This window comes from Anomaloglossus baeobatrachus, chromosome 4 (genome assembly GCF_048569485.1).
Source record: "Anomaloglossus baeobatrachus isolate aAnoBae1 chromosome 4, aAnoBae1.hap1, whole genome shotgun sequence".
Lineage (NCBI taxonomy): Eukaryota > Metazoa > Chordata > Amphibia > Anura > Aromobatidae > Anomaloglossus > Anomaloglossus baeobatrachus.
In genome coordinates, this window is record NC_134356.1 from 3,525,507 (window position 1) to 3,669,685 (window position 144,179).

At 50.6% G+C, this 144,179-nt stretch overlaps 2 protein-coding genes across 2 annotated transcripts; one reads left to right on the forward strand and one right to left on the reverse strand.

Annotated features, from left to right (window-relative positions):
- The first annotated feature begins 11,857 nt into the window (after nucleotides 1-11,857).
- Nucleotides 11,858-16,798, forward strand: SPX (spexin hormone). The gene is made up of 6 exons (XM_075343506.1): nucleotides 11,858-11,927; nucleotides 12,896-12,976; nucleotides 13,858-13,915; nucleotides 15,720-15,782; nucleotides 15,939-16,025; nucleotides 16,519-16,798. The coding sequence occupies exons 1-6, from the start codon at nucleotides 11,922-11,924 to the stop codon at nucleotides 16,575-16,577; spliced, it is 354 nt and encodes a 117-aa protein (XP_075199621.1). The 5' UTR covers nucleotides 11,858-11,921; the 3' UTR covers nucleotides 16,578-16,798.
- A 393-nt stretch (nucleotides 16,799-17,191) lies between these two features.
- GYS2 (glycogen synthase 2) lies at nucleotides 17,192-113,752 on the reverse strand. The gene is made up of 16 exons (XM_075343497.1): nucleotides 113,540-113,752; nucleotides 64,380-64,561; nucleotides 59,221-59,412; nucleotides 55,910-56,095; nucleotides 53,992-54,136; nucleotides 53,801-53,918; nucleotides 52,946-53,066; nucleotides 52,055-52,161; nucleotides 51,924-51,983; nucleotides 51,778-51,856; nucleotides 36,308-36,421; nucleotides 35,266-35,392; nucleotides 31,200-31,295; nucleotides 30,951-31,114; nucleotides 30,073-30,153; nucleotides 17,192-17,499 (listed from the first exon to the last, which is right to left on the reverse strand). The coding sequence occupies exons 1-16, from the start codon at nucleotides 113,658-113,660 to the stop codon at nucleotides 17,275-17,277; spliced, it is 2,118 nt and encodes a 705-aa protein (XP_075199612.1). The 5' UTR covers nucleotides 113,661-113,752; the 3' UTR covers nucleotides 17,192-17,274.
- Between the last annotated feature and the right edge of the window lie 30,427 nt (nucleotides 113,753-144,179).

Consider the following 144,179-nt stretch of genomic DNA (forward strand, 5'->3'; position numbering starts at 1 on the left):
AATAAGATCTGTTTTACGAGCGCTCAGGAAGTTAATACAGCACACGTGCTTTGTGGTGTACTGAAAGTATTCTCCTTCATTAGTGCATGTAACTAGTTTATATAAGCTCAGGCAAAGGCCTTGTCCCTCCGAACTATGCAGCAATAAGAGCCACAGGGGCCCATCAGTGCGAGCTGAACCCTAGGACATCATTAGCTGTAGGACAAGATGGTTTCTATGAGAACAATCCCTTTAACCCTTGAACTAATTGGTTACTTCAGGTCAAAGAATGTTTCTCCGCCATGAGTCCTTGTTTGTATTGTGTTCCTGTAATCTGAAGATATCCCATAAAGTCTTATATGAGATAGTCCAGCACTATGTGTGTTGTGACCCTCGTTCTGCTGGTGCTGTGACTCTTTACAGTGACTGTTGTGTATCCAGATGGGTTTTCCCTCAAGCTTCACCGAAGTTTCTGTGATCAGGAGAAGCTGGATCGGCCCATCTAATCTTGGCTCATGGCGCCTCGCTCGTCTTTAGGATCACTCTGTCTCCTGGCTTCAGACCATGTGCTTTGTTTGAGGAACATGCTTCTTATCATTAGTAAAGTTTCAGTATAATTATTTAATAATTTTAATATTCAGTCTTTTAGTACTACAAATGTTTACTAATGCTTCATGTCTTAGTAGCTGCAGTTCCTCAGCTCCACCACACGTCTACAGATGTGAGGAGATGGCTTCTCCAGCTACAGCTAGCACATGGTTCTCTGTTCGAGGATGGTAGGAGCATGTAGGGAACTGACCTTCGATCTGGTCAATCAATTTCTTCACATTATCTGAACACTTTCCTCTTTGCTGTCTTTCCATTGGGTTTATGTATCCATTTACTATAGCAAGCCTCCATACTTGTTCCCCACAAGCTTCCTCAGAGCTTGTATCAGTGCTAGCACACATTTTATGAGGTAGGTAGATCCCAAAGCCAAGATTATATAGTATTCATAAACATACACAAGTCATCAAAGCCACCTAAAACCCTACATGTACTGTAGACAGTCACACAGCCACAATCCTACACTACAACCAGTGAATGGTCTACAAGATCCCCCTCTGTTGAGTTGATCAGACTCCAGCCAAACATATCACAGCAATTCTAGCATCCCTCCAAGTAAAAGTACCACTATGTTTCACACTTACACCCTAACACCCTAATCACATTCTCTACACACAGTTCACAAAGGCATAGGTAACTGTTCCCAATTCTTGGACCAGACTATATAATGCAAAATAACTCACCCGGACTTTGAGATAAATCAATTAGGAAAAAGTAAGTCAAGTGTCATAATTACATTTCTTACCTTTATGCTGCAGCTTTTAGCATTACTGTTTCTAAAATATTGATTCTAACTCTCCATACGAATGGTATAATGCAGTCTGTCCTGGGTTTCGGCACCAAATTCTGTGAATGAACTTCACTCCTTCTCTGCCTCTGGAAATCCAAATTAATAAGATTTATTTTACGTGTACACGGGAAGTCTATAAAGAACACACATTCTGGGATCATCTTCCGTGTATCCAGCTGTCTTAAGCCGTAGGTAATAATGGCCACTATCCTGTTCCAGTCTGAGGTGGTGGCGCTATTAGATCTGCAGCACTGGCTGAACAGACAGTGCATGGTGAGAAGTCATTCCAAGAAGATCTACGATGAGGAGCAGCTATGGAACCAAGGAAATTCTATGAAAACCCAGCTCGTAGAAGAGAATGCCATGACCAGACATCTGCTGATCTCCTTCTACCTGGTCTACCCTGTTCACCACATCTGTGCCATAGATGTGGGGGCCGGCACGTTGCCATGAACTGCTCTTGTGTTAAGTGTTCATGATGTAGACAATGCATGCAAAGGACAAGAGTTCAGGACCAGGGCTAATGTTCCAGGAGTGCCTGCATGCAGAACATAATACATATAATGACCAGATGTCCTTATAATTTATGGGGGAAGATGTCACCAGATGTCCATATGTGGTCCCAATGGATGCAGCACTACTAGGACCACTAGCCACTGAAGAAAGATTGAAACCACCAAGTCGCTGAAGAAAGACCTAAACGACTACCAGTCTCTGAAGAAAGATCTAAACCACCAACAGCCACTGAAGAAGGACCTAAACCATGACCAGCACTGCAGAAAGGTTTAAACAACTATGAGTCATGAAGAAAGACCTAAACCACCACCAGTCCCTGAACAAAGGGCTAAACTATTCCCAGTCACAAAGGAAGACCTGCACCACCAACAGCCACTGCAGAAAGACCTGCACCACCAACAGCCACTGCAGAAAGACCTGCACCACCAACAGCCACTGCAGAAAGACCTGCACCACCAACAGCCACTGCAGAAAGACCTGAACCACCAACAGCCACTGCAGAAAGACCTGCACCACCAACAGCCACTGCAGAAAGACCTGAACCACCAACAGCCACTGCAGAAAGACCTAAACCACCAACAGCCACTGCAGAAAGACCTAAATCACCAACAGTCGTCGAAGGAAGACCTAAACGACCGACCACCAGTCGCTGAAGAAAGGTCTAAACGACTAACAGTCATGAAGAAAGACCTAAACTACCAACAGCCACTGAAGAAAGACCTTGTAACAATTATAATGGATTACTCATCAGGAATCTCTTTGCGTGGAGCAGTGACAGAACTGAACCCAGTTTATAGGTGATAAAGTTTATATTGTAACACGTGAAAAACAAACAAGTGCAAAAAACAAGTAGCAGAGCAATATGCAAGTGTCCAAAAAAATAAGTAGCAGAGCAATCTGGCTTACGTGAAAGCAAGGCAGGTCAGGCTACAACCGCAGCAGGGGCTAGGCATCAGAAGCAGGAATCAGCAGGAGGGTAGACATTGGCAGAATCTCTGAGCAGCAATAGGCGAGTCACACAGACGTTTTTTGGGGAAAATGGAGAAACTTGAGACGCCACTAGAAGGAGGAAACCAGGCAGAATACTCAAGCAGAGGACTGGAGGCTGGACTGAAATTATAAAGGCAAGAGGACACAGAACACATGGAGAAGAATGAAGCAGGGGACACCATCTGGGAAAAGGGCAAAAAGCCCAAACAGGAAAGACAGAAAAACCAGAGTCCTGACAGACCTAAACTGCCCATGAAGAAAGACTTAAACAACCACCAGTCACTGAAGAAAGATCTAAACAACCACCAGTCACTGAAGAAAGATCTAAACGACCACCAGTCACTGAAGAAAGATCTAAACGACCACCAGTCACTGAAGAAAGATCTAAACGACCACCAGTCACTGAAGAAAGATCTAAACGACCACCAGTCACTGAAGAAAGGTCTAAATGACCACCAGTCACTGAAGAAAGGTCTAAACCACACCAAGAGTCATGAAGAAAGACCTAAACCACCAACAGCCACTGCAGAAAGACCTAAACCACCAACAGTCGCTGAAGAAAGACCTAAACCACCATCAGTCGCTGAAGAAAGACCTAAACTACCACCATCCCCTGAAGAAAGACCTAAACGACCACCATCCCCTGAAGAAAGACCTAAACGACTACCATCCCCTGAAGAAAGACCTAAACGACCACCATCCCCTGAAGAAAGACCTAAACGACCACCATCCCCTGAAGAAAGACCTAAACGACCACCATCCCCTGAAGAAAGACCTAAACGACTACCATCCCCTGAAGAAAGACCTAAACGACCACCATCCCCTGAAGAAAGACCTAAACGACCACCATCCCCTGAAGAAAGACCTAAACGACCACCATCCCCTGAAGAAAGACCTAAACGACCACCATCCCCTGAAGAAAGACCTAAACGACCACCATCCCCTGAAGAAAGACCTAAATGACCACCATCTTCTGAAGAAAGACCTAAACGACCACCATCCCCTGAAGAAAGACCTAAACGACCACCATCCCCTGAAGAAAGACCTAAACGACCACCATCCCCTGAAGAAAGACCTAAACGACCACCATCCCCTGAAGAAAGACCTAAACGACCACCATCCCCTGAAGAAAGGCCTCAATTAACATCAGCCACTGAAGAAAGATCTAAATGACCGCCAACTACTGAAGAAAGAGGTAAAGGACCACCAGTCACTGAAGAATGAATAAAACCTTTCACCAAACCATCCAGGTATCAGCCCAGTACATCTGCAGAATCTGTTGATCCGGCCTCAGTGTCCATTATGAATGAGGAAGGTTTTGTGACCGTATATGAGAGAATTTTATAACCGATCCCATCTGAGCCTGCAGTGTTGGCGATTATGGTCTGAGCTTTACAGTGTCCTGGAGAAGAGGAGCATGAAGAAGAGGCACAAATGGACTAAAGTCTTTCATAAGTTTCCGAGTGACTCTCATGCGGTGCATCCTGGTCCGCCAGTGTCCATGAAGAGATGGTGCACTACAGGTGACAGCAGTGAAAGGAGCAAGAAGACCAGAAAGTCTGTGATCTGGATGCAGTTGAGACGAAGCTTCATTAATGTGAACAGTGTGAAGACCAGGAACCGGCGGCAGGAGATTTACCAGCATCTATCAGGTGAGATCTGGTGTCTTCTTCTTGTAGGAGAAGAGCAATGCCCATGTGTAGGCAGCTGAGAGAGACTGAAGACTCGGCTGTCATACTGGTCTGGAGAGAAATGATCGGGAGGAGATCCTCTGCAATGCCATGGACGTCCAGGTGGACAGTCTGCCCGTCCGCTGTCCACCTGTCCCTCTAGTGGTGACTGCAGACAGGATCTTATCATGTATCTCTGTATACAGGGAGCTCCCCCTAGTGGTGGCTGTAGACAGGATCTTATCATGTATCTCTGTATACAGGGAGCTCCCCCTAGTGGTTGCTGTAGACAGGATCTTATCATGTATCTCTGTATACAGGGAGCTCCCCCTAGTGGTGGCTGCAGACAGGATCTTATCATGTATCTCTGTATACAGGAAGCTCCCCCTAGTGGTGGCTGCAGACAGGATCTTATCATGTATCTCTCTATACAGGGAGCTCCCCCTAGTGGTGGCTGCAGACAGGATCTTATCATGTATCTCTGTATACAGGGAGCTCCCCCTAGTGGTGGCTGCAGACAGGATCTTATCATGTATCTCTCTATACAGGGAGCTCCCCCTAGTGGTGGCTGCAGACAGGATCTTATCATGTATCTCTCTATACAGGGAGCTCCCCCTAGTGGTGGCTGCAGACAGGATCTTATCATGTATCTCTGTATACAGGGAGCTCCCCCTAGTGGTGGCTGCAGACAGGATCTTATCATGTATCTCTATATACAGGGAGCTCCCCCTAGTGGTGGCTGCAGACAGGATCTTATCATGTATCTCTGTATACAGGGAGCTCCCCCTAGTGGTGGCTGCAGACAGGATCTTATCATGTATCTCTGTATACAGGGAGCTCCCCCTAGTGGTGACTGCAGACAGGATCTTATCATGTATCTCTGTATACAGGGAGCTCCCCTTAGTGGTGGCTGCAGACAGGATCTTATCATGTATCTCTCTATACAGGGAGCTCCCCCTAGTGGTGGCTGCAGACAGGATCTTATCATGTATCTCTCTATACAGGGAGCTCCCCCTAGTGGTGGCTGCAGACAGGATCTTATCATGTATCTCTGTATACAGGGAGCTCCCCCTAGTGGTGGCGGCAGACAGGATCTTATCATGTATCTCTATATACAGGGAGCTCCCCCTAGTGGTGGCTGCAGACAGGATCTTATCATGTATCTCTGTATACAGGGAGCTCCCCCTAGTGGTGGCTGCAGACAGGATCTTATCATGTATCTCTGTATACAGGGAGCTCCCCCTAGTGGTGACTGCAGACAGGATCTTATCATGTATCTCTATACAGGGAGCTCCCCCTAGTAGTGGCTGCAGACAGGATCTTATCATGTATCTCTGTATACAGGGAGCTCCCCCTAGTGGTGGCTGCAGACAGGATCTTATCATGTATCTCTGTATACAGGGAGCTCCCCCTAGTGGTGGCTGCAGACAGGATCTTATCATGTATCTCTATATACAGGGAGCTCCCCCTAGTGGTGGCTGCAGACAGGATCTTATCATGTATCTCTCTATACAGGGAGCTCCCCTAGTGGTGGCTGCAGACAGGATCTTATCATGTATCTCTGTATACAGGGAGCTCCCCCTAGTGGTGACTGCAGACAGGATCTTATCATGTATCTCTGTATACAGGGAGCTCCCCCTAGTGGTGGCTGCAGACAGGATCTTATCATGTATCTCTGTATACAGGGAGCTCCCCCTAGTGGTGGCTGCAGACAGGATCTTATCATGTATCTCTGTATACAGGGAGCTCCCCCTAGTGGTGACTGCAGACAGGATCTTATCATGTATCTCTGTATACAGGGAGCTTCCCCTAGTGGTGACTGCAGACAGGATCTTATCATGTATCTGTGTATACAGGGAGCTCCCCCTAGTGGTGGCTGCAGACAGGATCTTATCATGTATCTGTGTATACAGGGAGCTCCCCCTAGTGGTGGCTGCAGACAGGATCTTATCATGTATCTCTGTATACAGGGAGCTCTCCCTAGTGGAGGCTGCAGACAGGATCTTATCATGTATCACTGTATACAGGGAGCTCCCCCTAGTGGTGGCTGCAGACAGAATCTTATCATGTATCTCTGTATACAGGGAGCTCCCCCTAGTAGTGACTGCAGACAGGATCTTATCATGTATCTCTGTATACAGGGAGCTCCCCCTAGTGGTGGCTGCAGACAGGATCTTATCATGTATCTCTGTATACAGGGAGCTCCCCCTAGTGGTGGCTGCAGACAGGATCTTATCATGTATCTCTGTATACAGGGAGCTCCCCCTAGTGGTGGCTGCAGACAGGATCTTATCATGTATCTGTGTATACAGGGAGCTCCCCCTAGTGGTGGCTGCAGACAGGATCTTATCATGTATCTGTGTATACAGGGAGCTCCCCCTAGTGGTGGCTGTAGACAGGATCTTATCATGTATCTCTGTATACAGGGAGCTCCTCCTAGTGGTGGCTGCAGACAGGATCTTATCATTTATCTCTGTATACAGGGAGCTCCCCCTAGTGGAGGCTGCAGGCAGGATCTTATCATGTATCTGTATACAGGGAACTCCCCCTAGTGGTGGTTGCAGACAGGATCTTATCATGTATCTCTGTATACAGGGAGCTCCCCCTAGTGGTGGCTGCAGACAGGATCTTATCATGTATCTCTGTATACAGGGAGCTCCCCCTAGTGGTGGCTGCAGACAGGATCTTATCATGTATCTCTGTATACAGGGAGCTCCCCCTAGTGGTGGCTGCAGACAGGATCTTATCATGTATCTGTGTATACAGGGAGCTCCCCCTAGTGGTGGCTGCAGACAGGATCTTATCATGTATCTGTGTATACAGGGAGCTCCCCCTAGTGGTGGCTGCAGACAGGATCTTATCATGTATCTCTGTATACAGGGAGCTCCCCCTAGTGGTGGCTGCAGACAGGATCTTATCATGTATCTCTGTATACAGGGAGCTCCCCCTAATGGTGGCTGCAGACAGGATCTTATCATGTATCTGTGTATACAGGGAGCTCCCTCTAGTGGTGGCTGCAGACAGGATCTTATCATGTATCTCTGTATACAGGGAGCTCCCCCTAGTGGTGGCTGCAGACAGGATCTTATCATGTATCTCTGTATACAGGGAGCTCCTCCTAGTGGTGGCTGCAGACAGGATCTTATCATTTATCTCTGTATACAGGGAGCTCCCCCTAGTGGAGGCTGCAGACAGGATCTTATCATGTATCTGTATACAGGGAGCTCCCCCTAGTGGAGGCTGCAGACAGGATCTTATCATGTATCTCTGTATACAGGAAGCTCCCCCTAGTGGTGACTGCAGACAGGATCTTATCATTTATCTCTGTATACAGGGAGCTCCTCCTAGTGGTGGCTGCAGACAGGATCTTATCATTTATCTCTGTATACAGGGAGCTCCTCCTAGTGGTGGCTGCAGACAGGATCTTATCATTTATCTCTGTATACAGGGAGCTCCTCCTAGTGGTGGCTGCAGACAGGATCTTATCATTTATCTCTGTATACAGGGAGCTCCCCCTAGTGGTGGCTGCAGACAGGATCTTATCATTTATCTCTGTATACAGGGAGCTCCTCCTAGTGGTGGCTGCAGACAGGATCTTATCATTTATCTCTGTATACAGGGAGCTCCTCCTAGTGGTGGCTGCAGACAGGATCTTATCATGTATCTCTGTATACAGGGAGCTCCTCCTAGTGGTGGCTGCAGACAGGATCTTATCATGTATCTCTGTTTACAGGGAGCTCCCCCTAGTGGTGGCTGCAGACAGAATCTTATCATGTATCTCTGTATACAGGGAGCTCCTCCTAGTGGTGACTGCAGACAGGATCTTATCATGTATCTCTGTATACAGGGAGCTCCCCCTAGTGGTGACTGCAGACAGGATCTTATCATGTATCTCTGTATACAGGGAGCTCCTCCTAGTGGTGGCTGCAGACAGGATCTTATCATGTATCTGTGTATACAGGGAGCTCCTCCTAGTGGTGACTGCAGACAGGATCTTATCATGTATCTCTGTATACAGGGAGCTCCTCCTAGTGGTGGCTGCAGACAGGATCTTATCATTTATCTCTGTATACAGGGAGCTCCCCCTAGTGGAGGCTGCAGACAGGATCTTATCATCTATCTTTGTATACAGGGAGCTCCCCCTAGTGGTGGCTGCAGACAGGATCTTATCATGTATCTCTGTATACAGGGAACTCCCCCTAGTGGTGACTGCAGACAGGATCTTATCATGTATCTCTGTATACAGGGAGCTCCCCCTAGTGGAGGCTGCAGACAGGATCTTATCATGTATCTCTGTATACAGGGAGCTCCCCCTAGTGGTGGCTGCAGACAGGATCTTATCATGTATCTGTGTATACAGGGAGCTCCCTCTAGTGGTGGCTGCAGACAGGATCTTATCATGTATCTCTGTATACAGGGAGCTCCCCCTAGTGGTGGCTGCAGACAGGATCTTATCATGTATCTTTGTATACAGGGAGCTCCTCCTAGTGGTGGCTGCAGACAGGATCTTATCATTTATCTCTGTATACAGGCAGCTCCCCCTAGTGGAGGCTGCAGACAGGATCTTATCATGTATCTGTATACAGGGAGCTCCCCCTAGTGGAGGCTGCAGACAGGATCTTATCATGTATCTCTGTATACAGGAAGCTCCCCCTAGTGGTGACTGCAGACAGGATCTTATCATGTATCTCTGTATACAGGGAACTCCCCCTAGTGGTGACTGCAGACAGGATCTTATCATGTATCTCTGTATACAGGGAGCTCCCCCTAGTGGTGACCGCAGACATCATGTATCTCTGTATACAGGGAGCTCCCCCTAGTGGTGGCTGCAGACAGGATCTTATCATGTATCTCTGTATACAGGGAGCTCCCCCTAGTGGAGGCTGCAGACAGGATCTTATCATGTATCTCTGTATACAGGGAACTCCCCCTAGTGGTGACTGCAGACAGGATCTTATCATGTATCTCTGTATACAGGGAGCTCCCCCTAGTGGTGACCGCAGACATCATGTATCTCTGTATACAGGGAGCTCCCCCTAGTGGTGGCTGCAGACAGGATCTTATCATGTATCTCTGTATACAGGGAGCTCCCCCTAGTGGAGGCTGCAGACAGGATCTTATCATGTATCTCTGTATACAGGAAGCTCCCCCTAGTGGTGACTGCAGACAGGATCTTATCATGTATCTCTGTATACAGGGAGCTCCCCCTAGTGGTGGCTGCAGACAGGATCTTATCATGTATCTCTGTATACAGGGAGCTCCCCCTAGTGGTGGCTGCAGACAGGATCTTATCATTTATCTCTGTATACAGGGAGCTCCTCCTAGTGGTGACTGCAGACAGGATCTTATCATGTATCTCTGTATACAGGGAGCTCCCCCTAGTGGTGACTGCAGACAGGATCTTATCATGTATCTCTGTATACAGGGAGCTCCTCCTAGTGGTGGCTGCAGACAGGATCTTATCATGTATCTGTGTATACAGGGAGCTCCTCCTAGTGGTGACTGCAGACAGGATCTTATCATGTATCTCTGTATACAGGGAGCTCCTCCTAGTGGTGGCTGCAGACAGGATCTTATCATTTATCTCTGTATACAGGGAGCTCCCCCTAGTGGATGCTGCAGACAGGATCTTATCATCTATCTTTGTATACAGGGAGCTCCCCCTAGTGGTGGCTGCAGACAGGAGCTTATCATGTATCTCTGTATACAGGGAGCTCCCCCTAGTGGTGACTGCAGACAGGATCTTATCATGTATCTCTGTATACAGGGAGCTCCCCCTAGTGGAGGCTGCAGACAGGATCTTATCATGTATCTCTGTATACAGGGAACTCCCCCTAGTGGTGACTGCAGACAGGATCTTATCATGTATCTCTGTATACAGGGAGCTCCCCCTAGTGGTGACCGCAGACATCATGTATCTCTGTATACAGGGAGCTCCCCCTAGTGGTGGCTGCAGACAGGATCTTATCATGTATCTCTGTATACAGGGAGCTCCCCCTAGTGGAGGCTGCAGACAGGGTCTTATCATGTATCTCTGTATACAGGGAGCTCCCCCTAGTGGTGGCTGCAGACAGGATCTTATCATGTATCTCTGTATACAGGGAGCTCCCCCTAGTGGTGGCTGCAGACAGGATCTTATCATGTATCTCTGTATACAGGGAGCTCCCCCTAGTGGTGACCGCAGACATCATGTATCTCTGTATACAGGGAGCTCCCCCTAGTGGTGGCTGCAGACAGGATCTTATCATGTATCTCTGTATACAGGGAGCTCCCCCTAGTGGAGGCTGCAGACAGGATCTTATCATGTATCTCTGTATACAGGGAACTCCCCCTAGTGGTGGCTGCAGTCATCGTCCTGTGTGGTTTTTTGTATGGGGTTTGGAGCTTGGTTTCGTTGGCCGTTGTTGTGATGGTGTAATAATATATTGATCACTGTTGGATGTCACCTTATAATTAGTGGATAATTGGACATTGATTTCTTGCTGTTTTCTCCACGTTTTCCTTGACCCATCTGTATTTCACAGTAATCAATATTGGATCTTTACAATTGATTTGATCTGTTGTAGAATATTCCAGGATCCGTCATCAGCAGATTTTGTTGATCAAAAATATCAAAATAAAAAGTGAATGTGAACGCGGCGCAAATCAGGCGTCTGGTGACATCCGATCGATCCTGGGGTCACCGGTCGTCAGTCATATGGAGGAGGAGAAACTCTATGAGGTGCCGCGAATGTGTGGGGTCCCCGGTGAGCGCATGTGTGGGGTCCCCCATGCCACGTGTGTGTGTTCCTTGGTCCTGCGGATGTGTGGTGTCCCCTGTGCCGTGGATGTGTGGGGTTCTTGGTGCCGTGGATGTGTGGGGTCCTTGGTGCCATGGATGTGTGGGGTCCACGGCAACACAGAGATATGGGGTCTCCTGCGCCGTGGATGTGTGGGTCACCGGTGAGTGTCACTCCTGGCACTCGGGGGGTTCTTGCATGGCGCTGTTCCACGATTCACCACCATCACTGGTGGATCTGTTCTTATTGATGGCGGTCACGTCCGTCTCCTCCGCGCGCTCTTCTTGCGGGTGCTGCGCTGTCCGGACGTCTCCGCTCGTGAGCTGTGACATCTTGATGGACAGTCGCTGACCACCTCCATTACAGCCGTCACCTTTGGCTTCCAGCGGTGGGTATTGATCCTGCGCTCGCTGACAGTGAGTTTGATCTCTTCAGAATATGAAGCGCAGCGCGGTCTGATCCCCGGAGGAGGCTCCGTGCTGCGTCCATCACCGGCGCTGACATGATCCGTGCCCGACTCCTCCTCCACAGCATTTATAACCCCGACCCGAGGACCGGAGCCACGGAGAAGAGCGGCCGCTGCCAGGAAGCATGAAGGTGAGTGTGCCCCGGGGTCCGCTCCACCTGCTCCACCACTGTGAGTCTTGTGGGGGCTCATAGTGCAGATCACGGAGGACAGACCCCCGCACCGTCCACCGCAGACACTCCGCGACCTTCAGCCCCTGACCGTCCACCGCAGACGCTCCGCGACCTTTAGCCCCCGACCGTCCACCGCAGACGCTCCGCGACCTTTAGCCCCCGCACCGTCCACTGCAGACGCTTCGTTCTCTGATCTGCGCTGATTCCTTTGAATTCCGCAGGTGGAGGTGGATTTATTGTCACCGCTCTATTCCGCTCCCCGACTTTATACAATTTCATTTTTACAAAACTTTTATCCAGAAGTGAAGGAAGCGCAGAACGAGCGACCGTCAGCCCCATCATTTGCCTCACTTCTATTCCTGATACTTTTCATTAGTCCAAATGACTGCATCATTCTGCACGGGAGCTGCGCGCACAAAACGGGGAGCGCACAACACGGGGAGCGCACAACACGGGGAGCGCACAAAACGGGGAGCGCACAATCATTACCTCCGCTAAACTGCTGCCACATTGTATCTTCAATGAATGACAATCCACAAGCTGAGCAGATGGGGGTCCGCACTGACCAGACCCCGACATGCCCAGACGGCTGCTGGGGGTGGTAGTTACCGGATGAGGGGGGTGATGAGGATCCAGAGCACCGATCTGTAATTCCAGCTGTCACTACCGGGAGGGATAAATTAACCCCTTGTCTTCTGTATAAAAACCCCAGAGGCTGAACATGAAGCTGAAACCTGACATGGCTGATAACAGGGAGCAAAACACTAGTCACCTGTCCTACAGTCTCCTCCCCAGTAATGGCTGATTACAGGGAGTAATAGATTGTACTCACCTGTCCTACAGTTTCCTCCCCAGTAATGGCTGATAACAGGGAGTAATAGAGATTAGAATGTGAGCTCCCGGGTCCCCGGTTTCTTGTCTTGCAGGACTCTGCTCCGGTCGCCGCCTGCACCCTGATCCTGCTAATGAGCAGCACGGTGTTCCCCGGCTCCGGGGGCCTCCCACAGGTAGGCATTTGCTCTCCTCCGTCTATCCCCTCCATCGCTCCTCTCCATCGCTGTCCTTCGTCGCTCCTCTCCTCTGTCTCTCCCCTCCCTCGCTCCCCACCGTCATGCCCCCCCCCCCTCCGTCGCTCTCCTCCGTCGCTCTCCTCCGTCGCTCTCCTCCGTCGCTCTCCTCCGTCGCTCTCCTCCGTCGCTCTCCTCCGTCGCCCTCCTCCGTCGCTCCCCACTTTCGCTCCTCTCTGTAGCTCCCCTCCGTCGCTCTCCTCCGTTGCTCTCCTCCGTCGCTCTCCTCCGTTGCTCCCCACTTTCACTCCCCTCCGTCGCTCCCCTCCGTCGCTCTCCTCCGTCGCTCCCCTCTGTCGCTCCCCACTTTCGCTCCTCTCTGTAGCTCCCCTCCGTCGCTCCCCTCCGTCTCTCCTCTCCGTCGCTCTTCTCCTCCGTCGCTCCCCTCCGTCGCTCCCCTCCGTCGCTCCTCTTCTCTGTAGTTCCCCTCCGTCGCTCCCCACTTTCGCTCCCCTCCGTCTCTCCTCTCCGTCGCTCTTCTCCTCCGTCGCTCCCCTCCGTCGCTCCTCTTCTCTGTAGTTCTCCTCCATCGCTCCCCACTTTCGCTCCCGTCCGTCGCTCCCCTCCGTCGCTCCCCTCCGTCGCTCCCCACTTTTGCTCCTCTCTGTAGCTCCCCTCCGTCGCTCCCCACTTTTGCTCCCCTCCGTCGCTCCCCTCCGTCGCTCCCCTCCGTCGCTCCCCTCCGTCGCTCCCCTCCGTCGCTCCCCTCCGTCGCTCCCCTCCGTCGCTCCCCTCCGTCGCTCCCCTCCGTCGCTCCCCTCCGTCGCTCCTCTCTCTGCTGCTTCTTAATCTCTTCTCATCTTTCTCTTCTCTGCGACAAGAGTCATTTCCAGAGACGGAATTGGACCCCGCAGGCGATGCTGTACCTGAAGGGGGCACGTGAGTGACGCACCCACCAATCACACCAGCAGACAGGAAATAAATACCAGGGGCCCCGGGGCCGGACAGCAGAGAGAGCGTGATCACCACCCCCATCACCATGATCACCACCATACAGAACATACAGTGTCCTCCAGAGGCCGGAGAGTGTCCTCCAGAGGCCGGAGAGTGTCCTCCAGAGGCCGGAGAGTGTCCTCCAGAGGCCGGAGAGTGTCCTCCAGAGGCCGGAGAGTGTCCTCCAGAGGCCGGAGAGTGTCCTCCAGAGCCCATATATCACCTGACAGCCCAGAATAGTGTCCTACAGAACCCAGATAATGTCCTACAGAACCCAGAATAGTGTCCTACAGAGCCCAGATATCACCTGATAGCCCAGATAGTGTCCTCCAGAGCCCATATATCACCTGACATCCCTGATAATGTCCTACAGAGCCCAGATATCACCTCACAGCCCAGATAGTGTCCTCCAGAGCCCAGATATAACCTGATAGCCCAGATAGTGTCCTACAGAGCCCAGATATAACCTGATAGCCCAGATGGTGTCCTACAGAGCCCAGATATCACCTGACAGCCCAGATGGTGTCCTACAGAGCCCAGATATAACCTGATAGCCCAGATGGTGTCCTACATAGTCCAGATATCACCGGACAGCCCAGATGGTGTCCTACAGAGCCCAGATATCACCTGACAGCCCAGATGGTGTCCTACAGAGCCCAGATATCACCTGACAGCCCAGATGGTGTCCTACAGAGCCCAGATATAACCTGATAGCCCAGATAGTGTCCTACATAGTCCAGATATCACCTGACAGCCCAGATGGTGTCCTACAGAGCCCAGATATCACCTGACAGCCCAGATGGTGTCCTACAGAGCCCAGATATCACCTGACAGCCCAGATAGTGTCCTCCAGAGCCCAGATATCACCTGACAGCCCAGATAGTGTCCTACATAGTCCAGATATCACCTGACAGCCCAGATGGAGTCCTACAGAGCCCCGATATTACCTCACTGCCCAGATAATGTCCTACATAGCCCAGATATCACCTGACATCCCAGATAGTGTCCTACATAGTCCAGATATAACCTGATAGCCCAGATAGTGTCCTCCAGAGCCAAGATATCACCTGATAGCCCAGATGGTGTCCTACATAGCCCAGATATCACCTGACAGCCCAGATGGTGTCCTACAGAGCCCAGATATCACCTGACAGCCCAGATGGTGTCCTACATAGCCCATATATCACCTGACATCCCAGATAGTGTCCTACATAGTCCAGATATAACCTGATAGCCCAGATAGTGTCCTACAGAGCCAAGATATCACCTGATAGCCCAGATAGTGTCCTACATAGCCCATATATCACCTGACATCCCAGATAGTGTCCTACATAGTCCAGATATAACCTGATAGCCCAGATAGTGTCCTCCAGAGCCCAGATAGTGTCCTACAGAGCCAAGATATCACCTGATAGCCCAGATAGTGTCCTACAGAGCCCATATAGTGTCCTACAGAACCCAGATATCACCGGACAGCCCAGAATAGTGTCCTACAGAACCCAGATAGTGTCCTACATAGTCCAGATATCACCTGACATCCCAGATAGCGTCCTACAGACTCCAGATAGTGTCCTACAGAACCCAGATATCACCTCACAGCCCAGATAGTGTCCTCCAGAGCCCAGATATCACCAGACAGCCTAGATTCTGTTGCTTGGCTATACATGGTGTGTACCTGTGGGTGTTTGGATGTAAATGTTTGCACTATGTGGAGGTAATATCACATCGTGCTCCATTCACTTTCCTGCAGAAGGTCGCCGCTTCATCTCGGATGAAAGTCAAAGGAAAGACCTGTACGACCGTCTGCAGCTCGGTAATGTCTGCTCCTCCGTTCTTCATTTTTTTATTATCATTGTTGACGTCCTCTATGGATCATGGCGGGTGGACGACATTAGATGGCGCCATTCTTGGTTGGGGGAATTATTCCAGATTTTTAGGATCTTCAACTCATAACCCAATTTGTTTCCAGAGACCCGGAGTCGGAACACCAGCCCCATCACAATATCTGAGGAGGCCGCCATGTTCCTCAGCTCTCTACAGAAAGCGCAGGATGAAGGTAAAGAAAGGGGGCAAAATGGGGCAGGATGAGAGATAGTAGATGTAACAAAATCTGTCACAATCTGTATTATACTCCAGAGCTGCACTCACTATTCTGCTGGAGCAGTCACTGTGTACATACATTACATTACTGATCCTGAGTCACCTCCTGTATTATACTCCAGAGCTGCACTCACTATTCTGCTGGAGCAGTCACTGTGTACATACATTACTGATCCTGAGTTACCTCCTGTATTATACCCCAGAGCTGCACTCACTATTCTGCTGCTGCAGTCACTGTGTACATACATTACTGATCCTGAGTTACCTCCTGTATTATACCCCAGAGCTGCACTCACTATTCTGCTGCTGCAGTCACTGTGTACATACATTACTGATCCTGAGTTACCTCCTGTATTATACTCCAGAGCTGCGCTCACTATTCTGCTTGTTTGTAGTGTAGCAGACAGTTCTGGGTATGTGGTGACGCTGCTTGTTGTGTCTCTCTGCAGCAGATGATGGCGCTCTGGAGCAGGCGCGGTACCTGCCGGACCCCTTATTCAGCTGGTGACTGGGCCACTGCCGGAGTTTCCATATAATCGGTTCTATCGTGGACCTCTCCCGCCAGGGTCAGCACCGCCCCTCTGTGATCACGTGACCGGGCTCCGCCGTCTGCTGCCGCCTCATTATTTTCTCTGACGATCAGTAAAGAGCAACAATGTAACAAGAAGAAGAAGCGGCGACCGTCAGATTGTGTCCGCGGGTGTGTCAATAAAGTTCATGTGAAATGTTCAGGTGGCGCCCTGAGGTCTGTGAGTGTTAGTGCGACAGCTGTACAGACAACCCCGACTCTGTCCCGGAGGATGGACCCCCTCCCCGCACCTCGGGACAGGACCCCCTTCCCGCACCTCGGGATAGGACCCCCCCTCCCCGCACCTCGGGATAGGACCCCCCTCCCCGCACCTCGGGATAGGACCCCCCTCCCCGCACCTCGGGATAGGACCCCCCTCCCCGCACCCCGGGGCAGGACCCCCTCTCCGCACCTGTAGGACCGCGGGGTGTGAGCAGAGTCGGGGATGGAGCCGGTGTCGTTTCTCCCTTTTGCGCGGTCGGAGCTTCTATTGCGCAGAATATCAGACGCACACAGCAGAGAAAGCAGAGAAGGTTTAACTATTTCACTACCACATACACATCAGACATAATCTGCTCCCTACAGGAGACACTATCAGCCCTGCCACCGGGGGGCGCCTCGCTCCACAGCAGACATCTCAGTTCCTATATTCGCCATGTTGTTTCTTTTTTCCGCGAGACACCGGACCAAGAGCAAATGTGGACTTGATGTTCTGGCGATCCCGCTCCGCCTCCTCGTCCTCATTGTAGCGCTCCTCCTCCTCCTCCTCCTCTTCATCTTCACTTTCATGGGGGCTGGAAGGCTGAGACACCGCTGGAGAAGGGGGCACCGAGGACGGCCGGGGGTACCGGAATCCATCCGTCTGCAGGAGAACAGACAGCACCAAAATTACAGGAGGTCTCCCCCCAGTAATGGCTGATAACAGGGAGTAATAGATTGCAGTCACCTGTCCTACAGTCACATGACCTTTTTTTTTACACTTTTGTCCATTTTCTGGGTCACTGACCCATTTTAAGTCTATGTCTGGATTGTGCGGAGGCATCCCCTGGACCGGCCGCCGCTCTCCTGAGAGGAGTGTGACAGCTGCATGTATTTCTAAGCAACTGACAGGCTCCTCTCAGGAGAGCGGCGGCCGGTCCAGGGGATGCGACACGCACACAAGTGACTCCAGTCTATAGGTGAGTAACGAACGGGTCACGTGCGGGTCTATGGGGTCACATGAGGGCCAATGGAGTCATGTTCGGGTCAGTGTGGTTACGGTATATGCGGACCAGTGGGGTGACGTGCGGGTCAGTGCGGTCACGGGCGGGTCAGCGGCGTCACAGGCGGGTCAGTGGGGTGTGTGTGGGTCAGTGGGGTCATATGCAGGTCAGTGCGGTCATGAGCGGGTCAGCGGCGTCACAGGCGGGTCAGTGGGGTGTGTGTGGGTCAGTGGGGTCATATGCAGGTCATGAGCGGGTCAGCGGGGTCACAGGTGGGTCAGTGGGGTCATGTGCGGGTCAAGGGGGTCACATGCAGGTCAGCGGGGTCACGGGCGGGTCAGCGGTTTCATGGGCGGGTCAGTGGGGTCACATACGGGTCAGTGCGGTCACGGGCGGGTCAGCGGGATCATAGGCGGCTCAGTGAGGTCACATGCGGGTCAGTAGGGTCACGGGCGGGCCAGTGGGGTCATGGGCACCTACGGTCAGTGGGGTCACATACGGGTCAGTCAGATCACGTGCGGGTCAGTGAGATCACGTGCGGGTCAGTGCGATTACGGGCGGGTCAGTGCGATTACGTGCGGGTCATGTGTGGGTCAGCGGGGTCACGGGCGGGTCAGTGGGGTCACGGGCGGGTCAGTGTGGTTACGGGCGGGTCAGTGGGGGTCACATGCAGGTCAGCGGGGTCACGGCCGGGTCAGCGGGGTCACGGGCGAGTCAGCGGGGTCACGGGCGGGTCAGTGGAGTCACATACGGGTCAGTGAGATCACGTGCGGGTCAGTGCGATTTTGTGCGGGTCAGCGGGGTCACGGGCGAGTCAGCGGGGTCACGGGCAGGTCAGCGGGGTCATATGTGGGTCATCGGGGTCAAGTGCGGATCAACGGTGTCAGCGGGGTCACGGGTGGGTCAGTGGGGTTAGAAGGGTCACGTGCGGGTCAGCAGGGTCACGTGTGGGTCAGCGAAGTCAAGTGCGGGTCAGCGGGGTTATGTGCGGGTCAGTGGGGTTAAGTTCAGATCACGTGTGGGTCAGCGAGGTTACGGGCGGGTCAGCGGGGTCACGTGCGGGTCAGTGGGGTCATGTGGGGTGCGGGTCATGTGCGGGTCAGTGGAGGTCAAGTGCGGGTCAGCGGGGTTACGTGCGGGCCGGCGGGGTCAGTGGGGTTATGTGCGGATCACGTGTGGGTCAGCGTGGTTACGGGCAGGTCAGTGGGGTCACGTGCGGGTCAGCGGGGTCATGTGTGGGGTGCGGGTCATGTGCGGGTCAGTGGGGGTCAAGTGCGGGTCAGCGGGGTTACAGGCGGGTCAGCGGGGTCACCTGTGGGCCGGCGGGGTCACGTGCGGGCCGGCGGGGTCACGTATGGGTCAGCGGGGTCACGTGTGGGTCAGCGGGTTTACGTGCGGGCCGGCGGGGTCAGTGGGGTTATGTGCGGATCACGTGTGGGTCAGCGGGGTTACAGGCGGGTCAGCAGGCTCAAGTGCGGGCCGGCGGGGTTACGGGCAGGTCAGCGGGGTCATGTGTGGGCCGGCGGGGTTACGGGCAGGTCAGTGGGGTCATGTGTGGGCCGGCGGGGTTACGGGCGGGTCATCGGGGTCACGTGCGGGTCAGCAGGCTCAAGTGTGGGTCAGCGGGGTTACAGGCGGGTCAGCGGGCTCAAGTGCGGGCCAGCGGGGTTACGGGCAGGTCAGTGGGGTCATGTGTGGGCCGGTGGGGTTACGGGCAGGTCGGTGGGGTCATGTGTGGGCCGGCGGGGTTACGGGCAGGTCAGTGGGGTCATGTGTGGGCCGGCGGGGTTACGGGCAGGTCAGTGGGGTCATGTGTGGGCCGGTGGGGTTACGGGCAGGTCAGTGGGGTCATGTGTGGGCCGGCGGGGTTACGGGCAGGTCAGTCGGGTCATGTGTGGGCCGGCGGGGTTACTGGCAGGTCAGTGGGGTCATGTGTGGGCTGGCGGGGTTACGGGCAGGTCAGTGGGGTCATGTGTGGGCCGGCGGGGTTACGGGCAGGTCAGTGGGGTCATGTGTGGGCCGGCGGGGTTACGGGCGGGTCATCGGGGTCACGTGCGGGTCAGTTATGATGAGCCGCATTTCCGCGCTCGTTGGCCGAGTGCTGACGGTTGCACCTCTGATTTTTTGTCTCCGCTGCCGGGATTTGTAGCTGTTGATGTTACATGTTCTGCACAGACGAGCGCATGAGGAAAATAATGAAAAATAAGGTCTGACTTAAAATGATGGCACCGACCCACCTGGTTCTGGTACCGACCAGAGGTCCCAGCTGCACAGTCCCAAAAGGATCCTGCACAGACTGAAACAACCCCACCTGGACAACGCAGAGGACCCCTCAAACCTCTGCTTCCTAAGCAGCCATCGAGGGTCTCATGTACCTCCATAACAATCCGGGTGCAGAAATAAGGTAAACTACAGGTAATAACCTGCCCGGAGAGACACCCGGCAGAAAGCCCGTAATGCCAAGATCTGAGGGGGAAACGGAGGACCGGGGAAGCTTTATATAGTGACACCCCCCGGTGATCGGGAGACTGAATCACAGCACGGAAACACCTGTCAACAGAAAGACAATGAACACACAAAGTGTCTACACCGAGACAAAGTGTTCAGAACCAGGCCAGCGACCCGACTGTGGCTCAGTGGAGAGGGACATGGACACCAGCACAGGAGGACGCAGGATCAAATCCGGGGCATGACAGCGCCCCCCTTCTACAAGGGGCCACTGGACGTTCTGAAATACCCATCCTCCGACATCGCCGACAACTATTACCAGACAATCAGCATGCGGATATTCTGCAATAACCCAGGAGGTATCCTCCAGACTGCAGTCCTTCCATTTAACAAGATAAATGCTGGTACCCAGTACTCGCTCCGCCTCATACTCCTGATATTCCTCCGAATCCACCTCATACTCCTGATATTCCTCCGAATCCACCTCATACTCCTGATATTCCTCCGAATCCACCTCATACTCCCGATCCTCCTCCAAATACACCTCATACTCCTGATAATCCTCCGAATCCACCTCATACTCCTGATATTCCTCCGAATCCACCTCATACTCCCGATCCTCCTCCAAATACACCTCATACTCCTGATAATCCTCCGAATCCACCTCATACTCCTGATATTCCTCCGAATCCACCTCATACTCCTGATATTCCTCCGAATCCACCTCATACTCCTGATAATCCTCCGAATCCACCTCATACTCCTGATATTCCTCCGAATCCACCTCATACTCCTGATATTCCTCCGAATCCACCTCATACTCCTGATATTCCTCCGAATCCACCTCATACTCCTGATATTCCTCCGAATCCACCTCATACTCCCGATCCTCCTCCAAATACACCTCATACTCCTGATAATCCTCCGAATCCACCTCATACTCCTGATAATCCTCCGAATCCACCTCATACTCCTGATATTCCTCCGAATCCACCTCATACTCCCGATCCTCCTCCAAATACACCTCATACTCCTGATAATCCTCCGAATCCACCTCATACTCCTGATATTCCTCCGAATCCACCTCATACTCCTGATATTCCTCCGAATCCACCTCATACTCCTGATATTCCTCCGAATCCACCTCATACTCCTGATAATCCTCCGAATCCACCTCATACTCCTGATATTCCTCCGAATCCACCTCATACTCCTGATATTCCTCCGAATCCACCTCATACTCCTGATAATCCTCCGAATCCACCTCATACTCCTGATATTCCTCCAAATCCACCTCATACTCCTGATATTCCTCCGAATCCACCTCATACTCCTGATATTCCTCCGAATCCACCTCATACTCCTGATATTCCTCCGAATCCACCTCATACTCCTGATATTCCTCCGAATCCACCTCATACTCCTGATAATCCTCCGAATCCACCTCATACTCCTGATATTCCTCCGAATCCACCTCATACTCCTGATATTCCTCCGAATCCACCTCATACTCCTGATATTCCTCCGAATCCACCTCATACTCACGATCCTCCTCCAAACCCACCTCATACTCCCGATCCTCCTCCAAATACACCGCATATTCCCGATCCTCCTCCAAATACACCGCATACTCCCGATCCTCCTCCAAATACACCGCATACTCCCGATCCTCCTCCAAATACACCTCATACTCCCGATCCTCCTCCAAATACACCGCATACTCCCGATCCTCCTCCAATCCCACCGCATACTCCCGATCCTCCTCCAAATCCACTGTATACTCCCGATCCTCCCCCAAATCCTCCTCATACACCTGATCCTTCTCCAAATCCACCTCATACTCCCTATCCTCCTCCAAACCCACCTCATACTCCCGATCCTCCTCCAATCCCACCGCATACTCCCGATCCTCCTCCAAATCCACTGTATACTCCCGATCCTCCCCCAAATCCTCCTCATACACCTGATCCTTCTCCAAATCCACCTCATACTCCCTATCCTCCTCCAAACCCACCTCATACTCCCGATCCTCCTTCAATCCCACCTCATACTCCCGATCCGCCTCCAATCCCACCTCATACTCCCGATCCTCCTCCAAATACACCTCATACTCCCGATCCTCCTTCAATCCCACCTCATACTCCCGATCCGCCTCCAATCCCACCTCATACTCCCGATCCTCCTCCAAATACACCTCATACTCTCGATCCTCCTCCAAATACACCGCATACTCTCGATCCTCCTCCAAATACACCGCATACTCCCGATCCTCCTCCAAATACACCGCATACTCCCGATCCTCCTCCAAATACACCGCATACTCCCGATCCTCCTCCAAATACACCGCATACTCCCGATCCTCCTCCAATCCCACCGCATACTCCCGATCCTCCTCCAAATCCACTGTATACTCCCGATCCTCCCCCAAATCCTCCTCATACACCTGATCCTTCTCCAAATCCACCTCATACTCCCTATCCTCCTCCAAACCCACCTCATACTCCCGATCCTCCTTCAATCCCACCTCATACTCCCGATCCGCCTCCAATCCCATCTCATACTCCCGATCCTCCCCCAAATCCTCCTCATACACCTGATCCTCCTCCAAATCCACCTCATACTCCCGATCCTCCTCCAATCCCACCTCATACTCCCGATCCTCCCCCAAATCCTCCTCATACACCTGATCCTCCTCCAAATCCACCTCATACTCCCGATCCTCCTCCAAATCCACCTCATACAGGGATATGACGTGTGCACTAATATGTCTGTAAATTGTTTAATGCTTTATAAGTGTAACGCCTGCTGGAGACCAAGGGGGTCCCTAAAGGCCCAGTCACACTAAGCAACATCGCTTGCAACATCGCTGCTAACGAACAACTTTTGTGACGTAGCAGCGATGTTGCTAGTGATGTTGCTGTGTGTGACATTCAGCAACAACCTGGCCCCTGCTGTGAGGTCGCTGGTTGTTGCTGAATGTCCTGGCCCCTGCTGTGAGGTCGCTGGTTGTTGCTGAATGTCCTGGCCCCTGCTGTGAGGTCGCCGGTTGTTGCTGAATGTCCCGGCCCCTGCTGTGAGGTCGCCGGTTGTTGCTGAATGTCCCGGCCCCTGCTGTGAGGTCGCCGGTTGTTGCTGAATGTCCCGGCCCCTGCTGTGAGGTCGCCGGTTGTTGCTGAATGTCCCGGCCCCTGCTGTGAGGTCGCCGGTTGTTGCTGAATGTCCTGGCCCCTGCTGTGAGGTCGTTGGTTGTTGCTGAATGTCCTGGGCCATTTTTTAGTTGTTGCTGTCCCGCTGTGAAGCACAGATCGCTGTGTGTGACAGCGACAGAGCAACAACTGAATGTGCAGGCAGCATGAGTCGGCTTCTGTGGAGGCTGGTAACCACGGTAAACAGCGGGTAACAAAGAAGCCCTGTCCTTGGTTACCCGATATTTACCTTCGTTACCAGTGTCCGCCGCTCTCAGCTGTCAGTGCCGGCTCCTGCTCTGTGCACATTTAGCTGCAGCACACATCCGGTAATTAACCCGATGTGTACTGTGGCTAAGAGAGCAGGGAGCCAGCGCTAAGCGGTGTGCGCTGCTCCCTGCTCTCTGCACGTGTAGCTGCATGCGCTGGTAACCAAGGTAAATATCGGGTTTGTTACCCGATATTTACCTTAAGCGGGCTTTACACACTACGACATCGCTAATGCGGAGTCGTTGGGGTCACGGAATTTGTGACGCACATCCGGCCACATTAGCGATGCCGTTGCGTTTGACACCGATAAGAGATTTTGCATCGTCGCAAAAACGTGCAAAATCGCTAATCGGTGACATGGGGGTCCATTCTTAAAAATCGTTACTGCAGCAGTAACGAAGTTGTTCCTCGTTCCTGCGGCAGCACACATCGCTGCGTGTGACACCGCAGGAACGAGGAAGCTCCCCTTACCTGCCTCCCGGCCGCTATGCGGAAGGAAGGAGGTGGGCGGGATGTTACGTCCCACTCATCTCCGCCCCTCCGCTGCTATTGGGCGGCGGTTCAGTGACATTTCAGTGATGTCGCTGTGACGCCGCACGGACCGCCCCCTTAGAAAGGAGGCGGTTCGCCGGTCACAGCGACGTCGCCGGACAGGTAAGTATGTGTGACATGTCTGGGCGATGTTGTGCGGCACGGGCAGCGATATGCCCGTGTCGCGCAACAGATGGGGGCGGGTACCCACACTAGCGATATCGGGACCGATATCGCAGTGTGTAAAGTAGCCTTTGGTTACCAAGCGCAGCATCTTCCACGCGGCGCTGGGGGCTGGTCACTAGTTGCTGGTGAGCTCACCAGCAACCCGTGTAGCGACGCTCCAGTGATCCCTGCCAGGTCAGGTTGCTGGTGGGATCGCTGGAGCGTCGCAGTGTGACATCTCACCAGCAACCTCCTAGCAACTTACCAGCGATCCCTATCAGGTTGGATCGTGGTTGGGATCGCTGGTAAGTTGTTTAGTGTGACTGGGCCTTTAGGTAGCGAGAGCCCTGGGAAACTGCCGAGTACGCCCCCCCACTACTGCCGACACCCTGCATGTGGGTCACATATTGGGTACTGAGGGTCACATGAGGGTCAGTAGGGGTAGGGTCACATGCGGGTCAGTAGGGGTAGGGTCACATGCGGGTCAGTAGGGGTAGGGTCACATGCGGGTCAGTGGGGTCACATGTGGGTCACATGCGGATCAGTGGGGTCACATGTGTCGGTGGGGGTCACATGTGGGTCAGTTGTGTCACGTGCGGGTCAGTTGGGTCACATGCAGGTCAGTTGGGTCACATGCAGGTCAGTTGGGTCACATGCAGGTCAGTGGGGTCACATTTGTCAGTGAGGTCAGATGTGGGTCAGTGGGGTCACATGCAGGTCCCATGTGGGTCAGTAGGGTCATGTGTGTCAGTGGGGTCACATGTGGGTCAGTGGGTTCACATGTGGGTTAGTGGGATCACGTGTGAGTCAGTGGGGTCACATGCGGGTCAGTAGGGTCACGTGTCAGTGTGGTCACGTGTGGGTAAGTGGGGTCACATGTGGGTCAGTGGGGTCACATGCGGGCCAGTGGGGTCACATGCGGGCCAGTGGGGTCACGTGTGGGCCAGTGGGGTCACATGTGGGTCAGTGGGGTCACATGCGGGTCAGTGGGGTCACATGCGGGTCAGTGGGGTCACATGCGGGTCAGTGGGGTCACATGCGGGTCAGTGGGGTCACATGTGGGTTAGTGGGGTCACGTGTGAGTCAGTGGGGTCACATGCGGGTCAGTAGGGTCACGTGTCAGTGGGGTCACATGCGGGTCAGTGGGGTCACATGCGGGTCAGTGGGGTCACGTGTGGGTCAGTGCGGTCACATGCGGGTCAGTGGGGTCACGTGTGAGTCAGTGGGGTCACATGCGGGTCAGTGGGGTCACATGCGGGTCAGTGGGGTCACATGCGGGTCAGTGGGGTCACATGCGGGTCAGTGGGGTCACATGCGGGTCAGTGGGGTCACATACGGGTCAGTGGGGTCACGTGTGAGTCAGTGGGGTCACATGCGGGTCAGTGGGGTCACATGCGGGTCAGTGGGGTCACATGCGGGTCAGTGGGGTCACATGCGGGTCAGTAGGGTAACATGTGGGTCAGTACAGTCATGTGTGGGTCAGTGCGGTCACATGCGGGTTAGTAGGGTCACGTGTCAGTGGGGTCACATGTGGGTCAGTGGGGTAACGTGTGAGTCAGTGGGGTCACATGCGGGTCAGTGGGGTCACATGCGGGTCAGTGGGGTCACATGCGGGTCAGTGGGGTCACATGCGGGTCAGTGGGGTCACGTGTCAGTGGGGGTCACATGCGGATCAGTGGGGTCACATGCGGGTCAGTGGGGTCACATGCGGGTCAGTAGGGTCACATGTGGGTCAGTACGGTCATGTGTGGGTCAGTGCGGTCACATGCGGGTTAGTAGGGTCACGTGGGTCAGTGGGGTCATATGCAGGTCTCTGAGGTCACGTGGGTCAGAGGCGTCACTTGCGGGTCACTATCGAACGTCCTGCACTTTTCTGTAATTGGCGTTTGTAATTTGTTAATCCGCTCATGTAAAGTTCGTGACGCTGATGAATAATGGTCGGTTGTAATCCGGATGATGTTACGTCTGTTTGTGTGACCCCCGCTGGTCCCTGTATTGTCCGGGCCACACTGGGATGTCCTGTCCAGCTTACTGACTGTTTCCAGTTAGAAGCAGAGGAGCAGGGAGGGCAGCTCCGGAGGGTAATGCGGAGGGGGCTGCTTGCTGTAATTGTGGGTCGGGGTCACCAGTGCTGTGATCTCGCGGCTTCTCGATGTTGCATTAGTAATAAATCAGTGAGGATGTGAGGGCTGACATGCGTGACCACGAGGACAAGACACCGCAGCACCGAGGACCCATCACTACCTACAGCTCTCACATTTATTGCCGGATATTGGGGTGAGTTATGGCCGTGAGCCCACGCTGCGCTCGGAGCAGAGTTCATGATATTATTGATCTGAAGCAATAAAATGTTATTAACAGAAGAGAAATGTGAGAATCTGAGCAGAGAAGACGCACATCCCCGAGAGCGAGGCATCCCCCAGAAGACCCGAGAGCGAGGCATCCCCCAGAAGACCCGAGAGCGAGGCATCCCCCAGAAGACCCGAGAGCGAGGCATCCCCCAGAAGACCCAAGAGCGAGGCATCCCCCAGAAGACCCGAGAGCAAGGCATCCCCCAGAAGACCCGAGAGCGAGGCATCCCCCAGAAGACCCGAGAGCGAGGCATCCCCCAGAAGACCCGAGAGCGAGGCATCCCCCAGAAGACCCGAGAGCGAGGCATCCCCCAGAAGACCCGAGAGCGAGGCATCCCCCAGAAGACCCGAGAGCGAGGAATCCCCCAGAAGACCCGAGAGTGAGGCATCCCCCAGAAGACCCTGAAAGGGAGGAAAAACACCCAGAGAACCCAAGAGCGAGGCATCCCACAGATGACCCTGAAAGGGAGGAATCACCCAATAGACCCGAGAGCGAGGCATCCCCCAGAAGACACGAGAGCAAGGCATCCCCCAGAAGACCCTGAAAGGGAGGAAACACCCAGAAGACCCGAGAGTGAGGCATCCCCCATAAGATCCGAGAGTGAGGAATCCCCCAGAAGACCCGAGAGCGAGGAATCCCCCAGAAGACCCAAGAGCGAGGAATCCCCCAGAAGACCCAAGAGCGAGGAATCCCCCAGAAGAACCTGAAAGGGAGGAAACACCCAGAGCATCCAAGAGTGAGGAATCCCCCATAAAACCCAAGAGCGAGGAATTCCCAAAAAAATCTAAAAGGGAGGAAACACCCAGAAAACCTAAGAGCAAGTAATACCCCAGAAGACCCTGAAAGGGAGGAAACACCCAGAGCATCCAAGAGCGAGGAATTCCCCAGAAGACCCGAGAGCAAGGAATATCCCAGAAGACCCAAGAGCGAGGAATCACCCAGAAGATCCTGAAAGGGAGGAAACACCCAGAAGACCCGAGAGCGAGGCATCCCCCAGAAGACCCGAGAGCGAGGAATACCCCAGAAGACCCGAGAGCGAGGAATACCCCAGAAGACCCGAGAGCGAGGAATCCCCCAGAAGACCCGAGAGCGAGGAATCCCCCAGAAGACCCGAGAGCGAGGAATCCCCCAGAAGACCCGAGAGCGAGGAATCCCCCAGAAGATCCGAGAGCGAGGAATCCCCCAGAAGATCCGAGAGCGAGGAATCCCCCAGAAGATCCGAGAGCGAGGCATCCCCCAGAAGATCCGAGAGCGAGGCATCCCCCAGAAGACCCGAGAGCGAGGCATCCCCCAGAAAACCCGAGAGCGAGGCATCCCCCAGAAGACCCTGAAAGGGAGGAAACACCCATTAGACCTGAGAGCGAGGCATGCCCCAGAAGACCCGAGAGCGAGGAATCCCCCAGAAGACCCGAGAGCGAGGCATCCCCCAGAAGACCCGAGAGCGAGGCATCCCCCAGAAGACCCGAGAGCGAGGCATCCCCCAGAAGACCCGAGAGTGAGGCATCCCCCAGAAGACCCGAGAGCGAGGCATCCCCCAGAAGACCCGAGAGCGAGGCATCCCCCAGAAGACCCGAGAGCGAGGCATCCCCCAGAAGACCCGAGAGCGAGGCATCCCCCAGAAGACCCGAGAGCGAGGCATCCCCCAGAAGACCCGAGAGAGAGGCATCCCCCAGAAGACCCAAGGGCGAGGCATCCCCCAGAAGACCCAAGGGCGAGGCATCCCCCAGAAGACCCAAGGGCGAGGCATCCCCCAGAAGACCCAAGGGCGAGGCATCCCCCAGAAGACCCAAGGGCAAGGCATCCCCCAGAAGACCCGAGAGCGAGGAATCCCCAGAAGACCCAAGAGGGAGGAATCCCCCAGAAGACCCTGAAAGGGAGGAAACACCCAGAGCATCCAAGAGTAAGGAATCCCCCAGAAAACCCAAAAACGAGGAATTCCCGAAAAAAATCGAAAAGGGAGTTAACACCCAGAAAACCTAAGAGCGAGGAATTCAGAGCAGAGAAGACGCATATCACCGAGAGCGAGGCATCCCCCAGAAGACCCTGAAAGGGAGGAAACACCCAGAGCACCCAAGAGCGAGGCATCCCCCAGAAGACCCGAGAGCTAGACATCCCCCAGAAGACCCTGAAAGGGAGTAAACACCCAGAGCATCCAAGAGCGAGGAATCCCCCAGAAGACCCTGAAAGGGAGTAAACACCCAGAGCATCCAAGAGCGAGGAATCCCCCAGAAGATCCGAGAGCGAGGAATCCCCAGAAGACCTGAAAGCGAGGAAACCCCCAGAAGACCCTGAAAGGGAGGAATACCCCAGAACACCCGAGAGTGAGGAATCCCCCAGAAGACCCGAGAGCGAGGAATCCCCCAGAAGACCCGAGAGCGAGGAATCCCCCAGAAGACCCGAGAGCGAGGAATCCCCCAGAAGACCCGAGAGCGAGGAATCCCCCAGAAGACCCGAGAGCGAGGAATCCCTCAGAAGACCCGAGAGCGAGGAATCCCCCAGAAGACCCGAGAGCGAGGCATCCCCCAGAAGACCCGAGAGCGAGGCATCCCCCAAAAGACCCGAGAGCGAGGAATCCCCCAGAAGACCCGAGAGCGAGGCATCCCCCAGAAGACCCGAGAGCGAGGCATCCCCCAAAAGACCCGAGAGCGAGGAATCCCCCAGAAGACCTGAGAGCGAGGAATCCCCCAGAAGACCAGAGAGCGAGGAATCCCCCAGAAGACCCGAGAGCGAGGAATCCCTCAGAAGACCCGAGAGCGAGGAATCCCCCAGAAGACCATGAAGGGGGAAAAGCACCCAGATATCGGATCCAGCACCCCGATGCCGTATAGAGCACGCCCATGCACGCTCACTATTTACTATTAATTATCTTTTCTGACTTCTAATGATCGATTAACTTCATCTTATTCTGTTTAGTAAAATGTAATTGTCAATTAATTAGAAAGTGCATTAGGGAATAATTTACTGGAGAGGCCCCAACTCTGCGACTGCCGGGGCCCACCGGGATGATTCAGCACTGGCGATCCTACATAAGACCAGGAGGATTTTTTCAGAAGATGCGAATGGTGAGGAAACCCAAAGTCCAATCATCAGTTTGGTCTCCTATACAATAGCTGCTGATGGCGTCCATGACAGTCCTGTCACCCGACCCCCGTACCCCCTGAATGATGGACCATCTCCTCTCTCTTCCCCCATCTACTGATTACACCAGTGAACCTGGAGGCTCAGGATGAACTACCAGGAGAATGTTATGAGAAATCTGCTGGGGGTGAAGGATTCTCTCACCTTCGGTGGTGCATTCGGCTCCATCTCAAACTTCTCTGGGAACATTCTGCACAAAGCCAAGTGTCTGCTGTGCATATAGAACTGCGGGAAGAAAAGAGTCACATGACCATAGGAAGGAGAAAGGTGCTATATACCAGGAGGGCCTAAGGGGGGGGACATATATACCAGGAGGGCCTAGGAGGGGGACATATATACTAGGAGGGCCTAGGAGGGGGACATATATACCAGGAGGGCCTAGGAGGGGGACATATATACCAGGAGGGCCTAGGAGGGGGACATATATACCAGGAGGGCCTAGGAGGGGGACATATATACCAGGAGGGCCTAGGAGGGGGACATATATACCAGGAGGGCCTAGGAGGGGGACATATATACCAGGAGGGCCTAAGGGGGGGATATATACCAGGATAGCCTAGGAGGGGGACATATATACCAGGAGGGCCTAGGAGGGGGACATATATACCAGGAGGGCCTAGGAGGGGGACATATATACCAGGAGGGCCTAGGAGGGGGACATATATACCAGGAGGGCCTAGGAGGGGGACATATATACCAGGAGGGCCTAGGAGGGGGACATATATACCAGGAGGGCCTAGGAGGGGGACATATATACAAGGAGGGCCTAGGAGGGGGACATATATACCAGGAGGGCCTAAGAGGGGGACATATATACCAGGAGGGCCTAGGAGGGGGACATATATACCAGGAGGGCCTGGGGGGGGCATATATACCAGGAGGGCCTAGGAGGGGGACATATATACGAGGAGGAGGACATACTATATATACGAGGAGGAGCCATACTGTATATACCAGGAGGGGGCATATATACAAGACAGGGGGAGTGGTACTGAGCGGTGTCCATCTGTGCGGTGTCTTACGCGGCCCAGGTATCTCCAGTCCAGCAGATCTGACAGCCGTTCTGTGCGGTTCCGCTGGATGATTCTTTGGCGCCGTGATTGCTGGCAGAAGGAGTACAGAAACTGGGTCAGCTGATTACACGACTCGTCCGGAGAACGGAACCTGCGATCCAAAATGTAAATCCCTGCAAAAGAAAAACATTTACATAAATCTATGTTATGGCTCCGCAATCCACAGCAGCACAGAGTAAATAAGGCTGGGTCTTTTACCATAAGCAGCCGGGTCTGCCACATGTTCCTGCATGAAGCATCCAAATCCGGAGAGGTTGGTGGTGACGCTGGGGATCCCCATCACTGTGCACTCAGCTGGAAGAAATCAACGGGAGCCATGGACCAGACGCCACCAAAGTAACCGAGGAAGCGGCGAAGACGACGATCAGCAGCAGCCGCTTATTATCACCCCGCACTGATCAAGTCCCCACTACTATACGTGAATATGTGTATATACGTCTTATATGTATATACTGTGCAGACGTCTTATGTGTATATACACCGTGTGCAGAATTATTAGGCAGGTTGTATTTTAGAGGATTTTTTTATTATTGATCACAACTATGCTCTCAATCACCCAAAAGACTCGTAAATACAAAGCTTAATATTTTGGCAGTTGGAGGGGTTAATATTTTGGCAGTTGGAGGGGTTAATATTTTGGCAGTTGGAGGGGTTTAGATTCGGCTTCTTAGGAGGATCTGTTTGTGCAGTGACTATTACTGTGCAGAATTATTAGGCAACTTATTAGACCGGTAGGGCATCCCAGTTTACACCGGGTGAGACGGTAAGAGGGCTTGGCAGGGGCTCCATTAGGTGGTCGGGGGTGGCATCCCCGCTACAGAGATCCGCAGCGGCGGCCCAGGCCTCCAGGAGGTCAGCGGTGGTTTTCGGCACGCCAACAGGGGGCCTTAGCGAGGGCTCCAAGAGGGGCGTCGGGCTCTGCCGGGCAGGGGTAGCATCCCTCTTACCCGGTTCCACAGCAGCGGCTTCGACCTCACGATCTCCAGCATCACATGACGCCGCCTGGTGGTGACGTGCGCGCCCCGGTTCAGCCTCTTCCTCGGCTTGCTGCTCAGCTTCTTCAATGAGCCTCCGCAACCGGCGGGCCAGCTGCCTCATCTCCTCCAGCCGGAGGTTCAGGCCCGGGTCAGAATCTTTCTCCCACGCCTCCTCTGGCGTACTGAGTACGGAGGACTCCGCCATTGCACCTCTGCAGCTTTCCCGGTTGCCGCTCGTATCCACTGCTCTCGAGCGTTCGCTGCCAAGGTTCGGCTGCACCCTTCTCCACTCCAGAGGCGGGGTCGGAGGATAAACCACTCCCTGGCGCCAGGCCGGCACCCAGCCCACTACGGGTGGCATCCCTCCGCCCACTATCCAGTACATTCTGGCAGGTCCTTCTTCCATCAGCATTAACTGCCAGACAGTCCATCTCTTAGCGCGCCATTTTTCAACTCTCCCACCGAGCATAGAGAGGGCGGGGCTTATCTTCACGCTCTTTTTCAGGCACGCCCCCTTTCTTCTTGCGCCCAGCAGTTTTAATGGCGGCGGCAATTTTTCCACACAAATGAACAGTCTATTAAACACAGTTCCTTAAGGCACACGCCACCCGTGTTAACGGGTCTTGTTCAGATCCTGTTCACAGCGCCAAAAAGGTGATTCACCCACCCCTGGGCCTTAGGTGACTCGGGTCGGGCCGGACTAGTCCGGGGTAGTCAGCAGTGGCGGGGCCCGACTCCGTGACCCTGGTGGAGTCAGTTAATGTGGCGGTATAGGGGGTAGATGATAAAGTTTATGAAAGATTCGTGACGCCACCTGTGGTAATTTGCAGCTTTGTAGCCGCAGCTGCTGGGAGGGACCTCCGGGGCTGGTGTTATGGCAGCTGAGGTGTTTCTTGCTCTCCACAGGTGGAGCGGGTACTCCGGGGCAACCTTTGGTGCCTGGTAAAGTCTATGGTGTTTGATGATGTGATGCAGGATAAAGCAGACGACACAGGGCTTGCAGGTAAGATGTTTACTCACTGTTCAGTCTCAGTGCTGCAGTTGACCGGTTGCCCACAGAATGCCAGGATCCGCTGTCAGGGACCTCCGCCGATCCCGAATAGGTCAAGGGTCAGTACTGGTGCACCCCTCTATGTGGGCTTTCTCTGGTTGTCTCCCAGCGCTCAACTGTTTTTGGATTGTCTTGCGCCTCCACCACAGGGCCTGTACAAAGGTGGCTGACCTCAGTCGTATCTTGCCCCCTTCACCGGGGATCTGTGGCGGGTTGTGGCCCTGGGCGCTTGCAGCCACCCCCGGGCCTTCAGTGTTACTTTTGAGGAACTGTCTTTCTTCCCTCAGTCTGGGGACCGTCCCTGAGTTTGCAGCCGGATCCCTCCACCTGATGTTACTAGTGGAACAGGTCACGGGACAATTGCCCTTCTGTGGCCCTGGAATCTCTTCTTCTTTTGGTGTCACCTGGGCCTAGCAAGACCCCAGGATCTCCACCAGGAACCTAGTTCTGTCTCTGCCTTCTCGATCTGCTGTCCTCTCCTGACAGCCTCCTCCTCACTCCTCCTGACAGGCTGACTGAACTTGAACCTCCTGGTTCCCTTTTCTACTCCCTCTTTCTGACTCCTCCCACACACACCCTGGCTAGGCCCCACCCACACCACTGGGACCATGAATGGGACTTACGGCCCCATGAGCTAAACATCTATGGGGGTTGCCTTCACTATCCCTGACCCGGTGTTTGCCTAAAAATTGGTGTGTGCAAGTTTTATCTGTGAACCGGAAGTTGACCCCATTCTTACCAGGGATGGGACATCACACCTCTGACTGAGGTGCAATATCTCTGTGGTGACGGAAGCCTCAGGGGCGCCACATATAGACCCCAGACCACTACTCACCAGATGTGTAGACCCCAGACCGCCACTCACCAGGTGTATAGACCCCAGACCACCACTCACCAGATGTATAGACCTCAGACCACCACTCACCAGGTGTACAGACCCGAGACCACCACTCACCAGGTGTACAGACCCCAGACCACCACTCACCAGGTGTACAGACCCCAGACCACCACTCACCAGGTGTACAGACCCCAGACCACCACTCACCAGATGTATAGACCCCAGACCACCACTCACCAGGCGTATAGACCCCAGACCACCACTCACCAGATGTATAGACCCCAGACCACCACTCACCAGATGTATAGACCCCAGACCACCACTCACCAGGCGTATAGACCCCAGACCACCACTCACCAGATGTATAGACCCCAGACCACCACTCACCAGATGTACAGACCCCAGACCACCACTCACCAGATGTATAGACCCCAGACCACCACTCACCAGATGTATAGACCCCAGACCACCACTCACCAGATGTATAGACCCTGAACCACTACTCACCAGGTGTGTAGCCCCAGGGCTCGTAGGAAGATGGGAAGACCCCAGACCACCACTCACCAGATGTACAGACCCCAGACCACCACTCACCAGATGTATAGACCCCAGACCACCACTCACCAGATGTATAGACCCCAGACCACCACTCACCAGATGTATAGACCCCAGACCACCACTCACCAGATGTGTAGACCCCAGACCACCACTCACCAGGTGTATAGACCCCAGACCACCACTCACCAGGTGTATAGACCCCAGACCACCACTCACCAGGTGTATAGACCCCAGACCACCACTCACCAGGCGTATAGACCCCAGACCACCACTCACCAGGCGTACAGACCCCAGACCACCACTCACCAGATGTACAGACCCCAGACCACCACTCACCAGATGTACAGACCCCAGACCACCACTCACCAGATGTATAGACCCTGAACCACTACTCACCAGGTGTGTAGCCCCAGGGCTCGTAGTAAGATGGGAAGACCCCAGACCACCACTCACCAGATGTACAGACCCCAGACCACCACTCACCAGGTGTATAGACCCCAGACCACCACTCACCAGGCGTATAGACCCCAGACCACCACTCACCAGGCGTATAGACCCCAGACCACCACTCACCAGATGTACAGACCCCAGACCACCACTCACCAGATGTACAGACCCCAGACCACCACTCACCAGATGTATAGACCCTGAACCACTACTCACCAGGTGTGTAGCCCCAGGGCTCGTAGTAAGATGGGAAGACCCCAGACCACCACTCACCAGATGTACAGACCCCAGACCACCACTCACCAGATGTATAGACCCCAGACCACCACTCACCAGATGTATAGACCCCAGACCACCACTCACCAGATGTATAGACCCTGAACCACTACTCACCAGGTGTGTAGCCCCAGGGCTCGTAGTAAGATGGGAAGACCCCCAGATGACAGCCTCGTACAAACTCCTCGTAGTCGAGTGGAAGGAGGGGGCTTGTGGAGGACAGGAACTCCGGGTGCACGATCACCTGAGAGACACGACAGAATTCACTGCAGCGGCCCCCAACATCCTACATAAGTCACGTGATCAGGATGTCACGAGGGTACCACGACAGAGAGTGGTCTCTCTGATCTCTGGTGTCAGGAGATCACGGCACAAGGCTACATACAGTATACATTTGCGCAGGTTAATACTTTATCCAGCACTGCTAGGGTTAATTAGGTCATCTGGTCTTCTAAACTCTGGATGAAAGCTGGAATCAGCTGTTCTGAGTTTACTAATTACCTCTGCTATGAAGGCGCCTCTCCCCGCCCAGGTAATTGCCAGTGATAGCTTAGCTAGCCTCTAGAGGGAGCCTGTGAGTGGTGGACCAGGAAGGGCTTTAGGGAACCGTGGCTGGCGGTTTATGGACGCCGTGTTGTCCTCACTGGTGTGTTCCCCTTTACTCCTCCTGTAGTTTGCTGTGCTTTGTATGACTGCTGTTGATTCCCCCCTGTCTGTCTTTTCCTCTGTTTCTATAACCTAGAGCAGGACTAGTGTTCCCACTGTCCTGAGCACTAGACATGGCAGTGTCCAGGGAAAGGCAGGGATAGGAACGTGATCGGGGGAGAGAACCCATCCAGGGACGTAAGGGAGCTCAGGGCTATAAGGGGTAGGTGTCAGGGGTTGTCCCTCCCTAGCGGCAGTATATCCCTTCTGCCGTCTTGCCTTGTGCTGACCATGGTGGAGCGCGACAGCCAGGAGCTGCCCTGCAGTGGTGCCTGGTGCGTCCTCCCCATCAGAGGCACTTATTCTCCCCCCTCTCAGGGTACGCCTGGCTCTGGGATCATTGGGTCTACGTCCCCCTCTCGCCTCTATCACAGTACCATGACACAGGAATATCAATGCTCCAGGACCCCAATATGTGGAGAGAGTTGGGGTCCTGCCAGGACGAGTCACCGACCTTCACTCTGTCCGTGCGGCTGTTGAAGAGGCCGATTCGTCGCATCGTGCTGAGGATGGGATCCGTGGAGTCGTCCACCATGTTGTGTGTAGTGATCGGAGGAAGTGACTGGCGCTAAGGAGTAGAGAGAAAAACAACAATGGCGCCATCAGCGTCAATAATACCGCAGTATACTGCCATGTCCCAACACAGCACTGTATGGAGGGCGAGAAACTGCGCCATGTGTCGGGCTGTCTACTGTGCTGCACGTTACACTGCCTCTGTAAGCTGTGCACTGTATGGCGCTGTGTGTACTGTGTAGCTCTGTGCACTATATGGCGCTGTGTATACTGTGCGGCTCTGTGCACTATATGGCGCTGTGTAGCTCTGTGCACTATATGACGCTGTGTGTACTGTGCAGCTCTGTGCACTATATGGCGCTGTGTGTACTGTGCGGCTCTGTGCACTATATGGCGCTGTGTATACTGTGCGGCTCTGTGCACTATATGGCGCTGTGTGTACTGTGCGGCTCTGTGCACTATATGGCGCTGTGTGTACTGTGCAGCTCTGTGCACTATATGGCGCTGTGTAGCTCTGTGCACTATATGGCGCTGTGTATACTGTGCGGCTCTGTACACTATATGGCGCTGTGTATACTGTGCAGCTCTGTGCACTATATGGCGCTGTGTGTACTGTGCAGCTCTGTACACTATATGGCGCTGTGTATACTGTGCGGCTCTGTGCACTATATGGCGCTGTGTGTACTGTGCGGCTCTGTGCACTATATGGCGCTGTGTGTACTGTGCAGCTCTGTGCACTATATGGCGCTGTGTATCTCTGTGCACTATATGGCGCTGTGTATACTGTGCGGCTCTGTACACTATATGGCGCTGTGTATACTGTGCAGCTCTGTGCACTATATGGCGCTGTGTGTACTGTGCAGCTCTGTGCACTATATGGCGCTGTGTATACTGTGCAGCTCTGTGCACTATATGGCGCTGTGTATACTGTGCAGCTCTGTGCACTATATGGCGCTGTGTGTACTGTGCAGCTCTGTGCACTATATGGCGCTGTGTATCTCTGTGCACTATATGGCGCTGTGTATACTGTGCGGCTCTGTACACTATATGGCGCTGTGTATACTGTGCAGCTCTGTGCACTATATGGCGCTGTGTGTACTGTGCAGCTCTGTGCACTATATGGCGCTGTGTATACTGTGCAGCTCTGTGCACTATATGGCGCTGTGTATACTGTGCAGCTCTGTGCACTATATGGCGCTGTGTATACTGTGCAGCTCTGTGCACTATATGGCGCTGTGTATACTGTGCGGCTCTGTGCACTATATGGAAATAAGAAAGCCGCGGAGACACCATCACGTGTTTCTCAACGCTGCCAGGAAAATAGCCAGGTCTTTCACCGGGAAGGAACAACCACGGGAAGGGCAGTCTCCAGTCAAGGAGACCACCTATACCAAACATGGTATCCATCCACAGACAGCCGTTTCAGGGTATTTGCCCCTCATCAGTGTGGAGTAGGAATCTGGCTAGTGGGGGCAATGCCTAGTAAAAGACTACATAAGCAAGCATTGTTGACCTTAGGGAGATCAACATATCCACTGCGGAGACACCATCACGTGTTTCTCAACGCAGTGATTCTAGAGCAACGCCCCCTGGGAAGTATGCAAATAAGAAAGCCGCGGAGACACCATCACGTGTTTCTCAACGCAGTGATTCTAGAGCAACGCCCCCTGGGAAGTATGCAAATAAGAAAGCCGCGGAGACACCATCACGTGTTTCTCAACGCAGTGATTCTAGAGCAACGCCCCCTGGGAAGTATGCAAATAAGAAAGCCGCGGAGACACCATCACGTGTTTCTCAACGCTGCCAGGAAACTAGCCAGGTCTTTCACCGGGAAGGAACAACCACGGGAAGGGCAGTCTCCAGTCAAGGAGACCACCTATACCACTATATGGCGCTGTGTATACTGTGCGGCTCTGTGCACTATATGGCGCTGTGTAGCTCTGTGCACTATATGGCGCTGTGTAGCTCTGTGCACTATATGGCGCTGTGTGTACTGTGCAGCTCTGTGCACTATATGGCGCTGTGTATACTGTGCGGCTCTGTGCACTATATGGCGCTGTGTAGCTCTGTGCACTATATGGCGCTGTGTGTACTGTGCAGCTCTGTGCACTATATGGCGCTGTGTGTACTGTGCGGCTCTGTGCACTATATGGCGCTGTGTATACTGTGCGGCTCTGTGCACTATATGGCGCTGTGTGTACTGTGCAGCTCTGTGCACTATATGGCGCTGTGTATACTGTGCGGCTCTGTACACTGTGCACTATATGACGCTGTGTGTACTGTGCAGCTCTGTGCACTATATGGCGCTGTGTATACTGTGCGGCTCTGTGCACTATATGGCGCTGTGTATACTGTGCGGCTCTGTGCACTATATGGCGCTGTGTATACTGTGCGGCTCTGTGCACTATATGGCGCTGTGTGTACTGTGCATCTCTGTGCACTATATGGCGCTGTGTATACTGTGCGGCTCTGTGCACTATATGGCGCTGTGTATACTGTGCGCTCTGTGCACTATATGGCGCTGTGTATACTGTGCGGCTCTGTACACTGTGCACTATATGACGTTATGTGTGTACTGTGCAGCTATAAGAAGAAATCGTGAAGAACACTATAAGAGAAGAAATCCTGGAGAACACTGTAGGAGAAGAAATCCTGGAGCGCGCTGTAGGAGAAGAAATCCTGGAGCGCGCTGTAGGAGAAGAAACCCTGGAGCGCGCTGTAGGAGAAGAAACCCTGGAGCGCCCTGTAGGAGAAGAAACCCTGGAGCGCGCTGTAGGAGAAGAAACCCTGGAGCGCGCTGTAGGAGAAGAAACCCTGGAGCGCGCTGTAGGAGAAGAAACCCTGGAGAGCGCTGTAGGAGAAGAAACCCTGGAGCGCGCTGTAGGAGAAGAAACCCTGGAGCGCGCTGTAGGAGAAGAAACCCTGGAGCGCGCTGTAGGAGAAGAAACCCTGGAGCGCGCTGTAGGAGAAGAAACCCTGGAGCGCGCTGTAGGAGAAGAAACCCTGGAGCGCGCTGTAGGAGAAGAAACCCTGGAGCGCGCTGTAGGAGAAGAAATCCTGGAGCGCGCTGTAGGAGAAGAAACCCTGGAGCGCGCTGTAGGAGAAGAAACCCTGGAGCGCGCTGTAGGAGAAGAAACCCTGGAGCGCGCTGTAGGAGAAGAAACCCTGGAGCGCGCTGTAGGAGAAGAAACCCTGGAGCGCGCTGTAGGAGAAGAAATCCTGGAGCGCGCTGTAGGAGAAGAAATCCTGGAGAGCGCTGTAGGAGAAGAAATCCTGGAGAACGCTGTAGGAGAAGAAACCCTGGAGTGCGCTGTAGGAGAAGAAACCCTGGAGAACGTTGGTGGAGCAAAAATTGTTAAAGATCAAACACCACACTGACGGGTGGGACAAGAGAAACCTGAAAAGGAAAATGGTGAAGACTCCAAAGAACCTGAGGCTGAGGAGTTGAAGTACAAGAAAACCTCTGAAGTTCCGCAGAGCCCAGAGGAAATTGAAGGTGCTGCTGCTGAGAGCCAAGAGACAACTGAAGTGGAGAAAGCCACTAAGGATGTGCAGTCTGGACCTGAGGTCTCCTCAGGAGTTGTGAAGTCTGGACCTGAGGTCTCCTCAGGAGTTGTGAAGTCTGGACCTGAGGTCTCCTCAGGAGTTGTGAAGTCTGGACCTGAGGTCTCCTCAGGAGTTGTGAAGTCTGGACCTGAGGTCTCCTCAGGAGTTGTGAAGTCTGGACCTGAGGTCTCCTCAGGAGTTGTGAAGTCTGGACCTGAGGTCTCCTCAGGAGTTGTGAAGTCTGGACCTGAGGTCTCCTCAGGAGTTGTGAAGTCTGGACCTGAGGTCTCCTCAGGAGTTGTGAAGTCTGGACCTGAGGTCTCCTCAGGAGTTGTGAAGTCTGGACCTGAGGTCTCCTCAGGAGTTGTGAAGTCTGGACCTGAGGTCTCCTCAGGAGTTGTGAAGTCTGGACCTGAGGTCTCCTCAGGAGTTGTGAAGTCTGGACCTGAGGTCTCCTCAGGAGTTGTGAAATCTGGACCTGAGGTCTCCTCAGGAGTTGTGAAGTCTGGACCTGAGGTCTCCTCAGGAGTTGTGAAGTCTGGACCTGAGGTCTCCTCAGGAGTTGTGAAGTCTGGACCTGAGGTCTCCTCAGGAGTTGTGAAGTCTGGACCTGAGGTCTCCTCAGGAGTTGTGAAGTCTGGACCTGAGGTCTCCTCAGGAGTTGTGAAGTCTGGACCTGAGGTCTCCTCAGGAGTTGTGAAGTCTGGACCTGAGGTCTCCTCAGGAGTTGTGAAATCTGGACCTGAGGTCTCCTCAGGAGTTGTGAAGTCTGGACCTGAGGTCTCCTCAGGAGTTGTGAAGTCTGGACCTGAGGTCTCCTCAGGAGCTGTGAGCTAGCCTCAAGTGAACCTGCTGATAAGGCCAAGACTGACGATACAGAGGTTGATTCTGCCCAGGAAACTGAGAAACCAGAGGACGAGGTTGGAGTGTATGAGGCAGCTGACCGCAGCGTTTCAGTTAGTGATGGTAGTGAGAAGAGATCTAATGAGGCTCTCCATACATACACTCGGTAGTAACATTCAGCGAGTCAGGAAAACCCCAGGTATCGCTGCAATCAAATTAGAAGATAAGGGAATGCTTCGAATCGATGGAAGGACTGCAGAAGCCGTGAAGAGAGCTCAGGATCTACTGGAAGCTATGGAAGACTTCATCCAGGTCCCCAGAAATCTTGGGTGGAAATTGGAGTGGAAAAATCATCCGGGAGTTTACAGATAAAGCCGGAGTTGTGAGAATTAGAAGGCACAATGAAGCCAAGCTGCCTCGTGAAGATGGTATGGTTCCACTTGTTATTGCGGGAACAGAAGAAAGTGGTGGAAATGTACGAGCTCTTCTAGAATATCATGTCAGAAGATCTAGAGAAGATAAGACTGAAAACATAGAAAATTGAGGAACAAATTCATCAAGTTGGTGTGAGGTAGCGACCACTTTCAGGCCAGGGCCCAAAGAAGGAGAAGTGTGAGGCTTCTGAGGAACGTATTGCCTCATCTGTCAGGGGAACAGGTCCTACAGTGGAAGGAGCTGAGGTCAGAGGACCCAACTACACATCGGGCTATGGTACAAACGCTGAGGCCTTCTGAACCGGAATCACACAGAAAGGATGGATAGTGACCGGTCTCTAGCTGAGGACGGCGATAGGAACATTCACCAACAGACAGACAGCAGAAGACACCCTAGAAGAAGAGGCCATGGTAGATCTGCACAGTGAGGATGTGGAGGAATCAGAAGTGGCAATCTTCTGTCAGCTCGATGCTAAAGGGCCCAGACAGTGGCTCCTATAGTGTACACGATGACCCACAGTCAGACCAGATGGTGGCCCCTATAGTGTATGTGATGATCCACAGTCACACCAGACAGTGGCCCCTATAGTGTACACGATGACCCACAGTCACACCAGACAGTGGCTCCTATAGTGTACACGATGACCCACAGTCACACCAGACGGTGGCCCCTATAGTATACGTGATGACCCACAGTCACACCAGACGGTGGCCCCTATAGTATACGTGATGACCCACCGTCACACCAGACAGTGGCCCCTATAATGTATGTGATGACCCACAGTCACACCAGACGGTGGCCCCTATAGTATACGTGATGACCCACTGTCACACCAGACAGTGGCCCCTATAATGTATGTGATGACCCACAGTCACACCAGACGGTGGCCCCTATAGTGTACGTGATGACCCACAGTCACACCAGATGGTGGCCTCTATAGTGTACACGATGACCCACAGTCACACCAGACGGTGGCCCCTATAGTGTACGTGATGACCCACCGTCACACCAGACAGTGGCCCCTATAGTGTACACGATGACCCACAGTCACACCAGACGGTGGCCCCTATAGTGTACACGATGACCCACAGTCACACCAGACGGTGGCCCCTATAGTGTACGTGATGACCCACCGTCACACCAGACAGTGGCCCCTATAGTGTACACGATGACCCACAGTCACACCAGACGGTGGCCCCTATAGTGTACACGATGACCCACCGTCACACCAGACAGTGGCCCCTATAGTGTATGTGATGACCCACAGTCACACCAGACGGTGGCCCCTATAGTGTACACGATGACCCACCGTCACACCAGACAGTGGCCCCTATAGTGTATGTGATGACCCACAGTCACACCAGACAGTGGCCCCTATAGTGTATGTGATGATCCACAGTCACACCAGACAGTGGCCCCTATAGTGTATGTGATGATCCACAGTCACACCAGACGATGGCCCCTATAATGTATGTGTTGACCCACAGTCACACCAGACGGTGGCCCCTATAGTATACGTGATGACCCACAGTCACACCAGACAGTGGCCCCTATAATGTATGTGATGACCCACTGTCACACCAGACAGTGGCCCCTATAATGTATGTGATGATCCACAGTCACACCAGACAGTGGCCCCTATAGTGTACACAATGACCCACAGTCACACCAGACGGTGGCCCCTATAGTGTACACAATGACCCACAGTCACACCAGACGGTGGCCCCTATAGTATACACAATGACCCACAGTCACACCAGACAGTGGCCCCTATAATGTATGTGATGACCCACTGTCACACCAGACAGTGGCCCCTATAATGTATGTGATGATCCACAGTCACACCAGACAGTGGCCCCTATAGTGTACACAATGACCCACAGTCACACCAGACGGTGGCCCCTATAGTGTACACAATGACCCACAGTCACACCAGACAGTGGCCCCTATAGTGTACACAATGACCCACAGTCACACCAGACAGTGGCCCCTATAATGTATGTGATGATCCACAGTCACACCAGACAGTGGCCCCTATAGTGTACGTGATGATCCACAGTCACACCAGACAGTGGCCCCTATAGTGTATGTGATGATCCACAGTCACACCAGACGATGGCCCCTATAATGTATGTGTTGACCCACAGTCACACCAGACGGTGGCCCCTATAGTATACGTGATGACCCACAGTCACACCAGACAGTGGCCCCTATAATGTATGTGATGACCCACTGTCACACCAGACAGTGGCCCCTATAATGTATGTGATGATCCACAGTCACACCAGACAGTGGCCCCTACAGTGTACGTGATGACCCACAGTCACACCAGACAGTGGCCCCTATAGTGTACACAATGACCCACAGTCACACCAGACGGTGGCCCCTATAGTGTACACAATGACCCACAGTCACACCAGACGGTGGCCCCTATAGTGTACATGATGACCCACAGTCACACCAGACAGTGGCCTCTATAGTGTACACGATGACCCACAGTTACACCAGACAGTGGCCTCTATAGTGTACACAATGACCCACAGTCACACCAGACAGTGGCCTCTATAGTGTACACAATGACCCACAGTCACACCAGACGGTGGCTCCTATAGTGTACACAATGACCCACAGTCACACCAGACAGTGGCCCCTATAATGTATGTGATGATCCACAGTCACACCAGACAGTGGCCCCTATAGTGTACATGATGATCCACAGTCACACCAGACAGTGGCCCCTATATACCTGTGTGGAGTATATGGCACTACAGTGGCCCCTGTATAGGCTATATACCTGTGTGGAGAATATGGCACCGCTGTGGCCCCTGTATACACTATATACAGTTAGAAACACACAAGGTCCCAAAAAACATCAACTTAGCCTTCAAAAAGCAATTATCTCAAAACACGAAAAACACCCTTAGGTAAACTATCTGGGTATATTGAAGCAACGCTAATAAATATTGAAAATATCATGGAGTAAATTCAAAGTATTTTTATTCCATCATTTTTTATTCAAACATAAACCACACCACAAAGGAGATCATGTTACATCCAAAAAACTGCCTCAGGTTAAGAAAGGTTTGGCATTAAGTATCCTATTAAGCATTTAGACATAAATTTTTCTACATATGATTCAATTCACATGATGCGGCAATTCATCATTGTCACAAACCACCGGGGCGGTCACTCAGAAATCCCCCGCGCTGGCTACCAGTACGTCACAATCGGGGGGTAACAAGTGGGGGTCACCCCTCCTTTATACCTCCCGACCGACAGACAGAGCACGTGACGCGCTCTCTAGCGCCCCTCTTATAGTCAGGCCAATTATGGAATTGCCCGACAATAAGCAAGGAGGCCGCTATACTACTTATGCCGATTATTGAAGGGTCCCCAGTGAGAGTAGGGTATATATTCCCCCGACCTCCGCGGGCGGAATATATAAAACCTCCCCGGATCTCACTGGCCTCCCCACAATAATCCTTGGCACAACTCGCTGCCACCAACCGCTTCACGGTAACTATTAGCCGAACACACAGACGTGGGATTCAAGATCGAGATAACAGAACAGCCCAAGATTAATTATATAATTTAATCAGCCTAAAGCACACTAGAAACTACAATATATACAATAGGGAATCTACAGAATATACATATGTCAGAGTACAGTTACAGATAAAGCATGGTTTACAACAGGTATGCAATTCAATCAGTTACCTTGTGCGTCTGGCCACAGGGGGGCGCTGTAGACCAGGTTTCTAGGAACTCCCACAGATGTTTCCTGCACGTGACCCCCAGCGAAAGAACACTGGAAAATGGCCGAAGTAGGGTTATCAACCTGGGCAAATCCAGGTCCCCTCCTACCTTCGTGACCTCAGAGGGAGCACTGCTCCACCCCTGGCTGGAGTTATGGACAAAATCCACAACATGGAATATGGCCATAACTTTGCCTGGGAGCGTCGTAGGCGGACGCCAATGCTCTCATTGTGACAGTTATGAATTTAGCTACAGAATGAGAGGACTCATGACTTGTCTACTAGTTCCCCATTGGCTGATATCACGCCTGGGGTATTTCCCCAGGTCCTGCTCCCATAAAAAGGGTGTGCCAGCATCGTCCGCATGCGGAGACACCATTTTTATGGTTGCCATATTTATCGGAAATATGGCTGGCGAGATATGAACCATTTTTTACTGGAGTCGTTCTGTCTGGATACTTCCATAGCCTTGCTAATTAGATAGCAGCCCCTACTACAGGGTCACGGCAGGGAGTCATCCTGTGTCCATTGTTCCCACGTCACCTAATCTCCATATCACAGGAGATGGCTGGGATGTGACACCTTCACAGATACTGGACCTCTGAGAACAAGAAGGGAGGGGGCACTGCCAGGGAGTGATGAGCGATTATGACTGGAAGTCATAATTCATCTTCATATCCCAGGGTTTGCCTCACAATCATCAAAACAATGCACTCATGCTATAAGTCGTTCCCAGGTTTTGATTTCATTATTTGGTTATCTCAGCAGTGTATCACCATCCTAATTGTTTATTTAAGAAAATTTTGAACAAATATATATAGAGATTCACGTAACAAATGACAGGAAATTATTTCTTTACCTATCTGCAGGAAATACATAAACATATTTATTTTATTATTTACCTCTGGTAATATTCTTTATCTTGATTTAATCTCTAAAGATCTCCGTTTTAACAATAAAGTCGATATCAACCAATTAATTCGTTTATAAACCATAGAAGGACAGCCGAATTTCACATATGGGAAGCAGTGAATACAGGCATAAAAAACCGAACTCTTTTTTATAGCATTGGCAAATTAACCTAAGTTTAGGCATATATAACAGTGACACGCCTCTACCCTGCAGCCGGCTAATCAATTCTTAGCCAGCTAAAAACCGCACCAGGCTATAATCTATGTGGCCGTGACAGCATATGAACTCACACTATGTCAAAAGAATGAAACCAACAGGTTAGGGGAGGAATTGCCGTGCCGCCTAAAGTGAATCTAGTATTTCTAAATGCCTTGATGGCATAAGAAATGTTTTTTCCTATTACCCGCCGATAGACCGATAATATTAGCAAATCTACATAGGCTTAGGCATATATGGCGGCAACACATCTCTACCCGTCAACCGGCTGATCACTTCATAGTCAGCCTGAAGCCGCACAAGGTAATAGTTGGTGTGGCCATGATGACAACATAGAATTCACGGTGTCTGCCCGACAATGCCTTATAGCATCACGCGAATCGCATATATAACATTACATCACTTTCTACCGCTATCAGCAATATTTGTAATTAGGTGTAAACCAGACTATAGTGAATACCTGAGCAGTGGATGACTCTCTCCTTTCTTTCACCGTGAATTCTATGTTGTCATCATGGCCACACCAACTATTACCTTGTGCGGCTTCAGGCTGACTATGAAGTGATCAGCCGGTTGACGGGTAGAGATGTGTTGCCGCCATATATGCCTAAGCCTATGTAGATTTGCTAATATTATCGGTCTATCGGCGGGTAATAGGAAAAAACATTTCTTATGCCATCAAGGCATTTAGAAATACTAGATTCACTTTAGGCGGCACGGCAATTCCTCCCCTAACCTGTTGGTTTCATTCTTTTGACATAGTGTGAGTTCATATGCTGTCACGGCCACATAGATTATAGCCTGGTGCGGTTTTTAGCTGGCTAAGAATTGATTAGCCGGCTGCAGGGTAGAGGCGTGTCACTGTTATATATGCCTAAACTTAGGTTAATTTGCCAATGCTATAAAAAAGAGTTCGGTTTTTTATGCCTGTATTCACTGCTTCCCATATGTGAAATTCGGCTGTCCTTCTATGGTTTATAAACGAATTAATTGGTTGATATCGACTTTATTGTTAAAACGGAGATCTTTAGAGATTAAATCAAGATAAAGAATATTACCAGAGGTAAATAATAAAATAAATATGTTTATGTATTTCCTGCAGATAGGTAAAGAAATAATTTCCTGTCATTTGTTACGTGAATCTCTATATATATTTGTTCAAAATTTTCTTAAATAAACAATTAGGATGGTGATACACTGCTGAGATAACCAAATAATGAAATCAAAACCTGGGAACGACTTATAGCATGAGTGCATTGTTTTGATGATGAATTGCCGCATCATGTGAATTGAATCATATGTAGAAAAATTTATGTCTAAATGCTTAATAGGATACTTAATGCCAAACCTTTCTTAACCTGAGGCAGTTTTTTGGATGTAACATGATCTCCTTTGTGGTGTGGTTTATGTTTGAATAAAAAATGATGGAATAAAAATACTTTGAATTTACTCCATGATATTTTCATTATTTATTAGCGTTGCTTCAATATACCCAGATAGTTTACCTAAGGGTGTTTTTCGTGTTTTGATACACTATATACAGTCATATGTAAAAGTTTGGGCACCCCTATTAATGTTACCTTTTTTCTTTATAACAATTTGGGTTTTTGCTATTTCAGTTTCATATATCTAATAACTGATGGACTGAGGAATATTTCTGGATTGAAATGAGGTTTATTGTACTAACAGAAAATGTGCAATCCGCATATAAACAAAATGTGACCGGTGCATAAGTCTGGGCACCTCAACATAAAAGTGACATTAATATTTTGTAGCTCCTCCTTTTGCAGAAATCGCAGCCTCTAGTGGCTTCCTGTAGCTGTTAATGAGTTCCTGGATCCTGGATGAAGGTAGATTTGACCATTCCTGGTTACAAAACAATTCCAGTGCAGTTAAGTTTGATGGTCGCCGAGCATGGACCGCCGCTTCACATCATCCCACAGATGTTCAATGATATTCAGGTCTGGGGACTGGGATGGCCATTCCAGAGCATTGTAATTGTTCCTCTGCATGAATGCCTGAGTAGATTTGGAGCGGTGTTTTGGATCATTGTCTTGCTGAAATATCCATCTTCTGCGTAACTTCAACTTCATCACTGATTCTTGCACATTATTGTCAACAATCTGCTGATACTGAGTTGAATCCATGCGATCCTCAACTTTAACAAGATTCCCGGTGTCAGCATTGGCCACACAGCCCCAAAGCATGATGGAACCTCCACCAAATGTTACTGTGGGTAGCAAGTGCTTTTCTTGGAATGCCGTGTTTTTTGCCTCCATGCATAACGCCTTTTTGTATGACCAAACAACTCAATCTTTGTTGCATCAGTCCACATGACCTTCTTCCAAAATGTAACTGGCTTGTCCACATGTGCTTGTGCATACCTCAGGCGACTCTGTTTGTGGCGTGCTTGCAGAAACGGCTTCTTTTGCATCACTCTCCCATACAGGTTCTACTTGTGCAACGTGCGCTGTATTGTTGACCGATGCACATTGACACCATCTGCAGCAAGATGATGCTGCAGGTCTTTGGAGGTGGTCTGTGGATTGTCCTTGACTGTTCTCACCATTCTTCTTCTCTGCCTTTCTGATATTTTTCTTGGCCTGCCACTTCTGGGCTTAACAAGAACTGTACCTGTGTTCTTCCATTTCCTTACTATGTTCCTCACAGTGGAAACTGACAGGTTAAATCTCTGAGACAACTTTTTGTACCTTCCCCTGAACAACTATGTTGAATAATCTTTATTTTCAGATCATTTGAGAGTTGTTTTGAGGAGCCCATGATGCCACTCTTCATAGGAGATACAAATAGGAGAACAACTTGCAAGTGGCCACCTTAAATACCTTTTCTCATGATTGGATACACCTGCCTATGAAGTGCAAAGCTCAATGAGGTTACAAAACCAATTTAGTGCTTCAGTAAGTCAGTAACAAGTAGTCAGGAGGGTTCAAATCAAGAAATTGATAAGGGTGCCCATACTTTTGCACCGGTCAAATTTTGTTTAAATGCGGATTGCACATTTTCTGTTAATACAATAAACCTCATTTCAATCCAGAAATATTCCTCAGTCCATCAGTTATTAGATATATGACACTGAAATAGCAAAAACCCAAATTGTTATAAAGAAAAAAGGTTAACATTAATAGGGGTGCACACACTTTTTCATATGACTGTACTGAGGGACTGACTGTACCTGTGTGGAGAATATAGCACTACAGTGGCCCCTGTATACGCTGTATACCTGTGTGGAGTATATGGCACCGCTGTGGCCCCTGTATACGCTGTATACCTGTGTGGAGTATATGGCACCGCTGTGGCCCCTGTATACGCTGTATACCTGTGTGGAGTATATGGCACCGCTGTGGCCCCTGTATACGCTGTATACCTGTGTGGAGTATATGGCACTGCTGTGGCCCCTGTATACCTGTGTGGAGTATATGGCACTGCTGTGGCCCCTGTATACGCTGTATACCTGTGTGGAGAATATGGCACTTCTGTGGCCCCTGTATACGCTGTATACCTGTGTGGATAATATGGCACTACTGTGGCCCCTGTATACGCTGTATACCTGTGTGGAGTATATGGCACTGCTGTGACTCCTGTATACCTGTGTGGAGTATATGGCACTGCTGTGGCCCCTGTACACGCTGTATACCTGTGTGGAGTATATGGCACCGCTGTGGCCCCTGTATACGCTGTATACCTGTGTGGAGAATATGGCACTGCTGTGGCCCCTGTATACACTGTATACCTGTGTGGAGTATATGGCACTGCTGTGGCCCCTGTATACGCTGTATACCTGTGTGGAGAATATGGCACTGCTGTGGCCCCTGTATACGCTGTATACCTGTGTGGAGAATATGGCACTGCTGTGGCCCCTGTATACGCTGTATACCTGTGTGGAGAATATGGCACCGCTGTGGCCCCTGTATACGCTGTATACCTGTGTGGAGTATATGGCACCGCTGTGGCCCCTGTATACGCTGTATACCTGTGTGGAGTATATGGCACCGCTGTGGCCCCTGTATACGCTGTATACCTGTGTGGAGTATATGGCACCGCTGTGGCCCCTGTATACGCTGTATACCTGTGTGGAGTATATGGCACTGCTGTGGCCCCTGTATACGCTGTATACCTGTGTGGAGAATATGGCACTACAGTGGCCCCTGTATACGCTGTATACCTGTGTGGAGTATATGGCACTGCTGTGGCCCCTGTATACCTGTGTGGAGAATATGGCACCGCTGTGGCCCCTGTATACGCTGTATACCTGTGTGGAGAATATGGCACCGCTGTGGCCCCTGTATACGCTGTATACCTGTGTGGAGAATATGGCACTGTTGTGGCCCCTGTATACGCTGTATACCTGTGTGGAGAATATGGCACTGCTGTGGCCCCTGTATACGCTGTATACCTGTGTGGAGAATATGGCACCGTTGTGGCCCCTGTATACGCTGTATACCTGTGTGGAGAATATGGCACCGCTGTGGCCCCTGTATACCTGTGTGGAGAATATGGCACTGCTGTGGCCCCTGTATACGCTGTATACCTGTGTGGAGAATATGGCACCGCTGTGGCCCCTGTATACCTGTGTGGAGAATATGGCACTGCTGTGGCCCCTGTATACGCTGTATACCTGTGTGGAGAATATGGCACCGCTGTGGCCCCTGTATACCTGTGTGGAGAATATGGCACCGCTGTGGCCCCTGTATACGCTGTATACCTGTGTGGAGAATATGGCACTGCTGTGGCCCCTGTATACCTGTGTGGAGTATATGGCACTGCTGTGGCCCCTGTATACGCTGTATACCTGTGTGGAGAATATGGCACTGCTGTGGCCCCTGTATACGCTGTATACCTGTGTGGAGTATATGGCACTGCTGTGGCCCCTGTATACGCTGTATACCTGTGTGGAGTATATGGCACCGCTGTGGCCCCTGTATACGCTGTATACCTGTGTGGAGAATATGGCACAGCTGTGGCCCCTGTATACGCTGTATACCTGTGTGGAGAATATGGCACCGCTGTGGCCCCTGTATACGCTGTATACCTGTGTGGAGTATATGGCACTGCTGTGGCCCCTGTATATGCTGTATACCTGTGTGGAGTATATGGCACTGCTGTGGCCCCTGTATACCTGTGTGGAGTATATGGCACTGCTGTGGCCCCTGTATATGCTGTATACCTGTGTGGAGTATATGGCACTGCTGTGGCCCCTGTATACGCTGTATACCTGTGTGGAGAATATGGCACTGCTGTGGCCCCTGTATACGCTGTATACCTGTGTGGAGTATATGGCACCGCTGTGGCCCCTGTATACGCTGTATACCTGTGTGGAGAATATGGCACAGCTGTGGCCCCTGTATACGCTGTATACCTGTGTGGAGAATATGGCACCGCTGTGGCCCCTGTATACGCTGTATACCTGTGTGGAGTATATGGCACTGCTGTGGCCCCTGTATATGCTGTATACCTGTGTGGAGTATATGGCACTGCTGTGGCCCCTGTATACCTGTGTGGAGTATATGGCACTGCTGTGGCCCCTGTATATGCTGTATACCTGTGTGGAGTATATGGCACTGCTGTGGCCCCTGTATACGCTGTATACCTGTGTGGAGAATATGGCACCGCTGTGGCCCCTGTATACGCTGTATACCTGTGTGGAGTATATGGCACCGCTGTGGCCCCTGTATACGCTGTATACCTGTGTGGAGAATATGGCCCTCTTCATCACGGTCAGGTCGTCGCGGTCCAGGATCTTGCTCATGTCGGGGATCTCGCCCCTGATGAGAGAGGTATGATCAGACATTGGGCCCCCGAGGCCCGGCCCCCAGAGATGGCGGCTCTTACCTCAGCAGCGCCTCGTACAGCTTCTTCCCAAACTTCTCCTTCACGGTGTGAGCGGTGTCCCTGCAACCAACACGGGGCTGTAAGATGTGCCCACCCTGCGCCCCCCGGCCGCACCGCGGACCCCCGCTCACCACAGCTGCTTCCGCACCGCCTGGCCCTTCAGCGTCTCCACATTGAAGTTATTCGTCTTAGTCGGCATAATAAAGAAAACCACGACGGTGACGTCACTGCGGTGCACCTGTGCCAGGAGGAGGGACAGAGGACGTAACACCCACCCGAAACACCACTCCTACCTGTGCCAGGAGGAGGGACAGAGGACGTAACACCCACCCGAAACACCACTCCTACCTGTGCCAGGAGGAGGGATAGAGGACGTAATACCCACCCGACACACCACTCCTACCTGTGCCAGGAGGAGGGACAGAGGACGTAATACCCACCCGAAACACCACTCCTACCTGTGCCAGGAGGAGGGACAGAGGACGTAATACCCACCCGAAACACCACTCCTACCTGTGCCAGGAGGAGGGACAGAGGACGTAACACCCACCCGAAACACCACTCCTACCTGTGCCAGGAGGAGGGACAGAGGACGTAACACCCCCCGAAACACCGCTCCTACCTGTGCCAGGAGGAGGGACAGAGGACGTAACACCCACCCGAAACACCGCTCCTACCTGTGCCAGGAGGAGGGACAGAGGACGTAACACCCACCCGAAACACTGCTCCTAATTGTGCCAGGAGGAGGGACAGAGGACGTAACACCCACCCGAAACACTGCTCCTAATTGTGCCAGGAGGAGGGACAGAGGATGTATCACCCCCCCGAAACACCACTCCTACCTGTGCCAGGAGGAGGGACAGAGGACGTAACACCCTCGAAACACCGCTTCTCCCTGCGCCCTGGGATCTTGTACTGCTTATTACTGTTAATGTTAATGATTGTTGTACGTATACCCTCTTTCACTGTACAGCGCCATGGAATTGATGGCGCTATAATAATAATAATAATTACACTCCTACCCGGAGAAGGAAGTTGAGTCTGGACAGAGACTCCAGGAAGATGTCCGCTCCTTTATTAGAGTATTCATATCGGCCCGCGATGAAGAAAAACAGCGACTTCTCCAGACTGAAGTCCAAGTGTCTGCAGGGAGAGAGGAAAGGGTTACACGAGAGCGCAGCTCTGGAGGATAAAACGTCATGTAACAGCAGAATACTGATTACAGCTCTGGAGGTGACTAAAGGATAAAACACAATGTAACAGCAGAATAGTGAGTGCAGCTCTGGAGGTGACTAGAGGATAAGACACAATGTAACAGCACAATAGTGAGTGCAGCTCTGGAGGTGACTGGAGGATAAGACATGATGTAACAGCAGAATAGTGACTGCAGCTCTGGAGGTGACTAAAGGATAAGACACAATGTAACAGCAGAATAGTGAGTGCAGCTCTGGAGGTGACTGGAGGATAAGACACAATGTAACAGGAGAATAGTGAGTGGAGCTCTGGAGGTGACTGGAGGATAAGACACAATGTAACAGGAGAATAGTGAGTGCAGCTCTGGAGGTGACTGGAGGATAAGACACAATGTAACAGCACAATAGTGAGTGCAGCTCTGGAGGTGACTAGAGGATAAGACATGATGTAACAGCACAATAGTGAGTGCAGCTCTGGAGGTGACTGGAGGATAAGACACAATGTAACAGCACAATAGTGAGTGCAGCTCTGGAGGTGACTAGAGGATAAGACATGATGTAACAGCACAATAGTGAGTGCATCTCTGGAGGTGACTGGAGGATAAGACACAATGTAACAGCAGAATAGTGAGTGCAGCTCTGGAGGCTCTGACAGTTATCGGTGGTCCGGTTTGCCCCTCGCACCCATAGAAGTGTCCGCGTACGAACTCCTGGATCCGGGCCTTGTGCAGCGAGTGCAGGTTCTGGAATTCGTGCATGGCGGAGAACTTCTTGATGTTGAGGCCGTTGGGGGTGATGACATCTGTGGGTGCAGAGCAGTGGGTGAGTGTTGTGCGCGGTGTGGGTGGGCTGTGTGCGCTCGGCGTCCGTGGTACCTGCTTTCCTCTTCAGCATGTGCTCGGCCTCGATGCCGGTGATCTGGGAGACGGTGGTGAAGACGTGGGCGCAGTGGGCTGCGGCGCGCTCCATGCAGTAGCGGTGGTAGATCTGACGCTCTCCGGCTTCTCTGTCAATGTCAAACTATAAGAGATAGAAGAGGAGGCGTTAGCCGCGGCCGCCGCCTGTCACTCAGCCGCGGAGGATCAGCCGCCTCTGACATTTGCGCTGCAGTCCGTCGCTGATCGCGGGCGCTCCGTGCGCCGCCAGTCGTCAGGGAACTTTCTGACAGATGTAACATTTTTTATGGGATTCAATTAACGAGAGACGTCCGGGGCCCACGAAAGGTCAACGCTGCCCAAAGGCCACAGAGGGAGCGAGCGCTGCGGAGGGAGTGCGATGGCCACCGCGAAGGTCAGACACATCATCACCACACGAGCCCACCGACGGCAGAGCCGTAACCTTTACAGGCAGAAACCCTAGAAAGACCCCCACCCAAGACGTGCGAGAACACTCATATCACGTCTTCAGAGCTGAAATCCTACAAAGACCCCCACCCAAGATATGCGAGAACACTCATATCACGTCTTCAGAGCTGAAATCCTACAAAGACCCCCACCCAAGATATGCGAGCCCACTCATGTCACGTCTGCAAAGCCGAAATCCTACAAAGACCCCCACCCAAGATATGCAAGAACACTCGTATCACGTCTTCAGAGCTGAAATCCTACAAAGACCCCCACCCAAGACGTGCGAGAACACTCATGTCACATTTTCAGAGCTGAAATTCTACAAAGACCCCCACCCAAGACGTGCGAGCCCACTCATGTCACGTCTGCAAAGCCGAAATCCTAGAAAGACCCCCACCCAAGACGTGCGAGAACACTCATATCACGTCTTCAGAGCTGAAATCCTACAAAGACCCCCACCCCCGACGTCCGAGCCCACTCATGTCATGTCTGCAAAGCCGAAATCCTACAAAGATCCCCACCCAAGATGTGCGAGAACTCATATCACGTCTTCAGAGCTGAAATCCTACAAAGACCCCCCACTCAAGATGTGCGAGCCCACTCATGTCACGTCTTCAGAGCTGAAATCCTACAAAGACCCCCACCCAAGACGTGCGAGAACACTCATGTCACGTCTTCAGAGCTGAAATCCTACAAAGACCCCCCACTCAAGATGTGCGAGCCCACTCATGTCACGTCTGCAAAGCCGAAATTCTACAAAGACCCCCACCCAAGATGTGCGAGAACACTCCTATTACGTCTTCAGAGCTGAAATCCTACAAAGACCCCCACCCAAGACGTGCGAGAACACTGATATCATGAAATCCCACAAAGACCCCCACCCACGACATCTGAACCCACTAATGTCACATGTGCGAAGCTGAGCGTCCCACGATGGGGCCACGAGTGACGGGCATCTCTGCAAGTACATAATGATGGCGGATGATACTGAAACTGAACCCTGGTCACCCCGCCTGAGCCCCCTGCGGCACCCCATCTGAGCTTCCTGAATGACCCAGTCTGAGCCCCCTGTAGACCCAATCTGAGCCCCCTGTGGCACCCCATCTGAGCCCCCTACGGCACCCCATCTGAGCCCCCTGCGGCACCCCATCTGAGCCCCCCGTGGCACCTCATCTGAGCCCCCTGCGGCACCCCATCTGAGCCCCCTGTGGCACCCCATCTGAGCCCCCTACGGCACCCCATCTGAGCCCCCCGTGGCACCCCATCTGAGCCCCCTGCGGCACCGCGTCTGACCCCCTGCGGACCCCATTAGTATCTGGCGCTGTGCACACGGCGCGGTCTGGCATGCTCTCTGCACAGCATGATACCTCTGCTGCCCTGCTGTTAGCTCTCAGGCTGTGCACCGCGGTTGGGCTGCTTTGTGGCAGATGGACCATGTCCCCCTCACCTGGTCCAGTTTGTTGTAGAAGTCCACGTTGGCGGCACACAGGTATCGCCCCAGCAGGGTGGCGTGGGTGGTGAAGATCGTAGCCACGGGCAGTTTGTGGTATCGGCACAGGATGAGCCCAGCTCCGGCCTGCCATTCATGGAAATGAGCAATGACGTTTGGCCGCTCCTGCAGCTGCTCAGTCACCTGAAAGATACAACGCAGGTGTGACCCCCGGGGGTGCTACTGGGATACTGGGATGTCAGGAGCGGTGGTACTGGGATACTGGGATGTTGGGAGCGGTGGTACTGGGATACTGGGATGTTGGGGTGGTACTGGGATACTGGGATGTTGGAGCGGTGGTACTGAGATACTGGGATGTTGGAGTGGTGGTACTGGGATACTGGGATGTTGGGATGTTGAGGTGGTACTGGGATACTGGGATGTTGGAGTGGTGGTACTGGGATACTGGGATGTTGGAGCGGTGGTACTGGGATACTGGGATGTTGGGAGCGGTGGTACTGGGATACTGGGATGTTGGGAGCGGTGGTACTGGGATACTGGGATGTTGGAGCGGTGGTACTGGGATACTGGGATGTTGGGAGCGGTGGTACTGGGATACTGGGATGTTGGGAGCGGTGGTACTGGGATACTGGGATGTTGGGAGCGGTGGTACTGGGATACTGGGATGTTGGGAGCGGTGGTACTGGGATACTGGGATGTTGGGGTGGTGGTACTGGGATACTGGGATGTTGGGAGCAGTGGTACTGGGATACTGGGATGTTGGGGTGGTGGTACTGGGGTACTGGGATGTTGGGGTGGTGGTACTGGGATACTGGGATGTTGGGAGCGGTGGTACTGGGATACTGGGATGTTGGAGCGGTGGTACTGGGATGTTGGGGCGGTGGTACTGGGGTACTGGGATGTTGGGGTGGTGGTACTGGGATGTTGGAGTGGTGGTACTGGGATACTGGGATGTTGGAGTGGTGATACTGGGATGTTGGGGTGGTGGTACTGGGATACTGGGATGTTGGGAGCGGTGGTACTGGGATACTGGGATGTTGGGGTGGTGCTACTGGGATACTGGGATGTTGGGAGCGGTGGTACTGGGATGTTGGGAGCGGTGGTACTGGGATACTGGGATGTTGGGGTGGTGGTACTGGGATACTGGGATGTCAGGAGCGGTGGTACTGGGATGTTGGGGTGCTGGTACTGGGATACTGGGATGTTGGGGTGGTGATACTGGGATGTCGGGAGCGGTGGTACTGGGATACTGGGATGTTGGGAGCAGTGGTACTGGGATACTGGGATGTTGGGGTGGTGGTACTGGGATACTGGGATGTCGGGAGCGGTGGTACTGGGATACTGGGATGTTGGGACGGTGGTACTGGGATACTGGGATGTTGAGGTGGTGGTACTGGGATGTTGGGGTGGTGGTACTGGGATACTGGGATGTTGAGGTGGTGGTACTGGGATGTTGGGGTGGTGGTACTGGGATACTGGGATGTTGGGGTGGTGGTACTGGGATGTTGGGATGTCAGGAGCGGTGGTACTGTGATACTGGGATGTTGGAGTGGTGGTACTGGGATGTTGAGGTGGTGGTACTGGGATACTGGGATGTTGGGAGCGGTGGTACTGGGATACTGGGATGTTGGGAGCGGTGGTACTGGAATACTGGGATGTTGGGGTGGTGGTACTGGGATACTGGGATGTTGGGAGCGGTGATACTGGGATGTTGAGGTGGTGGTACTGGGATGTTGGGGTGGTGGTACTGGTATACTGGGATGTTGGGGTGCTGGTACTGGGATACTGGGATGTTGAGGCGGTGGTACTGGGATACTGGGATGTTGGAGCGGTGGTACTGGGATACTGGGATGTTGGGGTGGTGGTACTGGGATGTCGGGGCGGTGGTACTGGGATACTGGGATGTTGGGGTGGTGGTACTGGAATACTGGGATGTCAGGAGCGGTGGTACTGGGATACTGGGATGTTGAGGTGGTGGGACTGGGATACTGGGATGTTGAGGTGGTGGTACTGGGATACTGGGATGTTGAGGTGATGGTACTGGGATACTGGGATGTTGGGGTGTGGTGGTACTGGGATACTGGGATGTTGGGGTGGTGGTACTGGGATACTGGGATGTTGGGGTGGTGGTACTGGGATACTGGGATACTGGGGTGGTGGTACTGGGATACTGGGATGTTGAGGTGATGGTACTGGGATACTGGGATGTTGGGGTGTGGTGGTACTGGGATACTGGGATGTTGGGGTGGTGGTACTGGGATACTGGGATGTTGGGGTGGTGGTACTGGGATACTGGGATGTCGGGGCGGTGGTACAGGGATACTGGGATGTTGGGGTGGTGGTACTGGAATACTGGGATGTCAGGAGCGGTGGTACTGGGATACTGGGATGTTGGGGTGGCGGGACTGGGATACTGGGATGTTGGGGTGTGGTGGTACTGGGATACTGGGATGTTGAGGTGGTGGTACTGGGATACTGGGATGTTGGGAGCGGTGGTACTGGGATACTGGGATGTTGGGGTGGTGATACTGGGATGTTGAGGTGATGGTACTGGGATACTGGGATGTTGGGGTGTGGTGGTACTGGGATGTTGAGGTGGTGGTACTGGGATACTGGGATGTTGGGAGCGGTGGTACTGGGATACTGGGATGTTGGGGTGGTGGTACTGGGATGTCGGGGGCGGTGGTACTGGGATACTGGGATGTTGGAGCGGTGGTACTGGGATACTGGGATGTTGGAGCGGTGGTACTGGGATACTGGGATGTTGGGGTGGTGGTACTGGGATACTGGGATGTCAGGAGCGGTGGTACTGGGATACTGGGATGTTGGGGTGGTGGGACTGGGATACTGGGATGTTGGGGTGGTGGTACTGGGATACTGGGATGTTGGGGTGGTGGTACTGGGATACTGGGATGTTGGGAGCGGTGGTACTGGGATACTGGGATGTTGGGACTGGGATACTGGGATGTTGGGGTGGTGGTACTGGGATACTGGGATGTTGGGAGCGGTGGTACTGGGATACTGGGATGTTGGGGCGGTGGTACTGGGATGTCGGGGGCGGTGGTACTGGTATACTGGGATGTCGGGGGCAGTGGTACTGCGATACTGGGATGTCGGGGGCGGTGGTACTGGGATACTGGGATGTTGGGGCGGTGGTACTGGGATACTGGGATGTTGGGGCGGTGGTACTGGGATGTTGGGGTGGTGGTACTGGGATACTGGGATGTTGGGGCGGTGGTACTGGGATGTTGGGGCGGTGGTACTGGGATGTTGGGGTGGTGGTACTGGGTGATGACATTAGGACTCGCCTCTTTCAGGAACCATGCAGACAGTGCCCCCAGCAGTAGGGCGTCGTTGGCCTCTCGGTCTTGGAAGGGGATCCCCACGTTACAGGCCTCCCAGAATTCTCCTTTCCACCTGTCCAGGTTCCAGGCTGCGGAGCTGATGTCGAACAGCAGGACGTACGGACTGCCCTCGATCAGCCATCGGCCGAAGTACAGCTGCGGAAAAATCACCGGAGAGCGCCATATACCCAGCTGTAGAGTGTATATACTGCTCCTGCGGGGTGACGGGGTTTGCTGAGGAGTGCTGCCCCTGTGGGGTGACGGGGTGTGCGAAGTGCTGCCCCTGCAGATGTGATGGAGTGTGCGGGGTGACGGGGTGTGCTGAGGAGTGCTGCCCCTGCGGGGTGATGGAGTGTGCGGGGTGACGGGGTGTGTGGAGTGCTGCCCCTGCGGGGTGATGGAGTGTGCGGGGTGACGGGGTGTGTGGAGTGCTGCCCTGCGGGGTGATGGAGTGTGCGGGGTGACGGGGTGTGTGGAGTGCTGCCCCTGCGGGGTGATGGGCGTGTGGAGTGCTGCCCCTGCGGGGTGATGGAGTGTGCGGGGTGACGGGGTGTGTGGAGTGCTGCCCTGCGGGGTGATGGAGTGTGCGGGGTGACTGGGTGTGTGGAGTGCTGCCCCTGCGGGGTGATGGAGTGTGCGGGGTGACGGGGTGTGTGCAGTGCTGCCCTGCGGGGTGATGGAGTGTGCGGGGTGACGGGGTGTGTGGAGTGCTGCCCCTGCGGGGTGATGGAGTGTGCGGGGTGACGGGGTGTGTGGAGTGCTGCCCTGCGGGGTGATGGAGTGTGCGGGGTGACGGGGTGTGTGGAGTGCTGCCCCTGCGGGGTGATGGGTGTGTGGAGTGCTGCCCCTGCGGGGTGATGGAGTGTGCGGGGTGACGGGGTGTGTGGAGTGCTGCCCTGCGGGGTGATGGAGTGTGCGGGGTGACTGGGTGTGTGGAGTGCTGCCCCTGCGGGGTGATGGAGTGTGCGGGGTGACGGGGTGTGTGCAGTGCTGCCCTGCGGGGTGATGGAGTGTGCGGGGTGACGGGGTGTGTGGAGTGCTGCCCTGCGGGGTGATGGAGTGTGCGGGGTGACGGGGTGTGTGGAGTGCTGCCCTGCGGGGTGATCCGCATCTTTGTAATTGTGAATGTCTGACTGTAGATATCAGCAAGAAGGTTTCTATTCATTAACAGCAATAAGAAGTGTGAACACATGCTGGAGGTGTGGAGAGATTCAGTGCCGGAGGTGTGGAGACATTCAGTGCTGGAGGTGTGGAGACATTCAGTGCCGGAGGTGTGGAGACATTCAGTGCCGGAGGTGTGGAGACATTCAGTGCCGGAGGTGTGGAGACATTCAGTGCCGGAGGTGTGGAGACATTCAGTGCCGGAGGTGTGGAGACATTCAGTGCCGGAGGTGTGGAGACATTCAGTGCCGGAGGTGTGGAGACATTCAGTGCCGGAGGTGTGGAGACATTCAGTGCCGGAGGTGTGGAGACATTCAGTGCCGGAGGTGTGGAGACATTCAGTGCCGGAGGTGTGGAGACATTCAGTGCCGGAGGTGTGGTGACATTCAGTGCCGGAGGTGTGGTGACATTCAGTGCCGGAGGTGTGGAGACATTCAGTGCCGGAGGTGTGGAGAGATTCAGTGCCGGAGGTGTGGAGAGATTCAGTGCCGGAGGTGTGGTGACATTCAGTGCCGGAGGTGTGGTGACATTCAGTGCCGGAGGTGTGGAGACATTCAGTGCCGGAGGTGTGGTGACATTCAGTGCCGGAGGTGTGGTGACATTCAGTGCCGGAGGTGTGGAGACATTCAGTGCCGGAGTTGTGGAGACATTCAGTGCCGGAGTTGTGGAGACATTCAGTGCCGGAGGTGTGGAGAGATTCAGTGCCGGAGGTGTGGAGACATTCAGTGCCGGAGGTGTGGAGACATTCAGTGCTGGAGGTGTGGAGAGATTCAGTGCCGGAGGTGTGGTGACATTCAGTGCCGGAGGTGTGGAGACATTCAGTGCCGGAGGCGTGGAGAGATTCAGTGCCGGAGGCGTGGAGAGATTCAGTGCCGGAAGCGTGGAGAGATTCAGTGCCGGAGGTGTGGAGACATTCAGTGCCGGAGGTGTGGAGACATTCAGTGCCGGAGTTGTGGAGACATTCAGTGCCGGAGGTGTGGAGACATTCAGTGCCGGAGGTGTGGTGACATTCAGTGCCGGAGTTGTGGAGACATTCAGTGCCGGAGTTGTGGAGACATTCAGTGCCGGAGGTGTGGAGAGATTCAGTGCCGGAGGTGTGGAGACATTCAGTGCCGGAGGTGTGGAGAGATTCAGTGCCGGAGATGTGGAGAGATTCAGTGCCGGAGGTGTGGTGACATTCAGTGCCGGAGGTGTGGTGACATTCAGTGCCGGAGGCGTGGAGAGATTCAGTGCCGGAAGCGTGGAGAGATTCAGTGCCGGAGGTGTGGAGACATTCAGTGCCGGAGGTGTGGAGACATTCAGTGCCGGAGGTGTGGAGACATTCAGTGCCGGAGGTGTGGAGAGATTCAGTGCCGGAGGTGTGGAGAGATTCAGTGCCGGAGGTGTGGAGAGATTCAGTGCCGGAGGTGTGGTGACATTCAGTGCTGGAGGTGTGGAGACATTCAGTGCCGGAGGTGTGGTGACATTCAGTGCCGGAGGTGTGGAGAGATTCAGTGTCGGAGGTGTGGAGACATTCAGTGCCGGAGGTGTGGTGACATTCAGTGCCGGAGGTGTGGAGAGATTCAGTGCCGGAGGTGTGGTGACATTCAGTGCCGGAGGTGTGGAGACATTCAGTGCTGGAGGTGTGGAGACATTCAGTGCCGGAGGTGTGGAGACATTCAGTGCCGGAGGTGTGGAGACATTCAGTGCCGGAGGTGTGGAGACATTCAGTGCCGGAGGTGTGGAGACATTCAGTGCCGGAGGTGTGGAGAGATTCAGTGCCGGAGGTGTGGAGAGATTCAGTGCCGGAGTTGTGGAGAGATTCAGTGCCGGAGGTGTGGAGAGATTCAGTGCCGGAGGTGTGGTGACATTCAGTGCCGGAGGTGTGGAGACATTCAGTGCCGGAGGTGTGGAGACATTCAGTGCCGGAGGTGTGGAGAGATTCAGTGCCGGAGGTGTGGAGAGATTCAGTGCCGGAGGTGTGGAGAGATTCAGTGCCGGAGGTGTGGTGACATTCAGTGCCGGAGGTGTGGTGACATTCAGTGCCGGAGGTGTGGAGACATTCAGTGCCGGAGGTGTGGAGACATTCAGTGCCGGAGGTGTGGAGACATTCAGTGCCGGAGGTGTGGAGACATTCAGTGCCGGAGGTGTGGAGACATTCAGTGCCGGAGGTGTGGAGACATTCAGTGCCGGAGGTGTGGAGACATTAAGTGCCGGAGGTGTGGTGACATTCAGTCCTGTAGGTGTGGAGACATTCAGTGCCGGAGGTGTGGTGATATTCAGTGCCGGAGGTGTGGTGACATTCAGTGCCGGAGGTGTGGTGACTGTGAAGACATGGTCTCTGAGTGCCTAGCATGGGTTAACTTTCTTAACATTCAGCCAGACATGAAGACAGTTTGTTTATAGACGGGGGGATAATCCCTCATTGTTCTACAAGACTCTTAGGAGTTTAGTATTGAAGTTTTTGTTGACTCATGTAATTGTTTTGGCCACTGAAGGCCAGACACCCAGATAACTCAATTATGCGAACTTCCCATTGTATTACTAAGTGAATTGCTAGATGTGATGTAATTTACCTGTCTCACCCTTGTCTCTGGATGTTTGAATATAGCTTGAAATTTATCCAATAAGAGAAGCAACCTTGTACAACCAATCCGATAAGGGAACAGTATATACTAAGGGAAGGCTATGGCTATAAAAGGGGACTTCTTTAAGTCACCAGTTGTTGATGGATGTTGCATGATCCAGTCTAAGCTCTTAGGAGCTGGCTAGGGGATCAGAACCAGGATGCCTTGTGGACTCGGTCTAGGGACTTTGGCTCCGACTAGAGGATCACTTGGCTACATGGCCTCAATCTAGGGACTCCGATTCCGATTGGAGACCATACTACAGTCTAGGGATTTCGACTCCGGCTGCCAGGATTATATCATCATACCAGAGACTACTTAAGGAAGAAACCCAGGTTGGGACAATTTGGTCACCTGACTACAGACTTTGCTGTGCTCGGTAAGCTTCCTAAATCTGGCATTATTCCAGTCTCGGTGGGTGCCCGCCGAAAGCGGGGTGTTGCTGGATTTAAGTAAGTAGCCCGGGAACCTCTGAAGCATGGACATTCTAATCCCTGGTGAGCAGCGGAAGGGTGAGACTCTGTTGCCTGTTACATTTGTGTGTTTTGCTGGTTATGTGTTATGTGCCGTTAATTGTTTGGGGATCCAATAAAGTCTAATTATTGTGGTTCCCTCACCCTGTGTTGTCTGAGTAGTGTTACGCCCACGGTTAAGGAGGCCGGCGTTCAGTTGGGATGAGCCCTGAGCCACGCTGTCTTTCTAAAGGCGGCCGGATCAGAGGACGAGAGCACCCACTGACCCCCGTGTCTCCACAGGAGAGCACCCACTGACCCCCGTGTCTCCACAGGAGAGCACCCACTGGCCCCCGGGTCTCCACAGGAGAGCACCCACTGACCCCTGTGTCTCCACAGGAGAGCACCCACTGACCCCCGTGTCTCCACAGGAGAGCACCCACTGACCCCCGTGTCTCCACAGGAGAGCACCCACTGACCCCCGGGTCTCCACAGGAGAGCACCCACTGACCCCCGGGTCTCCACAGGAGAGCACCCACTGACCCCCGGGTCTCCACAGGAGAGCACCCACTGGCCCCCGGGTCTCCACAGGAGAGCACCCACTGGCCCCCGGGTCTCCACAGGAGAGCACCCACTGGCCCCCGAGTCTCCACAGTGACATTCAGGTGTGGAGACATTCAGGTGTGCAGACATTCAGGTGTGCAGACATTCAGGTGTGGAGACATTCAGGTGTGCAGACATTCAGGTGTGCAGACATTCAGGTGTGCAGACATTCAGGTGTGGAGACATTCAGCGCCGGTCGAGCTCCCGTGGGCACTAATTGGATCTTAGTGATCTGTAATAGGATCTGCTGGAAATAAAAAGGTGGGGCGTGTCTGGAGTAATCCGCTGCTTCTGAGATTACCTGACAGCCCTGAGCCTGCAGCGCGTCCACCGCCCTCCTGATGGCCGGCAGCGGGGGCTCGCAGATCTCCACCTGCGTCCTGACGTTCTGCTCGTAGTACGGACCCAGCAGGAAGTAATTGTCTCCCCACTCGTCCGCTGTGATCTTCGCCTTGGTCTGGATGACGGTGTATATACCTCCGACTGCGGGAAAGAGAAAGAGCGGAAATAATGGAGGCAGCGGAGGACTAGAGGCCGGAGGACTAGAGGCTGAAGGACTAGAGGCCGAAGAGTTAATAGTCTGTTTGCATCACTATCTAAAAGACAAAGTAACTGAAGAAAAGGGAAAGCTAAATCCCCTCCTCAGTATTCAGTGACCGCCCGTCTCCTACATCCTCAGTATTCAGTGACCGCCAGTCTCCTCCATCCTCAGAATTCAGTGACCGCCCGTCTCCTCCATCCTCAGTATTCAGTGACCGCCCATCTCCTCCATCCTCAGTATTCAGTGACCGCCCGTCTCCTCCATCCTCAGTATTCAGTGACCGCCCGTCTCCTCTATCCTCAGTATTCAGTGACCGCTCATCTCCTCCGTCCTCAGTATTCAGTGACAGCCAGTCTCCTCCATCCTCAGTATTCAGTGACCGCCCGTCTCCTCCCTCCTCAGTATTCAGTGTGAAGATGTAATTTACCCTCTCACTGTATATGCTGTGATACTATGTCATGATATGTATATTTCCCTGGTTGTATTAGTTGTAATTCATGTATTTCCTTGGGGGAGCTACTGGTCTCAATGTGTCTCTCTCATACAATTGCAGTCTTGGCATCTAATGTGATTATGTAAATAGCCTGTCCTCTTCTATCCAGAGTTGTGTATCTAATCTGTAATTGCATTGGCCAGTGAAGGAATAGTCATTGTTCTGCACAGCAGGGGATCCCTTCATCTACTGTGGCTGGCAGACATATTGGAGCCCTGTGATGGACCAAGCCATTGATGATAGGATGTGTGACCCCTACCCCCTGAACAAACATGGTGGGCTGGTCAAGGAGCACAGACAATGCATTTCCCTTTTTGTAACTTCAGAGTGAGCTGAAACTAAAGAGAAGAAGGAGCTCCAGCCTGGGTGGCTCTGGACACGGACGGAGCTAGGCCTGTGTGGCGGCCCGTGGGATTGTGTGGAACTCTTTGGACTACTGTAAGGACGATTGCTCTGTTATCCGGTCCGAGGATTGTCGGGAAGGGCCCCCGAATCTGTTGTACGTGGACTTATCGTGTGCTGTTCCAGTGTTCTTGTGAATAAACCTGTTGGATCGTTCCTCGGCCTGTTGTCTCTCCTTGCTCTGCTGTACACCCCGTCACAAACTGGTTGGCAGCGGTGGGATCAGAGCAGAAAGAATGGAGGACAACGGCCCATTAACATCTGGATTCAGAACCTCAGAGTACAAGAACTGGACTGTGGGGAGCCTACAAACAATGGCCCGTGAATTAGGAGTCGGTTACAAAGGACTCTCTAAGGAGCAACTAATTGAGGCATTGGAAAACGCTTGCCTGCAAGATGGCACCGAGGAACAATTTCCACAGGAAAGGGAGGAAAGACGGGAGCTGGAGGTAAATACCCAAAAAAGTCAATGGATTGTGTGGTATGAGGAGGAAATGGCACTGCTTGGAGATGAGGCCACCATAGAAGATAAGAGGGAGGCTATTCGCGGAGCTAAGGAGAGGGCATTGCTGGAGAGGAGGCTTGCTGTGGAAGCAGCTAGAGGCTCCAGACAGACTGTAACCCCAGCACCCACCATGAGGGAACTTCCCAGGGTGTCCCGCAAAGACTTTAAGCCGTTTAATGAGGCTGCAGGCGACATTGAGGGCTTCTTCCAGGACTTTGAGCATCAGTGTCGATTAATGGAAGTCCCGGACAGGGAGCGTGTCCGGCATCTGGTTGGGCTCCTAGAGGGGGGAGCTGCTGAAGCCTATAGAGCTATGGACCCTCGGTGGAACTGTGAGTATGCGGATATTAAACAGACTATTCTAGAACATTATGCTGTGACCCCAGACACTTACAGGACTCAGTTCCGTGCTTTAGCCTGTGATGGGGAAGTGTCTTTTAAGATATATGCTCATAGACTCAAACAAATATGTAATCGCTGGCTGGAGGCAGAGGAGGCCTTATCTTGGGGGACCTTCCTGCAGGTCATCCTAAAAGAACAATTCTTTGCCCAGTGCCCCGCTGAGATCCGGGAATGGGTGCGTGAGAGAAAACCAGCGACAGTGGAGGAAGCTGCTGCTCTCGCTGATGAGGCTCTCACCATCAAGCCTCAGTGGAGGGTTCTGTTGGAGGATGGAGAGACGCCTAACAGCTCCACAACACCGGATGCCCCCAGTTATTCTGTCCCAATTGTTCCCCGTTCCTCTAAGCCACCACATGTTGATACCCGTGTTAATGTGCCTCCAGTTGCTTCTACTGCACTTTCTGGAATACGCCGGGGAGAGGAAGTAACAGAGCGCAGGTGTTATGTTTGTAGGCATCCCGGGCATTTGCAGGCCTCATGCCCAGCCAGGCCATGGAGGAATCATCCTCAAACCCCTACAGCACCTTCAGGTGGGAGCCGGCCTCCAAGTTCCCCTACCCCTTACCCAAGAGGACGCCTTGGAAGGAGGGAGACCCAGCGCAGATGCTATCAATGTGGACAGCCAGGGCATCGGCAAGTCTCCTGCCCAGCTGTTCAAATGAGGACTGATCCTGCACCCAATCGGATTGTTAATTATTTACAGCCCAGTGCCATGGAGGAAGATGTGGCACCGCTATGTGAGGACTGGGCTAGCGACTCAGCCCCCCATGCTCTGCTGTACACCCCGTCACATTCAGTGACCGCCCGTCTCCTCTATCCTCAGTATTCAGTGACAGCCAGTCTCCTCCATCCTCAGTATTCAGTGACCACCCGTCTCCTCCATCCTCAGTATTCAGTGACCGCTCATCTCCTCCGTCCTCAGTATTCAGTGACAGCCCGTCTCCTCCATCCTCAGTATTCAGTGACTGCCCGTCTCCTCCGTCCTCAGTATTCAGTGACTGCCCGTCTCCTCCGTCCTCAGTATTCAGTGACCGCTCGTCTCCTCCGTCCTCTGTATTCAGTGACAGACCGTCTCCTCCATCCTCAGTATTCAGTGACAGCCTGTCTCTTCCATCCTCAGTATTCAGTGACTGCCCGTCTCCTCCGTCCTCAGTATTCAGTGACCGCTCGTCTCCTCCGTCCTCTGTATTCAGTGACAGCCCGTCTCCTCCGTCCTCAGTATTCAGTGACTGCCCGTCTCCTCCGTCCTCAGTATTCAGTGACCGCTCGTCTCCTCCGTCATCTGTATTCAGTGACAGACCGTCTCCTCCATCCTCAGTATTCTGTGACAGCCCGTCTCCTCCGTCCTCAGTATTCAGTGACTGCCCGTCTCCTCCATCCTCAGTATTACTATATATATATTACTATATCACACTGAGGAGAAGAGCGGCCACATTACTATATATATATTACTATATCACACTGAGGAGAAGAGCGGCCATATTACTATATATATTACTATATCACACTGAGGAGAAGAGCGGCCATATTACTATATATATTACTATATCACACTGAGGAGAAGAGCGGCCATATTACTATATATATATATATTACTATATCACACTGAGGAGAAGAGCGGCCATATTACTATATATATATATTACTATATCACACTGAGGAGAAGAGCGGCCATATTACTATATATATATTACTATATCACACTGAGGAGAAGAGCGGCCATATTACTATATATATATATATTACTATATCACACTGAGGAGAAGAGCGGCCATATTACTATATATATTACTATATCACACTGAGGAGAAGAGCGGCCATATTACTATATATATCACTAAATCACAGTGAGGAGAAGAGCGGCCATATTACTATATATATATTACTATATCACACTGAGGAGAAGAGCGGCCATATTACTATATATATATTACTATATCACACTGAGGAGAAGAGCGGCCATATTACTATATATATATTACTATATCACACTGAGGAGAAGAGCGGCCATATTACTATATATATATTACTATATCACACTGAGGAGAAGAGCGGCCATATTACTATATATATATTACTATATCACACTGAGGAGAAGAGTGGCCATATTACTATATATATATTACTATATCACACTGAGGAGAAGAGCGGCCATATTACTATATATATATTACTATATCACACTGAGGAGAAGAGCGGCCATATTACTATATATATATCACTATATCACACTGAGGAGAAGAGCGGCCATATTACTATATATCTATTACTATATCACACTGAGGAGAAGAGCGGCCATATTACTATATATATTACTATATCACACTGAGGAGAAGAGCGGCCATATTACTATATATATTACTATATCACACTGAGGAGAAGAGCGGCCATATTACTATATATATATTACTATATCACACTGAAGAGAAGAGCGGCCATATTACTATATATATATTACTATATCACACTGAGGAGAAGAGCGGCCATATTACTATATATATATATATTACTATATCACACTGAGGAGAAGAGCAGCCATATTACTATATATATATTACTATATCACACTGAGGAGAAGAGCGGCCATATTACTATATATATTACTATATCACACTGAGGAGAAGAGCGGCCATATTACTATATATATATTACTATATCACACTGAGGAGAAGAGCGGCCATATTACTATATATATATTACTATATCTCACTGAGGAGAAGAGCGGCCATATTACTATATATATTACTATATCACACTGAGGAGAAGAGTGGCCATATTACTATATATATTACTATATCACACTGAGGAGAAGAGCGGCCATATTACTATATATATATTACTATATCACACTGAGGAGAAGAGCGGCCATATTACTATATATATATTACTATATCACACTGAGGAGAAGAGCGGCCATATTACTATATATATATATTACTATATCACACTGAGGAGAAGAGCGGCCATATTACTATATATATATTACTATATCACACTGAGGAGAAGAGCGGCCATATTACTATATATATATTACTATATCACACTGAGGAGAAGAGCGGCCATATTACTATATATATATTACTATATCACACTGAGGAGAAGAGCGGCCATATTACTATATATATATTACTATATCACACTGAGGAGAAGGGCGGCCATATTACTATATATATATATTACTATATCACACTGAGGAGAAGAGCGGCCATATTACTATATATATATATTACTATATCACACTGAGGAGAAGAGCGGCCATATTATTATATATATTACTATATCACACTGAGGAGAAGAGCGGCCATATTACTATATATATATATTACTATATCACACTGAGGAGAAGAGCGGCCATATTACTATATATATATTACTATATCACACTGAGGAGAAGAGCGGCCATATTACTATATATATTACTATATCACACTAAGGAGAAGAGCGGCCATATTACTATATATATATATTACTATATCACACTGAGGAGAAGAGCGGCCATATTACTATATATATATTACTATATCACACTGAGGAGAAGAGCGGCCATATTACTATATATATTACTATATCACACTGAGGAGAAGAGCGGCCATATTACTATATATATATATTACTATATCACACTGAGGAGAAGAGCGGCCATATTACTATATATAACTATATCACACTGAGGAGAAGAGCGGCTATATTACTATATATATATTACTATATCACACTGAGGAGAAGAGCGGCCATATTACTATATATATATTACTATATCACACTGAGGAGAAGAGCGGCCATATTACTATATATATATATTACTATATCACACTGAGGAGAAGAGCGGCCATATTACTATATATAACTATATCACACTGAGGAGAAGAGCGGCTATATTACTATATATATATTACTATATCACACTGAGGAGAAGAGCGGCTATATTACTATATATATATTACTATATCACACTGAGGAGAAGAGCGACCATATTACTATATATATATATATTACTATATCACACTGAGGAGAAGAGCGGCCATATTACTATATATATATATTACTATATCACACTGAGGAGAAGAGCGGCCATATTACTATATATATATATTACTATATCACACTGAGGAGAAGAGCGGCCATATTACTATATATATATATTACTATATCACACTGAGGAGAAGAGCGGCCATATTACTATATATATTACTATATCACACTGAGGAGAAGAGCGGCCATATTACTATATATATATATTACTATATCTCACTGAGGAGAAGAGCGGCCATATTACTATATATATATTACGATATCACACTGAGGAGAAGAGCGGCCATATTACTATATATATATTACTATATCACACTGAGGAAAAGGGCGGCCATATTACTATATATATATTACTATATCACACTGAGGAGAAGAGCGGCCATATTACTATATATATTACTATATTACACTGAGGAGAGGAGCGGCCATATTACTATATATATATTACTATATCACACTGAGGAGAAGAGCGGCCATATTACTATATATATATTACTATATATATATATTACTATATCACACTGAGGAGAAGAGCGGCCATATTACTATATATATATTACTATATCACACTGAGGAGAAGAGCGGCCATATTACTATATATATATTACTATATCACACTGAGGAGAAGAGTGGCCATATTACTATATATATTACTATATCACACTGAGGAGAAGAGCGGCCATATTACTATATATATATTACTATATCACACTGAGGAGAAGAGCGGCCATATTACTATATATATATTACTATATCACACTGAGGAGAAGTGCGGCCATATTACTATATATATATTACTATATCACACTGAGGAGAAGAGCGGCCATATTACTATATATATTACTATATCACACTGAGGAGAAGAGTGGCCATATTACTATATATATTACTATATCACACTGAGGAGAAGAGCGGCCATATTACTATATATATATATTACTATATCACATTGAGGAGACGAGCGGCCATATTACTATATATATTACTATATCACACTGAGGAGAAGAGCGGCCATATTACTATATATATTACTATATCACACTGAGGAGAAGGGCGGCCATATTACTATATATATTACTATATCACACTGAGGAGAAGAGCGGCCATATTACTATATATATTACTATATCACACTGAGGAGAAGAGCGGCCATATTACTATATATATATTACTATATCACACTGAGGAGAAGAGCGGCCATATTACTATATATATTACTATATCACACTGAGGAGAAGAGCGGCCATATTACTATATATATTACTATATCACACTGAGGAGAAGGGCGGCCATATTACTATATATATATTACTATATCACACTGAGGAGAAGGGCGGCCATATTACTATATATATATATTACTATATCACACTGAGGAGAAGAGCGGCCATATTACTATATATATATTACTATATCACACTGAGGAGAAGAGCGGCCATATTACTATATATATTACTATATCACACTGAGGAGAAGAGCGGCCATATTACTATATATATTACTATATCACACTGAGGAGAAGAGCGGCCATATTACTATATATATTACTATATCACACTGAGGAGAAGGGCGGCCATATTACTATATATATATTACTATATCACACTGAGGAGAAGGGCGGCCATATTACTATATATATTACTATATCACACTGAGGAGAAGAGCGGCCATATTACTATATATATTACTATATCACACTGAGGAGAAGGGCGGCCATATTACTATATATAGATTACTATATCACACTGAGGAGAAGAGCGGCCATATTACTATATATATTACTATATCACACTGAGGAGAAGGGCGGCCATATTACTATATATATTACTATATCACACTGAGGAGAAGAGCGGCCATATTACTATATATATTACTATATCACACTGAGGAGAAGGGCGGCCATATTACTATATATATTACTATATCACACTGAGGAGAAGAGCGGCCATATTACTATATATATATTACTATATCACACTGAGGAGAAGAGCGGCCATATTACTATATATATTACTATATCACACTGAGGAGAAGAGCGGCCATATTACTATATATATATTACTATATCACATTGAGGAGACGAGCGGCCATATTACTATATATATTACTATATCACACTGAGGAGAAGAGCGGCCATATTACTATATATATTACTATATCACACTGAGGAGAAGGGCGGCCATATTACTATATATATTACTATATTACACTGAGGAGAAGAGCGGCCATATTACTATATATATATTACTATATCACACTGAGGAGAAGAGCGGCCATATTACTATATATATATTACTATATCACACTGAGGAGAAGAGTGGCCATATTACTATATATATTACTATATCACACTGAGGAGAAGAGCGGCCATATTACTATATATATATTACTATATCACACTGAGGAGAAGAGTGGCCATATTACTATATATATATTAATATATCACACTGAGGAGAAGAGCGGCCATATTACTATATATATTACTATATCACACTGAGGAGAAGAGCGGCCATATTACTATATATATTACTATATCACACTGAGGAGAAGAGCGGCCATATTACTATATATATTACTATATCACACTGAGGAGAAGAGCGGCCATATTACTATATATATTACTATATCACACTGAGGAGAAGAGCGGCCATATTACTATATATGTATATTACTATATCACACTGAGGAGAAGAGCGGCCATATTACTATATATATATTACTATATCACACTGAGGAGAAGAGCGGCCATATTACTATATATATATTACTATATCACACTGAGGAGAAGAGCGGCCATATTACTATATATATATTACTATATCACACTGAGGAGAAGAGCGGCCATATTACTATATATATATATATATTACTATATCACACTGCGGAGAAGAGCGGCCATATTACTATATATATATTACTATATCACACTGAGGAGAAGAGCGGCCATATTACTATATATATTACTATATCACACTGAGGAGAAGAGCGGCCATATTACTATATATATATTACTATATCACACTGAGGAGAAGAGCGGCCATATTACTATATATATATTACTATATCACTCTGAGGAGAAGAGCGGCCATATTACTATATATATCACTAAATCACACTGAGGAGAAGAGCGGCCATATTACTATATATATTACTATATCACATTGAGGAAAAGGGCGGCCATATTACTATATATATTACTATATCACACTGAGGAGAAGAGCGGCCATATTACTATATATATATATACTATATCACACTGAGGAGAAGAGCGGCCATATTACTATATATATATTACTATATCACACTGAGGAGAAGAGCGGCCATATTACTATATATATATTACTATATCACACTGAGGAGAAGAGCGGCCATATTACTATATATATTACTATATCACACTGAGGAGAAGAGCGGCCATATTACTATATATATTACTATATCACACTGAGGAGAAGAGCGGCCATATTACTATATATATATTACTATATCACACTGAGGAGACGAGCGGCCATATTACTATATATATTACTATATCACACTGAGGAGAAGAGCGGCCATATTACTATATATATATTACTATATCACACTGAGGAGAAGAGCGGCCATATTACTATATATATATTACTATATCACACTGAGGAGAAGAGCGGCCATATTACTATATATATTACTATATTACACTGAGGAGAAGGGCGGCCATATTACTATATATATTACTATATTACACTGAGGAGAAGGGCGGCCATATTACTATATATATTACTATATTACACTGAGGAGAAGAGCGGCTATATTACTATATATATATTACTATATCACACTGAGGAGAAGAGCGGCCATATTACTATATATATTACTATATCACACTGAAGAGAAGAGCGGCCATATTACTATATATATTACTATATCACACTGAAGAGAAGAGCGGCCATATTACTATATATATATTACTATATCACACTGAGGAGAAGAGCGGCCATATTACTATATATATATATTATTATATCACACTGAGGAGAAGAGTGGCCATATTACTATATATATATATTACTATATCACACTGAGGAGAAGAGCGGCCATATTACTATATATATTACTATATCACACTGAGGAGACGAGCGGCCATATTACTATATATATTACTATATCACACTGAGGAGAAGAGCGGCCATATTACTATATATATATTACTATATCACACTGAGGAGAAGAGCGGCCATATTACTATATATATTACTATATCACACTGAGGAGAAGAGCGGCCATATTACTATATATATATTACTATATCACACTGAGGAGAAGAGCGGCCATATTACTATATATATTACTATATCACACTGAGGAGAAGAGCGGCCATATTACTATATATATTACTATATCACACTGAGGAGAAGAGCGGCCATATTACTATATATATATTACTATATCACACTGAGGAGAAGGGCGGCCATATTACTATATATATTACTATATCACACTGAGGAGAAGAGCGCCCATATTACTATATATATTACTATATCACACTGAGGAGAAGGGCGGCCATATTACTATATATATTACTATATCACACTGAGGAGAAGAGCGGCCATATTACTATATATATATATTACTATATCACACTGAGGAGAAGAGCGGCCATATTACTATATATATATATTACTATATCACACTGAGGAGAAGGGTGGCCATATTACTATATATATATATTACTATATCACACTGAGGAGAAGGGCGGCCATATTACTATATATATATATTACTATATCACACTGAGGAGAAGGGCAGTCATATTTGCGGTGCGGTGAATTGTGTGATGTATAGTGCGTTTCCGGTGTACAGTGTTGGTGTGCAGTGTCGGTGTATATGGCGGCACATGTTGATGGTCCTATACACCGCTGTAGACTGTGATTGGGGTCTTTGGTGACGTTGCTGATTGTGGTGGTCACAGGTGATTGTGTTTCCGGGGCTTTTCCTCTGGGGTCTCAGCACCTGTCGGTTGTCAGTCACCCCGTGTTTTTTTATGGGGAGTTAAGGTATGCACACCAGTGACTATGTAAGGGGAATACATGGAATAGCAGAAACTGCCGTGTGAATACTGACTTGAAAAATCCAATAGCTATGTGTAAGAGTGAAAATGTGAAAAATGGAATCTGCATTACTGCCATGAACCTATGAATCAAGAGAAATTTAGCTACTGAATTGATCAATGCAATAGAGCCCCAACACTACGCCAAAGTATTTCTCTACGTTGGGGTCCCTAGCTTGTGTGTGTCCTCTCATGCAGTTAAAAAACTTACCGTGTATGGGAAGCTGAGACCCAGGCTATTTATGCGTATGATATGGATTGGCAATAGGTGTGTGGGGAGGGTTCACAAACGAAAAAATACTAACAAATAGGAATAACGTTTGGAACACCATTCTAAGTCCGAACTGGGTGCAAAAACCTAAAAAACATCACTATGGGGAGATAAGGTATGCACACCAGTGACCCCTCCCCAACCACACCTATTGCCAACCCACATTATACGCATATATAGCCTGGGTCTCAGCTTCCCATACACGGTAAGTTTTTTAACTGCATGAGAGGACACACACAAGCTAGGGACCCCAACGTAGAGAAATACTTTGGCGTAGTGTTGGGGCTCTATTGCATTGATCAATTCAGTAGCTAAATTTCTCTTGATTCATATGTTCATGGCAGTAATGCAGATTCCATTTTTCACATTTTCATTCTTACAAATAGCTATTGAATTTTTCAAGTCAGTATTCACACAGCAGTTTCTGCTATTCCATGTATTCCCCTTACATAGTCACTGGTGTGCATACCTTATCTCCCCATAGTGATGGTTTTTTTAGGTTTTTGCACCCAGTTCGGACTTAGAATGGTGTTCCAAACGTTATTCCTATTTGTTAGTATTTTTTCGTTTGTGAACCCTCCCCAACCACACCTATTGCCAATCCATATCATACGCATAAATAGCCTGGGTCTCAGCTTCCCATACACGGTAAGTTTTTTAACTGCATGAGAGTGTAAGGGATGGGCAGACCCCTTACAAAGAAGCCCGGAATGTTGATGTTGTTTAATAAAAATGTTTTTATTGTATGTATAGTGTGTTAGGGGACCCCCTAGTGGCCGGGTGGGACGGCTGTCACCACAAAAGCAGGGCAAAGGAGAGGAGGAGCCGGCAGCTGAAAGGGGAGGGAAAGGGAGAGTTGTTAGGAAAAAAAGTGGGAGTTAGAAGGCAGTTGGTTGCGGGACGGGAGAGAAGAAACAGAGCAGGGGCAGAGTGTGGGAGCTGGATAAAAGAGAAGCCGGAGAGTAAAGGAGCGGGCGGAATCTCAAGTGCGAAGCAGACCGGTGTGGGTCCGGTTTGTGGGTAGCCATAGTGGGAGCCAGGTGAAGCAGAGTAGCCGGGCACATCCCCACTGGAGAAGACGTCAAGGGCAGGTTTCCCCCAGCTAAAGAAGTGTAAAGTCATCTATATCTGCCCCACCATGTCATCTCCCGATCCCAAAGTGACGGCGGAGCCAGGGGTAAGCCTGGTATTAAGGGCCACGACTACAAGCCCGGAGGCACCCCCGGCACCCCGTTACATGTGGCGTAGTCGGCAGGATCCGGATTGTATGCAAGGGGTCCCGCAAGAAGATGGAGACCAAGTGGTGCCTAGGGCACAGGATCCGGATTATTGGAAAAGGGTCCCGATCCCATGGTGGGAAGAAGAAGCAGTGCCTGCAGCGTTGGACCGGGCACAAGATGGCGGCAAGATGGCCGTCGTCTTCAAGGACACAGAAAGCGCGCGCAAAGTTGGCGCCAAAAGAAGAGCCTGGGGCTGGCCGGTGCCGAAAAAGAAGTTCGGAGTACTCCGCCCAAAGAGGGGAGGTGCCGGTCCCGGGGCACGAATGAAGATATGTGAAGTGGGCGGTGTTCCAGAGAAAAAGAAGAACCGCCGCGGAGGGGTCGACCCGATGTGTGAGACTGGGGGTGGAGTATACCCAAGGGCGGGAAAAGTAGGCCCGCCTCCACTTCCTCCAGCATCTCCACCGACCCTGACGCCCTTACTAGAGACACGTACTACAGGCGAGATGGAGAACCCTGAGGGACAACAAGCTGCGGTGGTCGCGCCTGGTCTGGACAGAAGACACCAGAAGCAGATTGCGTCTGCGTCTGCGGAGGGATTTCCCTCTCACTTACCGGCTGTGCCCGGAGGACCGGGACGGGCCACAAAAGTGACCTGGGTGACGACGTGGGACGCTGTGACCGGAGAGACCACGACTGAGGTCCGGGCGACGTACACCGCTCAGCTGCCGTCGGGGAATCGGCCCCTGGGAACCCCATACCCATACCTGGAGACACCCCCGCCAGTCGCGGTGGGACCTTCAACACCCGTTCCAGTTCTGGCTCCAGAAGAAGCACACGCCCGGAAGCTAGAAAGGGACGAGTGGGGTTTCTCTTGGGACCCAGTACAGCCGTCACCCCTGCCTCAACGAAAGTCCCCATCCCCAGAACCGGACCCGGTACAGGAGCGGCTGCTCGCCGAGACCGTGGCCCGGGAAATGATGGCTGGTCCCCGGAGTGCGGAGTTCGAGCAACAGTGTACCACAGGAACTGTGGTAAAATTTAACCAGAAGGAGGGGTATGGTTTTATCGAGGACGAGGAAACCGGTGACCACTACTTCTATAACAGAGTGAACCTGGACATTGAAGGCCTGCCGCAATGCCTGCACACTCTATATCCGGGAGAAAAAGTGCGGTTTATGAGGGAGGTGGGATGCCGAGGCCTCTTTGCGGTCGGAGTGACGCGGATGCCTACTCATCAAGAGGCTGCTCAATGGCAGCAAGAACTGGAGTGGGAGGAATGCCAGTACCGGCGGCGGGCGCAGCAAAGACCGGTACTAGCTGAGCTCTCCCACCCGAGGCGCACACTGGCCGTAGCCCCGGAAGTCCTGCCCAGACCGTATGCTGACCCGGAGAAGGGAACCCCGGCGGTGCTGGCCATCCACCAAAACCTGACTACTCATCCGGTCATTGTCATGGGCCGCCCCCAGCAGTCCCGTGCAGCGACCCCCTCACCCTCGTCGGGGGTAGAAGAGACAAAGCCGGAGACTGAGACAGCGGAGCAACCCGTCAATTACGAGCCCTTCCGGAGGCTGCGCCGGTTGCCCGGGCAGTCCTTGTCGGATTATGTGAAGGCCCAACGAGCTGAATGGCAGCGTGCCTATCATCCGGAGTGAACTTTCAAGACCGGAAGATGGCGGGCCTGTTTTTGTTAAACACCGGCGTTGTTTTGAGCCGGAAGAAGTTGTGCTGTTTGTAACCGTTCAAGTTGCTGAGCCCGGAGAGAGAGCCTGATGCTGGACTGAGCCAGGGGCTCCCTCCACGCCGTTAAGAAGATTTTGCCAAAATGTGTTCCTGCCGTTTAACGTCTAAGACCGGGAGTGCTGTACAGCCTCCGGGCAGAAACTCCACTAAGACCGGGAGTGCCTGCCGACGGCCTCCGGGCACGACTAAGACCGGGAGCTTCCAGGAGGAACTCCGGGCGCCGGACTGGTGCGCCCCTTGCGGTTGCCCAAAGGTGAACATGTTTTTAGTTTTAATTGCAATGACTTTTCCATATATATGTGTTTTTAGATTTATGCCTTGCCGGGAGGCTTAGACTTAAAGAGGGGAGGTGTGTAAGGGATGGGCAGACCCCTTACAAAGAAGCCCGGAATGTTGATGTTGTTTAATAAAAATGTTTTTATTGTATGTATAGTGTGTTAGGGGACCCCCTAGTGGCCGGGTGGGACGGCTGTCACCACAAAAGCAGGGCAAAGGAGAGGAGGAGCCGGCAGCTGAAAGGGGAGGGAAAGGGAGAGTTGTTAGGAAAAAAAGTGGGAGTTAGAAGGCAGTTGGTTGCGGGACGGGAGAGAAGAAACAGAGCAGGGGCAGAGTGTGGGAGCTGGATAAAAGAGAAGCCGGAGAGCAAAGGAGCGGGCGGAATCTCAAGTGCGAAGCAGACCGGTGTGGGTCTGGTTTGTGGGTAGCCATAGTGGGACCCAGGTGAAGCAGAGTAGCCGGGCACATCCCCACTGGAGGAGACGTCAAGGGCAGGTTTCCCCCAGCTAAAGAAGTGTAAAGTCATCTATATCTGGCCCACCATGTCATCTCCCGACCCCAAAGTGACGGCGGAGCCAGGGGTAAGCCTGGTATTAAGGGCCACGACTACAAGCCCGGAGGCACACCCGGCACCCCGTTACAAGAGGACACACACAAGCTAGGGACCCCAACGTAGAGAAATACTTTGGCGTAGTGTTGGGGCTCTATTGCATTGATCAATTCAGTAGCTAAATTTCTCTTGATTCATATATTCATGGCAGTAATGCAGGTTCCATTTTTCACATTTTCACTCTTACACATAGCTATTGGATATTTCAAGTCAGTATTCACACAGCAGTTTCTGCTATTCCATGTATTCCCCTTACATAGTCACTGGTGTGCATACCTTATCTCCCCATAGTGATGTTTTTTTAGGTTTTTGCACCCAGTTCGGACTTAGATTGGTGTTCCAAACGTTATTCCTATTTGTTACCTCGTGTTTTCCTCTGGTTGTCAGTCACCCCGTGTTTTCCTCTGGTTGTCAGTCCCCCCGTGTTTTCCTCTGGTTGTCAGTCACCCCGTGTTTTCCTCTGGTTGTCAGTCACCCCGTGTTTTCCTCTGGTTGTAAGTCACCCTGTGTTTTCCTCTGGTTGTCTGTCACCCCGTGCTTTCCTCTAGTTGTCAGTCCCCCCGTGTTTTCCTCTGGTTGTCAGTCCCCCCGTGTTTTCCTCTGGTTGTCAGTCACCCCGTGTTTTCCTCTGGTTGTCAGTCACCCCGTGTTTTCCTCTGGTTGTCAGTCACCCCGTGTTTTCCTCTGGTTGTCAATCACCCCGTATTTTCCTCTGGTTGTCTGTGACCCCGTGTTTTCCTCTGGTTGTCAGTCACCCCGTGTTTTCCTCTGGTTGTCAGTCACCCCGTGTTTTCCTCTGGTTGTCAGACACCCCGTGTTTTCCTTTGGTTGTCAGTCACCCCGTGTTCTCCTCTGGTTGTCAGTCACCCCGTGTTTTCCTCTGGTTGTCAGTCACCCCGTGCTTTCCTCTGGTTGTCAGTCCCCCCGTGTTTTCCTCTGGTTATCAGTCACCCTGTGTTTTCCTCTGGTTGTCAGTCACCCTGTGTTTTCCTCTGGTTGTCAGTCACCCCATGTTTTCCTCTGGTTGTCAATCACCCCGTATTTTCCTCTGGTTGTCTGTGACCCCGTGTTTTCCTCTGGTTGTCAGTCACCCCGTGTTTTCCTCTGGTTGTCAGTCCCCCCATGTTTTCCTCTGGTTGTCAGTCACCCCGTGCTTTCCTCTGGTTGTCAGACACCCCGTGTTTTTCCTCTGGTTGTCTGTGACCCCGTGTTTTCCTCTGGTTGTCAGACACCCCGTGTTTTTCCTCTGGTTATCTGGGACCCCGTGTTCTCCTCTGGTTGTCAGTCACCCCGTGTTTTCCTCTGGTTGTCAGTCCCCCCGTGTTTTCCTTTGGTTGTCAGTCACCCTGTGTTTTCCTCTGGTTGTCAGTCACCCCGTGTTTTCCTCTGGTTGTCTGTGACCCCGTGTTTTCCTCTAGTTGTCAGTCACCCCGTGTTTTCCTCTGGTTGTCAGTCACCCCGTGTTTTCCTCTGGTTGTCAGTCACCCCGTGTTTTCCTCTGGTTGTCAGTCACCCCGTGTTTTCCTCTGGTTGTCAGTCACCCCGTGCTTTCCTCTGGTTGTAAGTCACCCTGTGTTTTCCTCTGGTTGTCTGTCACCCCGTGCTTTCCTCTAGTTGTCAGTCCCCCCGTGTTTTCCTCTGGTTGTCAGTCCCCCCGTGTTTTCCTCTGGTTGTCAGTCACCCCGTGTTTTCCTCTGGTTGTCAGTCACCCCGTGTTTTCCTCTGGTTGTCAGTCACCCCGTGTTTTCCTCTGGTTGTCAGTCACCCCGTGCTTTCCTCTGGTTGTAAGTCACCCCGTGTTTTCCTCTGGTTGTCAGTCACCCCGTGCTTTCCTCTAGTTGTCAGTCACCCCGTGCTTTCCTCTAGTTGTCAGTCCCCCCGTGTTTTCCTCTGGTTGTCAGTCCCCCCGTGTTTTCCTCTGGTTGTCAGTCACCCCGTGTTCTCCTCTGGTTGTCAGTCCCCCCGTGTTTTCCTCTGGTTGTCTGTGACCCCGTGTTTTCCTCTGGTTGTCAGTCACCCCGTGTTTTCCTCTGGTTGTCAGTCACCCTCTGTTTTCCTCTGGTTGTCAGTCCCCCCGTGTTTTCCTCTGGTTGTCAGTCTCCCCGTGTTTTCCTCTGGTTGTCAGACACCCCGTGTTTTCCTCTGGTTGTCAGTCACCCCGTGTTTTCCTCTGGTTGTCAGTCACCTCGTGTTTTCCTCTGGTTATCAGTCACCCCGTGTTTTCCTCTGGTTGTCAGTCACCCCGTGTTTTCCTCTGGTTGTCAGTCACCCCGTGTTTTCCTCTGGTTGTCAGTCACTCCGTGTTTTCCTCTGGTTGTCAATCACCCCGTGTTTTCCTCTGGTTGTCTGTGACCCCGTGTTTTCCTCTGGTTGTCAGTCACCCCGTGTTTTCCTCTGGTTGTCAGTCTCCCCGTGTTTTCCTCTGGTTGTCTGTGACCCCGTGTTTTCCTCTGGTTGTCAGTCACCCCGTGTTTTCCTCTGGTTGTCAGTCACCCCGTGTTTTCCTCTGGTTGTCAGTCACCCCGTGTTTTCCTCTGGTTGTCTGTGACCCCGTGTTTTCCTCTGGTTGTCAGTCACCCCGTGTTTTTCCTCTGGTTGTCTGTGACCCCGTGTTCTCCTCTGGTTGTCAGTCACCCCGTGTTTTCCTCTGGTTGTCAGTCACCCCGTGTTTTCCTCTGGTTGTCAGTCACCCCGTGTTTTCCTCTGGTTGTCAATCACCCCGTGTTTTCCTTTGGTTGTCTGTGACCCCGTGTTTTCCTCTGGTTGTCAGTCACCCCGTGCTTTCCTCTGGTTGTCAGTCACTCCGTGTTTTTCCTCTGGTTGTCTGTGACCCCGTGTTCTCCTCTGGTTGTCAGTCACCCCGTGTTTTCCTCTGGTTGTCAGTCCCCCCGTGTTTTCCTTTGGTTGTCAGTCACCCTGTGTTTTCCTCTGGTTGTCAGTCACTCCGTGTTTTCCTCTGGTTGTCAGTCACTCCGTGTTTTCCTCTGGTTGTCTGTGACCCCGTGTTTTCCTCTGGTTGTCAGTCACCCCGTGCTTTCCTCTGGTTGTAAGTCACCCCGTGTTTTCCTCTGGTTGTCAGTCACCCCGTGCTTTCCTCTAGTTGTCAGTCCCCCCATGTTTTCCTCTGGTTGTCACTCCCCCCGTGTTTTCCTCTGGTTGTCAGTCACCCCGTGTTTTCCTCTGGTTGTCAGTCACCCCGTGCTTTCCTCTGGTTGTAAGTCACCCCGTGTTTTCCTCTGGTTGTCTGTGACCCCGTGTTTTCCTCTGGTTGTCAGTCACCCCGTGTTTTCCTCTGGTTGTCAGTCACCCCGTGTTTTCCTCTGGTTGTCAGTCTCCCCGTGTTTTTCTCTGGTTTTCAGTCACCCCGTTTTTTCCTCTGGTTGTCAGTCACCCCGTATTTTCCTCTGGTTGTCAGACACCCCGTGTTTTCCTCTGGTTGTCTGTGACCCCGTGTTTTCCTCTGGTTGTCAGTCACCCCGTGTTTTCCTCTGGTTGTCAATCACCCCGTGTTTTCCTCTGGTTGTCTGTGACCCCGTGTTTTCCTCTGGTTATCAGACACCCCGTGTTTTTCCTCTGGTTGTCTGGGACCCCGTGTTCTCCTCTGGTTGTCAGTCACCCCGTGTTTTCCTCTGGTTGTCAGTCCCCCCGTGTTTTCCTTTGGTTGTCAGTCACCCTGTGTTTTCCTCTGGTTGTCAGTCACCCCGTGTTTTCCTCTGGTTGTCTGTGACCCCGTGTTTTCCTCTGGTTGTCAGTCACCCCGTGTTTTCCTCTGGTTGTCAGTCACCCCGTATTTTCCTCTGGTTGTCAGTCACCCCGTGCTTTCCTCTGGTTGTAAGTCACCCTGTGTTTTCCTCTGGTTGTCAGTCACCCCGTGCTTTCCTCTAGTTGTCAGTCCCCCCGTGTTTTCCTCTGGTTGTCAGTCCCCCCGTGTTTTCCTCTGGTTGTCAGTCACCCCGTGTTTTCCTCTGGTTGTCAGTCACCCCGTGTTTTCCTCTGGTTGTCAGTCACTCCGTGTTTTCCTCTGGTTGTCAGTCACCCCGTGCTTTCCTCTGGTTGTAAGTCACCCCGTGTTTTCCTCTGGTTGTCAGTCACCCCGTGCTTTCCTCTAGTTGTCAGTCACCCCGTGCTTTCCTCTAGTTGTCAGTCCCCCCGTGTTTTCCTCTGGTTGTCAGTCCCCCCGTGTTTTCCTCTGGTTGTCAGTCACCCCGTGTTCTCCTCTGGTTGTCTGTGACCCCATGTTTTCCTCTGGTTGTCAGTCACCCCGTGTTTTCCTCTGGTTGTCAGTCACCCCGTGTTTTCCTCTGGTTGTCTGTGACCCCGTGTTTTCCTCTGGTTGTCAGACACCCCGTGTTTTTCCTCTGGTTGTCTGGGACCCCGTGTTCTCCTCTGGTTGTCAGTCACCCCGTGTTTTCCTCTGGTTGTCAGTCCCCCCGTGTTTTCCTTTGGTTGTCAGTCACCCTGTGTTTTCCTCTGGTTGTCAGTCACCCCGTGTTTTCCTCTGGTTGTCTGTGACCCCGTGTTTTCCTCTGGTTGTCAGTCACCCCGTGTTTTCCTCTGGTTGTCAGTCACCCCGTGTTTTCCTCTGGTTGTCAGTCACCCCGTGCTTTCCTCTGGTTGTAAGTCACCCTGTGTTTTCCTCTGGTTGTCAGTCACCCCGTGCTTTCCTCTAGTTGTCAGTCCCCCCGTGTATTCCTCTGGTTGTCAGTCCCCCCGTGTTTTCCTCTGGTTGTCAGTCACCCCGTGTTTTCCTCTGGTTGTCAGTCACCCCGTGTTTTCCTCTGGTTGTCAGTCACCCCGTGTTTTCCTCTGGTTGTCAGTCACCCCGTGCTTTCCTCTGGTTGTAAGTCACCCCGTGTTTTCCTCTGGTTGTCAGTCACCCCGTGCTTTCCTCTAGTTGTCAGTCACCCCGTGCTTTCCTCTAGTTGTCAGTCCCCCCGTGTTTTCCTCTGGTTGTCAGTCCCCCCGTGTTTTCCTCTGGTTGTCAGTCACCCCGTGTTCTCCTCTGGTTGTCAGTCCCCCCGTGTTTTCCTCTGGTTGTCTGTGACCCCGTGTTTTCCTCTGGTTGTCAGTCACCCCGTGTTTTCCTCTGGTTGTCAGTCACCCTGTGTTTTCCTCTGGTTGTCAGTCCCCCCGTGTTTTCCTCTGGTTGTCAGTCTCCCCGTGTTTTCCTCTGGTTGTCAGACACCCCGTGTTTTCCTCTGGTTGTCAGTCACCCCGTGTTTTCCTCTGGTTGTCAGTCACCCCGTGTTTTCCTCTGGTTATCAGTCACCCCGTGTTTTCCTCTGGTTGTCAGACACCCCGTGTTTTTCCTCTGGTTGTCTGTGACCCCGTGTTCTCCTCTGGTTGTCAGTCACCCCGTGTTTTCCTCTGGTTGTCAGTCACCCCGTGTTTTCCTCTGGTTGTCAGTCACCCCGTGTTTTCCTCTGGTTGTCAATCACCCCGTGTTTTCCTTTGGTTGTCTGTGACCCCGTGTTTTCCTCTGGTTGTCTGTGACCCCGTGTTCTCCTCTGGTTGTCAGTCACCCCGTGTTTTCCTCTGGTTGTCAGTCCCCCCGTGTTTTCCTTTGGTTGTCAGTCACCCTGTGTTTTCCTTTGGTTGTCAGTCACCCTGTGTTTTCCTCTGGTTGTCAATCACTCCGTGTTTTCCTCTGGTTGTCAGTCACTCCGTGTTTTCCTCTGGTTGTCTGTGACCCCGTGTTTTCCTCTGGTTGTCAGTCACCCCGTGTTTTCCTCTGGTTGTCAGTCACCCCGTGTTTTCCTCTGGTTGTCAGTCACCCCGTGCTTTCCTCTGGTTGTCAGTCACCCCGTGTTTTCCTCTGGTTGTCAGTCACCCCGTGCTTTCCTCTAGTTGTCAGTCCCCCCGTGTTTTCCTCTGGTTGTCAGTCCCCCCGTGTTTTCCTCTGGTTGTCAGTCACCCCGTGTTTTCCTCTGGTTGTCAGTCACCCCGTGCTTTCCTCTGGTTGTAAGTCACCCCGTGTTTTCCTCTGGTTGTCAGTCACCCCGTGCTTTCCTCTAGTTGTCAGTCCCCCCGTGTTTTCCTCTGGTTGTCAGTCCCCCCGTGTTTTCCTCTGGTTGTCTGTGACCCCGTGTTTTCCTCTGGTTGTCAGTCACCCCGTGTTTTCCTCTGGTTGTCAGTCACCGCGTGTTTTCCTCTGGTTGTCAGTCTCCCCGTGTTTTTCTCTGGTTTTCAGTCACCCCGTTTTTTCCTCTGGTTGTCAGTCACCCCGTTTTTTCCTCTGGTTGTCAGTCACCCCGTGTTTTCCTCTGGTTGTCTGTGACCCCGTGTTTTCCTCTGGTTGTCTGTGACCCCGTGTTTTCCTCTGGTTGTCAGTCACCCCGTGTTTTCCTCTGGTTGTCAATCACCCCGTGTTTTCCTCTGGTTGTCTGTGACCCCGTGTTTTCCTCTGGTTGTCAGACACCCCGTGTTTTTCCTCTGGTTGTCTGGGACCCCGTGTTCTCCTCTGGTTGTCAGTCACTCCGTGTTTTCCTCTGGTTGTCAGTCACCCCGTGTTTTCCTCTGGTTGTCAGTCACCCCGTGTTTTCCTCTGGTTGTCAATCACCCCGTGTTTTCCTTTGGTTGTCTGTGACCCCGTGTTTTCCTCTGGTTGTCAGACACCCCGTGTTTTTCCTCTGGTTGTCTGTGACCCCGTGTTCTCCTCTGGTTGTCAGTCACCCCGTGTTTTCCTCTGGTTGTCAGTCCCCCCGTGTTTTCCTTTGGTTGTCAGTCACCCTGTGTTTTCCTCTGGTTGTCAGTCACTCCGTGTTTTCCTCTGGTTGTCAGTCACTCCGTGTTTTCCTCTGGTTGTCTGTGACCCCGTGTTTTCCTCTGGTTGTCAGTCACCCCGTGTTTTCCTCTGGTTGTCAGTCAACCCGTATTTTCCTCTGGTTGTCAGTCACCCCGTGCTTTCCTCTGGTTGTAAGTCACCCCGTGTTTTCCTCTGGTTGTCAGTCACCCCGTGCTTTCCTCTGGTTGTAAGTCACCCCGTGTTTTCCTCTGGTTTTCAGTCACCCCGTTTTTTCCTCTGGTTGTCAGTCACCCCGTTTTTTCCTCTGGTTGTCAGTCACCCCGTGTTTTCCTCTGGTTGTCTGTGACCCCGTGTTTTCCTCTGGTTGTCTGTGACCCCGTGTTTTCCTCTGGTTGTCAGTCACCCCGTGTTTTCCTCTGGTTGTCAATCACCCCGTGTTTTCCTCTGGTTGTCTGTGACCCCGTGTTTTCCTCTGGTTGTCAGACACCCCGTGTTTTTCCTCTGGTTGTCTGGGACCCCGTGTTCTCCTCTGGTTGTCAGTCACTCCGTGTTTTCCTCTGGTTGTCAGTCACCCCGTGTTTTCCTCTGGTTGTCAGTCACCCCGTGTTTTCCTCTGGTTGTCAATCACCCCGTGTTTTCCTTTGGTTGTCTGTGACCCCGTGTTTTCCTCTGGTTGTCAGACACCCCGTGTTTTTCCTCTGGTTGTCTGTGACCCCGTGTTCTCCTCTGCTTGTCAGTCACCCCGTGTTTTCCTCTGGTTGTCAGTCCCCCCGTGTTTTCCTTTGGTTGTCAGTCACCCTGTGTTTTCCTCTGGTTGTCAGTCACTCCGTGTTTTCCTCTGGTTGTCAGTCACTCCGTGTTTTCCTCTGGTTGTCTGTGACCCCGTGTTTTCCTCTGGTTGTCAGTCACCCCGTGTTTTCCTCTGGTTGTCAGTCACCCCGTGTTTTCCTCTGGTTGTCTGTGACCCCGTGTTTTCCTCTGGTTGTCAGTCACCCCGTGTTTTTCCTCTGGTTGTCTGTGACCCCGTGTTCTCCTCTGGTTGTCAGTCACCCCGTGTTTTCCTCTGGTTGTCAGTCACCCCGTGTTTTCCTCTGGTTGTCAGTCACCCCGTGTTTTCCTCTGGTTGTCAATCACCCCGTGTTTTCCTTTGGTTGTCTGTGACCCCGTGTTTTCCTCTGGTTGTCAGTCACCCCGTGCTTTCCTCTGGTTGTCAGTCACTCCGTGTTTTTCCTCTGGTTGTCTGTGACCCCGTGTTCTCCTCTGGTTGTCAGTCACCCCGTGTTTTCCTCTGGTTGTCAGTCCCCCCGTGTTTTCCTTTGGTTGTCAGTCACCCTGTGTTTTCCTCTGGTTGTCAGTCACTCCGTGTTTTCCTCTGGTTGTCAGTCACTCCGTGTTTTCCTCTGGTTGTCTGTGACCCCGTGTTTTCCTCTGGTTGTCAGTCACCCCGTGCTTTCCTCTGGTTGTAAGTCACCCCGTGTTTTCCTCTGGTTGTCAGTCACCCCGTGCTTTCCTCTAGTTGTCAGTCCCCCCATGTTTTCCTCTGGTTGTCACTCCCCCCGTGTTTTCCTCTGGTTGTCAGTCACCCCGTGTTTTCCTCTGGTTGTCAGTCACCCCGTGCTTTCCTCTGGTTGTAAGTCACCCCGTGTTTTCCTCTGGTTGTCTGTGACCCCGTGTTTTCCTCTGGTTGTCAGTCACCCCGTGTTTTCCTCTGGTTGTCAGTCACCCCGTGTTTTCCTCTGGTTGTCAGTCTCCCCGTGTTTTTCTCTGGTTTTCAGTCACCCCGTTTTTTCCTCTGGTTGTCAGTCACCCCGTATTTTCCTCTGGTTGTCAGACACCCCGTGTTTTCCTCTGGTTGTCTGTGACCCCGTGTTTTCCTCTGGTTGTCAGTCACCCCGTGTTTTCCTCTGGTTGTCAATCACCCCGTGTTTTCCTCTGGTTGTCTGTGACCCCGTGTTTTCCTCTGGTTGTCAGACACCCCGTGTTTTTCCTCTGGTTGTCTGGGACCCCGTGTTCTCCTCTGGTTGTCAGTCACCCCGTGTTTTCCTCTGGTTGTCAGTCCCCCCGTGTTTTCCTTTGGTTGTCAGTCACCCTGTGTTTTCCTCTGGTTGTCAGTCACCCCGTGTTTTCCTCTGGTTGTCTGTGACCCCGTGTTTTCCTCTGGTTGTCAGTCACCCCGTGTTTTCCTCTGGTTGTCAGTCACCCCGTATTTTCCTCTGGTTGTCAGTCACCCCGTGCTTTCCTCTGGTTGTAAGTCACCCTGTGTTTTCCTCTGGTTGTCAGTCACCCCGTGCTTTCCTCTAGTTGTCAGTCCCCCCGTGTTTTCCTCTGGTTGTCAGTCCCCCCGTGTTTTCCTCTGGTTGTCAGTCACCCCGTGTTTTCCTCTGGTTGTCAGTCACCCCGTGTTTTCCTCTGGTTGTCAGTCACTCCGTGTTTTCCTCTGGTTGTCAGTCACCCCGTGCTTTCCTCTGGTTGTAAGTCACCCCGTGTTTTCCTCTGGTTGTCAGTCACCCCGTGCTTTCCTCTAGTTGTCAGTCACCCCGTGCTTTCCTCTAGTTGTCAGTCCCCCCGTGTTTTCCTCTGGTTGTCAGTCCCCCCGTGTTTTCCTCTGGTTGTCAGTCACCCCGTGTTCTCCTCTGGTTGTCTGTGACCCCATGTTTTCCTCTGGTTGTCAGTCACCCCGTGTTTTCCTCTGGTTGTCAGTCACCCCGTGTTTTCCTCTGGTTGTCTGTGACCCCGTGTTTTCCTCTGGTTGTCAGACACCCCGTGTTTTTCCTCTGGTTGTCTGGGACCCCGTGTTCTCCTCTGGTTGTCAGTCACCCCGTGTTTTCCTCTGGTTGTCAGTCCCCCCGTGTTTTCCTTTGGTTGTCAGTCACCCTGTGTTTTCCTCTGGTTGTCAGTCACCCCGTGTTTTCCTCTGGTTGTCTGTGACCCCGTGTTTTCCTCTGGTTGTCAGTCACCCCGTGTTTTCCTCTGGTTGTCAGTCACCCCGTGTTTTCCTCTGGTTGTCAGTCACCCCGTGCTTTCCTCTGGTTGTAAGTCACCCTGTGTTTTCCTCTGGTTGTCAGTCACCCCGTGCTTTCCTCTAGTTGTCAGTCCCCCCGTGTATTCCTCTGGTTGTCAGTCCCCCCGTGTTTTCCTCTGGTTGTCAGTCACCCCGTGTTTTCCTCTGGTTGTCAGTCACCCCGTGTTTTCCTCTGGTTGTCAGTCACCCCGTGTTTTCCTCTGGTTGTCAGTCACCCCGTGCTTTCCTCTGGTTGTAAGTCACCCCGTGTTTTCCTCTGGTTGTCAGTCACCCCGTGCTTTCCTCTAGTTGTCAGTCACCCCGTGCTTTCCTCTAGTTGTCAGTCCCCCCGTGTTTTCCTCTGGTTGTCAGTCCCCCCGTGTTTTCCTCTGGTTGTCAGTCACCCCGTGTTCTCCTCTGGTTGTCAGTCCCCCCGTGTTTTCCTCTGGTTGTCTGTGACCCCGTGTTTTCCTCTGGTTGTCAGTCACCCCGTGTTTTCCTCTGGTTGTCAGTCACCCTGTGTTTTCCTCTGGTTGTCAGTCCCCCCGTGTTTTCCTCTGGTTGTCAGTCTCCCCGTGTTTTCCTCTGGTTGTCAGACACCCCGTGTTTTCCTCTGGTTGTCAGTCACCCCGTGTTTTCCTCTGGTTGTCAGTCACCCCGTGTTTTCCTCTGGTTATCAGTCACCCCGTGTTTTCCTCTGGTTGTCAGACACCCCGTGTTTTTCCTCTGGTTGTCTGTGACCCCGTGTTCTCCTCTGGTTGTCAGTCACCCCGTGTTTTCCTCTGGTTGTCAGTCACCCCGTGTTTTCCTCTGGTTGTCAGTCACCCCGTGTTTTCCTCTGGTTGTCAATCACCCCGTGTTTTCCTTTGGTTGTCTGTGACCCCGTGTTTTCCTCTGGTTGTCTGTGACCCCGTGTTCTCCTCTGGTTGTCAGTCACCCCGTGTTTTCCTCTGGTTGTCAGTCCCCCCGTGTTTTCCTTTGGTTGTCAGTCACCCTGTGTTTTCCTTTGGTTGTCAGTCACCCTGTGTTTTCCTCTGGTTGTCAATCACTCCGTGTTTTCCTCTGGTTGTCAGTCACTCCGTGTTTTCCTCTGGTTGTCTGTGACCCCGTGTTTTCCTCTGGTTGTCAGTCACCCCGTGTTTTCCTCTGGTTGTCAGTCACCCCGTGTTTTCCTCTGGTTGTCAGTCACCCCGTGCTTTCCTCTGGTTGTCAGTCACCCCGTGTTTTCCTCTGGTTGTCAGTCACCCCGTGCTTTCCTCTAGTTGTCAGTCCCCCCGTGTTTTCCTCTGGTTGTCAGTCCCCCCGTGTTTTCCTCTGGTTGTCAGTCACCCCGTGTTTTCCTCTGGTTGTCAGTCACCCCGTGCTTTCCTCTGGTTGTAAGTCACCCCGTGTTTTCCTCTGGTTGTCAGTCACCCCGTGCTTTCCTCTAGTTGTCAGTCCCCCCGTGTTTTCCTCTGGTTGTCAGTCCCCCCGTGTTTTCCTCTGGTTGTCTGTGACCCCGTGTTTTCCTCTGGTTGTCAGTCACCCCGTGTTTTCCTCTGGTTGTCAGTCACCCCGTGTTTTCCTCTGGTTGTCAGTCTCCCCGTGTTTTTCTCTGGTTTTCAGTCACCCCGTTTTTTCCTCTGGTTGTCAGTCACCCCGTTTTTTCCTCTGGTTGTCAGTCACCCCGTGTTTTCCTCTGGTTGTCTGTGACCCCGTGTTTTCCTCTGGTTGTCTGTGACCCCGTGTTTTCCTCTGGTTGTCAGTCACCCCGTGTTTTCCTCTGGTTGTCAATCACCCCGTGTTTTCCTCTGGTTGTCTGTGACCCCGTGTTTTCCTCTGGTTGTCAGACACCCCGTGTTTTTCCTCTGGTTGTCTGGGACCCCGTGTTCTCCTCTGGTTGTCAGTCACTCCGTGTTTTCCTCTGGTTGTCAGTCACCCCGTGTTTTCCTCTGGTTGTCAGTCACCCCGTGTTTTCCTCTGGTTGTCAATCACCCCGTGTTTTCCTTTGGTTGTCTGTGACCCCGTGTTTTCCTCTGGTTGTCAGACACCCCGTGTTTTTCCTCTGGTTGTCTGTGACCCCGTGTTCTCCTCTGGTTGTCAGTCACCCCGTGTTTTCCTCTGGTTGTCAGTCCCCCCGTGTTTTCCTTTGGTTGTCAGTCACCCTGTGTTTTCCTCTGGTTGTCAGTCACTCCGTGTTTTCCTCTGGTTGTCAGTCACTCCGTGTTTTCCTCTGGTTGTCTGTGACCCCGTGTTTTCCTCTGGTTGTCAGTCACCCCGTGTTTTCCTCTGGTTGTCAGTCACCCCGTGTTTTCCTCTGGTTGTCAGTCACCCCGTGCTTTCCTCTGGTTGTAAGTCACCCCGTGTTTTCCTCTGGTTGTCAGTCACCCCGTGCTTTCCTCTGGTTGTAAGTCACCCCGTGTTTTCCTCTGGTTTTCAGTCACCCCGTTTTTTCTTCTGGTTGTCAGTCACCCCGTTTTTTCCTCTGGTTGTCAGTCACCCCGTGTTTTCCTCTGGTTGTCTGTGACCCCGTGTTTTCCTCTGGTTGTCTGTGACCCCGTGTTTTCCTCTGGTTGTCAGTCACCCCGTGTTTTCCTCTGGTTGTCAATCACCCCGTGTTTTCCTCTGGTTGTCTGTGACCCCGTGTTTTCCTCTGGTTGTCAGACACCCCGTGTTTTTCCTCTGGTTGTCTGGGACCCCGTGTTCTCCTCTGGTTGTCAGTCACTCCGTGTTTTCCTCTGGTTGTCAGTCACCCCGTGTTTTCCTCTGGTTGTCAGTCACCCCGTGTTTTCCTCTGGTTGTCAATCACCCCGTGTTTTCCTTTGGTTGTCTGTGACCCCGTGTTTTCCTCTGGTTGTCAGACACCCCGTGTTTTTCCTCTGGTTGTCTGTGACCCCGTGTTCTCCTCTGGTTGTCAGTCACCCCGTGTTTTCCTCTGGTTGTCAGTCCCCCCGTGTTTTCCTTTGGTTGTCAGTCACCCTGTGTTTTCCTCTGGTTGTCAGTCACTCCGTGTTTTCCTCTGGTTGTCAGTCACTCCGTGTTTTCCTCTGGTTGTCTGTGACCCCGTGTTTTCCTCTGGTTGTCAGTCACCCCGTGTTTTCCTCTGGTTGTCAGTCACCCCGTGTTTTCCTCTGGTTGTCAGTCACCCCGTGCTTTCCTCTGGTTGTAAGTCACCCCGTGTTTTCCTCTGGTTGTCAGTCCCCCCGTGTTTTCCTCTGGTTGTCAGTCACCCCGTGTTTTCCTCTGGTTGTCTGTGACCCCGTGTTCTCCTCTGGTTGTCAGTCACCCCGTGCTTTCCTCTGGTTGTCAGTCACCCCGTGTTTTCCTCTGGTTGTCGATCACCCCGTGTTTTCCTCTGGTTGTCTGTGACCCCGTGTTTTCCTCTGGTTGTCAGTCACCCCGTGTTTTCCTCTGGTTGTCAGTCACCCCATGTTTTCCTCTGGTTGTCAGTCACCCCGTGTTTTCCTCTGGTTGTCAGACACCCCGTGTTTTCCTCTGGTTGTCAGTCACCCCGTGTTTTCCTCTGGTTGTCAGTCACCCCGTGCTTTCCTCTAGTTGTCAGTTCCTCCGTGTTTTCCTCTGGTTGTCAGTCCCCCCGTGTTTTCCTCTGGTTGTCTGTGACCCCGTGTTTTCCTCTGGTTGTCAGTCACCCCGTGTTTTCCTCTGGTTGTCAGTCACCCTGTGTTTTCCTCTGGTTGTCAGTCACCCCGTGTTTTCCTCTGGTTGTCAGTCTCCCCGTGTTTTCCTCTGGTTTTCAGTCACCCCGTTTTTTCCTCTGGTTGTCAGTCACCCCGTATTTTCCTCTGGTTGTCAGACACCCCGTGTTTTCCTCTGGTTGTCAGACACCCCGTGTTTTCCTCTGGTTGTCAGTCACCCTGTGTTTTCCTCTGGTTGTCAGTCACCCCGTGTTTTCCTCTGGTTGTCAGTCTCCCCGTGTTTTCCTCTGGTTTTCAGTCACCCCGTTTTTTCCTCTGGTTGTCAGTCACCCCGTATTTTCCTCTGGTTGTCAGTCACCCCGTGTTTTCCTCTGGTTGTCAGTCACCCCGTGTTTTCCTCTGGTTATCAGTCACCCCGTGTTTTCCTCTGGTTGTCAGACACCCCGTGTTTTCCTCTGGTTGTCAGTCACCCCGTGTTTTCCTCTGGTTGTCAGTCACCCCGTGTTTTCCTCTGGTTGTCAGTCACCCCGTGTTTTCCTCTGGTTATCAGTCACCCCGTGTTTTCCTCTGGTTGTCAGTCACCCCGTGTTTTCCTCTGGTTGTCAGACACCCCGTGTTTTCCTCTGGTTGTCAGTCACTCCGTGTTTTCCTCTGGTTGTCAGTCCCCCCGTGTTTTCCTTTGGTTTTCAGTCACCCTGTGTTTTCCTCTGGTTGTCAGTCACTCCGTGTTTTCCTCTGGTTGTCAGTCACCCCGTGTTTTCCTCTGGTTGTCTGTGACCCCGTGTTCTCCTCTGGTTGTCAGTCACTCCGTGTTTTCCTCTGGTTGTCAGTCACCCCGTGTTTTCCTCTGGTTGTCAATCACCCCGTGTTTTCCTCTGGTTGTCAGTCCCCCCGTGTTTTCCTTTGGTTGTCAGTCACCCTGTGTTTTCCTCTGGTTGTCAGTCACTCCGTGTTTTCCTCTGGTTTTCAGTCCCCCCGTGTTTTCCTCTGGTTGTCTGTGACCCCGTGTTTTCCTCTGGTTGTCAGTCACCCCGTGTTTTCCTCTGGTTGTCAATCACCCCGTGTTTTCCTTTGGTTTTCTGTGACCCCGTGTTTTCCTCTGGTTGTCAGACACCCCGTGTTTTTCCTCTGGTTGTCAGTCACCCCGTGTTTTCCTCTGGTTGTCAGTCCCCTCGTGTTTTCCTTTGGTTGTCAGTCACCCCGTGTTCTCCTCTGGTTGTCAGTCCCCCCGTGTTCTCCTCTGGTTGTCAGTCACTCCGTGTTTTCCTCTGGTTGTCAGTCACTCCGTGTTTTCCTCTGGTTGTCTGTGACCCCGTGTTTTCCTCTGGTTGTCAGTCACCCCGTGTTTTCCTCTGGTTGTCAGTCACCCCGTGTTTTCCTCTGGTTGTCTGTGACCCCGTGTTCTCCTCTGGTTGTCAGTCCCCCCGTGTTCTCCTCTGGTTGTCAGTCACTCCGTGTTCTCCTCTGGTTGTCAGTCACTCCGTGTTTTCCTCTGGTTGTCAGTCACTCCGTGTTTTCCTCTGGTTGTCTGTGACCCCGTGTTTTCCTCTGGTTGTCAGTCACCCCGTGTTTTCCTCTGGTTGTCAGTCACCCCGTGTTTTCCTCTGGTTGTCAGTCACCCCGTGCTTTCCTCTGGTTGTAAGTCACCCCGTGTTTTCCTCTGGTTGTCAGTCACCCCGTGCTTTCCTCTAGTTGTCAGTCCCCCCGTGTTTTCCTCTGGTTGTCAGTCCCCCCGTGTTTTCCTCTGGTTGTCAGTCACCCTGTGTTTTCCTCTGGTTGTCTGTGACCCCGTGTTCTCCTCTGGTTGTCAGTCACCCCGTGCTTTCCTCTGGTTGTCAGTCACCCCGTGTTTTCCTCTGGTTGTCAATCACCCCGTGTTTTCCTCTGGTTGTCTGTGACCCCGTGTTTTCCTCTGGTTGTCAGTCACCCCGTGTTTTCCTCTGGTTGTCAGTCACCCCGTGTTTTCCTCTGGTTGTCAGTCACCCCGTGTTTTCCTCTGGTTGTCAGACACCCCGTGTTTTCCTCTGGTTGTCAGTCACCCTGTGTTTTCCTCTGGTTGTCAGTCACCCCGTGCTTGCCTCTAGTTGTCAGTTCCCCCGTGTTTTCCTCTGGTTGTCAGTCCCCCCGTGTTTTCCTCTGGTTGTCTGTGACCCCGTGTTTTCCTCTGGTTGTCAGTCACCCCGTGTTTTCCTCTGGTTGTCAGTCACCCTGTGTTTTCCTCTGGTTGTCAGTCACCCCGTGTTTTCCTCTGGTTGTCAGTCTCCCCGTGTTTTCCTCTGGTTTTCAGTCACCCCGTTTTTTCCTCTGGTTGTCAGTCACCCCGTATTTTCCTCTGGTTGTCAGACACCCCGTGTTTTCCTCTGGTTGTCAGACACCCCGTGTTTTCCTCTGGTTGTCAGTCACCCTGTGTTTTCCTCTGGTTGTCAGTCACCCCGTGTTTTCCTCTGGTTGTCAGTCTCCCCGTGTTTTCCTCTGGTTTTCAGTCACCCCGTTTTTTCCTCTGGTTGTCAGTCACCCCGTATTTTCCTCTGGTTGTCAGTCACCCCGTGTTTTCCTCTGGTTGTCAGTCACCCCGTGTTTTCCTCTGGTTATCAGTCACCCCGTGTTTTCCTCTGGTTGTCAGACACCCCGTGTTTTCCTCTGGTTGTCAGTCACCCCGTGTTTTCCTCTGGTTGTCAGTCACCCCGTGTTTTCCTCTGGTTGTCAGTCACCCCGTGTTTTCCTCTGGTTATCAGTCACCCCGTGTTTTCCTCTGGTTGTCAGTCACCCCGTGTTTTCCTCTGGTTGTCAGACACCCCGTGTTTTCCTCTGGTTGTCAGTCACTCCGTGTTTTCCTCTGGTTGTCAATCACCCCGTGTTTTCCTCTGGTTGTCTGTGACCCCGTGTTCTCCTCTGGTTGTCAGTCCCCCCGTGTTTTCCTTTGGTTGTCAGTCACCCTGTGTTTTCCTCTGGTTGTCAGTCACTCCGTGTTTTCCTCTGGTTGTCAGTCACCCCGTGTTTTCCTCTGGTTGTCTGTGACCCCGTGTTCTCCTCTGGTTGTCAGTCACCCCGTGTTTTCCTCTGGTTGTCAGTCACCCCGTGTTTTCCTCTGGTTGTCCGTCACCCCGTGTTTTCCTCTGGTTGTCAGTCACCCCGTGTTTTCCTCTGGTTGTCAGTCACCCCGTGTTTTCCTCTGGTTGTCAGACACCCCGTGTTTTTCCTCTGGTTGTCAGTCACCCCGTGTTTTCCTCTGGTTGTCAGACACCCCGTGTTTTCCTCTGGTTGTCAGTCACCCCGTGTTTTCCTCTGGTTGTCAGTCACCCCGTGTTTTCCTCTGGTTGTCAGACACCACGTGTTTTCCTCTTGTTGTCAGTCACCCCGTGTGAGGCAAATCCCGGGATATGAAGATGAATTATGACTCCAGTCATAATCCCTCATCACTCCCTGGCAGTGCCCCCTCCCTTCTTGTTCTCAGTGTTCCACTTACACCTCTATGGCCATGTCCTGTGATATGGAAATGAGGTGGTGTGGGAACAATGGACACAGGATGACTCCCTGCCGTCACCCTGTAACAAGAGTTGTATCTCATTAGCAAGGCTATGGAAATAGCCAGACAGAACGACTCCAGTAAAAAATGGTTCATATCTCGCAAGCCATATTTCCGATAAATATGGCAACCATAAAAATGGTGTCTCCGCATGCGGACGATGCCGGCACACCCTTTTTTATGGGAGCAGGACATTGGGAAATGCCCCAGGCGTGATATCAGCCAATGGGGAACTGGCAGACAGGTCATGAGTCCCCTCGTTCTGTAGCTAAATTCATAACTGTCACAATGAGAGCATTGGCGTCCGCCTACGACGCTCCCAGGCAAAGTTATGGCCATATTCCATGTTGTGGATTTTGTCCATAACTCCAGCCAGGGGTGGAGCAGTGCTTCCCTGTGAGGTCACTAAGGTAGGAGGGGACCTGGATCTGCCCAGGTTGATAACCCTACTTCGGCCATTTTCCAGTGGTCTTTTCGCTGGGGGCACGTGTAGGAAACATCTGTGGGAAGGATCCTAGAAACCTGCTCTACAGCGCCCCCCTGTGGCCAGACGCAACAAGGTAACTGCTGGAACTGTGTATGCCTGTTTGTAACCCATGCTTTGATTGTAACTGTACTCTGGCATATGTATATTCTGTAGATTCCCTATTGTATATATTGTAGTTTCTAGTGTGCTTTAGGCTGATTAAATTATATAATTAATCTTGGGCTGTTCTGTTATCTCGATCTTGAATCCCACGTCTGTGTGTTCGGCTAATAGTTACCGTAAATCGGTTGGTGGCAGCGAATTGTGCCAAGGATTATTGTAGGGAGGCCAGTGAGATTCGGGGAGATTTTATATATTCCGCCCGCGGAGGTCGGGGGAATATATACCCTACTCTCACCGGGGACCCTTCAATAATCGGCATAAGTAGTATAGCGGCCTCCTTGCTTATTGTCGGGCAATTCCATAATTGGCCTGACTATAAGAGGGGCGCTAGAGAGCGCATCACGTGCTCTGTCTGTCGGTCGGGAGGTATAAAGGAGGGGTGACCCCCACTTGTTACCCCCCGATTGTGACGTACTGGTAGCCAGCGCGGGGGATTTCTGAGTGACCCCCCCGGTGGTTTGTGACATATTGGTGGCATAGCGGTGGGATCGAGATAATAGTGTGTGTGAGTGTGAGACCCATACTCCCAGACACTAAAGACTGCCTGCAGCAGCTGTGGCTGCTGGGGTCTTCAGACTAGCTCAACACTAGAGTGTCAGAGTGCAGATACTGTAAGGTGTGTGGAGGCATCAGGTGTCAGTTCTGTGTCAGTGACCAAAAGTCTGCAAGAATGGCTGATGGCACCAGGAGCAGAGCTATGCAACTGGCCAATGCTAAGGCAGGAGCCGAAGAGAGGGAGGACGGTGCTGTGGACAGCAATGAGGAGGTTGCCCACGAGTCCTCCAGGAGCTCGACGCCAGAAAACCGTTCTGCCGAGGACATTGCACAACCTGGCAATTATGGACAAGATGAGGAGCAGCTCACCCAAGGTTCCTCAACGAGCCAGATGCCAGCCCTCCGCTCTGAAAGGGACAGTGAATCGCCTAGCTCTGCAGCGGGCCGCAGATCACCACGTGCCATTCCACAGAGCCTGGGAGGCTCGGATAGCCTTCTTCAAATGGCTATGGCCCTTCTCCAGGCTGGAGACCAGGAGGGCTACAAGGAACTCCTGGCAGAGCGCAGGGCAGAGCGGCAGGCAGCGCGTGACGCTGAGGCTGCGGAGCGGCACGCAGAGCGTGAGGCTGCGGAGCGAGAGCGGCAGGCAGCGCGTGAAGAGCGAGAGCGAGAGCGACAGGCAGACCGTGACTACCAGCTGCAGCTAGCTCAGCTCCGGCCCTCATCAGCCACACGTGACCTTCAAGACACCAAACTTCCAAAGGTCCGTGTTGAGGACTTCCCAGTGCTGGAGAAGGATGGAGACTTGGACTCTTTCTTGACTGCTTTTGAACGGACTTGCTTGCAGCACCATCTGAACAAGGACCAGTGGGCCAAATACCTGACCCCCCGTTTAAGGGGTAAGGCCCTGGATATCCTTGGGGACTTGCCTGCTGAGGCAGATCAGGGCTACGACACCATCAAGCGGGCCCTGATCCAACAGTACAACCTCACTCCAGAGTCCTACCGCAAGAAGTTCCGGAGCCTACAGAAGGGACCAAAGGACTCCTGGGCTGACCACCGGCGGGCACTTGCCCGAGCTGCCGACCACTGGACCCAAGGCCTGCAGCTTTCCACCGGACCGGAGATCCTGGACTTGTTCATCACGGAGCAACTCTTGTGGAACTGCCCTGAGGATCTCCGCCAGTTCATCCGAGACCAGAAGCCAAAGGGGTCCACGGCTACAGCTGCCCTTGCCGATGACTACACCAACAACCGGGCCCCTGAGGCCAGGAGAGCGGCCACCAGCAGCACCTGGAGAGGGGGTAAGATGAATTCTGCGACTGCCCCACCTGCCCCTAGACTGCAGGGGGTGTCCCCCTCAACTCCCCTCTCCAGGCCCGTGGCAGAGCCAAGACGGTGCCACCAGTGCAACCTACCTGGACACTTCAAGGCCATGTGCCCTCAGCGTCCCAAGGCCCCGGCTCCGTCCCCGTCCCAAGGGCCGCCCAAGGTGTATTGTGTGGGTGGGGGTGGTGGTAGGTCCCTGGACAGCTTCCAACCTGTCACCGTCGGCCGGTCTGTGACCATAGGACTGCGAGACAGCACCTCGGAGGTGACTCTGGTGCGGCCTGAGATGGTGTCCCCCCAAGACTTGATCCCTGGAAAAACCCTCGCTGTCTCCGGGATTGGAGGCACTGACCCGGCGCTGCCTGTTGCTGACATTTATGTGGACTGGGGCGCAGGGCGGGGGGTGAGGGAGGTGGAGGTAACTGATCGGATCCCTGCAAACGTGCTACTTGGGACAGATTTGGGGCAGATAACCTCCCAGTTTGGGCCCCCCCCAAGGGCTGAACCTTCAGCCCGTACTGACATGACTCCTAACAATGTTAATGTGTTATCTATGAAAGATGTAAGGGAGGAGGGAGTGAACTCTGATATTTCTGCTTGCATAGACACCATAGACACACACTCAGCTGCAGCTGTGACAGGGGAGGGGGTCAGAGAAAGGTGTGACAATGCCTCTACAAGTAACCAGCCTGTGAGCTGGGATCTGTTGCCCTCTGCAGGGATAAGCAGAGAGCAGGGTGCTGCAGGGGGAGGACCAGTGTGTGGGGTGGGGGCTACCACAGCAAATGTGGGGTCCCCAGAGATTTCACAGTGGGGTTCTGTTGCTGCAGGAGGGGAACAGTCAGGTGAGATTGGGGCCGGTCCAGGAGCGGAAGTGCTCCCAGGTAAGATCTCGGTGCATGGTTCCCCCACAACCGGGGTGTCAGGAAGCCAGGTAGGTCTGCCTGAACCGGCGACTTGGTCAGGAACGGAGGAGGAGCAGGCACGACCCACGGTCGCAGCGGCTGTGGCCGCTGTCACCCGCAGTGGGAGTGCTGGAAGCCAAGGGGCCTCCCGGAGGTCCGATAGCTCTTCCCCTTCTGACCAAGTGGCAGCCGAGTCAGGTGGAGGCCAGGACACAGGTCCCGGGGTACTGACTGAAGATGTGACAGTCTCGTCGATTCTGGCCACATCTAGTCAGGGGTTTCAGGCAGCGTTAGAAGCTGACGACAGCCTGAAAGCTCTTAAGGAGCAGGCGGCACAGCCTCCCTCGGACTCGGACCCGGAGCGAGTGGTCTGGGACCAAGGACGGCTGTACCGGGCCACGGTCCAGCAGGGTTCACCGGAGGCGTGGCCCAGGGACCGACAGTTGGTGGTACCCTATCCGTTCCGGACGGAGTTGTTGCGGATCGCACATGAGATTCCGATGGCCGGACACCTAGGGATCGCTAAGACCAAGGCCAGGTTAAACCAGCATTTCTACTGGCCAAAAATGGGGGCCGATGTGGCTGCCTACTGCCGTTCGTGTGAAACCTGTCAGAGAGTGGGGAAGGCGGGGCCACGCCCCAAAGCCCCACTAGTATCTCTGCCAATCATCGATGAGCCTTTCAGGAGGGTGGCTGTGGATCTGGTCGGCCCGCTGGCCATCCCCAGCAGCTCCGGGAAACGCTTCATACTGACGGTAGTGGACTATGCCACCCGGTACCCAGAAGCAGTGGCCTTGTCGTCCATTCGGGCTGACAAGGTGGCCACCGCATTGCTGGAGATTTTCTCCCGAGTGGGTTTTCCCCAGGAAATGCTCACTGACCGGGGGACCCAATTCATGTCCCAGCTGATGGAGGCCCTCTGTAAGCAGGTCCAGGTGCGACATCTGGTGGCCAGCCCGTACCATCCACAGACTAATGGCCTGTGCGAGCGGTTTAATGGCACCTTAAAGCAGATGCTTAAGATGTTGGTCGACTCCCATGGGCGTGACTGGGAGCGGTATCTCCCACACCTGTTATTTGCTTACCGGGAGGTTCCACAGGCCTCAACAGGATTCTCACCGTTTGAGCTCCTGTACGGGCGACGTGTGCGGGGCCCCCTGGCTCTGGTGAAAGAGGCTTGGGAAGGGGATTTGGCCACCCCTGGAGTGTCGGTTATCGAGTATGTCATGCGCTTCCGGGACAAAATGCAGGCCTTGACGCAACTGGTACACGACAATATGGCTCAAGCCCAGGCCGATCAGAAGCGTTGGTACGACCAGAACGCTTGTGAGAGGACCTACCAAGTGGCTCAAAAGGTGTGGGTACTGGTCCCCGTACCACAGGACAAGCTTCAGGCAGCCTGGGAAGGCCCATACCTCGTGTACCAGCAGCTCAACCCTGTAACGTACCTGGTCACCCTGGACCCTGCCCGTGGAAGGCGGAAGCCCTTCCATGTGAACATGATGAAGGCACATCATGAGCGGGAGGCATGTGCGCTCCCCGTGTGCAACCTGCCCGAGGAGGGAGAAGCGGAAACCCTCTTGGATATGCTAGCCCAGGTTAGGGCAGGCGGATCCATTGAGGATGTGGAGGTTGGCCACCAGCTCTTGGAGGACCAACGGTCCCAGCTGTGGGCCACCCTACACCCCTTCCGGGGGTTGTTTACCAACCAGCCCGGAAGGACTGACTTGGCTGTCCATCACGTGGACACTGGGGATCATCCCCCGATCCGGCGTTCAGCATATCGGGTCTCCCTGGAGGTGCAGCAACACATGCGCCAGGAGATTGACGAGATGCTGAAGCTGGGGGTGATCCAGGCATCCAACAGCGCTTGGGCCTCGCCTGTAGTCCTCGTCCCTAAGAAGGACCGAACCACTCGGTTCTGCGTGGACTACAGGGGGCTCAATGCGGTCACGGTCGCCGATGCGTACCCAATGCCACGCATCGATGACCTGCTCGATCAGTTGGCCGGGGCTCAGTACCTGACCATCATGGATCTGAGCCGGGGATATTGGCAGATCCCCCTGACTCGCAAGGCCAGGGAACGCTCTGCCTTTATTACCCCATTTGGACTGTACGAGTCCACGGTGATGCCATTCGGGATGAGGAATGCCCCTGCCACTTTCCAGCGGATGGTCAACACCCTGCTCAAGGGACTTGAAGGGTACGCGGCCGCGTACCTAGATGACATTGCCGTCTTCAGTCCCACCTGGGAGGACCACCTAGAGCATCTAGCACAGGTGCTCAGGCGGATCCACCGGGCAGGTTTGACCATCAAGCCGGGAAAGTGTCAGCTGGCCATGAGCGAGGTCCAGTACCTCGGTCACCGGGTAGGTGGGAGAACACTGAAGCCCGAGCCTGAGAAAGTGGAAGCCATCGCATCCTGGCCCACCCCCAGGACCAAGAAGCAGGTGATGTCCTTCTTGGGGACCGCTGGGTACTATAGGAGGTTTGTTCCATGCTATAGTAGCCTGGCAAAGCCCTTGACGGACCTCACCAAGAAGAAGCTGCCCTCTGCAGTCGATTGGACAATGGACTGCGAGACAGCCTTCCGGGCCCTAAAGGACGCCCTGTCCAGCCCGCCCGTGCTACAGGCAGCCGACTTCACGCGGCCGTTTGTAGTACAGACCGACGCCAGTGACTTCGGCCTCGGTGCGGTGCTCAGCCAGGTGGACTCTGCGAGCCAAGAGCACCCAGTCTTGTACCTGAGCAGGAAGCTGTTACCAAGGGAAGTTGCCTATTCCACGATGGAGAAGGAGTGCCTGGCCATAGTGTGGGCCCTGCAGCGTCTGCAACCCTATCTATACGGGCGCCACTTCATCGTGGAGACGGACCACAATCCCCTCAGCTGGTTGCACACCGTCTCTGGGACGAATGGGCGATTGTTGCGATGGAGCCTTGCGCTCCAGCAATACAACTTCACCATTCGCCACAAAAGGGGCCGTGACCACGGTAACGCAGACGGGCTGTCCCGACAAGGAGAGGTCGCGGACGGGCGCACGGGGGAACACCGGAGTGTGCTGCCCCCTAGCGCCCTCAAAAGGGGGGAGGTGTGAGGCAAATCCCGGGATATGAAGATGAATTATGACTCCAGTCATAATCCCTCATCACTCCCTGGCAGTGCCCCCTCCCTTCTTGTTCTCAGTGTTCCACTTACACCTCTATGGCCATGTCCTGTGATATGGAAATGAGGTGGTGTGGGAACAATGGACACAGGATGACTCCCTGCCGTCACCCTGTAACAAGAGTTGTATCTCATTAGCAAGGCTATGGAAATAGCCAGACAGAACGACTCCAGTAAAAAATGGTTCATATCTCGCAAGCCATATTTCCGATAAATATGGCAACCATAAAAATGGTGTCTCCGCATGCGGACGATGCCGGCACACCCTTTTTTATGGGAGCAGGACATTGGGAAATGCCCCAGGCGTGATATCAGCCAATGGGGAACTGGCAGACAGGTCATGAGTCCCCTCGTTCTGTAGCTAAATTCATAACTGTCACAATGAGAGCATTGGCGTCCGCCTACGACGCTCCCAGGCAAAGTTATGGCCATATTCCATGTTGTGGATTTTGTCCATAACTCCAGCCAGGGGTGGAGCAGTGCTTCCCTGTGAGGTCACTAAGGTAGGAGGGGACCTGGATCTGCCCAGGTTGATAACCCTACTTCGGCCATTTTCCAGTGGTCTTTTCGCTGGGGGCACGTGTAGGAAACATCTGTGGGAAGGATCCTAGAAACCTGGCCTACAGCGCCCCCCTGTGGCCAGACGCAACAAGGTAACTGCTGGAACTGTGTATGCCTGTTTGTAACCCATGCTTTGATTGTAACTGTACTCTGACATATGTATATTCTGTAGATTCCCTATTGTATATATTGTAGTTTCTAGTGTGCTTTAGGCTGATTAAATTATATAATTAATCTTGGGCTGTTCTGTTATCTCGATCTTGAATCCCACGTCTGTGTGTTCGGCTAATAGTTACCGTAAATCGGTTGGTGGCAGCGAATTGTGCCAAGGATTATTGTGGGGAGGCCAGTGAGATTCGGGGAGATTTTATATATTCCGCCCGCGGAGGTCGGGGGAATATATACCCTACTCTCACCGGGGACCCTTCAATAATCGGCATAAGTAGTATAGCGGCCTCCTTGCTTATTGTCGGGCAATTCCATAATTGGCCTGACTATAAGAGGGGCGCTAGAGAGCGCATCACGTGCTCTGTCTGTCGGTCGGGAGGTATAAAGGAGGGGTGACCCCCACTTGTTACCCCCCGATTGTGACGTACTGGTAGCCAGCGCGGGGGATTTCTGAGTGACCCCCCCGGTGGTTTGTGACACCCCGTGTTTTCCTCTGGTTGTCAGTCACCCCGTGTTTTCCTCTGGTTGTCAGTCACCCCGTGTTTTCCTCTGGTTGTCAGACACCCCGTGTTTTCCTCTGGTTGTCAGACACCCCGTGTTTTCCTCTGGTTGTCAGTCACCCCGTGTTTTCCTCTGGTTGTCTGTGACCCCGTGTTCTCCTCTGGTTTTCAGTCACCCCGTGTTTTCCTCTGGTTGTCAATCACCCCGTGTTTTCCTCTGGTTGTCAGTCACCCCGTGTTTTCCTCTGGTTGTCAGACACCCCGTGTTTTTCCTCTGGTTGTCAGTCACCCCGTGTTTTCCTCTGGTTGTCAGACACCCCGTGTTTTCCTCTGGTTGTCAGTCACCCCGTGTTTTCCTCTGGTTGTCAGTCACCCCGTGTTTTCCTCTGGTTGTCAGACACCACGTGTTTTCCTCTGGTTGTCTGTGACCCCGTGTTTTCCTCTGGTTGTCAGACACCACGTGTTTTCCTCTGGTTGTCTGTGACCCCGTGTTTTCCTCTGGTTGTCAGTCACCCCGTGTTTTCCTTTGGTTGTCAGGCTCCAGGCGGCAGGTGCTGTGACATAATCTCCAGATTTCTGTAGGAAAAGCTTCCTCAGCAAATGTCTCCACACAGGGAAGGAAGCGCTGAGGATTTACTGTGGTCACCGCCGGTGTTCCCACTGTGTGTCCTTTCTGGTCGGGTCCCTCCAATCTCGTGGATGAAATGTGGATCGGGCTGTGGGTGTTTCCTGCACTCTCCGCAGACCCTGGAATCCCCGGTAGCTAGAGAGAACCCGGGCTGAGCTGTCTGCTCCAAGACACGGGTCCTATGGAGCTCCCAGACGTGTGGAGGTAGAGAGCGAATATGCCTGGACCGAGGTCCCGAATGTGCTCCTCACCCCAAGCTGTGCCCGGGGCTAACTGGCCATGTGTGAAGATGCTCCTTCCTTTACCCCCAAGTGGTGCCCCCAGGTGGTTGTCCTAGTGACCGGGAAAGTCCCATCCTCGTGATGACCACCCCCCTATCTACCCCAGGCCATCCCCCGGTGGGAAAGCACCCGACTGTGTGTGGTTGTGTATGTGAGAAACACCAGCGATTAACCTCTTCCTTACCCTGGATGAGTACCGCACCTTAAGTGAGATGCAGTCGTGACGCCCTGGACTAGTCAGGTCATCACAGGGTACTGCACACTCTTTCTCTCCCCGTGCAGTATTCAACCCCCCATGGTTCTGGTTCTCCATCCTGCGGTGCTGCCTCCACCAGCATTCACAAATCCTAGATACACCTTGCACCACACCTGTCAGGCACACCAGTGGGCTGCTTAAGCAGGAATAGGGCCGCCCACCTAGGGGTCAGGCAGGGAGGTGACAAGTCAGTTGAGAGGTAGCCCTCGAGCTGTGAGGAGCTCTGAGGAAGCTGGGAGTTGTAGCTCCCAGGAGAGAAGCAGACTAGGTCGCAGACGGTGGTCTGGACCTAGAGGAATCGGACCCCCGATCGCAGGGGATTGAGGCTAGGTGCCTGGGACCTGTCTTGCAGGACAGTCAGCACCCTGGGCCTAATCACCGGTCTGGGACCGAAGGCACGACGGGGTATACGGACCCTAAGTTGGGGAGAAGCTTCAAGCGACCCGGCAATTAACCTGCGGAGAACCGGACCTCTATGGACTGTTCCCACGAAGCTCAGAGATCAGGGGCACTAGCGCAACGAGGGGGATAGGGCTTTCCACACAAGCGGCCCACTAAAATCACAAGTGTGAGCTCCTGAGAGCAGGTTCCTTCACTTAGCCATAGTGGGGAGCGGGGCCCGGAAACCTCCAAGCTGACGGGCCACAAAGGACACTCTAAATTCTGTGCCAGGAGGCAGGTCACGGGCCACCAGGGAGTGCTGCAGGGGATGGGACCCGGACGAGCTCCCCTCAGGAGACAGCGGCAGTCAGAGACTTGGTTTACACTGTTGTCAGCGTCTGCTTCATTGCTGAGTGAGTACCCGACTGACCCCTGCAACCAGCGAGCCTGCACTCCCCCTGTATGGCACCCCGTTCGAACATCCAGAGTCCCGGGGCCTTCCCCTACCCGTGGAGGGTGACAACATCTAGCTGCCCCACTCCATCACCCCGGGTACTCCCAACGGCAGCGACGGTACTCCCAATTACCGTACACCACGGGTGGCGTCACGAACTATATATACCTCCCCTGTAAATACCCCCTTCTTCATTTGAGTGTGGCCACTAGCCCTCGGGTGCGAAGACCCTCGAGCCACGAGTAATCACCACCCCCCGGATCCGAGCGGTCCGACTGCTGCGGGGGGGGGCACAGTACCCTGTGGTGACTCAAGCCACAGGGGTGGCACACTACCACTCTGAGATCCTACCCAGCACCAGGTCTCACCCTCCATGGTATCTGTGAGTGGGTACTACTCTTAGATTCTACCCAGCACCAGGTCTCACCTTCCATGGTATCTGTGAGTGGTTACTACTCTTAGATTCTACCCAGCACCAGGTCTCACCCTCCATGGTATCTGTGAGTGGTTACTACTCTTGGATCCTACCCTGCACCAGGCCTCATCCTCCATGGTATCTGTGAGTGGTTACTACTCTTGGATCCTACCCAGCACCAGGCCTCATCCTCCATGGTATCTGTGAGTGGCAACGCTCTGGAATCCTCCTTGGCAGCAGATTCCATGCTCCATGACATCATTGAGAGGTCACAGCGCTAGAATGATCCCGGCACTAGGTCTCGCCCTCCATGAAACCCAGGTGAAATTCCTTCTGTATGCAGATGACCTATTGCTGTCGTCACTAATTGAGAGGCCTCCAAGGCAACCTACAAATGGTGGAGAAATTCACATCCACATGGACCTTCTCCAGGTCTATTGGAGTCCCCCAACTGTGCCTGCTGGGCTTCGCTGGGCAGATTCCCTCTACCTCGCAGTCCTGAAGAGGGCACTGTCATTCTACAGTAAGCTCACCTACACAGTAGCACTCCGAGCTACCATCACCATAAAGCACTGCTACATGTGGGTGGTCCTCACAACCAGGACCCCCAGAAACACTCACCTAATCTGAGCCCCAGAAACTGTGCTCCCAAACCAGGACTCCTGGCACGGCTCACCCAAACCCAGCCTGACTGCAACACCGATCACAACAGCCTGAATCAGCAAGATGGTGGACAAGGGCCAGGAGGGGTGTCAGTGACTGGAGGAACGATATCATCACCTCACAAAATAATAGAAAATAGATAGATAGATAATAAATGATAGATAGATAGATAGAGGGATAGATGGATAGATAATAAATGATAGATAGATAATAGATAGATAGATAAATAGATAGATAAATGATAGATAGATAGATAGATAGATAGATAGATAGATAGATAGAGGGATAGATAGATAGATAGATAGAGGGATAGATAGATAGATAGATAGATAGATAGAGGGATAGATAGATAGAGGGATAGATAGATAGATAGATAGATAGATAGATAGAGGGATAGATAGATAGATAGATAGATAGATAGAGGGATAGATAGATAGATAGATAGAGGGATAGATAGATAGATAGATAGATAGATAGATAGATAGATAGAGGGATAGATGGATAGATAATAAATGATAGATAGATAATAGATAGATAGATAAATAGATAGATGGATAAATGATAGATAGATAGAGGGATAGATAGATAGATAGAGGGATAGATAGATAGATAGAGGGATAGATAGATAGATAGATAGATAGATAGATAGATAGAGGGATAGATAGATAGATAGATAGAGGGATAGATAGATAGATAGATAGATAGATAGAGGGATAGATAGATAGAGGGATAGATAGATAGATAGATAGATAGATAGATAGATAGAGGGATAGATAGATAGATAGATAGATAGATAGATAGATAGATAGATAGATAGATAGAGGGATAGATGGATAGATAATAAATGATAGATAGATAATAGATAGATAGATAAATAGATAGATGGATAAATGATAGATAGATAGATAGAGGGATAGATAGATAGATAATGTCACACGCATGGTGTTTGGCTCTAAGCTCGCCGAGTGTCATGGCGGCATCAGGCGCTGTTCAGACCACAGACTCCGACACTCCACACTATGGATTCTTTGGTGCTTCTGAGATGCACAGGCAGGCTCGGGCATCAAACAGCTGTTTGCCCATTGGTAATCAGACTAGAAGGAGTTAATTTCTGCTAGCCTGCTAGTTACCTCTTGGATAACATGTTGTGTGAGACCTACCACAATCACTCCCCACCTTTTTAAGATGGAGGAATCTGTCTTCCCATGCCGACTATAGCTTTTACTAACCCGGTCCATGTGCTGTTGTGTTTCTGTTGCTGATAATTTACTGTGTGCTACTTGGTGTGTTGTAGAAATCCTCTGGTCGTCTGGTTATTTCCTTCCTACTCTTTACTTTCTCCTGATCACGTATTGCTTTATACTTCCGTGTGAGCGTGATATGTGATCCAGTTTTGGTTTCCCTGTTTGTCCATACCTGTGGGTTCTACCACTCGAGTCCCAGGCCTCCCCTGCGTGGCAGAGAGGGAGTATTAGATCAGGGCTCTTCAGGAGCAGGGTAAGGAAGGCGGCGCAGACATCATCACCATCTGAGCTATCTCTGGTATTAGGGCCAGATAGGAGCCCATAGCCTAAGAGCCAGTCTAGGAGCCCCGGTCCCCTGTTATCCCCTGTCACTCCATGACATTATAGTCAGCCCAACCTTTTCGTTCCAGCATGGACCCGGTTGCTGCACTAGGGTTAGGGATTGCAGGCCATTTCTCTTCACGTGGCTGAATTAAGGGAGGCAGTGCGGCAGTGTGCTTAATACGTCACTGCTGAGCAATCTGTCCGGGTCGCTGGATCGTCTGAACCTAAACTGCCCCTTCCTGACAGATTTTCGGGACGGTGCAGCTGCTCTTTTAGGGAGGCAGGCAAGTGGTATTTTCAGTTATATCTCCACTCCTCTGGAGGTGAGGAACAGCGGGTGAGAATTATTGTCTCACATTTGAGTGGGGACCCACAAGCGTGGACCTTTCCCTGCCTGGCGATTCCCCTGTTTTTCTTATGGTGGATGGATTTTTGTCTGTACTTGGTCTCATTTGATCCAGATAAAATATCTTTAGTTGAGTCTAATGCGGGCGTCACACGGTACGATATATCGGGCGATATGTCGTCGGGGTCACGTCGTTAGTGACGCACATCCGGCATCGTCAGAGATATCTGTGAACGAGCAAAAATACTCTCCTTATCGTTACTCGCTCATTTTCATAATCTCGTTCCTCCTTCTGTGCACCGGTTGTTCATCGTACCCGCGGCAGCACACATCGCTCCGTGTGACACCCCGGGAACGATGAACACAGCTTACCTGCGTCCTCCGGCAATGCGGAAGAAGGAGGTGGGCGGGATGTTTATGTCCCACTCATCTCAGCCCCTCCGCTTCTATTGGCCGGCTGCTGTGTGACGTTGCTGTGACGCTGAACATCCCTCCCCCTTCAGGAAGAGGATGTTTGCCACCCACAGCAAGATCGTCCAGCAGGTAAGTGCGTGTGACGGGGGTTCACGACTTTTTGCCCGTGACGCACAAACGACGGGGGTGGGTACGATTGTCAAGGTAGAGATTTTTGGTGAAGACTGCTAATGGAGTCTTCGTTGGGATATTCAGAGACGGTGCCGTATTAGCTATATATATCAGAGCAGATATTAATGTATCAGACCATGAATACATAAGACATGTTCTCCTTAAGCCAGCATCACCAACTGACTCGTGTATTCTGATAGATCCAATTATACAGTAAGCATGAATAACCTTGAAGCTAACCAGGGAGTACTTTTACTCCTTAATTTCTCACAGCACATTGCCTGCCTCCCGTACATTCCTTCTGTGTGAACATTACTGATAACACTTTTGCAGCTTCACATTCTGGCTTCATTTTCTTTGGTTAACTCCTTCATGGCTTATACAGCTTAGAATTATACTATGGGTCTATGCGATGGCTACATAGACAGACAGATAATTATGCATCTACATCTACATTTTGATTATTTATATACACAGATATTCTTATTACGTTTGAACAAACAAGCTACAGCTTAGTGCCACCTCCACACGATCGCTTATGCGATTGTACGATTTATCGTCCCGTGTGACGCCCGCATAAGATCCGTTCACTGCTCCCGGGGGATCGGCCGGCGGATTACTGCACCAAATTTCAGCGCTGGTCCGGGAACACTTAGTGGAACAACTTTGCACTGAAAAGCCAGTTTTTCCAGGGTTTATCCGAGAGGATCAAAGAGGCACTGGTCATGTCTGAAACTCCTCCATCCCTTGCGTGTGCCATGTCTCTAGTAATCCGGATTGATCACCGTTTTAGGCAAAGGTCTCATAATACCAGGACTCTCAGGAAGGGGGTATTGGTATCATCTTTACCTGGCTTAGATGACATTCTCATTTATTCACAGGATTTTGGGTCACATTTGAAACATGTTAAACAGGTTTTATGGATTCTCAGGGAGTACAAGTTGTACGCTAAATTATAGAAGTGTTTATTTGCTGTCCAGGAACTTCAGTTTCTAGATTCCATAATTTCTGCTTCTGGTTTTTTGATGGATCCCTCTAGGTTACAAGCTATATCAAAATGGGACCGTCCTACGAACCTTAAGGCGCTGCAATGTTTTTTGGTGTTCGCTAATTAATACAGAAAGTTTATTAAAAATGTTCTGATATAGCAAGACTTCTGACTGACATGACGAAAAAAGGTAGAGACTTTTGTAACTGGTCTGAGGGTGCTATATACCCGTTTGACTGTCTTAAAAAATGCTTCCCATCAGCACCTGTATTAATGCACCCGGATATGTCTCAACCCCTCATGTTGGGCATCAGAGGTGGGGGTGGGAGCTATGTTGTCTCAAGGTCCGTCTGTTTGTAAACTGCGTCCATGCACCTTCTTTTCCAAGAAGTTACTGGATCTCTTATTGCATCGTTTTTGGTCCCGAAAAATCCAGAGGGATGTGGTGTCCTATGTGTCTGCATGTGCCAACTGTAGGACATTGCACTCTGAACCGTCAGATTGTCTGCAGCCATTGAGTATCCCGAGCCAACCTTGGATGGACATTTCCATGGACTTCATTATGGATCTTCCTTCCTTTGCTGGTAATACGGTTACTTTGGTGGTGGATGGGTTTTACAAAATGACACATTTTATCGTCTTACCGTCGTTACCCAATGCTAAAACATCAGATGCTGTTCACACTGCAGAGTCTGACACTCCTCACTGCGTTCTCTGGTGCTTCTAAGTTGCACAGGCGGCCTCGGGCGCTGACCAGCTGTGTTCTCATTAGTGATCGGACTAGCAGGAGTTAATTTCTGCTAACTTACTGGTTACTTCATGGATCACATGTTGCGAGAGACCTATCACAGGTATTCACCACCTTTTTAAGAAGGAGGAATCTGTTTTCCCATGCTGACTATAGCTTTTGCTCACCCGGGCCGTGTGCTGCTCCTGTTGCTGATGATTTACTGTGTGCTACTTGGTGTGTTATAGAAATCCTCTAGCCACCTGGTTATTCCTGCCTGCTCTTTATTTCCTCCTGATCACGTATTGTTTTATACTTCTGTGTGTGTCAGCTGTGTGATCAAGTTTTCTTTTCCCGGTTTGTCCATATCTGTGGGTTCAGCCACTCCTGTCCCGGTCCTCCCCGGGGTGGTGAGTGGAGTTATAAGATCGGGGCTATTAGATTAGGGCTGGCCAGAAGTAGGGTAAGGGAGGCGGCCCAGACACCTTTACCATCAGAGGTATCTCTGGGATCAGGGACAGCTAGGGCCCCGAATCTGAGGGCCAGTCTAGCAGCCCCGGTCCCCTGCTATCCCCTCTCTCTCTGTGACACACAGATAATAGATAGATAATGAACCCCTTTAGTAAATATATAGTATTTTACACACGTCCTCCCTGTGTGTTGGGGCTGTATAGCTGTGGCCCCCGAGCGGCAGCCTCTGTGCAGATGTGTAGTCTCAGGGCTGGAGCCTGATTTATACTCAGTGCTTTGTCGCCATCTAGTGTAAGTAAGGAGAATGACGTGATGAGCGCCTCCTCGCCTCTTTTATCTTTCATGTCATCTTTTCTGTCAATAATCCCATTGATTAATCATTAACTGTAAAAGCCATCACTGTCCAACAGAGGAGGAGGAGGAGGGTTATAGTCCTGTGTGTGCTGCACAGACAAGCCCGGCCCAGGAGCTGACAATCTAATGTACAGCATCTATGTCCTCTATGCCTGAGCATATCTCCTATCCAAATATGCAGGGCGGACGAAGGCTACTGCTCTCTGTTATCAGCCATTACTGGGGAAGGAGACTGTAGGACAGGTGACTACAATCTATTACTCTCTGTTATCAGCCATTACTGGGGGAGGAGACTATAGGACAGGTGACTACAATCTATTACTCCCTGTTATCAGCCATTACTGGGGGAAGAGACTGTAGGACAGGTGAGTAAAATCTATTACTCTCTGTTTTCAGCCACTACTGGGGGAGGAGACTGTAGGACAGGTGACTACAATCTATTACTCTCTGTTATCAGCCATTACTGGGGGAGGAGACTTTAGGACAGGTGAGTACAATCTATTACTCCCTGTTATCAGCCAATCAGCCATTACTGGGGGAGACTGTAGGACAGGTGAGTAGTCTATTACTCTCTGTTATCAGCCATTCCTGGGGGAGAAGTCTGTAGGACAGGTGAGTACAATCTATTACTCCCTGTTATCAGCCATTACTGGGGAAGTCACTGTAGAGTGACTGTGATGTTTCGCCCCCCATGCTGACTCCAATACTGGGGGAGGAGACTGTAGGACAGGTGAGTACAATCTATTACTCCCTGTTATCAGCCATTACTGGGGGAGGAGACTGTAGGACAGGTGAGTACAATCTATTACTCCCTGTTATCAGCCATCCCTGGAGGGGGAGACTGTAGGACAGGTGAGTACAATCTATTACTCCCTGTTATCAGCCATTCCTGGGGGAGGAGACTGTAGGACAGGTGATTACAATCTATTACTCCCTGTTATCAGCTATTACTGGGGCAGGAGACTGTAGGACAGGTGAGTACTATCTATTACTTCCTGTTATCAGCCATTACTGGGGGAAGTCACTGTAGAGTGATTGTGATGTTTCGCCCCCCATCTTGGCTCCATTATTGGGGGTACCTACCTTTGTTGGTGACCTCCCAGGAAATCTCGAACAGCAGGAGGTCGTCTATGGGGAGCTCGTCCTCGTCCCACTGTGGGAGGCCATTGAGGGAGGTGACGGAGAGGGACCTGCTGAGCGGCATGGCGTCCTGAGGATGAGCAGTGCTGCCCGAGCTCTCGACCTCTCTAAGACATATGAGATTGAGGAGAGTCTCCTTCCAGGATAATCCGCAGCTTAGAGCTGACACCAAGCATTACACACACGAGCAAATCCCCCCTGGACCTGCTAAGTGGACAGATCCCCCCACAAGCTGATCAGAGGTCGCTGCGCAGTCAGCAGCCAAATCCGCCCCTGGACACCTGCCAAGCACAAACTGGGAAGGTATGAACCCGGCCGATGCCCTGGAGCCATCACTGACCAAATGTAATCAGCGTCACACCGCAGCAAACTCTGACCCCGAGCAATGCATGCCAAACATCAGAGGCCGAGACAGAGGAACATAGGAAGAAAGGATCAATAAAAATATACAGCAATGCATGCCAAACATCAGAGGCCGAGACAGAGGAACATAGGAAGAAAGGATCAATAAAAATATACAGCAATGCATGCCAAACATCAGAGGCCGAGACAGAGGAACATAGGAAGAAAGGATCAATAAAAATATACAGCAATGCACGCCAAACATCAGAGGCCGAGACAGAGGAACATATGAAGAAAGGATCAATAAAAATATACAGCAATGCATGCCAAACATCAGAGGCCGAGACAGAGGAACATAGGAAGAAAGGATCAATAAAAATATACAGCAAGAACGCCAAACATCAGAGGCCGAGACAGAGGAACATAGGAAGAAAGACTCAATAAAAATATACAGCAATAACGCCAAACATCAGAGGCCGAGACAGAGGAACATAGGAAGAAAGACTCAATAAAAATATACAGCAATGTACGCCAAACATCAGAGGCCGAGACAGAGGAACATAGGAAGAAAGACTCAATAAAAATATACAGCAATGCATGCCAAACATCAGAGGCCGAGACAGAGGAACATAGGAAGAAAGGATCAATAAAAATATACAGCAATGCATGCCAAACATCAGAGGCTGAGACAGAGGAACATAGGAAGAAAGGATCAATAAAAATATACAGCAAGAACGCCAAACATCAGAGGCCGAGACAGAGGAACATAGGAAGAAAGGATCAATAAAAATATACAGCAATGCATGCCAAACATCAGAGGCCGAGACAGAGGAACATAGGAAGAAAGGATCAATAAAAATATACAGCAATGCACGCCAAACATCAGAGGCTGAGGCAGAGGAACATAGGAAGAAAGGATCAATAAAAATATACAGCAAGAACGCCAAACATCAGAGGCCGAGACAGAGGAACATAGGAAGAAAGGATCAATAAAAATATACAGCAAGAACGCCAAACATCAGAGGCCGAGACAGAGGAACATATGAAGAAAGACTCAATAAAAATATACAGCAAGAACGCCAAACATCAGAGGCCGAGACAGAGGAACATAGGAAGAAAGGATCAATAAAAATATACAGCAATGCATGCCAAACATCAGAGGCCGAGACAGAGGAACATAGGAAGAAAGGATCAATAAAAATATACAGCAAGAACGCCAAACATCAGAGGCTGAGACAGAGGAACATAGGAAGAAAGACTCAATAAAAATATACAGCAAAAACGCCAAACATCAGAGGCCGAGAGAGGAACATAGGAAGAAAGACTCAATAAAAATATACAGCAAGAACGCCAAACATCAGAGGCCGAGAGAGGAACATAGGAAGAAAGGATCAATAAAAATATACAGCAATAACGCCAAACATCAGAGGCCGAGACAGAGGAACATAGGAAGAAAGGATCAATAAAAATATACAGCAATAACGCCAAACATCAGAGGCCGAGAGAGGAACATAGGAAGAAAGGATCAATAAAAATATACAGCAATAACGCCAAACATCAGAGGCCGAGACAGAGGAACATAGGAAGAAAGGATCAATAAAAATATACAGCAAGAACGCCAAACATCAGAGGCCGAGACAGAGGAACATAGGAAGAAAGGATCAATAAAAATATACAGCAATAACGCCAAACATCAGAGGCCGAGAGAGGAACATAGGAAGAAAGGATCAATAAAAATATACAGCAATAACGCCAAACATCAGAGGCCGAGACAGAGGAACATAGGAAGAAAGGATCAATAAAAATATACAGCAATGCACGCCAAACATCAGAGGCCGAGACAGAGGAACATAGGAAGAAAGGATCAATAAAAATATACAGCAAGAACGCCAAACATCAGAGGCCGAGACAGAGGAACATAGGAAGAAAGGATCAATAAAAATATACAGCAATGCATGCCAAACATCAGAGGCCGAGACAGAGGAACATAGGAAGAAAGACTCAATAAAAATATACAGCAATGCATGCCAGACATCAGAGGCCGAGACAGAGGAACATAGGAAGAAAGGATCAATAAAAATATACAGCAATGCATGCCAAACATCAGAGGCCGAGACAGAGGAACGTAGGAAGAAAGACTCAATAAAAATATACAGCAATGCAAGCCAAACATCAGAGGCCGAGACAGAGGAACATAGGAAGAAAGGATCAATAAAAATATACAGCAATGCATGCCAAACATCAGAGGCCGAGACAGAGGAACATAGGAAGAAAGGATCAATAAAAATATACAGCAAGAACGCCAAACATCAGAGGCCGAGACAGAGGAACATAGGAAGAAAGACTCAATAAAAATATACAGCAATGCACACCAAACATCAGAGGCCGAGACAGAGGAACATAGGAAGAAAGGATCAATAAAAATATACAGCAATGCACGCCAAACATCAGAGGCCGAGACAGAGGAACATAGGAAGAAAGGATCAATAAAAATATACAGCAAGAACACCAAACATCAGAGGCCGAGACAGAGGAACATAGGAAGAAAGATTCAATAAAAATATACAGCAATGCATGCCAAACATCAGAGGCCGAGAGAGGAACATAGGAAGAAAGACTCAATAAAAACATACAGCAATGCATGCCAAACATCAGAGGCCGAGACAGAGGAACATAGGAAGAAAGGATCAATAAAAATATACAGCAATGCATGCCAAACATCAGAGGCCGAGACAGAGGAACATAGGAAGAAAGGATCAATAAAAATATACAGCAATGCATGCCAAACATCAGAGGCCGAGACAGAGGAACGTAGGAAGAAAGACTCAATATAAATATACAGCAATGCACGCCAAACATCAGAGGCCGAGACAGAGGAACATAGGAAGAAAGGATCAATAAAAATATACAGCAATGCATGCCAAACATCAGAGGCCGAGACAGAGGAACATAGGAAGAAAGGATCAATAAAAATATACAGCAAGAACGCCAAACATCAGAGGCCGAGACAGAGGAACATAGGAAGAAAGGATCAATAAAAATATACAGCAATGCACACCATACATCAGAGGCCGAGACAGAGGAACATAGGAAGAAAGGATCAATAAAAATATACAGCAATGCATGCCAAACATCAGAGGCCGAGACAGAGGAACGTAGGAAGAAAGACTCAATAAAAATATACAGCAATGCAAGCCAAACATCAGAGGCCGAGACAGAGGAACATAGGAAGAAAGGATCAATAAAAATATACAGCAATGCATGCCAAACATCAGAGGCCGAGACAGAGGAACATAGGAAGAAAGGATCAATAAAAATATACAGCAAGAACGCCAAACATCAGAGGCCGAGACAGAGGAACATAGGAAGAAAGACTCAATAAAAATATACAGCAATGCACACCAAACATCAGAGGCCGAGACAGAGGAACATAGGAAGAAAGGATCAATAAAAATATACAGCAAGAACACCAAACATCAGAGGCCGAGACAGAGGAACATAGGAAGAAAGATTCAATAAAAATATACAGCAATGCATGCCAAACATCAGAGGCCGAGAGAGGAACATAGGAAGAAAGACTCAATAAAAACATACAGCAATGCATGCCAAACATCAGAGGCCGAGACAGAGGAACATAGGAAGAAAGGATCAATAAAAATATACAGCAATGCATGCCAAACATCAGAGGCCGAGACAGAGGAACATAGGAAGAAAGGATCAATAAAAATATACAGCAATGCATGCCAAACATCAGAGGCCGAGACAGAGGAACATAGGAAGAAAGCATCAATAAAAATATACAGCAAGAACGCCAAACATCAGAGGCCGAGACAGAGGAACATAGGAAGAAAGACTCAATAAAAATATACAGCAATGCACACCAAACATCAGAGGCCGAGACAGAGGAACATAGGAAGAAAGGATCAATAAAAATATACAGCAATGCACGCCAAACATCAGAGGCCGAGACAGAGGAACATAGGAAGAAAGGATCAATAAAAATATACAGCAAGAACACCAAACATCAGAGGCCGAGACAGAGGAACATAGGAAGAAAGATTCAATAAAAATATACAGCAATGCATGCCAAACATCAGAGGCCGAGAGAGGAACATAGGAAGAAAGACTCAATAAAAACATACAGCAATGCATGCCAAACATCAGAGGCCGAGACAGAGGAACATAGGAAGAAAGGATCAATAAAAATATACAGCAATGCATGCCAAACATCAGAGGCCGAGACAGAGGAACATAGGAAGAAAGGATCAATAAAAATATACAGCAATGCATGCCAAACATCAGAGGCCGAGACAGAGGAACATAGGAAGAAAGACTCAATAAAAATATACAGCAATGCACGCCAAACATCAGAGGCCGAGACAGAGGAACATAGGAAGAAAGGATCAATAAAAATATACAGCAATGCATGCCAAACATCAGAGGCCGAGACAGAGGAACATAGGAAGAAAGGATCAATAAAAATATACAGCAAGAACGCCAAACATCAGAGGCCGAGACAGAGGAACATAGGAAGAAAGGATCAATAAAAATATACAGCAATGCACACCATACATCAGAGGCCGAGACAGAGGAACATAGGAAGAAAGGATCAATAAAAATATACAGCAAGAACGCCAAACATCAGAGGCCGAGACAGAGGAACATAGGAAGAAAGACTCAATAAAAATATACAGCAATGCACACCAAACATCAGAGGCCGAGACAGAGGAACATAGGAAGAAAGGATCAATAAAAATATACAGCAATGCACGCCAAACATCAGAGGCCGAGACAGAGGAACATAGGAAGAAAGGATCAATAAAAATATACAGCAAGAACACCAAACATCAGAGGCCGAGACAGAGGAACATAGGAAGAAAGGATCAATAAAAATATACAGCAATGCACGCCAAACATCAGAGGCCGAGACAGAGGAACATAGGAAGAAAGGATCAATAAAAATATACAGCAATGCATGCCAAACATCAGAGGCCGAGACAGAGGAACATAGGAAGAAAGATTCAATAAAAATATACAGCAATGCATGCCAAACATCAGAGGCCGAGAGAGGAACATAGGAAGAAAGACTCAATAAAAACATACAGCAATGCATGCCAAACATCAGAGGCCGAGAGAGGAACATAGGAAGAAAGGATCAATAAAAATATACAGCAAGAACGCCAAACATCAGAGGCTGAGACAGGAACATAGGAAGAAAGACTCAATAAAAATATACAGCAATGCATGCCAAACATCAGAGGCCGAGAGAGGAACATAGGAAGAAAGGATCAATAAAAATATACAGCAATGCACGCCAAACATCAGAGGCCGAGAGAGGAACATAGGAAGAAAGACTCAATAAAAATATACAGCAATGCATGCCAAACATCAGAGGCCGAGAGAGGAACATAGGAAGAAAGACTCAATAAAAATATACAGCAATGCATGCCAAACATCAGAGGCCGAGAGAGGAACATAGGAGGAAAGGATCAATAAAAATATACAGCAATGCACGCCAAACATCAGAGGCCGAGACAGAGGAACATAGGAAGAAAGACTCAATAAAAATATACAGCAATGCATGCCAAACATCAGAGGCCGAGAGAGGAACATAGGAAGAAAGGATCAATAAAAATATACAGCAATGCACGCCAAACATCAGAGGCCGAGACAGAGGAACATAGGAAGAAAGGATCAATAAAAAATACAGCAATGCACGCCAAACATCAGAGGCCGAGACAGAGGAACATAGGAAGAAAGGATCAATAAAAATATACAGCAAGAACACCAAACATCAGAGGCCGAGACAGAGGAACATAAGAAGAAAGGATCAATAAAAATATACAGCAATGCACGCCAAACATCAGAGGCCGAGACAGAGGAACATAGGAAGAAAGGATCAATAAAAATATACAGCAATGCACGCCAAACATCAGAGGCCGAGACAGAGGAACATAGGAAGAAAGGATCAATAAAAATATACAGCAATGCATGCCAAACATCAGAGGCCGAGAGAGGAACATAGGAAGAAAGGATCAATAAAAATATACAGCAATGCACGCCAAACATCAGAGGCCGAGACAGAGGAACATAGGAAGAAAGGATCAATAAAAATATACAGCAATGCACGGCAAACATCAGAGGCCGAGACAGAGGAACATAGGAAGAAAGACTCAATAAAAATATACAGCAATGCATGCCAAACATCAGAGGCCGAGAGAGGAACATAGGAAGAAAGGATCAATAAAAATATACAGCAATGCACGCCAAACATCAGAGGCCGAGACAGAGGAACATAGGAAGAAAGGATCAATAAAAATATACAGCAAGAACACCAAACATCAGAGGCCGAGACAGAGGAACATAAGAAGAAAGGATCAATAAAAATATACAGCAATGCACGCCAAACATCAGAGGCCGAGACAGAGGAACATAGGAAGAAAGGATCAATAAAAATATACAGAAAGAACGGCAAACAGTGGAGTCTCACAACATACAGGAATACATAAGATTCTGTCTGCAGCCACCACTAGGGGGAGCTCCCTGTATACAGAGATACATGATAAGATCCTGTCTGCAGCCACCTCTAGGGGGCGCTCCCTGTATACAGAGATACATGATAAGATCCTGTCTGCAGTCACCACTAGGGGGAGCTCCCTGTATACAGAGATACATGATAAGATCCTGTCTGCAGCCACCACTAGGGGAGCTCCCTGTATACAGAGATACATGATAAGATCCTGTCTGCAGCCACCACTAGGGGGAGCTCCCTGTATACAGAGATACATGATAAGATCCTGTCTGCAGTCACCACTAGGGGGAGCTCCCTGTATACAGAGATACATGATAAGATCCTGTCTGCAGTCACCACTAGGGGGAGCTCCCTGTATACAGAGATACATGATAAGATTCTGTCTGCAGTCACCACTAGGGGGAGCTCCCTGTATACAGAGATACATGATAAGATTCTGTCTGCAGCCACCACTAGGGGGAGCTCCCTGTATACAGAGATACATGATAAGATCCTGTCTGCAGTCACCACTAGGGGGAGCTCCCTGTATACAGAGATACATGATAAGATCCTGTCTGTAGTCACCACTAGGGGGAGCTCCCTGTATACAGAGATACATGATAAGATCCTGTCTGCAGCCACCACTAGGGGGAGCTCCCTGTATACAGAGATACATGATAAGATCCTGTCTGCAGTCACCACTAGGGGGAGCTCCCTGTATACAGAGATACATGATAAGATCCAGTCTGCAGCAACCACTAGGGGGAGCTCCCTGTATACAGAGATACATGATAAGATCCTGTCTGCAGTCACCACTAGGGGGAGCTCCCTGTATACAGAGATACATGATAAGATCCTGTCTGCAGTCACCACTAGGGGGAGCTCCCTGTATACAGAGATACATGATAAGATCCAGTCTGCAGCAACCACTAGGGGGAGCTCCCTGTATACAGAGATACATGATAAGATCCTGTCTGCAGCCACCACTAGGGGGAGCTCCCTGTATACAGAGATACATGATAAGATCCTGTCTGCAGTCACCAGTAGGGGGAGCTCCCTGTATACAGAGATACATGATAAGATCCTGTCTGTAGTCACCACTAGGGGGAGCTCCCTGTATACAGAGATACATGATAAGATCCTGTCTGCAGCCACCACTAGGGGGAGCTCCCTGTATACAGAGATACATGATAAGATCCTGTCTGCAGTCACCACTAGGGGGAGCTCCCTGTATACAGAGATACATGATAAGATCCAGTCTGCAGCAACCACTAGGGGGAGCTCCCTGTATACAGAGATACATGATAAGATCCTGTCTGCAGTCACCACTAGGGGGAGCTCCCTGTATACAGAGATACATGATAAGATCCTGTCTGCAGTCACCACTAGGGGGAGCTCCCTGTATACAGAGATACATGATAAGATCCAGTCTGCAGCAACCACTAGGGGGAGCTCCCTGTATACAGAGATACATGATAAGATCCTGTCTGCAGTCACCACTAGGGGGAGCTCCCTGTATACAGAGATACATGATAAGATCCTGTCTGCAGTCACCACTAGGGGGAGCTCCCTGTATACAGAGATACATGATAAGATCCTGTCTGCAGTCACCACTAGGGGGAGCTCCCTGTATACAGAGATACATGATAAGATCCTGTCTGTAGTCACCACTAGGGGGAGCTCCCTGTATACAGAGATACATGATAAGATCCTGTCTGCAGCCACCACTAGGGGGAGCTCCCTGTATACAGAGATACATGATAAGATCCTGTCTGCAGTCACCACTAGGGGGAGCTCCCTGTATACAGAGATACATGATAAGATCCTGTCTGCAGCAACCACTAGGGGGAGCTCCCTGTATACAGAGATACATGATAAGATCCTGTCTGCAGTCACCACTAGGGGAGCTCCCTGTATATAGAGATACATGATAAGATCCTGTCTGCAGCCACCACTAGGGGGAGCTCCCTGTATACAGAGATACATGATAAGATCCTGTCTGCAGCCACCACTAGGGGGAGCTCCCTGTATACAGAGATACATGATAAGATCCTGTCTGCAGACACCACTAGGGGGAGCTCCCTGTATACAGAGATACATGATAACATCCTGTCTGCAGTCAAAAAAAGAAGAGGGAAGGAATATACCCACAAAGGGATCACCAAAGAACAATTGTAAAAATAGAAAATCTTTATTACAAAAAGGCAGACATATGGAACTCCATACTGGGAGTAGACACACAATGAACAATTAAAAACATTTAAAACATACACAAATCCCCTAAGCCAAAGCACATAAGGAATAAATGTTTGATGGATAAATATTGTACCACACCCTTACAAGCAACAATCTGATGGCTTGCTATATAATAATGATATTAATCAAGGTAAAAAATTGTTATACCCTATATAAGCAGCACAATAATCATGGCTGAAACAGCACTTATCGGTACAGATCAGAAATTCTTTCACGGACATGTGAAGGACTTATATAACATATATGATATAGAAACAATTCTTATGGAACTTGAACCATAGGAAAATATAAACAGGGACCCTGAAGAGGCTTGGCTAATTCGATAAGATGTATAAACAAGATTAAGCATACCACTCATGCACCAATAATAAGGTAGTAATAGAGCAAATGTAATATATTTGACCAATACAACAAGACCCCACTGAAGCAATCGTTTCTAAGGGTTAGTGCATCTAGCTAGAGCGTACACACAGCACATGAGGCATAGGGTACCTAGCACATGCAAAAAGGCATAATGAGCACATATCATTTGCTGTGTGAACCAGTCAAAAATGCCAAACAGCCTCTTCAGCCGCCCAAGTATAACAAGGTCCAAACTCACTGTCCAAATATACCAAAAAGCAGAAGCCAGGTCGCAAGGAAGGGTGGGATGCTTTGGCATTTCCCTCTTTTTTTTTTGGCATATATTACTGTATACCCGGAGATCCCATCAGGCGGTGCCCTTCCTCCCCCCCTTTTTTCCCCAACCAGTGGTCTTTTTGTGCATTCTGTCACTGTTCTTGGAAGGAGGCACGCCTAAGCGCAAAAAAATTATCTTTTTTGCTTTATAATTTTGTACTTGATTGGTGCATAACGTTTGCAGACATATGGACTTAGCAGCGAGAGAGCAATATTGGTCCAATCAATCTTTGGACATTTTTGGTGCAGCCTCAGATACGAGTGTAGCAGGTGTTTCATCAGACTTACGTGATGAGAACCAGCAGCTTTTGCAGGAATTAATTGATCTACATAAAAGGGTAGTTAAGACATGGTGGAATGTGAGGACTTTAGAAGAATATAAGAAGTTGAAAATCACCCCAAGGGGATTACGCATCCAGATTTTTCCAGCCTGGGAGACTGACGGTCAGTTCAGACTTACTTGGGAGAAGGGTCTACAAACATGTTCCTTTATTCTTATGGACATGTTAATTGAACATGACCGTTCCCTCCTGATAGAACTGAAGGAGGAAATTAAGAACAAGGAGCACATTTTGCTTCAGTTGGACACTGTAACAATAGTAACCCCTTTTCAGAGCAGGCTGAAAAGTATCCTTGACGTATTTGAAAAAGATATTATTAAGGGAAAGAAAAATAAATTTCAGCGTGATAAGGGTGACTACGCAGAGAATAGGGCCTTCAGGTGGACGCATCGCGGGAATAAACGCCGACCAGTAAACCAGACCTTGAACGCAGCTAAGGTGACAACCGAGCCATCATCAAGCGATTTTTTATCCACGGATTCAAGCGACGTAGACGGCGTACCAGGAGGGGCCGCCGGAAACCCACTTCCAGGGAGGAGAGGCAGGAGGAATCGGCTATGGCAGACCCCACCACAAAGGGAGACAAGGAGCAGGAGGCGGAATTGGTAGGAGGTAACGAACTTGACTTGCAAATTGTAAACCTTTCTAGTTATCAACTATCTAAGGTGGAATGTACGTTACTTTCTAAAGGATTGTCATTTGCGCCGATGAGCAAGCTTGATAAATTCACAGTAACAAAGGACCTTTATTTATTCTGTAGGCAGCTTATGTTTAAAGGGAACCTGTCATGAGAAATGTCCCCTAAAACCTCACAGATTCCCCCTCTGCAGCTCCTGGGCTGCATTCTATAAAGGTCCCTGTTATGATTGTGGCCACTTTCTGACCTAAAAAAAGTGTTTATAAAGTTGTACCTTTTTTGCTTCTGATTCTGTAAATCCGTCACGGGGGCAGGCTGCCTGATGGCCGTTAGTCTGCCCCCTGGTCCTGTATGCCGCCCCCATCGCTGATTACAATAATGCTGGACGCCGCCCCCTTCTCCATCCATCGCCGCGCATGCCCAGTGCCCATCTCTCGGGGATGAGCACTGTGCCTAGCGTCACCGCTGGTGACGTGCACGCAGGGTTAAGATTATGGGCGGTGCTGTGATGTTTATTCCTAAGCAACCGCCCATAATCGCGGGGCCGCGCTTTCCCCCTCGGCCTGCTTCGTTCTGCGCAAGCGCGCTGCTGCAGACCCCCACGTCACCTCCTTCCCATCTTGCCCCGATGGCAAGGAGGTGACGTGGGGGTCTGCAGCAGCGCGCTTGACCCTGCGTGCACGTCACCAGCGGTGACGCTAGGCACAGTGCTCATCCCCGAGAGATGGGCACTGGGCATGCGCGGCGATGGATGGAGCAGGGGGCGGCGTCCAGCATTATTGTAATCAGCGATGGGGCGGCATACAGGACCAGGGGGCAGACTAACGGCCATCAGGCAGCCCGCCCCCGTGACGGATTTACAGAATCAGAAGCAAAAAAGGTACAACTTTATAAACACTTTTTTTAGGTCAGAAAGTGGCCACAATCATAACAGGGACCTTTATAGAATGCAGCCCAGGAGCTGCAGAGGGGGAATCTGTGAGGTTTTAGGGGACATTTCTCATGACAGGTTCCCTTTAAATATCTGTACAGCCAACCAGAGCTTGTGGATACACTACCACCTGAGGACAGACAAGTTTTTGAAGATCTTTTGGGCCTTTTGGAAGAGAATGAAAACGTGCAAGGTAAGAAGATACCTTTTTCTGGACGGCTTTTGTCACAGGCAACTCCGCCGTTTTCATTATGCCCGGCCATTAATATCTTTTTCAATAAAGTCTGCAGAGAGATTGAGGGTCTTCATCCAGACAACAATAGGGCTAACAATTTAACATCAGAGGAGAGACGGACCCTAACAAAACTCAAAGACAACAAGGAGTTTCTTATAAAAGAAGCGGACAAGGGAGGTAATGTTGTCCTTTGGCCAACAGACATGTATGTCAGAGAGGCCAAACGACAGCTTTCAAATAGGGAGTGTTATACAGCTTTGCCCTCAGACCCCACAGTCACCTTCAAAAAAAGTCTGGATAGACTTACCTCTGCAGCCCATGGCCAAGGCATTATATCTTTGAAAGAAAGGAAATTCCTTACCACAAGGTATCCGGTCATACCAACCTTTTACATGCTACCTAAAATTCACAAAGGTAGACCGGAACCTCCTGGTAGGCCGATAGTCTCAGGAATAGGTGGTTTATTCGAAAGACCTTGCTTGTACCTAGATTTCTACCTACAACCATTGGCGCAATCCTCTCCCTCATATGTCAGGGATTCCAGACACCTGATAGAGCAGATGGCTACTCTTAGTGTTCCCCCTAATACCCTTTTAGTCACTTTGGATGTGGAGTCACTTTACACCTCAATCCGACATTCTCTGGGCTTACAGGCGGTCTCCTTCTTTTTGGATCGAAGGACAACTGGCGATAGAAAGCATGATTCTTTCCTATTAGACTTACTTCATCTAGTCTTGGATAAGAATTATTTTGTTTTTGATAGGACTTACTATCGCCAGACGTCCGGCACAGCAATGGGGGCGTGCTGTGCGCCACCTTATGCTAATATCTTTTTAGGGTGGTGGGAGGAGACACAAGTTTATACTATGGACAGTTTCAAAATTAATGTCATTAGATGGTACAGATACATTGATGACATACTGCTCCTCTGGTCTGGCACAGTGGAAGAGTGTGAGAATTTTATACTCACTCTGAACAGTAACAATCTAAACATCAAGCTGACCTCGAGCGTCTCACAGGATTCAATTGAATTCTTGGATCTTCGAGTGTCCAGAGAGGAAGACAGCATCTGTACCACTCTATACCGCAAACCTACGGCTACAAATAGCCTGCTTCATTATAACAGCTTCCACCCGGCCCACGTAAAAAATGGTATTCCGAAGGGCCAATTTATGCGAGTTAAGAGAAACTGCAGTAAGCCTAATGACTTTGAGTCACATGCCCTTGATCTATCTAATAGATTTCGGAAGAGGGGTTACCCGAGGAACGTGGTGTCAAGTGCCCTGCAGGACTGCAAGGCCCTAGCACGGGAGACTCTACTACAACCAAAAATACGACAAAGAGGAGGAACAGTGAGTATGATCACCACATTTAATAATCAGTGGCAGGACCTGTATGGACTCTTTCAATCAAATTGGGACATTCTACGTAGTGACAAAAAATTGGTCCCTTTTTTGGAAGAAAAGCCGAGTCTGGTGGCGAGGAGGGCCCGAAATTTGGGGGGTATTCTCTCCAGTAGCCACTTTAAGAGACCGGCACAGAGCTTGGGAAGGGGTGCCAGATTGAGAGGCACCTTTCCCTGTGGCTCATTCTCAGTATGTCCGTACATGCAAGCAAGTGATCATGCCCTTTTATCAATTTTTCCCAGGCGGATTTCCAGCAGCTCCTATTTCAACTGCCGTTCCAGAAATGCGATATATGTACTCATCTGCGATTGCCCAAAGCTATATGTAGGCCAGACAAGTCAAGAGGTAAGAAAGAGAATCCAACAACATTTCTCTAATATAAATACAGCTAATATAGATTTAAAGAAAGGGAAGACACTTACCTCGGTGGCTTCGCATTTTTTGACATATCATGAGGGTCGTTAGACTAATGCAAAGGTGATGGTCGTCGATTCAGTCAAAACAGGCATTAGGGGAGGAAACCCCGTTAAAGAACTATTACAGAAGGAGTCCAAATGGATCTACAACCTCAGAAGTCTGGCTCCACATGGACTGAATGAGGAGCTATTATATACTGGTTTCTATAAAGATCTGTGATCCAGGACCATATATTAATGCTTGTTCCTTGTCTTCCAGCAACTGAGGTCTTTATAAGGAACCTGGTGGCCCTGGAAGCATTCTACTGATCGTGGGTATATACCCATAGAAGCTAGTTCCTGTCCATGGAAAGGATGAAGATGTACTTTTTCAGTATTCTGGATTGAATGAAGTTAGCTGGAACAGAAGGACTTGTTATAGAATTGGGGACCTTGAAGTTCCGAATAAAGAATACCATATTAGAAGACACGCCCCTGCTCACTCTGGACAACTTGATGGTAATCTACGGGTCCTTAGACTTCGAAACCTATACCTCAGCAATGGGACATTATTCTGGACGCTTTATTCGAATTCCTGGATTGGCTACTTTTCTTGTGCCTGCGTTAGGGTCAGCTGATAATATTTCTTGTGGTCTCGAGCCTTGGACGCTCTTTTAACCGCCTAAGATTAGTGTTCCTGGACTGCGTAACATTTCTCTAGATTTTCAAATAACCTTAATGTGGATGATTGATACGTATTTATTCTCCCTATTGATTATTTCTCGCCATCTGGGGAGATTCTTTAGTCTTCACTTGGTGGCCTCGATATTTTGTGTGCTAATATTATATGTTTTCCTAAAGCATTTAATATCTTATGGCTAGTGCTGTATTAGAACGTACTCTGAGCAACATCAGATTACAATTGAGCCCTAAAACAAGTTTTCTATCTGAGAGATATAGTGGGGTAATACAACAAGCCTCCCTTTTGACTAGGTTATTACAGGATTGGTAATTGACACACCCCTTGTACACAGCATGCGGTATCACTATAAGTTGGGCACAGAATTCCAACTAAGGTGATAGGACGCATATGAGGTACAAAATGATATATCGCATCTTTTTTGAGCAGGAATTATACCAACTGTATCTATATATTATTGGGTGCTATGCCTAATACCCTATACATTTGATATGGGGCTGCAAAATGAACATCAATAAGTATTTTGTATTACTAGGGATCCATGGTGGTGGTTACCGGTGTGTTCTGTACAGATGTATTGTGACATCCTAAATCATATTCTAAGCTTTAATAGACCATTATTATGCATGCGCCATTGAGCCTGAGATGCTTTATCAGTTATTATTAAAGTATATTAATTCCATCCACACATTTTTGGATGTTACTTACAATATTCTGTGCATTTGAAGTATGGCTGTAAAATGTAGAATGGGCATTAACAAACTTTATGTACCATTAGGGATTCCTGGTGGTGGCTATTAGTATTTCCTGTGCAGGTGTACTGCGACATTTTGGGCCATGCTCTGAGTTTGAATATACTGCTATTATGTATGCACCACCGAATGTGATATATCTTTTCCCTATAAGGCCATTTTACCCAATTAATATACTGTACCATCTATATATCATTGCGTACTATCTGTAGGGACTTATATATTTGAGCATTATAAGTTTAGACTGTAAATATAGTGCTCGTGTGAACGCATGCTGTGTGGAGTTTTGGGGAGGGTCCTGGACTGAATCATGTGGTTCGGCCGGATTTGGATTTGCTTTATCTATATATCGCGGGGTTTAATGTATAACACTCTATTTATTTTATTCTGGGGCCGCCGAATAAGAATTAACAAACACCCTTCTTCATTGGGGTCAGTTTGGTGGTGGCTACGGGCATCTGATGTGAAGATGTGCTGTAACATTACAAGTTATGCACTAAGTCCGAATAAATTGCTAGTGCGCATGCGCCGCCGAATCTGATTCACCATACTTATATGTAAACTATTTTACTCTGTAAAAAACTGTATCTTTTACTTACATACGGTTATGCTCTATCTATAAGGACCTGCACACTCAAGTAGGATAAGATTTGATTAAGATTAGTGCTGTCCTCAGAACGCATGCGCTGTAGAGATTTAGGGAGGATCTGCAGCCGAATCATGTGATTCGGCCAAAATGGCGGCCGCCATGCAAAGCCGCTGTATACTACAACGCTGCACCTCTCAAAGCCACAGGCTGGTGAGTGATTATCTAATCTGCTTTATGACTTAAATACGACACACCTTGGACTGCATACTGTCTATTTTTCTTCCCCTGAGGAAGCCTCCTGTTTGGGGGCGATACGCGTGGGTAGTATGTAAACAGTGACACCCGTGCGCCAACACAGCGTGCCACTCATGAAAAGTTATTACATCTGATGCCCCCTGTAGAAGCTGGGAGCGAAACACGTGTCGGGGATCGGGTGTTTGCGGTGCATGCATTAAGGTAATCTTGCTTCATTTATATGATGTCACGCCAGCATGTTGTATTGATAGTCCTGCATCTTGCCGGTCTTCATTAGTCATTACAGCTGACATCTTAGAGGCCGCTGGAGTGCGGCATTATGATATAGCAGCAGAAACCTTGCACTTATTCCAATGTGTCCGAGTGGCTTAATTCACATGCCCTCTTGGCGGATCTTACTCCCTCCATCTCGTGTCTGCGGTAATAACTTTTCATGAGTGGCACGCTGTGTTGGCGCACGGGTGTCACTGTTTACATACTAACAGCAACATTAGATGGAGCGACTGCGATTCTGCATGGGAGGAGGGCTGTGATAGGCATATTTCAGCACAGTGTTGATATTCCCGTGGTTGTTCAATGGTAATAAGGCTCCAACATAGGGAATTTTTGTGCTCTATCCGTTCCACATATCAAGTTTATCTATACGCACCAATTATCTTGGTTAGCCAAGAATTTGTGGTGATATGCACTTAGATCTTGACTATGTGTATACGGATATAGCACATATTTCAATGGGCTATACATGTATTTGTAATAAATTAGGTGTTTGAGTGGAGGAATTTGATATGTCTTCTCATGCTGATTCGGCTCTCTCCATTCCTTGTTTGCTGTACAAATTTCCAAGTGACACGTAGTGGAGCTGCACTGCTGTCACTGCATGACGCACACACGCGGGAGCATCGAGTGGAGTGAGTTCAACTCAGCATGGGAGGATGGCCCATAGGTATACTTTAGCATAACATTGAACATCCTGGAGCTTTGCAAACATTTGCAATGGTATCCTTTAAACGACTATTGTGCTGAAGTCTGCTTTACAAATGTATCTTGACAATCTAAGTATCTGAGACAATATTTATGGATAAGTCCTGATCATGTGTACATAGATACAGCACGGGACACTTTATTGGATATTATGTGCAATAATGATACCGCTACACCCTGATACACACTTCTTTTGACTGCAATTTACTATTTTTATTGTGTGGTGTTTTTCTAAATTTGAATGTTAATAAAATTATTCTTGAATTACTGAGACATTATATACTCCTTTTTTTGGGAATGAAAAAATTCGTATTTCTTCCTATTGGGATATAGTCTGATCATTGGAGTGTCCATAGATAGATTTGACCTATTGTGTGGTATTATACCTCTCTGGGATATGTAGAGTGGAAAAGGGTAAGATAGTCAAATGTGTATGTAGGACATAGATCCTTTCTAATCTCACACGAGAAACCTATAAAGACTGCAGAAAGCATACGAGCCCGGATTGAGGCTCTTCTGTTAACAAATGAGCCTGGTATAGTGAAGATAAAGCTCCCATCTGAGCTGACACTGATGAGTCAGAGGAGATGCTCGCACAAATGCAGTCGACAAGGAGGCAGCAAACAGGCCTAGAGTTGAGAGTCTTTTACCAATGAGGAGCAGTACCTCAGTTGCATCTGTCACTTCAGTGGCACCTGTCACTTCAGTGGCACCTGTCACTCCTGATGTTCTTAAATCCCTACAGGAAGAAGCAGTTCAATAAGCAATGGAAAGTGAGACGCAGGGAGCCAGCTAACTGTGGGAGGCCTGTGGAAAAAGGTCGGTAAGCTTTCTCTGCCATGAGCTCTCTTCTCAATGATGTCTCAGGTAACCCATGGACTAACACATCTGTGAAAGACAGTTACCAGTGTGTGCTTTGGTAGACAAGGTATGGGTGGCATCAGTGTTCAGTACCCAGGTGGCCAGACACACCCAGTCTCGTAAGACATGTGACTAATACAAGGTAGAAAAAACTGTAAAGATCCCGCAAGAACACATCCCTCATCCGCTCTACCCATTCTAGAGATTGCATATTAATCTTATACATATCCCATGAGTAGGTTTATGCAAGTCTTAGCGTATTGTGTACATTTCTTTCCAGGCTTGACCTGAGGCATATCCAGTGCAGAAAACAATGTTATTGCCGAAAAGCACATGATGGAGGTGGTATGTAAAAATGGGGTTCCGGAAGTGATAAAAGTCCATATTTCATAAGACGGTCGAAAGGCCGAATGAGACAGTCACGGTAAAAATACAGAAGGTAAAAGGTGGAAACTGGCAAGTTGTGGACCAAATGCATGTTTGGTTTTCAATTCTTTATAATTAGGTCTCTATATAAAATATTTTTTGTTTAGCTCCTAGAACACGATTATATTTCCCACAGATACTTCAGATTCTGCAAGATATAGTGACCAGGGATGTACGAGCCTTATATGATTAACTAAATAGTGTGATAAACAGGTGTATTCTCCAATTCCAGATCTTAAATCAGTGCCAGTAGCACATGGTCTCAAACCAGGAGACTGATCCTAAAAAGACAAGTGAGAAAGAACCACGAGCCAAGACTAGATGGGTCGATCCAGCTTCTCCTGACCACAGAAACTACCATGAAGCTTGAAGAAATACCCATCTGGATACACAGCAGCCGCTGTAAAGAGTCACATCTCCAGCAGAATGAGGGTCACAACACACATAGTGCTGGACTATCTCACATAGGACTTAAGGGATAACTTCAGATTGGGGCTGATATAGGGGAAATTGAAAAAATAAGGGAACAATAGTTACAGGAACACAATGCACACAAGGACTCATGGTGGGAGAAACATTCTCCGTCCTGAACCGGGCAATTACTGCAAGGGTTTCAGTGGGCGCTTTTCATGGATAACACACACATGTATTTAACGGGTATTGTTCTGTGTGTTGGAATTTGGAGCCATAAAATTGCTACTCTGTGTTACTGAAGGTGATCGGATCCATGTGTAAGGGAAATCCTGTAAAGGAACGTTGTGGAATATGGAAACCAGACAAGAAGAGACCCATTAGTGATATGATACAATTACGTGTATTCAGGTAAGCGAGTCCTGAGGACGCGGGGAGCGCGCTCCTATATACATCCTGATATACTGAGTATTAATCACAAAAGGGGGATTGGGTGAGAACTGAACTCATTTTGTTCTTATGGAAACTATCTTGTCTTATAACTGAATGATGTCATAGTCAGGTAACACTGATGGGCAGGTTTCACATTTCTACACACCCCTGCGCTCATATTAGTGCATACTTCTGAGAAGTTACTTCTTTGTTTGAGGTACTATATAAACTGGTCACATGATGTAATAAAGCAGCAACTTTCAGTGCATCACAAAGCGTGTGTGCTGCACTGATTTCTCGAGCATTCATAAAACAAGTTCCAATAGCATAGGAGAGTATTTCACTCACTGCAATGATACATTGTGTGATAGATGAGATTGTGAGCTCTGGGGTCGGGGATGATGGGAGTAGTGATACATTTTGTGATAGATTAGATTGTGAGCACTGGGGTCAGGGATGATGGGAGTAGTGATACATTGTGTGATAGGAGATTAGATTGTGAGCTCCTGGAGTCGGATATGATGGGAGTAGTGATAAATTGTGTGATAGATTGTGGGCTCCGGGGTCGGGGATGATGGGAGTAGTGATACATTGTGTGATAGGAGGTTAGATTGTGAACTCCGGGGTCGGGGATGATGGGAGCAGTGATACATTGTGTGATAGGAGATTAGATTGTGAGCTCCGGGGTCGGGGATGATGGGAGTAGTGACACATTCTGTGATAGATTAGATTGTGAGCTCCGGGGTCGGGGATGATGGGAGTTGTCACGATCGGGGGGTAATATGCGGGAGTCACACCCCTCCTTTCTACCTCCCGACCGACAGAGCACGTGACGCGCTCTCTAGCGCCCCTCTTATAGTCAGGCCAATTATGGAATTGCCCGACAATAAGCAAGGAGGCCGCTATTCTACTATGCCGATGATGGAAGGGCTCCCGGTGAGAGTAAGGTATATATTCCCCCGACCTCAGCGGACGGAATATATATAAACCTCCCCAAATCTTACTGGCCGCCCCACAATGATCCTTGGCATAAACTCGCTGCCACCAACCGATTACGGTAACTATTACGCTGAGCACACAGACGTGGAGTTCAGGATCGAGATAACAGAACAGCCCAAGATTAATTTATATTTTAATCGGCCTGAGCCACACTAGAAACTACAATATATACAATACGGAACTTACAGAATATATACATAGGTCAGAGTACATTTACAAGCAAGTTATGGATTACAAACAGGCATACAGTTCAAGCAGATACCTTGTTCGTCTGGCCACAGGGGGGCGCTGTTCTACCAGGGTTCCAGGAACTTTCTCACAGGTGTATCCTACACGTGACCCCCGAGCAAAGAACAAGCCAAAATGTCTGTACTGTGGTTATCAACATGGCTCAATCCATGTCCCCTCCTACCTTAGTGACCTCACAGGGAAGCACTGCCCCTCCCCTGGCTGGAGTCTAAAATAATATCCCAAAGGGATTATTGCCCATAACTTTGCCTGGGAACGTCGTAGGCGGACGCCAATGCTCTCATTTTTACAGTTATGATTTTACCTTCAAAATGATAGGACACATGGTTAGTTTGCTGGTGCCCCACTGGCCAATATCATGTTTGGGATACCTACGGAGGTCCCACACCTATATAAAATATGTGCTGGAATCGTCAGCCTGCCCCGATACCATATTTCTGCCTGACATATTTATAGTAAGCACGGCTCACGAAATATTGAACATTTATTCCTGGTGCCGGTCTGTCTCGGGTCTCCAGGAAGCCTGTAGTCAGTCTGTGACTTCTTCTTGCAGCTTCACAGAGGGGGGTCTTCCTCTCCCTTTTGTGTTCACAGCTTAGCTAATTTCCATATCATAGGAGACTGCTTTTTTTTCAAGCCACTGCTCAATGGTCAAGTTCCTCAAGTTAATTAGCATACTGATTGAAGCTTCCTTCCAGGCCTGAAGATTGACAAGATGGCGGCTATAGGAATATGGCTTCATAGCCCAGAATATATCCCTATGTCCTCAGACCTCCCTCCTGTGTTCCCCCGCACCCCCTTCCGCAAACTCTTCTTGTCGGGACAGCCCATCTGCGTTACCATGGTCACGGCCCTTCTTGTGGTGAATGGTGAAGTTGTACTGCTGGAGCGCAAGGCTCCATCGCAACAACCTCCCATTCGTCCCGGAGACTGTGTGTAACCAGCTGAGGGGATTGTGGTCTGTCTCCACGATGAAGTGGCGCCCGTAAAGGTAGGGTTACAGCTGCTGCAGAGCCCACACTATGACTAGGCATTCCTTTTCCATCATGGAGTGGGCCACCTCCCTCGGCAACAACTTCCTGCACAGGTACAAGACTGGGTGCTCCTGGCTCGCAGAGTCCACCTGGCTGAGCACCGCACCGAGGCCGAAGTCACTGGCGTCGGTTTGTACCACAAACGGGTGTGTGAAGTCGGCTGCCTGTAGTACTGGTGAGTTGGACAGGGCACCCTTTAGGGCCCGGAAGGCTGTCTTACAGCCCACTGTCCAATCGACTGCAGAGGGCAGCTTCTTCTTGGTGAGGTCCGTCAGGGGCTTTGCCAGGCTGCTATAGTGTGGAACAAACCTCCTATAGTACCCGGCGGTCCCCAAGAAGGACATCACCTGCTTCTTGGTCCTGGGGGCGGGCCATGATGTGATGGCTTCCACTTTCTCAGGCTCTGGCTTCAGAGCTCTCCCGCCTACCTGGTGACCCAGGTAGTGGACCTCGCTCATGGCCAGCTGACACTTTCCCGGCTTGATGGTCAAACCTGCCTGGTGGATCCGCCTGAGCACCTGTGCTAGATGCTCTAGGTGATCCTACCAGGTGGGACTGAAGACGGCAATGTCATCCAGGTACGCGGCCGCGTACCCTTCAAGTCCCTTGAGCAGGGTGTTGACCATCCGCTGGAAAATGGCAGAGGCAGTCTTCATTCCAAATGGCATCACCATGGACTCGTACAGTCCAAATGGGGTAATAAAGGCAGAGCGTTCCCTGGCCTCGCGAATCAGGGGGATCTGCCAATATCCCCGGCTCAGATCCAAGATGGTCAGGTACTGGGCCCCGGCCAACTGATCGAGCAGGTCATCGATGCGTGGCATTGGGTACACATTGGCGACCGTGACAGCATTAAGCCCCCTGTACTCCACACAGAACCGAGTGGTTCGGTCCTTCTTTGGGACGAGGACTACAGGTGAGGCCCAAGCGCTGTTGGATGCCTGGATCACCCCCAGCTTCAGTATCTTGTCAATCTCCTGGCGCATGTGTTGCTGCACCTCCAGGGAGACTCGATATGCTGAGCGCCGGATCGGGGGGTGGCCCCCAGTGTCCACGTAATGGACGGCCAACTCAGTCCTTCCGGGCCGGTTGGTAAACAACTCCCGGAAGGGGTGTAGGGTGGCCCACAGCTGGGACCATCTGTCCTCCAAAAGCTGGTGGCCAACCTCCACATCCTCGATTGATCCACCCGCCCTAACCTGGGCGAGCATATCCAAGAGGTTTCCGCCTCTCCCTCTTCAGGCAGGTTGCACACGGGGAGAGCACATGCCTCCCGCTCATGATGTGCCTTCATCATGTTCACATGGAAGGCCTTCCGCCTTCCACGGGCAGGGTCCAAGGTGACCAGGTACGTTACAGGGTTGATCTGCTGGTACACGATGTATGGGCCTTCCCAGGCTGCCTGAAGCTTATCCTGTGGTACGGGGACCAGTACCAACACTTTTTGACCCACTTGGTAGGTCCTCTCACAAGCATTCTGGTCGTACCAACGCTTCTGATCGGCCTGGGCTTGAGCCATATTGTCATGCCCCAGCTGCGTCAAGACCTGCATTTTGTCCCGGAAGCGCACGACATACTCAATGGCAGACACTCCAGGGGTGGCCAAATCCCCTTCCCAAGCCTCTTTCACCAGAGCCAGGGGGCCCCGCACACGTCGCCCATACAGGAGCTCAAAAGGTGAGAATCCCGTTAAGGCCTGTGGAACCTCCCGATAAGCAAATAACAGGTGGGGGAGATACTGCTCCCAGTCACGCCCATGGGAGTCGACCAACATCTTAAGCATCTGCTTTAAGGTGCCATTGAACCGCTCGCACAGGCCATTAGTCTGTGGATGGTACGGGCTGGCCACCAGATGTTGCACCTGGATTTGCTTACAGAGGGACTCCATCAGCTGTGACGTGAATTGGGTCCCATGGTCAGTGAGCATTTCCTGGGGAAAACCCACTCAGGAGAAGATCTCCAGCAATGCGGTGACCACCTTGTCAGCCCAAATGGACGACAAGGCTACCGCTTCAGGGTACCGGGTGGCATAGTCTACTACCGTCAGTATGAAGCATCTCCCGTAGCTGCTGGGGATGGCCAGCGGGCCGACCAGATCCACAGCCACCCTTCTGAAAGGCTCATCTATGATGGGCAAAGATACCAGTGGGGATTTGGGGCGTGGTCCTGCCTTCCCCACTCTCTGAGAGGTGTCACACAAACGGCAGTAGGCAACATTGGCTCCCATTTTTGGCCAGTAGAAATGCTGGGTTAACCTGGCCTTGGTCTTAGCGATCCCTAGTTGTCCGGCCATCGGAACCTCATGTGCAATCCGCAACAACTCCGTCCGGAACAGATAGGGTACCACCAACTGTCGGTCCCTGGGCCACGCCTCTGGTGAACCCTGCTGGACCGTGACTCGGTACAGCCGTCCTTGGTCCCAGACCACTTGCTCCGGGTCCGAGGGAGGCTGTGCCGCCTGCTCCTTAAGAGCTTTCAGGCTGTCGTCAGCTTCCAACGCTGCCTGAAACCGCTGACTAGATGTGGCCAGAATCGACGAGACTGTCACATCTTCGGTCAGTACCCCGGGACCTGTGTCCTGGCCTCCACCTGACTCGGCTGCCACTTGGTCAGAAGGGGAAGAGCTATCGGACCTCCGGGAGGCCCCTTGGGTTCCAGCACTCCCACTGCAGGTGACAGCAGCCACAGCCACTGTTACCGTGGGTCGTGCCTGCTTCTCCTCCGTTCCTGACCAAGTCGCCGGTTCAGGCAGACCTACCTGGCTTCCTGACACCTCGGTTGTGGGGGAACCCTGCACCGAGATCTTACCTGGGAGCACTTCCGCTTCTGGACCAGCCCCAATCTCACCTGCCTGTTCCCCCCCTGCAGCACCAGAACCCCGCTGTGAAATCTCTGGGGACCCCGCATTTGCTGTGGTAGCCCCCACCTCACACCCTGGCTCTCTCCCTGCAGTATCCTGCTCTCTGCTGATCCCTGCAGAGGGCAACCGATTCCAGTTCACTGGCTGATCACTTGTAGAGGCATTGTCACACCCTTCTCCAACCCCCTCCCCTGTCACAGCTGCAACTGTGTGTGTCTGTGTAAGCAGAAGACCCAGAGCTCACTCCCTCCTCACTTACATAATTGACAGATAACACATCAACATTGCCAGGGGGTATGTCAGTACTGGCTGAAAGATCAGCCCTTGGGGATTCGGGGGCCTCAAACTGGGAGGTTATCCGCCCCAAATCTGTCCCAAGTAACACTTTGGCGGGAATCCTATCAGTTATTCCCACCTCCCTCACCCCTCGACCTGCGCCCCAATCCAAATAAACCTTGGCGACGGGCAGCGCTGGTTCAATGCTTCCAATCCTGGAGACAGCGAGGGTTTTTCCGGGTACCAAGACTTGGGGGGACACCATCTCAGGCCGTACCAAAGTCATCTCAGCAGCAGTGTCTCGCAGTCCCAAGGTCATAGACCGGCCGACGGTGACGGGTTGGAAGTTGTCCAGGGACCTACCACCACCCCCACCCACATACAGCACCGTGGACGGACTTTGGGACGGGGACAAGGCTGGGGCTGGGGCCTTGGGGCGCTGAGGGCACATGGCCTTGAAGTGTCCAGTTTGGTGGCACTGGTGGCACCGTCTTGGTTCTGCCACTGGCCTGGAGAGGGGGGTTGAGGGGGGCACCCCCTGCAGTCTAGGGGCAGGTGGGGCAGTCAAAGAATTCATCTTACCCCCTCTACAGGTGCTGCTGGCGGACGCTCTCTTGGCCTCCGGGGCCCGATTGTTGGTGTAGTCATCCACCAGGGCAGCTGTAGCAGTGGACCCCTTTGGCTTCTGGTCTCGGATGAACTGGCGGAGATCTTCAGGGCAGTTCCACAAGAGTTGCTCCGTGATGAACAAATCCAGGATCTCCGGTCCGGTGGTAAGCTGCAGGCCTTGGGTCCAGTGGTCGGCAGCTCTGGCAAGTGCCCGCCGATGGTCAGGCAAGGTGTCCTTTGGTCCCTTCTGCAGGCTCCGGAACTTCTGGCGGTAGGACTCCGGAGTAAGGTTGTTCTGTTGGATCAGGGCCCGTTTGATGGTGTCATAGCCCTGATCTGCCTCAGCAGGCAATTGCCCAAGGATGTCCAGGGCCTTAGCCCTCAAACGGGGGGTCAGGTATTTGGCCCACTGGTCCTTGTCGAGATGGTGCTGCCGGCAAGTCCGTTCAAAGGCCGTCAGAAAGGACTGGAAGTCTCCATCCTTCTCCAGCACTGGGAAGTCCTCAACACGGACCTTTAGAAGCTTGGTGTCTCGATGGTCACGGGTGGATGATGAGGACTGGAGCTGAGCTAGCTGCAGCTGGTGGTCACGCTCTGCCATGTGTTCCTTGTAGCCCTCCCGGTCTTCAGCCTGGAGTAGGGCCATAACCATTTGTAGAAGGGCACCCGAGCCCGCCAGGCTCGGTGGATTGGCAAGTGGTGATCTGCAGCACGCTGTAGAGCCTTGTGATTTGCCGTCCACTGCAGAGCGGAGGACTGGCATCTGGCTCCTGGAGGACCCTTCGGTGGGCTCCTCCTCGCCTTGTCCAGAATTGCCAGGCTGTGCACTGTCCTCTGCAGAGTGGCTCTCTGGTGTTGGGCTCCTGGAGGACTCGTGAACAACCTCCTCATCGCTGCGCACCACACCGTCCTCCCCCTCTTTGGCTCCTGCCTAAGCATTGGCCAGTTGCATAGCTCTGCTCCTGGTGTTATCAGCCATTCTTGCAGACTTTTGGTCACTGACACAGAACTGCCACCTGATGCACCCACACACCTTACAGTATCTGCACTCTGACACTTTAGTGTTGAGCTGGTCTTAAGACTCCAGCAGCCACAGCCGCTACTGGCAGTCTTTAGTGTCTGGGAGTATGGGTCTCACACTCACACACACTATTACCTCGATCCCACCGCTTGCCACCAATATGTCACGAACAGGGGGGTAGGAAGCGGAAGCTACAGCCCCCCTTTCCACCACCCTGGCGACAGATAGAGCACGTGACACGCTCTCTAGCGCCCATCTTATAGTCAGGCCAATTATGGAATTGCCCGACAATAAGCAAGGAGGCCGCTATTCTACTTATGCCGATGATGGAAGGGCTCCCGGTGAGAGTAAGGTATATATTCCCCCGACCTCAGCGGACGGAATATATCTAATCCTCCCAGATCTCACTGGTTGCCCTACAATGATCCTTGGCATAAACTCGCTGCCACCAACCGATTACGGTAACTATTAAGCCGAGCACACAGACGTGGAGTTCAGGATCGAGATAACAGAACAGCCCAAGATTAATTTATATTTTGATCGGCCTGAGCCACACTAGAAACTACAATATATACAATACGGAATTTACAAAATTTATACATAGGTCAGAGTACATTTACAAGCAATTTATGGATTACAATCAGGCATACAGTTCAAGCAGTTACCTTGTTTGTCTGGCCACAGAGGGGCACTGTTCTACCAGGGTTCCAGGAACTTTCTCACAGGTGTATCCTACACGTGACCCCCGAGCAAAGAACAAGCCAAAATGTCTGTACTGTGGTTATCAACCTGGCTCAATCCATGTCCCCTCCTACCTTAGTGACCTCACAGGGAAGCACTGCCCCTCCACTGGCTGGAGTCTAAAATAATATCCCAAAGGGATTATTGCCCATAACTTTGCCTGGGAACGTCGTAGGCGGACGCCAATGCTCTCATTTTTACAGTTATGATTTTACCTTCAAAATGATAGGACACATGGTTAGTTTGCTGGTGCCCCACTGGCCAATATCACATTTGGGATACCTACGGAGGTCCCACACCTATATAAAATATGTGCTGGAATCGTCAGCCTGCCCCGATACCATATTTATGCCTGATATAGTTATAGGAAGCACGGCTCACGAAATATTGAACATTTATTCCTGGTGTCGGTCTGTCTCGGGTCTCCAGGAAACCTGTAATCAGTCTGTGACTTCTTCTTGCAGCTTCACAGAGGGGGGTCTTCCTCTCCTTTTTGTGTTCACAGCTTAGCTAATTTCCATATCATAGGAGACTGCTTTTTTTTCAAGCCACTGCTCAATGGTCAAGTTCCTCAAGTTAATTAGCATACTGATTGAAGCTTCCTTCCAGGCCTGAAGCTTGATAAGATGGCGGCTATAGGAATATGGCTTCATAGCCCAGAATATATCCCTATGTCCTCACAGGAGTAGTGATCCATTGTGTGATAGAAGATTAGATTGTGAGCTCTGGGTCGGGGATGATGGGAGCAGTGATCCATTGTGTGATAGAAGATTAGATTGTGAGCTCTGGGTCGGGGATGATGGGAGTAGTGATACATTGTGTGATAGGAGATTAGATTGTAAGCTCTGGGTCGGGGATGATGGGAGTAGTGATACATTGTGTGATAGGAGATTAGATTGTCAGCTCTGGGTCGGGGATGATGGGAGTAGTGATACATTGTGTGATAGATTAGATTGTGAGCTCCGGGTCGGGGATGATGGGAGTGTAACAGCGTGTCCCTCCCCCGCCTGTGCTCATGGTGTAATAGTCTGTCCCTCCTTTGTGCTGCTTCAGCTGGGAGATTGTTTGTTCTTCTCAGCATGGGACTTCTCCAACCACAACTTGGTAAACAGAAAAGAGCCAGGAGTCTAAAGTCCATTCATGTATCAGATGTCTAGGGGGAGGTATGCCCAACTAAGGGGCTGATCCCAAGAGAGAAGAACAATGAGACCCATGTTAGGTCAGTTAGTTGGATCTCGGCTGGAGAAGGACTAGGATCTATAGCTGAGGCTGGATCCTAGAGCCTGTGTATGGACTGTTACAGACTGGAGATCAGTGGCCACTTGGGATTGTGTTTTATTGTTCCCCCTGTTGGACTCAAAGAACTCATATAAGGACCATTGCCCTATTTTCCCTGGCATCGGAATACCAGGCGATGCCCTTGGATCTTTTGTTTTGTTGTGGACTCCTTGCAGACTTTAAGGATTTATATTTGTTTGGTGCTTTATCTTTGTGGTTCCAATAAAGCCCTTTGGATTGTTCCTTGGCCTGGCGTCCCTCACTGCTCTGCCGCATACACCGTCACAGGGAGTAGTGATACATTGTGTGATAGATTAGATTGTGAGCTCCGGGGTCGGGGATGATGGGAGCAGTGATACATTGTGTGATAGATTAGATTGTGAGCTCCGGGGTTGGGGATGATGGGAGTAGTGATACATTGTGTGATAGATTAGATTGTGAGCTCCAGGGTCGGGGATGATGGGAGCAGTGATACATTGTGTGATAGATCAGATTGTGAGCTCCGGAGTCGGGGATGATGGGAGCAGTGATACATTGTGTGATAGATTAGATTGTGAGCTCCGGGGTCGGGGATGATGGGAGCAGTGATACATTGTGTGATAGATTAGATTGTGAGCTCCGGGGTCGGGGATGATGGGAGCAGTGATACATTGTGTGATAGGAGATTAGATTGTGAGCTCCGGGGTCGGGGATGATGGGAGCAGTGATACATTGTGTGATAGATTAGATTGTGAGCTCCGGGGTTGGGGATGATGGAAGCAGTGATACATTATGTGATAGATTAGATTGTGAGCTCCGGGGTCGGGGATGATGGGAGCAGTGATACATTGTGTGATAGGAGATTAGATTGTGAGCTCCGGGGTCGGGGATGATGGGAGTAGTGATACATTGTGTGATAGGAGATTAGATTGTGAGCTCTGGGGTCGGGGATGATGGGAGCAGTGATACATTGTGTGATAGATTAGATTGTGAGCTCCGGGGTCGGGGATGATGGGAGCAGTGATACATTGTGTGATAGATTAGATTGTGAGCTCCGGGGTCGGGGATGATGGGAGTAGTGATACATTGTGTGATTCTTCTTCGATGTTCTGTGATTTATTGGGGGTCTATGATGGATCCCCCCTTCCCCCCGGTGACACTGATGTGACAGGTAAATGATGCGGATGTCAGCGCTGATGCTCGCTGCGCAGCGCACAAATAATGACACTTAATAGACTCATAATTATTTGTTTCTTTCAAAAGCCTCAGAAAGAAACAAAATGGAAAAATAATCAGAAATGAGAAACCTTCATCTGGGCCGGTCACTAATCGTGATCTCTGCTCCTGAGAAAGCTGGGTGGTTTCTGGAAGGCCGGCCATTACTGCTCGGCGAGGGTCAAATAGGGACTGTCCAGACATTGCACTATTCCTGGAATTCAGAGTTAAATCCTCTGTGCTGCTGTGAGGGTGACTGATGGTTATCATCCAGCTTTCCCTGGAGCAGATAGGAGCAGCAGGATGGCAGGAGCTGCTGTGTTGGGGGGGGGATTACGGGGGGCGCAGGATTAATGGGGGCGCAGGATTACGGGGAGGCACAGGGTTACGGGGGGCGCAGGATTACGGGGGGCTCTGTTGGTGACAGCTCCGGTGACGAGCGCGGCTCACATGATGGTTGCTGCTTGTTTTGACGTTTCAGCCCATTTGGGGCTTTTATGATAATGTGGCTGTCACTGCGGCTCCGTTATCTGCACAGACAGCCGGCGGGGGCCACACCTCCCAGCTGCCATGTTTGTTGCTGCCTCATTACTGTTAACATTCGCCCCCGCGATCGCTTCTAGGCTCAGATCCAAAGTCACACTTTTCATTGGAAACTTAGGCAAAAATTAATTAGTTTGATGACGGCTGAGATCGGTGCCCCCGAGAACCGGAGCCGAAAACGTGTCTGGACGGACTCTGATTAGGACGAAAACACTTCATCAGAAGGACAATAAAGATGGCCGCCATGTACCTAGTGTCCATGTGACACCCCATAGTGAGAAAGGAGCAGCAGCCACAGTCCTCATCCCCCAAGTGATGGAGCAGAGCGGTGACCGAGCGCTCAGCCTGATCATTAACATCAGCCATCACAGCACGGGCAGGAGCACGGCTTACAGGAACCCACAGCTGTATAAGGGGCATACTGCAGTCACCTCCAGAGCTGCACTCACTATTCTGCTGTTACACCATGTCTTATCCTCCAGTTACCTCCAGAGCTGCACTCACTATTCTGCTGTTACACCATGTCTCATCCTCCAGAGCTGCAGTCACTATTCTGCTGTTACATCATGTCTTATCCTCCAGTCACCTCCAGAGCTGCAGTCACTATTCTGCTGTTACATCATGTCTTATCCTCCATTCA

What these genes read in the sequence shown, in the direction of transcription:
- SPX (XM_075343506.1), top strand. An exon ending in GCTGTACCTGAAGGGGGCAC is followed by an intron (nt 13,916 to 15,719) that starts GTGAGTGACGCA and finishes ACTTTCCTGCAG; the next exon opens with AAGGTCGCCGCTTCATCTCG. An exon ending in ACAGAAAGCGCAGGATGAAG is followed by an intron (nt 16,026 to 16,518) that starts GTAAAGAAAGGG and finishes GTCTCTCTGCAG; the next exon opens with CAGATGATGGCGCTCTGGAG.
- GYS2 (XM_075343497.1), bottom strand. Translation starts at nt 113,660, where the DNA reads ATGCCGCTCAGCAGGTCCCTCTCCGTCACCTCCCTCAATGGCCTCCCA. An exon ending in GTACGCGGACACTTCTATGG is followed by an intron (nt 53,067 to 53,800) that starts GTGCGAGGGGCA and finishes CTCTCCCTGCAG; the next exon opens with ACACTTGGACTTCAGTCTGG. An exon ending in ACTGGAGATACCTGGGCCGC is followed by an intron (nt 30,154 to 30,950) that starts GTAAGACACCGC and finishes TTCTTCCCGCAG; the next exon opens with TTCTATATGCACAGCAGACA.